This window comes from Protomyctophum bolini (genome assembly GCF_963924005.1).
Source record: "Protomyctophum bolini genome assembly, chromosome: 4".
Taxonomy (NCBI): Eukaryota; Metazoa; Chordata; class Actinopteri; order Myctophiformes; family Myctophidae; genus Protomyctophum; species Protomyctophum bolini.
In genome coordinates this window covers 39,460,258-39,572,385 of record NC_137865.1, presented here as the reverse complement: position 1 = coordinate 39,572,385, position 112,128 = coordinate 39,460,258, and the positions used below count along the sequence as shown (strand labels likewise).

The following is a 112,128-nucleotide window of genomic DNA, read 5'->3' as shown; positions in this document are numbered from 1 at the left end:
TCTCGCATAACTACCTTTTACAAACTTCAGTTTCTCTGCTGCCACCATGTTAAATTCTGTACCTTTCCTTTCCTAATAAATATACATATTCAGCCCAAGCCCAAAGGGGCAATAGTTTATTAAATGAGTTTGTGCCATGTGCTGTAGCTCAAATCAGTGTAGAGAAGTGCAACCACAACAGCTAGGTCACACAAGGTTCCTACAGTACATAATGCAAAAATAGGACACCCAGGGCCATTACTAAGAAGTAAAAACAAAAACCTTTTTCAACATATTTTAAAGTTACACTTGGCCAAATGTGCTGACGGCTATAGCCCAAGGACTGTTTGTGCAAAACTAATGCTTGAAATGGGTTCAGAATAGCCATAGCCACTTGCCCAAATGTGCTGAACTCATCACATGACGGCTTGGGCTGTTTTTAGCACAAGGAGTGTTTGTGCAAAACTAATGCTTGGAATGGATTCAGAATCATGAAAAGTTTGACATGTCACATGCTTACAGCATAATGAAATTTAGAAAGTTTTGCCTTAAAATAGAAACCAATGTGGGATATGTTAGTACACACCCTTTACAAACACATTCTTGGTAAGAAATGTATTTCCAGATTTTATTAATATCCTCTGACTATACCAGGTTGAGTCAGTAGAGCAGGTTGGAGGAAACAAATACAGACTGATGCAGGCGAACGGTCTGGTTTATTGGCATACAAAATCACAGGGCAATGTGCAGATAGTGGCCCATACAGGTATTAAACAGCTCTATTCAACAGGCTGGGGGGGAAAAAAGAAAAAGAGGCTGTAGAGATCTGAAGGAGTGGATGTAGAGAGCAACTTAAACAATTTCCTAATTTCACTTTGGTCAAGTGAAGCTACTTTGCAGTGTGTCCCTACAAAGGCTTTCAGTGTATTTCAAGGGGTCTACCATCACAGAAAAACATTGTTCCAACCCAACTCCCTTGGGAAACTTTGTGACAGCTAGGCAAATAATTCCATTATACTTTAAGTAGCATGTGACATGTCAAACTAGGGGGTTTTCATGATGCTGAATCCATTCCAAGCATGAGTTTTGCACGAAAATACTCCTTGGGCTAAATTCGGCCATAGCCACTTGCCCAAATGTGTTGACCTCATCACATTTGTGATGACGGCTATGGGCCTTTTTTAGGCAAAACTAATGATTGCAATGTCACATGCTACTTAAAGTATAATGAAATTTGGATTTATTTGGTTGATAATGGTACCCCAACTTTCAGCAGCTGTTTCCCATCTGTGAAGAAAGCTAGTCGTAAGCTTTTTTTTTTGCAGATTTGCCACAACTTTACCCAATTAAACTGATGGATCCATCATTAAAGTCATACAACCCAAGTTGATCTACTCTTTTTAGAGTTTACAGACTGCCCTTTACAGCTTAAATGCAGAACACTGTGTGTGTGTGTGTGTGTGTGTGTGTGTGTGTGTGTGTGTGTGTGTGTGGGGGGGGGGGGGGGGGGGGGGTAGAGAAATAGCAGTGAGTCTTTTAAATTTGACAGCTTGGATCTGAGATAAAGAAACCAATTAGAAGAAAGAAAACATACTGAAGTCCTTTTCAATGGAGACGGATTATTGGATTTATCACAGTAGGAAGGAATGAGTTTTTAATGTTCTACCGAGTGAACACATTTATCACCCAAAAGGCTTCTCTCCAGTGTGCTTTCTCTTGTGACTCTTGAGGGCAGACTTGTGGCTGAACCTTTTACTTATTGATCAAGGTCAAGGTTCAAGGTTCAAGGTTTCTTTATTTTGTCTCCCGAGGGAGAAATTTGTCTTGGACCCCAAGGACCCGCCCTGCAGCAAAGAGAATAGATACAGATACAATACAATAGAGTGTTGTAAAGGCTCATACATAGTCTGGATTTACGGTGGTGGGGTGACCACCGAACTACAAAATGACGTCACGAGCCTCAGTGAAGAGCAAACCACCGCCACCGCTCCAGCCCTTCTCTCTGTTTTTACTCACCACCGCTCAACGTTATTTCAGCTCCGGTGGTCAGCTCACAACCGGAGCGGTGGTCACCTCACCACCGAAAATCCAGACTATGAATAGGCCTTAAGGCCTCTCTCCAGTGTGCTTTCTCGTGTGTCTTCAGGCCAAATGTGTGGCTGAACTTTTTTACCACATTGATCACAGCTGTAAGGCCTCTCTCCAGTGTGAATTATTTGGTGGATTTTGAGATTGTTAACTGAAGTGAAGCCTCTTCCACATTGGTCACAGCAGCAACGTCTTGGTTTAGGTAGGTCCTAAACCAAGGTGTGGACAGGTATCTGAGGAAGAAAACATAGATCTGATAAGAGCTCCGGCTTCGTGCATCAATCTACCTTCAAGTTCAGACCCAACTTGATACACTTCACAGTTCTGCTGTTCTGGATATATTTAGTTGACCACGGTACCCCAGTAGTCCATACTTGGTTCGCTCCCTTCATGGTCCTATTCATTCATTCTCTCTGACAAAAATAGCCGATCTACAAGCTCAAATCGTGTGAGCATTGTGAGCTTGTAGATCTCACTAAGTTAGTCAAATGTTCACCTCAGAATAATCTACGAGCTCAGCTCACAGGATGTCACTTTGTGCTGCCCTGAGAGCTTGTACAGCAATTTCTTTTACATTTTTGGAAAAATATCAAAAACATGCATTTTTAATTATCTTAACAAATCTTCTCTCCTGGGGGTCCCTGGCTGGTACGAGACTTTTTCAGGTGGGGGTCGGCAGGCAAATAGCCTACACATCATTTTGGTGGTCCTTGACATGAAAAAGGTCTAAACAACATTGGCAAACTCACACATCCAGAAATTTCTCTATCTTCTCATTAGTGGCTCTCAACCTTTTCAACACCAATTGAAGCAATCAATATGTATTACTATTCTAAAATATGTGATAAATGGTCGGGATAGAGTACAGACATACTACAGATACTATGTATCTATGTAGTAAGATTACTTACTGTAAACATTTAACTTTGTTTTTAGACTAAATGTTTATAGTAAAACAGGTCATACCCATTCTGTGTAACTTGTTCACTGGCAACATGGCAGCCTGCATCACTGCTGATCTTCTCTTGAGATGTGAACCATCCAGACCTCTCAGGTAATCTGCTTCCTGTCCCTGGATTCTGGAATTAAAACTAAATGTGTTTTAGTTATTCTGCACTGTAATTTCACGCTTGTTTTCTGTTTTATTTCTTACTTGTTTGTATCCTTTTAGAATGTTCTTTTTCTTAAAAGATAAGAGTAAGAAATACCCTTTTCATTATTTATTCTGCATTTGAGCCACAGACCTGAGGATCTGAAGAGATTTGGCCTGGCAGACACCAAACTAAAGAATATGTACGTATTTCCATGCTGTATTGATGTTACCATAGGAGAGATAACAGGCAAAAGATGATCAAAATAACATTTATTCTACATTCTAATTGTGTAGACTTCTTGGAAAATACTTGTAATGCAGATGTTTAATACTAATTTCACTCTTGAGTGTCAAATAAAACCAAATGGACCAAAGGGTCCCTTTTGGTTTAATTTTACCTTCTCAACTTCTCAAGGGTCCATTTGGTTACCAACTCTCCATCATTTAGCTGGGGACCACTTGGAACATCTACACCTCTACATCTATTCTAATTAAGATTAACCAGTGTGAACTGGTTAAACTTGTGCTTATTGAGTTTCGGGGTCTGACTCTGCTTTCTATCAAAGTGGAATCGAAATTGAAAAGTTTTGAGAATTTCCTAAAGATCCAATAAACAGAATAATATTTGCTAAAGTAAATTGTCTCACAACAAAAACAACAAGCAAATCGACGGCATTAGTTATAGAGCTATGGAGTTAGAGAGCTAGAGAGTACCCATTTGTCAACTTTCTATTTTATAGTGCTCGGTGCTCACTGCTCACACTAAACACACACATACACACACACAGAGCCCATTTTACTGACAAAACTACAGCGTTTTCATTTTCAAAAGAGCATCATTCATCTTCAAAGTCTTACCTTGTTGTCTGTGCATGGTTAAAACAAGCTAAAACAGCAGGCTACTTATTCACTCGGTTTAACAAAGGACACTGCTTGTGACTGCTATGATGGCGACGATGACGTCACTCATCGGTTCCCAGGTGGGGACCTGGAGTCTGAAATCTTTTACAGACTTACAGCGCCACCAACAGGTGGATTTTTGAAAATGACTCAAATCATGGAGACATGCAGTGTGCAATTTACGTGGAATCTTTCACAGACTTTCATACTAGGCTGAGGAATATATCCCACCCTTTTCACATTGGCCAGTTACAGCGCCACCAACAGGTGGATCTGTTGTTGTTCTTCTTCTTGTTGTAGTAACGACCCAGCACACTTAAACAAAAGAGGCTGATGACCCCCCTTGGGCCCCCTCAACTCTCACTATAACTATTAACTAGACACTTACTCACCAGCTGGTGAGGAGAGGTTACCCAAAATGTATATAGGGCTGAAGTGGTACCCTGTGTTTTGTAATAATAATCCACATTTACAAAGTAACTAGTATTATTTGTAAAATAAATAAAAAATAAAAATAAAAAAATAAAAAGTCTGCACATATTTGTGTAGGCTTATAGTGCACATCCCCGAAATAGTTGGATAACAGCTACCGTTTATAGGCACAAAGATAAAACATATTTTTGTTAAAACAGCTTTTTAGGATGCAATTTGTCTCCATCTGGAGGTGTAACAGAATCAATGGTCAAGGCTGCAGCTTTAGCTAATAATATGCAGGACCTGGGTGGTTGTATGCAGACTAATCATTTCATTTTCTATGAGGCCTCATCAGTGATCTGTCTGTAATCATGTGATACAATCCCTCACGGCCATCAAATATTACAAAAAATGGAGAAAAAAAACACTACCATAAGCCCACTTATTTCCATCTCAACTTTAATGAAAATACACTTTTGTACAATAATGTACAAAACAAATAAATAAAGCCATATTATGTAGCCCACAGCACTCGGATGAGACTTCCGGTCAAGCAGAGCATCACACTGACATCAGTTGGAATGTGCAGCAAGCACATGATGTGGGCGTATTATGTATCATTTGGATCCCATAACTGGGACTTTTCTGAGCAGAGGAAAGGAGTGAAATGAGAAGTGAACAGCGCTGATGGACATGGACTGATTCAGCCTCTGGACACCATTTGGTTTCACATGTATTGTTGTACTGCCATGTAGAGGCCACATCTCCTAATTAGCCTACCAGTTATTCAGAAAGATTACCTATTTGGACTCACATCTCCGTCAGCTTATGCAAGTTCTCTGGAAGTCCATGCATAAACCGGGGTTGAGCATTGTTGTACACAAATCATAAAAGGCCGGGTTAATCAAAAGTAGAATGGAAGATCTCTTTTCATTATTAATGCAGGTTAGTGTACTTGATAAACCAAGAACGTAATGATTTACTGGTCAACATGAACAAATTAGGCTATTTCACATGTTCTTTGGCTGATGTACAGTAGCATGCAAATTTACTTTAGTAATTTAGTAAAAGGTATTCTATCATCTAACTCCAGAAAGTAAGTGCTGGTCTGGGAATTATTGACTTGAAGACACAGAGATGGTGTGTTTTGAGTCTTTTGTAAGGACAGAAATCCATTTTGCTAATTTAAAAAGCTTTCAGTCAGAACTAGTTGCATTACTGACATCACTCACAGTCCCAATAGTTTTGGCCAATCTCTGTCACAAATTACTGAATAATTTAGCATTAGCACCTATGACATCATGGGCCCTATTTTGCGTAGCTTAAGTACCAGGTCTTATGATTTAACTTAAGACCTAATCTGTCATTAATGAGACAATATGCAAAGTGTAGTGCTAGTTAATGCTTTGCTTGTGGAATGATTTATTGAACCAAATGTGACAGAGAATCAATTCCTGGGATTTTGGGAAACATCTGCCTCACAACTACAACGCTTTGCAATCCAACTGAGCTTTGTGGAAATCCCTTCCGATAACCAGATTTAGACAGGAAAGAGAGAGACAGCTTATATGGTTACATAATTATAATATATAAACAAGTTGACGTAAGTGCAATTAAATATAGACACACAAGAGAGAATGAGTTTAACACATTAGCGTTTCCTCTACAGGAGTAGTATCCACTGTCAAAAGAACATATTTCTTTATCATCCTTCTTTGTGGAGAAAATAGCATTATTTGCCAAATATATGTATATTATTATGTAAGCATCCAGACAACAGCCCCACAATCCAGAACTTCATGGCAAGTACTGTATGATTTGGAACTACTGTAAACTGCCTTAAAAAAATTTCAACACATCACTTCACTTGAATATGTTACAGTAAAAGCGAAATACCAGTAAAAGTGAGAAAGGTACGGAACAGAGGTCGCATTTCCCCCAAGGGAAATGGAAACATCCCCTCTGCACATATTGGGAATGTAGGCCTACAGTGCACATCTCCCGTTCGCCATTTTTTATTTTTCTCAACCCCCCCCCCCCCCCCCCCCCCCCCCCCCCCCCCACCCCCCCCCCCCCCCCCCCCCCCCCCCCCCCCCCCCCCCCCCCCCCCCCCCCCCCCCCCCACCACACACACACACACACACACACACACGCACACACACACACACACACCACACACACACACACACACACCACACACACACACAGACACCCGGCTCTGGCCCACAGCCCGAAACCAGGCACTTCTCGGCCTGTTTTATTTTCTTCCCTTTTAGTGGTTTCTCACTTTTACTAGTGTAACAAAATACTACAGTTGTAGAGACACTAGCAGTGGCAAAGTAGTTTCAGTGTGTGAATTGTTGTACCTCTGCATTTGTGCATGTCTCTGTGCGTGTACACTGTGTACTGTATGTGATGCTCCTAAATCAAAAAATCATTTAGTGGCGCATGTAGATGGAATACAAATATATTTTTCAAATCGGGGTAAAATATCTGCAATATTTTCCAAAATAATCAAATTAGTCATTTACATATTAACACCATATACAGGGCTTCAGTATATGCTCTATGAGCTTCAAACTTTTCAGTTTTTAAGATTTGTGCCACATTTTCACGATTTTTCAAAAATAGCAGACCTACTTGTAGATCTGCTATTTTTCAATAGCTAAAGTATAACGTAATGCTTAAAACACCAAAAGGGGTTCCCGCCCAAAATGGGTTAAAGATTATATGGGGAGGACTTAATCTGGAAAGACAAACCTCACCCATGACTTCAATTCACTTCCATCATTCAACACACTAGGATCTTTATATCCCCGTTTCAGTTAAATGAAAGGTGATCAGACCAACAAAAAATTGTGACCAAAAATTTAAAAACTTTTGTACATTCAAAGTCAAAGTCAAAGTCATACGATTTGTCACACACATTACCGCAGTGAAATTTGTTCTCCGCATTTGACCCATCTCTTGGAGCGGTGAGCCGCAGCCAAGGAGCGGTGAGCTGCAGCCGTGCCGCACTCGGGAATCATTTGATTAGTAGATTTGACCCCCCCAATCCAACCCTTTGATGCTGAGTGCCAAGCAGGGGGGCATTGGGTCCCATTTTACAGTCTTTGGTATGACCTGGCCGGGGATCGAACCCCCGGCCTCCCAGTTTCAGGGCGGACACTCTAACCACAAGGCCACTGTCTGGTCTTTCTGGTCATTCCTTCCATTCATTTTTCTGACTGGCCAAAGACCCAAACTAAGTGAATTTTACAACTACTGGGGCACCAGGTGCTCTCTGGAGTGTTGCGCTCTTGGAGCTGTCACACAATTCAGGTTGTCCAGAGCGTCTGAATATTGGAAGAGAAGTCAATGCAAAATGCGATGGTTGCAGCTTTTTGGTACTCTATATAGACCACGTACACTCATACATATAGGATTTATGTATGTAACTAGTGAAGTAAAATAAATATGGCCCCTAGTAGAGTACTAGTACTATGAGCATGTGTTACATATTCATGTGTCGTATCTGCTGTTGTATAAAGTGTACATTGTTGCACACATGGGTATCAATTAATGAGTGATGACTCCAATTTTCCTGTTGAAAACACATTGCTCATGGGCGGTACATGGATAAATATACATGTTCACATGTGTGTGTCAGAGGTGGAAAGTAATATTATTGCTTTAGTCACTGTATTACAGTACAAGTACAATAATAGCATATATCTTATATGACACATTAAATATGGTCATACAGGACTTTACAGTACTTGCCATAACTGATAGAAATATTAAATTGCTCACCAGCACAATGCCACAAGAGGTAACCGATGAATTATTTGTGCAGGCAAAACCTGCACAAATAATTCCACCTGAACGTGCCACTGCCAGTATACTTATTTAGGCAATAGGGTATTTTTTAAGTAATACGTATCTTTCCACCTCTGGTTGGGAACAGAGGAATATATATGAGGATTGTTAGTCCAGACTCCAGTGGGAGGTGTCCTCTGTCTTCTGTTGGACGCAAAGTGTTCCTGAAACACACACACAATCAGGGTTTTAGCCATGGGTACAGGGTATGCACACACATAACCTGTCCTTAACTGTCATGCAAAACATTTATATTTGAATTATCTCCATCAGGTCATGGTCAAACGCCTTTAATAAAAAGCCTGGAAAAGTGTTTAAAAGGCCACATGTAATTAACTCTCTACTCTACTTTTCACTTAAACTCAATTGTACTCCATCTCATCTCTGTTACATCTCTGAAAAAAAATGATTTACAAGCTAAGAACGCACAGCAAATCAGCAAGTGAAGTGACACCACCACAGTTCCAGAATAAACCTGAATAAAACACCCCCCCCCCCCCCCCCCCCCCCCCCCCACACACACACACACACACACACACACACACACACACACACAATTGTCCCACTACCTTATTGTATCATTCCTGCTTCTTTATTCTCTCCTCTGTGATATCCCTTCTTCCATCCGCTCATCCTCTCCCAGTTCCTCTTCCATCTCCTCCTCTCTTCTTCCTCCTCCTTCCCTGGTCGCCGTCACGTAGCTCTGTCTGTCCCGCTGCCTCTGGGTGCGTCTCAGTTTTCGGTACTGGCCTCTCCTCTTCTGACCTTGGCCGGGCGTCTGTGCTGAAGCCGGGGGTGACGCCGGATGAGGGGAGAGTGCCGAGGGGGTGGGAGGGCTTTGACACGGGGATAACGAGGCGAGTGTAGGATCTTGAGGGCTAGCAGCTGGGTTGGTTAGCGGAAAAGTGAAAGGGGAGGAGGCGGTGGCCTGATTTAGGGCCAGGTTTGACACTTGGATTTGGATTGCTGTGTGGTCATCGGATGTAGTGGATGCAGGAGGGGCCGTGCCCGAGGCTGTGATTTGACACGAGTGTGCTGACGGCGTCTGGGATGAGTCATTCCTTGTGACCGCAACGTGCCCTAGGTCTGCATGTGATGTCACAGCAGAGGAGACTCCGCGTGGAGTGAGACGCAGGGAAGGGGCTGTAGGGGATGTGCGTACTGTGGCTGTAGAGCAGCCTGCGGCTTCACTGTCAACTGGTGCTCCGACAGGGGAGTCTGGAAAACACACACATGCAATGCCACAGTGTTCAGACCCATTCTGACCTGAGATCAGACTCTAAAAATGTCTTCTAAATCCTGACAGTTTTCTGAAAAAGCTATGTTTCTATGTCAGTCGTTCTTCGATTTTTCAAAAATAGCAGACCTACAAGCTCGTAGCTCTGAGCTTGTAGATCTCCTATTTTTCAATAGCTAAAGCATAACATAATGCTAACACATAAAGGGGTTCCCGCCCAAAATGGGTTAAGAGGCTGCATCATGGTTACTTCACTTGTACAAAGACGTCCATCAAAACATGTGAAGGCAGATTTGACATATTCTAAATCGTCAAAAATTATAATCGAAAACAAAATCAGTCGGATGCGGTGCTTTCTACAAGTGCTAAACACTGTAGTACATTTTAAACTGAATCTAAAGCCTTATAAAACCTATACTTAGCTGTGTGCCGGCACACAGGAAATAGCACAGATGGTAGGATCTGCTGTTTTCGGTGAGCCACAAATAAATCAGGCCATATAAAAACTGTTCTCACCAGAACCACTATCGGTCTGGGAGTCGTCAGTCATGGGTGGCTCCGCCTCCTCTTGAATAGTTGGTACCGAAGCAAGGAGACCTGACACACACACACACACACACGCACATGCATGCACGCACGCACACACACACACACACACACACACACACACACACACACACACACACACACACACACACACACACACACAACACAATGCAATCAATGTGTTTGTTTTAATTTAGGACACATATGGTTTATAATGAAATGATAGGGTTAGGGAATATAGGCAGGGCTTAAAGCCAAAAACATGCCAAAATGTTTTTTTGCAAATCTGCACTGATCTCATTACATGACCCCTATGAGATCCTCAGGACTGAAATCAGTCCCCAGGACTGAGAACTTTAAGCCCTGAATATAGTTGTTTGTTCCATTATGACAGTTGTTTACTTACTTAGTCCTCTGTAGTGTGACAGCTGCTGGTAGACCTGTTTCATCCTCTCTATATTCAACCTGCTGGCCTCGGCATGGTTTATCATGGGTTTGGGGTAGTCCACTCCCACCACACAGTTGGCGGCCTTCTGGACTGATTGGGGGGCGTTCCAGGGCTCGTATATGTACCGGTTTGGGTAGTCCTTTAAAATGGGGATGTAACGCCTGGGGAAAAAAACAAGAACAGCTTAGCGGGTATTGTCATTGTCAGAATGCACAGTAAAAGTGTGAGCCCAAATCAGAATGACCTTTCTCAACTATATAAAGTCAGAGTTACAAAGAAAGCCCAGTCTATTCTTGTCGCCTACTGTTAGCTCAGGTTACTTCCATTGGGTCACAGATACCATGAGCCAAGATGGAGGAAGAAGATATATAATAATAATAATGATAATAATAATAATAATAATGAGTTGTCCGTGTCAGCTCTTTAACATATATCATTATGACCTCCTCGACTATTGTCATGTTTGCTGACAGATGTTTGAGTCTGAACTGCCCTCTAGTGGATGTATACCGCAAAGGACAGGTAGGAAGTACAGTATTTGAACAGTGACGGTAACATTGCTTGACATATTTCCGCACGTAAACTAAACAGAGTATGCTATAAAGGGATCATGCTTAAGTCATGCTGGAAAAAGCAATTCAATTCACAGCAACAAACATCCCTCCACGTTGTAATAGCCTCTGTGCCGTGCATTATTCCTCAAAAACGGCACCACTTGTCATCGATTATGCCTTACATAAACACAGCAAATAAATCTGATCACGTGAAGATATACAAAATGGTTGACTGCACTGCAGCGATAACTTGGCGTATCAGGGTATATCCATAATGCAGTATACAGTAGATCGCTACCTGATGAAGTCTCCCGAGGGGTCTGTGCGCCTCCCAAAGCCAACGGGACAGTAGCAGTGGAAGAACTGTTGGAAGAAGGCACTGCAAGACAGCCACATCCAACTCCCAGCGTTCACACTCCAATCCGCATCCAACAGCAGCTCCTCAAACACCTGCATTAAACGCACACAAGAGTCAGATGATAATGGAAGAACCTCAGGACAGTCACACAGGATGGTCAGGATGGTCAGCGCATTCAAGGATTAGCAAAAAAACAAAAAACATCCACTATAGCCTTCATGGTTTTCCTCCATTCCATCCTCTGTCCATCTCTAGGGCTGTCATAATTACACATTTAAGATTAATTGTCACAGAAATAATTGCGATTAACAACATATTAATTTAATTGCTTTTGGCATTGGAAATTGGAACATTATGAATAGAAACGTTTTAGGCTTCTTAATAAAGAAAAGTACACAGGGCAGATACTGTATGACAAATAACTGAAATAAACCAAGAAATTACTGCCATTTTTATCCATTTTATACTTTAAAAAATGTAATAATAGCTGATCTACAAGCTTGTAGCAAGTAGATCTGCTATTTCTGCTTTTTTATGTTATGAACATTTTGCAACATGGACACCATTATGACGATTATGACAAATTATTTGCGATTATCTCAAATAATTGCGATTAGACGATTATGTAATAGTGACAACCCGTCCTCTCTCTCCCACCTTCATGCCGCTCTCCCAGCTGATCCAGAGGTCTCCCCGGGTGAGGAAGCATGCCACGGCGTGTCGTGCCAGGTGGTGGATCCAGCCCTCCTGTCTCAGTTGTGTCATGATGGCGTCTATCCAGGGGAACCCGGTTCGGCCCTCTGCCCATTTAGCCAACGCCTCAGGGTTCTGGTCCCACGGAATCTGGAGAGATTCATTATTATAACTTCAACTGAATTCTAACTCACAACAACAATATGGTTTTTTACTGTACAGATTTATAGCTTTGCTAATTGATAGCATACGTGCTTCCTAAACCCCCAGGACGGGTGAACAACTATCACACAGGTTCAACGTGTTTACTCAAATCTCCAGTCTTTAGCCATCTATGCTTTGAGACCTTTGCGTCTAGCTCTATTTTGTAGATTTAACACAAGGCCTATTTACCATCTACGCTACTTAAAGAGCTAAGCTCATGTGTTAAATGTATGTGTATGAAATCATAATAAAACTATAAAGACACAGAGTTATGTTATTTTAGAATTCGTATCATGTCAGTACTAATAGTGGTTATAGCATCAACAAGAGCGATCATGGGCATTAGGCAAGTGCTTTACTACAGTATGTCAGAGCCGTGATGTCACACACCTGGACACAGATGGGGTTTCCCTCCATGCGATCAAAGTTTGGGTTGTTGGTGGCAGCTGTGTAGAAGAACTCCCTCCATAGTAACTGACCGAATAAGGACAGTGGTGGACTGCAGCGCTTACGGAGCTAGTGGCGAGGGAGAAGACGGACAGAAAGAGAAAGTACAGAATGAAAATTATATATTAGAGAGAAAACTATGCTACGTAGCACATTAACAAACGCAAACCTCTACTAAAGCGTTGATCTACAAATGGAAGAAGCCTTCTTTTTTAATCACCATCAGTCCAAAATGGGTTAACACTGGTGGGTTTATATAGGGCAGAGAAGGTGCGTGTGTGTGTGTGTGTGTGTGTGTTACCTTCATATACAGCTCTCTGAGGTTATAGTAGAACACCCTGCAGGACAGACATCCAAAGCGAAGGTAGGGGCTGAGGCCTGTGGGACTGGCAAACAGGGAACACGAATTGACCCGTGGGTGCTCAAAGTTAGCCACCCACACCTACACCCAAAGACAGGATACAAAGCAGATATCAGTGAGCAACTCTGTATGGCATTAACCTCCATGTAAAACACCAACTATTTTATACTGGCCAAATGTCCCAGATTATAGCTTTAACAGTAGTAGCATGTTAATATTGTGTGCTACTTCCGATACGTGGAGGTTGAGGTTTAAGTAGTTTCTTTACCTTTCTGTCCAGGTGTTTGTTTAGTCTGTCCAGGGCTTCAGACTCACCTCCTCTCCACACAGCAGGAGGTAAACCCTCCATCTTGAACCCTAGTAAGAAAGATTGATTATTTACAGCCTGAAAGTAGAAGGGAATCCTATTTCTGCCATACATTCTTTATTCTGATTGACTCTCACAGTCTAGCTGATGCCTAATTTATACACCGCTGCACGACAGTGTCACTTGCAAACAAGAACTTATATTGAAGCCAACGTGTCAGAGTCATAGTCTGTATTGTCATTTGCCAATTCAAAGACCATGAGAACAGATTAGTGCAAGGTCTGGCCATCTAAAAGGAGTTTGAGGAGTTCTTACAAATGGCACTAAGTCTCATATGGGAGGACCACATCTCAGAAACGTGGGGACCTACTATTGGTCACAGACAAGAGAGAAAAGGATGAGGCTGGCTGGACACCGTGTTAGGCACCCGGAATCTGGTGGCAAGCAAACGGACACTGTGGGAGCCAACCCAGGGCAAAGCCAGGAAACTAAAAGGGGTTCCCGCCCAAAATGGGTTAAAAGATTGACTGATTTCAGTTCTATCAGAGCCCCCTGACTTCCAATATTATAAAATGAAAGTTACATTTCAGTACAAAGTACAAAACATGTGGAAATAGAGGAAGTACTGTGGTACATTATCGACACATTCATCATCAGGTTTCCGCTGATCGGTCCAGAAGTTGGCGAAATTTGCTCCAGGCACACGCACGCACGCATGCACACGCACAAATATGGCCTGCCTCTTTCACTCTCTCACCTAGTTCTTCCAGGGACGGCACACTGTAGTGATGGTCATGGTTTTCAGCTATGTGAGTTCTACATGTGTCCATCTGCTGCTGGCTGATGGTAGGCATAGGTCTCCTGGGAAGCTCCAGTCTGTTCACAATGGCCTGGAAACGCTTGAATGTTAACGGAGGACTGTTGTTGTTTATCTCTATGATCCTGTGAAGGAGAACAGAAATGGATTGGTACAGTACAGTGATATGTGAGCACATAGTATATCGTGGAGCTGTCCCACAAGAGCTTTCATATGGTGGGAGATCTTGTGGGACAGCTCCAGTCTGAAGATGAATGGAAGTGATTCAACATCAGTGGCGTTTTCGTTTTTCCTATAGAAATTAACTGCAAAATATACAGTATATTAGGGGTCTGCTTGCCAAATGCAGGATGTTGTGGCATATACTGGTGGTTAATATAGTTTTCCCTTTGGGAATTAATAAAGCTATGTTTTCATTATCATTTAATTTATTTTACTGTGTATCGGTTTGTATTCTGTGCATTTTTATTTAAATATATATTTTTCCCTATTGCACTACTGATAGGTCGGTTTTATCTACTTGTACTTTCTGTACAATTCTGCATAAGCCCAAATCCTGTATGTTTTTTGTACCGTTTAACTCATCCTAGTGTCAGCTCTCGCCCCTTTCCTCTAGAAGTCAGGGTTTGTGTTTTACTGAAGGAGCACATACTGTAATGTCCTCATGCCTACAAGGTCATTGATAAGAGGAGCCCAACAATAACTCAAACTTGGCCCCACTATAACACAGACTTGACGACTGCCGGTCAAGAGATAATATGCCTATTCATCAGGCACATCATCCTGTCTCATCCGATAAACTGGCACCATCATGTCATCTTTTCTTCTCTGCATCTGTCATAAAGAGCCTATCATTATTCACTGTTTGTTAGAGAAACCTTTGTACCATCCAGGAGAAATTGTACTGTGTACAGTGAGGACCTCATTGTTTTGTATTGTCTTGGTGATATGTTTTTCTGTGCAATGTGCAACACGTTTTCACTTCGGCAAAATCTGCAATTAAATGACAGGAATGCAGTGTTTTGAGCACTGCTTATGCATATGGGAATGAAGATGAAATATGTTTTTTTTTGGGAGTGAAGTCAAAAAGATAAAATCTGAATACAGTTTACATCAAAAACTTTAAGTATTCTGAGTGAGATAGGTGAACCTGTTTGAAAATGTAATAATAAAATAATAAAAAATAAATACAATTGCAGTTATGAGATGTTATGGATAATATTATTTGGGGCAATATATCAGCTGACAGTGTCTGTCAGTTTCTCTATCTTATACAACACATTTCTATACGTAAGTCGTTTCAGAATCCCTATTGGTTCATTGCAGGAGCGGTTAGGTTTCTATTGGTCACTTTATCGCAGGTGAAGTTCAGCCAGCCAGTGTACTCACAGAGCACGTATGTACAGCCTCACATGTCAATCCCCACACAGCCCTCCCTCAAAACACAAACACAAACACCTAACAGATGAGGCCTCATCTCTCCTCTTTCCCCTCTCTGACTCTCTCACACACACATAACACAACTAAGCTCCCACACACACACACACACACACACACACACACACACACACACACACACACACACACACACACACACACACACACACACACACACACACACACACAGCACATGTCTGGGAGTGTGATCTGTAGTAGCGAGGGGTGACCACTTGATGTCACTGTTTGATGTGCTGCAGAAACTCTTGCTTTCATTTCAACATGTTTATTTCATTTCTCCAAGAGAAGTCACTTGAGTACACAAAGCAGGAATGGTTTCATAATCTGCCATGAACTGTCAGCAAATGTCTAAAATGTACAACAAAAATAACTTCTGCTGGTGGCATTAATTAACGTGTGAACCACAATGTCCCAGCTTGATCCCAGCTTGGGTGCCTGAATGTGTTGCTTGTGTGCTGTGCACCAAAATAGCAGCATGTCTCTCCTGATCAGAGAATGGAATGGAATGGAATGGATGCATATTTTAGTATGATTTGCTCAATGCCGGTGCACTGGTAACAATCAAACACTTCACCCAATCAGTGACATGCACTAGTACCCACTGATACACACAGCAACAAATTGAGTCTGCATTGCAACCACTCTCAGCGCAGGCACACCTTAGCGCACAGCCGCGGACTGTGCGCTAAGGTGTGCCCCCGGCCAATCAAAACCTTATCCAGAATTATGCTTAATTTAGACTCCTGCAATCAATGTGTGGTGAACTTGGTAGTAGATTAAGATTTTCAGATGATTTTCAAGGAAGCCTTGGCTAGTAGATTAATGTCTTATTAGTATGGCTTTCAAATGGGGTCGTGGTCCAGTAGTTTAAAACTTTCCATGTCTGATTTCCATTGATTGTTATACATTTATGTCTGGGTGTTACTCATTCTCACTCAGTGACAAAACCAACCACAAATCTAGTCATTTGATACATCGCAGGTGACTACTGATTGAGACTCTGATACACAGGCTGAGAGAACACGAGAATCATGCCAGGTATTGTTCCCCACCTCCAGGCTGTGTTTTCACTTTGGCCTTGATATCAGGTGCATTGTTAATCTGGTTAGACTAAAACTGCTGCGACTGCCAACACTTTGGAGGCACACGTCCTCATTTTGTCCTGCATACTGTAAGAACAGGGGTGTCTGGTGTCACGTACTTCAAATGTCTATACACTTCCGGTAAGTAAAACTAGCGTTGACTAATGATGGTTCTTATTTTGAAGAGGAAGATATTTAGTTGAAGGTAATTTTAGGTTGAACGAAATGACATTTATTTTTGAAATACGCTTTGAGAAAATGATATGATCTCATTGATTTGGTTGAATATACTGTTCTGAGAGGTAGGCAAGAGGCCGCTGCAAATGTGACAAAAAAAATCAACCAGGGCCAGGCTACAAATGTTTTTTTTTTTTTTTTTTTTTTTTTACAAACATTACCAGGCATTTTAACATAAGGTAAGGCTCAAAACTGATCCCAATCTTATTTATTAAAATCTTTGGGATATATATATATATATATATATATATATATATATATACTTTTTTTTTTTTTTTTGATTTTCCAGCATAGTTTTGATTTGTTGATCCGAACATCAAAGTGATCCCAATTCAGTTTTTGGTTTGGTTTTCAACAATCCTAATTGTTTTGTGTGTAAATTGTGTAATGTGTGTGCATCGGAAATATATCAAACCTGTCCAGGTTGTAGAGAGTGTGACAGTTTCTGACCATGGTCTCCACACCAAACTCATTGGCCATCTTAATAATGGCCCCATCCCTTTCCTTCCCATAAGGCTCTGGGTCATACTCAAACGTTAGCCTGGTCACCTTCCACTCCTGAACAGAAGCCAAGACAGAGGAGACAACAGTAAAAACAAGAGAAAAAGAGAGGGGAAATTTATTAGAGAGGACTGGTACAGTTACAGTAGTAAGACACCTGCATCAGAAGACAACATATTTCATGAGTCTGCAAGCAACCAAACCACAGCTAAATTCCAAAACAGATTAGTGGGTGGGGGAAAAACTTACTTTTTTTTGGCCATTTTCTGAAAAGCTGTTTGTATGTACACAATGAGAAAAACCTTTTCTAAAATCATATTAAGTTGCCATGTAGAACAAAGTCACTATTCCATACAGTTCGATTACAATTTGTAGAAAACAACTTACTGGCTATTCTGGCTAGCAATTAAATTAATCCAAATCAGAAATAATCATATTTGGCCCCCCAAACTCAACCCACTCATTTCATTCTGCACCCTATCCGCAAACATCACACACTCAGCCCGCAACCTAGGTGTTTTCTTCGATCCGGATATTTCTTTCAACACCCAAATCACCAAAGTAGTCCAGTCATGTTACCATCAAATCAGGAATATCGCTAAAATTAAACCTTTTTTGTCATATGCAGACCTGGAAACCGTCATACATGCGTTCATATCTTCACGACTGGATTACTGTAATTCAATATACTCTGGTAACATATCTCTCCTCCAGATGGTGCAGAACTCTGCGGCTCGCCTTCTCACCAACACGAGAAAGCGTGAACATATCACACCTATTTTAGCTAGTCTTCACTGGCTCCCTGTGAGCTACAGAATTGATTTTAAGGTTTTATTGATTACTTTTAAAGCTCATGGTCTAGCTCCCATTTATATAAGAGATTTGCTGCAACCCCATAACCCTGTGCGCTCCCTTAGGTCATCGGATAGGGCCATCCTAGTTAATCCTGCAACGCGTCTGGTCACTCGGGGTGACCGGGCCTTTGCGGCTCGGGCACCTTTGCTCTGGAACTCCCTGCCTTTTGGCTCTTAGATTAGCAGAATCAGTGCCTTCTTTTAAAACGCTTTTAAAAACACATCTGTATGCCAAGTGTTTTTCCTAATATTGTTTTTAATTGTTTTATTGACCTGTTCTTTTCTTCATGTTTTATTGTCTCTGATGTTTTGATGCCTTGTTGTTTTGACGTTTTTATGATTACTGTTTTATAACCTGTCTGTAAAGCACTTTGTAACTATATGTTTGGAAAGGTGCTATACAAATAAAATTCATTCATTCATTCATAGTGCACACACACAAGTATTTTACAATATATTGAGGGCATTGAGGGCCTGGGGAGGCCCTTACTGTGTTCTCTGTATCCATTGCTGAGACAATACAAGGGTGTCACTGACACTCACTGTCAAGTAGAATATAAAAGAATATCGGTGTCAATCCTGTCACATGCACAGATTCTTTCCTAAAGCTACAGTATGTGCAATCCACATAGCCAGCCCAGCACACAAGAGACTTTTTTTTAAACGGAAATAGCAAAATCTTTGTTTGCAGATGATCAGGAAATCTAATCTGTGTGACCTCAAAATATAACTGCCATTATTTGTGCGAATGCAAACAATTCTCTGGTGAGTTTAAAACGGGAGGGACATTGCGTGAACAACAGCGAGAGCTCCCCTTGCTCCGCATTGTCTGCAATCTGCAAAAATATCCGTGCCTTCAATGCCCAAGGTGTGAGCTGACAGTACTGTAGGTGCTCTGGTGATGATAGCGTGGAGATAAAGTAGTTTGATCATTGGCATGACATTGGCATCTGCTAAATGCCTAAATTGTAAATTGATGACAGAGTGGACACATTGTTGAGCTCTGGATTTTCCAGTTGAGAAATGAAATGACTCGATTGCATGTATGGGCACCGCCGCACCGGTGTGTGCTTATGCATGCGTGTGTGCAACGTGCATGCCTGTGTGTGTGCAACACCCGGGATTGGAAAGCCAACATCTTAACATCTTAAGATAAAGGGAATTCCCTGTAGCTCGGGGGGAGATATTAGACTTTTAGGCTGAGGTTGTAAGCTAGACCTGCAGGCTTTGTGTTGATTGAGTATTGATTTGAAGATTTAGATTATGGCTACAACCACTTATCAGAACTCTCAAATGACCAAAATCTAAATAAGCTCTCAAGCTTTTATTGTGTTTTATCCTTTTGACACACATTGACAGATGTGTACAAATATGGTCAGGTACTGTACATTATGTTTTTATATATGATTTATTGAGTATGATCAAAGATTGTATCCACAAACCAAATATTATCCATTATTTTAGGCAGGAGAAAACAATTGGAACATCGTTCAGGTCAACTATTTTCAAATATTTTGTCCACAGAGAGGGCTTGAGGTTGTTCTAGTCGCTTTGTGACAATTTCAGGGACAATACAAAGAAGAATGTCAAGGAGAATATACTGTAAAAAGCTATCAAGTGTCAACACTGACACCTGCACAGCTTCTATCCTAAAGCCATCGCCATCCACACCATGAATGTGGTGTACCAGCAATATATTGCTGACAATATTCAAGTTTGACTCAAGAAAACTACAAATGTAGCACTCTCGGGAAAAGAAAAATCATCCACTTCTTTACACCTGTAAACCTGTGACACGATAATAAAAGCAAATTCTCATTCTGATAATGACAGCTACTGTAGATCTAACCGGCAAGTAAATACTATGTCCTCTGTCCTCTTTTTAATCACCGTCAACTGTACACAGACTGATAAAGAACGACGAGAAATAATTCCATAAAAGTGAGTATTCTTGTGCTGGTTAAATACTATGTCCTCCGTCCTCTTTTTAATCACCATCAACTGTACACAGACTAGGGATGCCACCGATTAATCGATTTTCCGATTAATCGTCGGAGGCTCCGAAAAGTTTTTTTATAGCCAAAATATAGGCTAATAAGTAAGGCTGCATGGTATATCGAACATGTACCTTCATCAGAGTGGAAAATATAAGTATAAATCAAGTTGAACAAAGCCACTCTTCTCTGCCCCTCTCTCTCTAACAGACACAGTTAACGGTCGCTTGTTAAGTGCCTGCCAGACAGCCAATCAGATGAAATGAAGGCAGTTGTAGAGTAGAGTGTAGACTAGTGAACTGAACGTTTTCTGTTTATATCAAGTACTTCATAGTTCATACCAGCCCCTTATGAAACTATTTCTCCCCAAATCCAAATGGATTTAATTTTCCATTCCTGAATGGCAGTAAGTAACTAGCATACAATGAGAACTGAGAAGGTCTCCACTCTCCACAAAGATTTACTCATCAAAACTGATTATAAAACTGTAACCATCAAAGCATGCACTCAACATATAATGGTTATGTCACCATGGCATGTGCATCATATAAAATCTTAAAAGTTTTATCTGATATTGATTTAAAATCAATAAGCTGTCGATTATTCGATTTGGCTGATGGTCACTTTCTGGCATCCCTAACACAGACACAGAGAATGATGAGAAAGAATTCCATAAAAGCGAGTATTCTTCTTTTTATTATATATATATATTTTTTATCCCACGATTTTGTAACCCATTTTTCACCCCTGTGCCAATCATCTACTGTGATCCTGGGCTCTACACACCCTCCGCCAACCTGGGGAGAGCAACGGACTTAACTCATGCTCCCTTCATGCCCGAGTGTCCAAGTTGCTCCTTTACACCTGACAGGGGGGAGTTTCCCTGGTTGGACGTAGCACGTGGAAGGAACACGTTATTCCAACCAGTTCCTTTCCCCTCCATCAGGCGCCCTGGCTGGCCAGGGGGAGGCAGTTTAGAGACCAGGATTACTGCATGTTTTTGTGAGGGTTTCTACCCTAAAAGCGAGTATTCTTGTGCTGGGTTAGCCCGTTTAATTCGGACCACCGTTTATTATTTGTTGGCATCAACAGTACTGACTCCACCACCATGCATTGTGTAAAACCCAACAATTGTGCCGCCGATAAACATCAGCCTCAAACAAGAGGCCATAGAGTTCAAGATCATATATAACGTCAGAGAGAGAGAGAGAGAGAGCGCTGTGTGACGTTACCAGCTCAGCTACTGTATGTGAAACAAATAAATACAGTCAGTGTCTATTATTATCATGGTGTGAAAGAGGTCGGCAGTAGTACAGCACTGTTTTGCTTAATAAAGTGGAGGATGTTCAGCCTTGTGATTCTGGAAGGTCAGGTACAACAGCAGCACAGCTTGCACGTGACACACCCACTGTCATGAATGACCTCACAAAGTGAGGCTGTGCCAATTCCCACAAACCATTAGTAACATAGTAGGAACTATAGGCACTATGCAGGCTCAAACAACTCACATGTACAGTATGGAGCCATTTGTCTGAGTCCATAAGAGAGCTCGAGCTGAGACACAGGTTTCAGACTGACAGCAGACCAGTACAGACTAGAGGTACAGGCTTTAGTTTGCCTGTGTGTGCATCCCCACTCCCCGGTTCTCCATACATTTGGTTTGTTGGTGCTTTGAGCTCCTACGTCTTTCTTGAGCACATCCACATACGTTAATGTTTGAGTACATCCACAAACTCCACATATGTTAATGTGGGATGTCCTCGTGCCCGTGTGTTGGTTCCCACAGCCCTAGTTTGCTGGCTGGCAGCTGTTGGCGTCTTTGGCATTGTCCTGCTAGTCTCATTCATGTACACATAGCACTCTATTGTATACGCATAAATGGTAAATGGTAAATGGTGCATTTATATAGCGCCTTTATCCAAGGCGCTTTACATAGATTGTGCATTACATTCACCCATTCACACACACATTCATACACCGATGGCGGCGGAAACCATGCAAGGCACCAACCAGCACATCTGGAGCAATTAGGGGTTCAGTTTCTTGCTCGAGGACACTTCGACACTAACTCTGGGGGAGCCTGGGTTCGAACTGGCAACCTTGCGGTTGCCATCCAGCCACTGAGCCACAATATAATATTCATATTCATTCATACGAGACCAATGCTGACCATATATCATCTGCAATTGGGACTGGCCCCGAACGTCTAAAGCTTCAAAGGTTTGTAACGTTATACTGACATACGGATCTCAATTAACACGATGGACGCCAAAACTCCTCGCAACCCGTCAGATGACGGGTTAAGGCTCACAGCGCATATGCGCTGTGAGCCAACGTGAGCCACGATGTCATAAGTTTTGCAGATTCACCATTTTGCCTGTTTACACAGAGAAGGGATAAAACGGTGTTCAAATATTTCCACTCTGGGAGGTGGTTTCACTTTGTTGCGTTTTCACCTCCTGAAAACACCATTCTCGTCTAAAGGGACCACAGCAAACGATACTTTATTTTGCCGTTTTCTATGAACACCATTCTCGTGTAAAGACCACCTAAATCTCTCTCTCTCTCTCTCTCTCTCTCTCTCTCTCTCTCTCTCTCTCTTCCTCAGACGAGCCCTCCATCGTCGCTTCCAGGGGTACAGGCTTTAGTTTGCGCATCCCCACTTCCAGTCATCCCGGTTCTCCATACATTTGGTTCGTTGGTGCTTTGAGCTCCTACGTCTTTCTTGAGCACATCCACATACGTTAATGTTTGAGTACATCCACATATGTTAATGTAGGATGTCCTCACGCCCGTGTGTTGGTTCCCACAGCACTAGGTTGCTGGCTGGCAGCTCTTGGCGTCTTTGGCATTGTCCTGCTAGTCTCATTCATGTAGACATAGCACTCTATTGTATACGCATAATAATAATAATAATAAAACTTTATTTGTATAGCACCTTTCATGACATGAAATGCAGCTCAAAGTGCTTTACAGAGCAACGTGTATGCTCATTTATCCAGGGTGTTACTCTGGTGTTCTGTTTCTTTTTTGTTTTCAAAGGAGCCACTATGTCAAGAGTTTATGTCTAGTTTAAGATTAAAATTTTGAACGATATCATTCGCTGGGGGAGTATCGGACAGGGGGGGCCCCAGATGACGAGGGAACTTGTTGGCTGCAGATGAGCTAAAAAAAACGCTTTTTTATAGTATATTCAGTGATGTTTTTCTCTAGATCAGAGACAGTCATATTAAAACACAGTAAATAGTGGTCTGATAGCTCAGGCCTTTCAATAGTCCTTTCCACAGTGATGGTTGTTCAGAGTGTCCAGAGTGTGCCCATGTTTATGTGTGGTAGGGGGCATCCCCGGTGCTGGCTATTTGCCACGTACCCAGTCACTGGAGGTTAAAAAAAAGAGTATTTTGAAGTATGGCAAAAGCTTCTATCTAAAGAACAAATACAGTCCCATCGGTTACATAGTCATTCATTATATAGATATTCCACTGTTAGGTTCGTATGATTCTTGATGACTATTTTTTATGTATTTGATGTATTACCATGTTTTGTTATTTCTTAATTGAAATGGCTCTGGATTAAGAGCGTCTGCTAAATGCCTAAATTGTAAATTGTATTCTCCTGACTAGATCTAGATCCTGACAATATAATATTCATATTCATTCATACAAGACCAATGCTGACCATATATCATCTGAAATTGGGACTGGCCCGAACATCTAAAGCTTCAAAGGTTTGTTCGTTATACTGACATACGGATCTCAATTAAACGCTCAGAACAGATTTTTGGTTATGTATTTATTCTGGCTTGCTAGCTAGGCTACTCTCTCTGCATTTTGCTAGCCACTTGGTTTAGAGAATACAGAAACCGTATGTGTGTTTGTGCATGTACAGTATGTGTTCTTGCAAATTACCGTACATTACAGTAGGTATAGACCGGATATGAGCACAGAGCAGTAAATATAAGTTTAATGTTCAGGGCCCTACTTCACACAGTACCAGCAATGTCCATGAATCCCAGTAATAATGTAGCATGACGTATGCGGAATTGCCTTTTAGCTCATGTTGTTTGTAGGTCTATCTGTGGTGGTGATCATGATGCATCACATACTTGGTCCTATCATATGATCTATGAAACGTGCTACAGAGTTTAAATGAGATGCGTCTCTCCACCTGCTCAAATTATATTCGAAACTTGTTACATGGATGCGCTCCTATGAATACACGTGTAGCCTAATGTTTCCCCCTCTATCTATATAACAATGACAACATAACATAACTCTAATGTCGTATTTCGTCTGACTCTGAGCAACGCCTGGCTGCTACAAATAACACAGCCTGCATGCGTCGCTCAAAACGAACTCGGACACTATAGTTTATTAAACTAGGCTGCTCCAACCCAGACCTACACTGTCATTCAATGTGTAATTTATTGTTGAGCTCCCAGTAGATCATTTTTAGGCTATCCATTTTTCACTCAAGATGTAACCTATAAGCATTTCCTCGCCTTTTAAACTCACCGCACGTACCGCATTGTGCTGTTTTTGTCAAAAAGATATGGCTTTGGATCTTATTTCGTTACCATTCACAAGTTGTATATTATTTTTCTGACTGCAGCTTAACAAATGAAGACTGGCCGACATGTACTGTAGGTTGGAATGTGAATCAGTTTAAAACACAATAGAACCCCCTGCCGCAGGTGGAAGAAGGTGTCGGGGCGCTTAACCCATTTTGGGCGGGAACACCATTGTGTTTTAAGCATTATGTTATGCTTTAGCAGATCTACAAGCGGCACCGCTATGAACTTGTAGGTCTGCTATTTTTGAAAAATCGTGAAAATGTGCCTGAAATGTTTGAATATATATTGTTACAGAGCGAGTTTTTAACTCAAATCTTTGCTACTGGGAGGGTCCCTGGAACAACATATTTTCAGATGGGTCGGTGGCCAATGTCATACATATTTGGGGACCTTGACATGAATAGGTTTGAGAACCACTGACATACTGTAGATACATGGGTTTTTCAGCAAACTGTCAGGATTTAGAAGGCATTTTGACATTTTTTACGTCAGGCCTAAATGGGTTAAACTCGTGTAGTACAGTAGGTGGGTTTCTAGCCGTCATGCAAGTGTTAATGAACACTAAAGACATCAGGATTTGGTTAAACCTGGCCGTTAGCCTGGTCCAGAGCAGGCTATGTCCACAGCATTAGTTTCCATGGCAACTAATGTGGCATTGCTTTCATAAAACCAAATCAATCCTCAACATATCCAGGTTAACTGGCTAAATTAAACTGGCAAGATGAATCAGCTTTCATGAAACCGGTTAATCACTGATCCAGGATATATTAAACCAGGATATCTGTTAAATCCTGGCATAATCCCTAATCCAAGTTTCGTGAAATATGCCCCTGCTCTCTCGTTGGGAGCACAGTTGTCAAATAAATTGCGCCGTCATCCATATTTATTCCCCGATTCCTTAAAATACGGCCACGGACAAATATGGCCACGACAAGTGACACGTCGACCTGCAAAATACTGAGTTGTTCACATCCCTATAAGATATACAACTTTCGGAACGTATTTGATTTGTTTTAGCCTTTGTGATTTATAGCTGACCATATCTGTGCCTGTGACAGGGCTCCCTTGTAAAAGAGATGTTTAAAGGTTAATTTTCTTAATTGCTTTAAACTGTGGCAACAAATGTCAGGTTAGCAGCCCCCGGTCTGGTAACAAATCAATTATTAACACTGACCTTAAAGAGCCCAGGGAAGACATCGGTAGGTTGCCCTCTGACTACAAACAGTCTGGAGTTTAGTTTCTTCAGACTGTTATCCAGGTCCTCAAGAGACTCCAAAAGAAATCTGACGAGAGACACGTGACATGGGGGAAATCAAATCAAATCAATTTAAATTGATCAATCAAACTGCATGAAGACAGATCACTGAAAAATATAATAAATAATCAACCAATACCAATATGTACACTACAGTATGTTCAACCTTCTTCTTGCAAAAACTAACATTGATATATATATATATATATATATATATAAAATAAAAAAATTGCACCTCTGAAAAATAGAATATGTATTCACTGAACAGTTTGGCACCTCAGTATCTCTCTGAATTAATAAGGTTTTATTATACTCCCTCAAGGTCAATGTGGTCTTCAGGCCAGTTGAATCTTGAGGCCCCCGCACCCCACCATCGAAACTTTTAAATCTCGCCTTAAGAGTAAGACCCACCTTTATACCTTGGCTTTTTATTCTGTTTGAGAGTTCTGTGGTCTATGTCATGTCTTTGTTTGGCTTTAATTCCATCTGAGAGTTTCTATGTTCTACGTTTTGTTTCACTGTATGTGTCTGCTGACACTGCTGCATTTTGTATTCTTCAGTGATGTGTCTCTCTTGTTGTTTTGGTTTTTAACTGTGCATGTGATCTTGCTGTTGTTTTCTGTGTTTTAGCTTATAGAGTGTATTTAGCTTTTAATTTTCTGTACAGCACTTTTTAAACATCTAGTTGTGAAATGTGCTATAATTGCTATATAAATAAAGTGGATTGTATTAGTACATTACCACCTAAAGAAGGTTACGATTCGAACAAAGACCTATAGATGCTCAATCACCTTTATTAGCATGATTCGGTGTGTAGACTCCGTTTTTCTGTATGTTTTCATGTGTTCTTCTGTATAGCACTAACACCTGTTGTTAGATCATTGTGTATGCAAATTATACCTACAACATTGAGTTTCAATCTGTACTAGCAATTCAATTAATTCCAATGACTAACCAACACAGTATTTTAGTCTGCATCATATCAGTGTTTCCGTACAATTGTATTTGTAAAAGTAGTTGTTTAGGTGTAGAGTCGTCGACATTGTAAAATGTGTGTCAAAATGGATGCCTTCTCTGCAGCAAATCAAATTTACTCATGGGTACAAATAAAGTAACCTGAGCTTAACCCAAGCCTGAGGCTACTGAAGCCCCATTTAAAATGGTTTTGTGCCTTAGAAGACTTTAATAGAAGACTTTAATAGAAGACTTTAGTAGTAGACTACCGAATTGTCTGAATTGTCTGTCTGGAGAGAGTTTTTTTGATTGATTGAAATATTTATTAACAGTTTGCAGAATTACAGTACATTTCAAGCACAAACTCAATACAAAGACTGTTAACTGTGAGTGGACGACCCAATTAAGCATTACACTTGTTTACAACAGGGTCCACATTGTTCAATTCATCAAAACATAGAGACATACATACAAATAGACACTTCTATATAGTTAAAGAACAGAACAGGAATTCATCATATAGGAACCCTCTGGTCTGAATACTTAGACATTCTTCTTATACATTTCTCAATGGGCTGACTTCTATCTAGCCAGTGAAATAATGATGAAATTAAACTGTTGTTCATTTTGCTGGGGACCCCCTGAACCCCTCATGGACACCTGGGTGTCCCCCCCAGATGATCCTAGTTTGAGAACCCCTGGAACAGAATACAGATCATACAGTATAGGCCATAGAGGAAAGGCACTCATCTCCTACTGTAAGTAAAATGATACGCTGTGATTTGGCAACGCAAATTGTCTAATTATCAGCTAAATTCTGTAGCCTAATCATATGGCTAAATTAGCAGGTCAAGATAAAAAATGAAACTGGCTGCGTCACAAATGACTGCTAATAATGATCATTGAGTTTAATTTATAAACTGGCATTACTGTAGCTGACTGCATTATTACTGCATTATTTGCAGTAATATTCTATAGCCGTCTAAGTGTAATCATCACCGATAACCAAAATAACTGTACTTTTAAACCAAGCCGTATTTCATGCGTGCGCTTTTGCATGAGGACAGAACACTTGCTTCAAAGGTAATTTCATTTTCAACAGCAACTAATAAAGTCAAAATAGGCTCATGTCTGTCACAACATAGCTATTAGCTTAATGCATAGACTGGGGACTGGGTGAGGCCCAAGCCTGACTGAATTCCAAGCGTTGCACTGCACATAATGTTTATGGTTTGCACATACATAACCCTGCAGTTAACCAGCTAGAAAAACCCAACAGGCAAAAATAAACAAAAACAAATCACAAATTACATATTAAGGGAAATGTTTACTTGACGAAACGTATGATCTTCAACTTATGACTGATATGTCTTCAACACTCATTAAATCACTTTGTTTTTATTTATTTATGCATTAATTGTATAATAAATATTCCCAGACCTCCATCGGTTCACTCCCACGTTGGCGGAGCCAGCGAACCACGGGTCCAGGATATAAACACAGCGCACGGTGTCAGCTCCGTTCAGCGCCTCTTGCAGAGCAGGATTATCGTGCAGCCGGAGTCCTTTACGAAACCAATGCACCGAATTCACCACCATGATTACTTCTTCAAGCCCATCGTTGGAGCGACGATTAGGAAAAGCGAGTCGGAAAATCGAAATTCAGACTAAAAATGCAGTATAATGAAGCACTCAGCCAGCCTCTTCAACAAACTTCACCGTTCCACTCAATCCACTGTTGTCAACAACCCAAACAGTAGTGGGCGTGGTCGGTGTATGCTCCAATGTCACATAACAGGCGTCTTCCGATTGGCTGGGAGGGCGAAACGTGTACCACGTGTGGCGGGAATTACAATGACAGTGGCCGCCAATTGGTCGAACGGCACATGTCGGCAAGAGGGAATCACACGTTTCATGGGGGCAACATTCTCCCTACCTAGCCCCAATACGTCCCCTCAGTCCCTACGCTCATTATGTAGCTCATCTCGGAGCTACAGAATGAGCGTAGGGACTGAGGGAACGTATTGGGGCTACATTGATTGATTGATAGAAATATTTATTAACAGTTTGCAGAATTACAGTAGCCTACATTTCAAGCACAAACTCAATACAAAGACTGTTAACTGTGAGTGGACGACCCAATTAAGCATTACACTTGTTTACAACAGGGTCCACCATGTTCAATTCATCAAAACATTTAGAGATGTACAAATAGACACTTCTATATAGTTAAAGAACAGAACAGGAATTCATCATAAAGGAAGCAAAAAGGGAAAAGAAATCATGTAGTCATGATGGATTTTGCAGCTTGCTGACCTGTTCTGACATTCCATATGTTGATCTGACGGTTCTGACCTCATGAAACCCTGTACAGTAGGTAGGCCTACACTCAAGACACGCTCCATCGAACAAAGCCAACTTGGATCGTGACAAATCATTATCATGACATCCATCCATCCATCTTCAACCGCTTATCCGTATAGGGTCGCGGGGGCAAAGAACAGCTCCACCAGAGTGTTCCAGACTTCCCTCTCCAGAGCAACATTAGTGACTTCCTCCTGGGGAGATCTCTGAGACCTGGCACAGCACCCACAGCACTGCCATCAAGTCAATAAGTATAGGTATAGATTTCCTTTTAGTCCTTTAAAATATTTTGGGGTGAGTTTATTGATTGGGGTTGGGACTTGGGGAAGAAAACACCGGATTAAAATGGAATATGATGAATGGATTTAGAAATCTATTCAGATCTATTCAGACAACAGGCATTCTGATTGGCCAGTATGAGATGATGTATGATGATGTACGAGCGTGAGCGCCCCTCACTTCACACTGATTTTTCAATATGGAAACGATTGACGATTATGCAAAAATAATTGCGATTAGATTAGGCGATTATGTAATCATTGTGACAGGCCTCGTGGTCGTGCATGCATGTGCATGCAGTAATATATGCCCTCTCTCTGGAGATCAGGCTCAGGAATTACAGTACAACTCAATACAACAACTGTTAACTGTGAGTTAACTGAGAGTTTTCATGTCAAGGTTACAACAGTGATCCACATCCAATAGACCCCACACACACACACACACACACACACACACACACACACACACACACACACACACACACACACACACACACACACACACACACACACACACAGGGAGAGCTAGTGTTATTGACAACAACTGGTGTACTACCTATTGTGTCTATTGCTTCCCATGTCATGTGTGGCCTGACATAAGAACTGAAATTCAGCTTCACTTTTTGTCTTTGTACTTTTTTTTAGGAAGCACAAATCTCATCTGTTTTCTTATTTAGATGCACATATTGAACCAGTCACTTAGGAATCTGTAATCTTTGTTTCGGATGCTGGTAGATTATGATTTTCTGAGTATTGTGCTCCGCCCAGAGTGAACCATACAGTATAACCAGCAGGCTGTGCTATTCTCTTATTTAAGACCATAATTCTTTCTGGGTAGGCTATATGATAACATGCAATGGCGTTTAAGACAGGTGTAATCAAAGGAGTACCATCAGAAATCTATAGATCCATAGATAAAATATGAGAAAATAAAAATAAATAGAAGGGGAAAAAACATTCTAAAGACCAGTTCACTATACATACCAACATTGGGCAAGGTTGTGGAGCTATACAAATAACAAAAAGCTAAACTGTTCTAATCAGTGGCTCTGGCAAAACTAAGCCTCCCCTGATGGTATGGAAGATCACAGTTAGTGTGCTGGTGGCTGAGATGAGAGTACTGTACCTGGCGCAGCACCCACAGCACTGCCATCAAGTCAATAAGTATAGGGCTATGGTATAGGGTAGATTTCCTTTTAGTCCTTTAAAATATTTTGGGGTGAGTTTATTCATCTAGTTGGGGAAGAAAACATCATATTTAAAACAAAATATATTGAACCAGAACATCTTAGCTCAGTGCTGTGGGACAAAGGAATATTGTCCCACTCTATTCCACTCTATTCAGATTCCCTGCTTCGAGCTGGCAGGTCGAGCTATCCGCCAAGGTTCGGCCCAAGACCAGCCTTTTCCCAAAAGGCTTGTGGCTTATGGCAATCCTGATTCATGCCGACTATGCAACCAAGGCTAATGGAGAAGGTTCTGTATCTGTCCCTCGATCAGTATCACTGTGTGGTCTACCTCAATGACTTCCTAGTTCACACAGCAGATTTTGAGAGGGCCTTGACACAGAATTGAACCCTGGACTCCCATGTGGGAAACCAAACATCTATCACCCAAGGGGATTCCCCTTGACCAGGGGAGATATTAGTCTTATGAGCTGCTAGGGCTACTCCATTACATCCACCCCCCCCCCCCTTTTTATCCCTCAGGCAGGGCTACTCTTGTCCTCCCTCCACCGGGAAACACGATCTGGCTTAAACCGGCTGACACATAAGGGACTTTTATTTGGAACGAGGCGTGCCACACCATGCACCTTTCCTGGCATTAACCAAACCTGAATACACTGACGCCATGCAGTGACAAGGGCCTGGGTGCAGTGCTGTCTCAGGAGGGGGAGAGCGTGGAAAGAGTGGTTAATGGTTGCATATTGTTGCTGCCTGAACCGTGCTGAGACGAACACTACAGCGTGACCCGGCAAGAGCCGTTGCTGGTGTGGACACAAAAGTTCCTGCTCGGGAGCGACCACGCATCACTGACCTGGCTCCTGAATATGAAAGAGCCAGAAGGACAGCTGGCCCGGTGGCCCGAAACACCGTAGAGTTATGATCTCAAACATCCCATTGAGCAGGCCGTCTCCATGGCAACACCCAGGGGCTGTCCATGTACGGCCAAGCTGTCAGACGCGGTCCACAGAGTGCAGCTGGGTGCAGGGCAATAAGGTGGTCATACATCGGGACCGGCTGTCACCTTCTCAGCCCCTCTGCCAGCATAGGGGAGGACCAGGTGGAGGTAGAGAGAGCCCCTCTGCTCCAGATGACCCTCCCCTGGGGACCTGGGAAACGCAGCGTGTCCATGGCCTTGGCCTCTCTGGGGATGTGCCGTTCTGAGAGGCTTCCAAGCATGCCTCGAGAGGCGCTTATATATATTCATTGATATATCTCAACCAGGCGCAGAGGTTATGTTTTCACCCCTGTCTGTGTGTCTGTCTCTCTCTATATCTGTCTTTTGGTCTCCGTCTGTCTGTATATATCCAATAATCTCGCAAACTTACTTACATACTTGTTGTGTTGTTGTGTTATTGTGTTCCCTTGGGGGAAAACAATAAGAGATAGGGGTAGCTGTGTGATTCAACCCCTCCACTTTTGTTGTTATGAGTGAGGTTGGTTTGGTGTTTGTGTGCTTGTTGACACAATTATGAAGAGTAGGCTATTCCTATAGAGAGAGTTTGCCAGTGTGCATCGATCATTACAATACTGTGTTCACAGGACCAGAGCAGTTTAAGTCCATATATCTCAATATTCATCCTCTCTCTCTCTCTCTCTCTCTCTCTCTCTCTTTAACAGATTGCTGTTACACAGCAATCTGTTAAAGAGCTTTCACACTCCAAATCCAATTAACCTGGGTATGGAGTATACTATAGGCTACTATAGATTAAACTGTATTCGCTAATTACCCAGGAAAGTGTGTGTGTGTGTGTGTGTGTGTGTGTGTGTGTGTGTGTGTGTGTGTGTGTGTGTGTGTGTGTGTGTGTGTGTGTGTGTGTGTGTGTGCGTGAGTGAGTGTGTGCGAGTGAGCGTGCATGCGCATGCGAGTGTGTGTGCATAGGGACATAAACATTGACGCTTTTTTATTTTAGAAGTGCGGGTACACTTCCTAATTATGGAGTGTGGGTTGCAGCGATGCAAGCTCAGGTACATTTGATGGTTATATTATAGTAATGACAAACCAAGCCAAAGTTATGTGTTGTGCTTGAAAGGAAGTACTGTATTAGAGCAGGCTTTGTCTCCATTCCGGGTAAATTGCACCATTTATCCAATATGCATATGAAGTATAGTACTGTACATATAGTTGTACATCTATACATACATCAATATCTGACCATATATCTTAACAAAGGATGTGAGGACCACGAGGGGTCCAAATGGACCCTTGTGGGTTGGTGGCGCATCGTCGAGATGCCCTGTTTGGACGAAGTTTCGACTCAATCCAACCTCCTATGACTTCAGGGTTCAAGGTTCAAGGAGTTTCTTTTGTGGCTTTCGCATTTTTTTTATAGAGGGACAGACAGTAGGCTGACAGGAAACGTGGAGAGAGATGGGGGGTGACACGCAGTAAAGGCCGTCGGGATCGGGAGTCGAACCCGCGGCACACTGCAAACTGGATTATCAATCAAGGTGCCTGGACCGCTGAGCCACGGCCCAGGCTGGTTCAAGGAGTTTTATTGTCATTCCATGCACGTTCTGTCCAAGTACAGAACGAAATTTAGCACAACGGTGTCATTCTCTGGGGATAACAGATATAACTTTTTATTCTATATTTTGTTATTGCAGAGCACATACAGTGAATGTTTCAGATATTGAGTTATCCATAATCAATATCTGAACCTCATCTGAACCACAGATACTGTAATATAAAGTTGCCTTCCTCACAGTTACTTTACTTGGCTGAGACATCATTCAGGGTTTCTTGGTGCACCTACATTTAATTTGCAATGGATTGAATTTAAACTGCAAGGATATTGCAATAAACCTTAAACCAGGAATTCAATAATATCAGTCGAAAGAGTGATATTTATAGTGAAATCCTCTGAAGAGGGTGAAAGATGAGGGGTAAGTAAAAGTGTATTTTTGAATGTAAAAATCCCAGAGACGGCCATTTGTATCTAGTCTACCCTTACTTGTGAAATTACATTTGTACACTCTCAAGGTTCAACACTGAGGATTTTACAGTGTACTTAAACCTGATTCCGCTTTTCAGATATTTTCCTATCTGTGCAGTTACACTTAAACAGCTCACCATCTATTTGTGCTAAAGTGAGGTTGGCTGGAATGTGAGGCACAGGCTACTTACTGTATATGGTTTATATGGCCCGGTTTCCCATGGTGTAAGAGGTATGGTGTTACACATGCTCAGATGCCCTCTAGGCCGCACACAGAAGCCTGTGAACATAGACATTTATTATATTTATGTATATATTTCAGTATACAGATACACGCTGGTTACTGCATATGTTATATATCTCTCTAATCTAGACCTACTGGTTGAGAACCATCACAGTTATCAAGCTTTCCTCTGGTTCTTCACCGCATCCATCTCTGTAGCCAGATATTGGTTCCATAGCACTCTAAAATGCAATCAGCATCTGACCCCAGGACTCTGAGTCCCCTCATCATCTTCTCCTCTCATTCTGCCCAATATTTGGTCTCATTCTTTAATACCGACTGCTGCCTACTGTCATCCGAAGATGAGATGAGAAGAGAAAAAACATCCCTGGCAAGCAATCTTTCTATAATTTTTATCCCACGATTTTGTAACCCATTTTTCACCCCTGTGTCAATTATCTAATGTGATCCTGGGCTCTACAAACCCTCCGCCAACCTATAGTCCCCATATATGGGGGACATGAGTTGAGCAATCTGTATTCCATGAAAAGCCGTAGTCAAAGAAATCCTTTTCCTACTCCCACTTTTTCCCCTCGCTCAGCTCTCCTAAGGTGCCTTCCTTTCTTTTTTCCATTTTTACCTACATCTCTTGTGATTTCTCATCCTCTCTGGACGAAAGTGGTTACACATTGTTATTGTTGTTATTAATATACCGGTAATTAATATTAGATATTTAAGTTTCTCTGTCTATGTCTCCAAAGTACGGTAACTGACACTGACCTATGTATGGGATTATTATATGTAAAGTATTTGCCCTCAATAGTAGAGGGCAAAGTCAAGTTTGTCCTTGTGATGGAACAGCAAGCAGCTTGGATGAAAACGGACACAGCCAGGCAATGGTGCATGAACTCCTCCAGAAGAACCCATAAGGATGAAGGTCTGGGGAGTATATTAACCAACCAGCATTGTGACCTACAAACAATGGGTGAAAGGCGTAGTCTGCATGCCTCCACTGGCAACAGCTGTGGCCGGAGGCATTATGTTTTCAGGTTGTCCGACGTCCGTGGCACTGTCCATCAGTCATGCATGGGTGCAGCTGCCAAAAAGCTCTTTCTGTCTCGGTCCAAGAGCTTAATGATTGATGAATCGAACACCCACCGACCGCCATGTGTGCCAGGTTGTGGCTAGGAGGAGCTCCCAGACTTCACAGTCCTGACCCCATCACCGCTTCCTCATTGCCACAGGACTTTGATCCAAAATATAGAACGGACTGAGGATGCCTGTGTGTGACAACATTTAATGTGTGGAGGCCGATGTGCCTGCAGCCACCCACCACACGATCCATGGCAGAGAGATGGGGGCCACGATCCAATGCCATGTGTCCGGGGGGCATATGTTGGTCCGAAGTAGGCCTACACATGTGGCCGGTATAAGGGCATGCCAGCATTTCGACATACCCCATCACCCGCGTGGCTCTGACATGTGTGGCCGGTTAAGACTCACCCGTGGCTTCTGCGTGTGGTTAGGGTTAGGTTTCAGGCCCCGGATTGGACAGTTTGGCAATTCTGGCATATACCAGAAGGGCTGGCCAGTCATAAAAAAAAGTAATATAAAAATACATAGTAGTTCTCTTTGGGCCGTCTTTGGGTCGGTGAAGACCACAAATGCCAGGGCCAATTTCCTGTGCCAGTCCGGGCCTGGTTAGGGTTTGGGATAGCTAGGGTGTCGGACTGTTAGTACGTCAGACAGGGAACCACCCTTTGTTACAGCCTTCACGCACCTCCACTGCTATTGTGACTCGCTGTCATCCTCTTGGTTGGATCGCACTTTGTGTGGAACATCCCCCTTGACCTTATGGATGACACTACATGGTGCAAAGGTCCAGACGGCAACATGAATACCAGACATGGAGGAGGCTGACAGACAGCCCAACACACACCAGCTCAGATGTAATGGACTGGCCATGTGGAACACACCAGTTTCTCCACCATGGAAAACTGTCAACCCAAGAAGAAGACATTGACAGCAGCAACACGATCTGTTCAGTTTCAATGGAAATAATTTGGATTTTAAGTTTACAGGTACATGTAATGTATAGCACAAGGTGCTATACATTTGGTGACATTGTTGTAGCATTGTTGACTGACTTATAGGCCTAGTGTACTGTATTTGATTTGATTTTTGTGTCTACGGTATTTGTCTTTGTCTTTATGAAAGTCTTGCTTATTGTTGTTGTCATAATTGTCTTGATCACTTTCACTTTTTCACGTCCTTTTTGTAAACAAAAAAATGTTCAATAAACAGATTGTGGAAAAAAATAAGAAAAGGAGAAAAACAGCATTTAAAAGTCAAAACTGCATGCTGTCATAGCTCACTGAGGGATATGTTATATACAGAAGCACGAGTTCAGAGCATGACTTTCCTTGTATGACAGGCCTGTGGCTGTATGACTGTCTGCTGTCATGTACTGTACACCAAGTCCCAGAACAGTGAGCCACTGTAAGCAGTCATTAATTTATAGCGCTAGTGTGAATTATATAATTTATATTCATTGACCTTGCAAAGCACCAACATGTTCACAAATAGCAGACCTACAAGGGAAGTTACTTAACCAACCGATCATGCTGACCTTATGTTTTGTATAAACATAATGCTGATTATACATAGAATTTCAATTTACTATTGAGCATGCAATGAATCAGAATCAGGTATGTTGTCACACCACAGGTTTATAAGGTTAAAAGGTGGTGAAATTTGGTTTTGCGCATATAGTTCCCATCGTCTCATTATTTCCATAGAAAAAAAGAAAGGGAATAAGAAGAAGAAGGGGGGCAAGTGGGAAAGGAGATCAAACAAGAAAAAAACCAAAACTGATCTGCATATTAATTTACACATATAGTAGCCTACCTGAGATAATATATATTTAACCCATTTTGACCTGAGATCAGATTCTAAAAATATCTTATACATCCTGACAGTTTTCTGAAAAAGCTATGTTTCTATGTCAGTGGTTCTTCGATTTTTCAAAAATAGCAGACCTACAAGCGCTTAGCACGCCACTCGGTGGCGCGCTAAGAGCTTGTAGATCTGCTATTTTTCAATAGCTAAAGCATAACATAATGCTAACACCAAAAGGGGCTCCCGCCAAAATGAGTTAATTTACACATAGTAGCCTACTTGAGATAAGATCAATTCAGTTGAATTAGCCAATGAACAACTGTGTCAATGTGAATGGGAAATGCACAAAGCCATTTGAGGGAGAAAATGAAATGTTTAGGCTGGAATGTCGACTTGGAATGAGAATTTCATCTATTTTACAACATGGCATCAGCGTTTAGTGTTTTGCATTCTGTGTGACCGCAATGAAAACTGAAGTAGTGTTGGTTTTGAGGTTACAATTTCAAGACATGCATCAAAATGATTGAGGAGAAACTGGAAGTATAGGCCTATAAATTTAAGATTGTTTGCAAGTTTGGGGATTTCTGTAGGTCATCTTGATTCTTAATTAAGAACTTAAGACCTAAACATAAAGAATATTGATTAGTTAAAATACATATACTGATACAGTGTTATCTAGGTCTGTAATAATAATTAATTCACAGCTACCTGGCTATTTAGGTCTGTATTTTGTCCATATGGGAGCAGCCTGTCACAGATAACGAATTATCAAGTCTTCTGTTAATTACAGAGCAACTTGTTGAGGGTATATACTGGAGGTGTGCAGGGAGATTGGGTTGTGTGTGTGTGTGTGTGTGTGTGTGTGTGTGTGTGTGTGTGTGTGTGTGTGTGTGTGTGTGTGTGTGTGTGTGTGTGTGTGTGTGTGTGAGGGGGGTACTAGGGGAAAAGATGGCATACATTTCAAATAAAGAGTAATGGGCTCCTACTTACTTTAATTTAATGCACACCCTTACTTGTGGCCTATTAGATTTCTTTAATGTTATAATTTCAATTTATTTTAATGAATGCACCTCCCCAATGTTAATGAAGACTAGTTATAACCAAACATATAATCTTGCTTTTTAATTAGATATTACATTAGGTCTGATCCTGAGTGGAGTGGAGTGGACCGCAGGTTTTGTCTACAAACATGAATTAAAAGTGATTCCTTTGAGTAATTTGGCATAAAATAGCAGATCTACAAGCTCACAACGTGTCCGAAGAGATTTGGTGAATTGGTGTAGACAGAAAGAAGCAGTCCAAGTAGAGTCAAGTCAAGTCAAGTCGGTTTCACTAAGCGTATAGAGGATTTAAGGGAATCCAGTCACACAAACTATATGGCTGCAGGCTGATAAACGCAGGTTGTGTGCAGGATCGAGCCTTCTGTCCGGTCCATCTTTGACTCATTCGATTGGACAGAGGGGGAAATGCAGTGTCTAGTGTCTTGGTCATTTATCTGCTTCAAATAGACTTTTCCTCTATTCGAGGCGCCCTAGACACAAGGTGTTTGCAACAAACAGAAACAGGGCGACAAACCACTCCACTTCCAATTGCAAAGCAATAGACGGCCGGGCCCCATAGGCAGACTCAAGTCTTTTGTGTCCATATCCTAAAGTGGTTAACAGGCCATATGACGTTCTGTGACTTCTGTGTCCGTGTTCTGTATCCCCATTATATTTTTCCTGTGTTCCTTTGTTTTTAGTAGTTGGTGTTTTCCAGTGATTTTGAAGTGTTGTATTTTCCATGTTTCTTAGTTGCAGTTAAGAGTTTCACCTTTAACTTGTGTACAGTACCTTTTATTTTGTAGTATTGTTTTGTGCAATCCTGTCAGCCCCTGTAGTTCTCTACCTGCCTTGTCTAACCGTTAGTTGTTGTTTTCCACCTGTGTCCTCCAACCAATCACTGTATTGATTTGTCAGTTGTTCACCTAGCTGTGCCTAGTTAGTCTGTGTCTATTTATACTCCCCTGTTTGTTCAGTTCCCATGCTAGTTTGTCACTTTATGTCAAGACTGTTCTGTTCCTTGTGTATGTATGATTATCTCCTAGTCGTATTCCTGGTATTTGAAGTTCCTTGTATTGATCGTGTTGGTTTTTTGGAATACAAACCCTTTGATTGAAGTCTTGCCTGCACCTACAGTATCTGGCTGCATTCTTTGCCTGCCTGCCTTTGCACTTGACATGATCGTTGAATTACAGTATCTGTCCAGAGAACTGACAGCGATTGAAATTGGTATGCTACATACATACAACAACACTACAGTCACTCACAACTTGGAGTCACATGAATTCATGGAGTGGTAATGATGTTGCTTGTTCGTCCTCCGCAGCCTTTATGCAAATGAGACTACAGAGCTGCAGCAGCAGATCCACCATAGCAGATTTAAGTGGCAACTGTAGTGTTTCGTTCTGCAAAACATATTTTGCTCAGACAGCTTTTTCTGTGAAAGGAGAAGTCCTTATACTTGCTACCTGATCACTTGAAATGTGTTGCAGACTTCACCACTTTCAAGAGACCTACTGAATACTCGTTAACGTAGCAACAAAGCTGTTCTCATGTCTACAGTAGTACTATTCTGTAGCTATATGTTTTATTGTACCTTGCTGTATTTAGTATACTTTCCTTTTTACCTCACTACTTTCTCTTATTTTCAAACGCCCTACAGATAGGTGTTATATACACTATATGTATCTTTCCTATACATCTACAACAAATTTGAACCCAGGTCACATACCGTATGCAAGTGCAGCTTGCCATTTCTCATCGCTGTGTTTCAGTCCCCTGTCTGTGTGAGTGACTGTGACTTGTCTCACTAGTGTGTGTGTGTGTGAGTGATCTTTTTAAGTTTTAATATAGAATCTAGGCCAGAAGCGCTTGGGTGGCCCAGTGGTAAAGTGCCTGTGCGCACGACCGCAGAGGCTGGGAGTTCGAATCCACCGCAGTGCATCCGGCTTTGTCGATTCCTCTGTACAATACAAACGCAATTGGCCTGCGTTCAGGAGAGGGAAGCGACGGGCGGGGAGACAACAGCAGTTACAAAAATGCATGCAGGGACGAATTAATTGGCATAATGACTAAATTGGGGTAGAAAAAGGCGTAAAAAGCAACAACAAGAGAATCTAGGCCATGTCGACCCAACCTAACGTCCCAGGCTGCTGCTCATCCCACTGATGGTCCTGCTATTCTCTGGCATGGCTGCACGTCATCAACTGATCTCTCGATCTAGCAGCATCATCTACCTCCATCAGACAGTCCACCACAGCCCTGCTCCACCCTGTCCCATTTATTTTACAATAATAATGGCTTACAGTACATCAGGGGGCGTCATTTGAGGTCTCAGGGGATGGTTGCCCACCCGCATTGTCGCATTGTTGCATTGCGACACGTGTGAGCTTGTAGATTAACTTTCATTTTTTTCAATATCTTTTGTAAAATGACGCCTCTGCAGTAGCCTACATTATCTCTTACATAAAGTCTTACCAAAAACAAAAGGTATATATTTTTTTTTTGAGGGGCGCTATATATCAAATATACGGTATACATAAACATGAATATAGGATATATCATAAATAGAATACATACCGGTATATAATATATAAACATTTCTAGGTCTAACCATTTCACAGGGCATTCTCAAACCAAAGGAAATAACTGAAAGCTGAACTGCTGGTCATCCCATAGTACACAAATAAACTGGAACAAACATTTGACACAAAGCACATGGGCAGTGCAGTGAGTCCATGATGAGGTGACGAACAAACAGTTGATGTTCCATAGCGTTTCTGACTCACGTTTGCTCGCCTCTTGGACGCACACAGTTCCGAGGGTGGAGAGAGATGGTATTCTGGAGGGTGGTGGACAAGAAGCTGGTGTGGTGATCTAGCATGCATGAATGAATGAGTGCAGCTAATCCTACTTGTAGCCTCCCACACCTGTGTGCAGTGAGCAAGCTGCCAGCCACTCAGCTTTGATTGCTTGATTGAATTGATTGGCAGTGAGTCTCCATGGGCCTTTTGACAAACAGCCAATAATACATCCATGACATAGAGTGCACAGAGCAAATACACAATGTACAGTACATTATAAACAGTACAGGCCCAAAATATATGGGCCTGTACAAAGGCTAGTACACATCTGAACATGTGCAGGTGTTGGACTGTACATTTAAGATGATCCTTTTTTAAACTTCTCAAAGGAACTTTCAAGGCCTTTTTTAGTCTGGATTGCAGGTCATTCCACGACTATAAACAGTAATAGTGTAGATTCTGAATGAACATTAAATGCCATTGACAATGAATGGAGAATTTACGTCTTTGACTGTTTCTGAGCATATCGGCTGGGTATGTCGGTGGCCAGCCTTGGTCTGCCCAGCTTCAGCACAGTCGCCTCGGAAAACAAGGAAGTGAGTATTAATCAAATAGAATACATTTTCGGTTACTGCATCGTCTATTTATTTATCTCTTCAAATGTTTTCTATAACATCCTTGAGAGCCATGTTTAGCTGTAAATGACACTGTGTGTGTTTGACTAGACAGCGGTCTGTTATAGAGCGGAGCAGCCACCCAGTCATTATCAAGAAATAACACATCACTGCTGAATTCAGTGTTTGACCAATCAAAGTCAAGCATTCAACCAAGCCACGCAATATAAGGTTTCTCAAATCTAGCAACATACAGGCCTGCACATCTCTCTCTCTCCCTCTATCCTCTCCCTCTTCTCTCTCTCTCTCTCTACCTCTTTCTCGTACTCTCCTTTGCTCCCCTCCCTTCACCAATTACTGATTACCAATGACACTGTAGCCAATCACCACTGATTTTAAAGAAAAATTACCACTCATTTTAAAGACAAAGGATTGGCCAACGACAAACCCTCCAGCCAATCATGGCACAGCATGACAACCTTTACAACCAATCACAGCGCAGAAATTACACTTTCCAGCCAATCACAGTGCAAAATGACACATCCTCTCAATTGTATATAGATAGAGGTTCGGGCGATATGCGGCCCCTTTCTTCCCCCCCAAATTATGTACAGTGTGAGTAATGCGATTTAATAGATCATTATGTATGTATTTTGAGGTGTAACCAGTCTGGTCTCAGAGGCACTTGCCCGTCCGGCAAGTAGTACAAGAAAGGTGGTGTGGTTGCCTCGATCGCACAGATGCCTTTGGAAATATAGGCCCCTCCGACCGATCTTGCTAGAAAATGTCAAGTCACCCCTGTGATCATGTGTAAGTTGTGTGAGTTATCCCCCCAAAATCATGTTTTTTGCTTGCTTGGAAATCACTTTTGCTTTTGGCTGTCTGTTGATTAAACCACCCTCGACATGTAATTAAAAATTCGGGTGGATTGGATGGACATGCCATTCGTGATTTGTGGCATTTTTTGTAAAATAGGCCCCTCCCAAACTTTGGAAGACGATTACGGCCGATCGATATGGCCTATCAAAATATGTGGATAGGTCCAGAGATCATGTGTACCGATTTTTGTAAGATCTGGGCAAAATCTGTAGGTGGAAGACCAAAAAGTGTGTTTTGAAGAAAATTCTAAATGGTGGAAAATCTTTCTAGACGTATGGGCATGACCTATATGGGGAGATGTGTCATATGGGAGAAAGCAGGGGGCCTAGAACATATTACACACGCACGCACGCACGCACGCACGCACGCACGCACGCACGCACGCACGCACACACACACACACACACACACACACACACACACACACACACACACACACACACACACACACACACACACACACACACACACACGCACACGCACACACACACACACACACGCACACACACACACACACACACACACACACACACACACACACACACACACACACACACAGAGAGATAGATGTAAAGAATATTTGAATAAGGATGGAGGAGATGATAGAAAGAGTAAAATGAAAAGAGTAAGGACAGGAGAAGGGATCTGAAGAGCGGACAGGAGGAGAAGCAATTGTGTCTCTTTGTGTTAGAGGATTGATAACTAAGAACAAACACATCCAAGGTTTTGTTCCTTTGAGACACTTAATTAAATGCCTCGCTTAAAATGGAGGAATGAAAAGAGGCTCCTCAAAACTGATAACTTTGCCTGTTCTCCCCTCTGTCCTTTAACTCTGTTCTCTGTGTGAATCATTGTCAGCAGGCCAAAACATCCACTTCAGGTAGTAAAGCCATCTCCTATCCTCTTTTCTCATTCCCCTTTCTTTCTATTATCCTCATCCACTGGTCTTTTGTCTGTTTCCTTGTCCCCTCTCTTCTCTAATCTCCTCCCATTCTGTTATTGTCCTCAGACAAAGAAGCAGCCTAGGCTACTGTCGTTTTTATCCACATAGAACTTTCTTGTACTCTTCTCAAACAAAACCCCCGGAAATTATTGAAAGATTACTCGAAGATGGGAGCGCTTCTGAAATATTTTTTCGCTTCTGAAAACCAATTACCGCCTGTGTCCTGTGTGCCATTGGCATGGAGCATGGCTGTAATCAGCAGCAATTAAACTGCTGTTTAGTATTCTGCTCCTCTCATCCTCTCCTTATGAACACAGGAACACAGAGGAGTATAGCTAGGACACAATGCTCACAACAGCACCAATCCACCTGCTGCCCCCCCTCTACCTATTCAAACAAACATAATTGCCCATGCATGGAGGCCTACTTCAGTGCAGTGTGAAACAAACCGATCACTGAGAGTCAGTGGTGTACATCTGTAGTGGCTCAGAGGGCATGACCGCCATCAAACACACTGATTGGAGTCCATCCAGTTGGGCCCACCTTCACCAGGCTTTGCCACTCTCATGCAAATTGATAGCATGTTCCTACTGTGTGAAAATAGGCCCTACCTTGATCCTTGCAACATACAATATATGGTGTCCAATCATGAAAAATACAACCCTTCACTTTTGTCGCTGTACAAGCTGAAAGGTCAAAATGTAATCTACATAAATCAATTGAGGAAATTGGAGTATGATGAGAAATTAATGCAGAATGTGCGTGGGGGATACAGGAGTTGTAACCCTCCCCCATAATTAAAACTAGGCCATATAACACCCCCCCCTTCCCAATAAATTATTATGAGCAGAGGAGCCCATGTGGACAGTACTGTGCCCTGGCCCCTCGTGACAGACTTACGTCCCCGCTGTGAGTGATATTGCAGGCCCTGAGGAAATGTACCAGTCAAGGGCTGTTTTGCAGTTAATTTGCATTTGGCGGGTACTTCCTGCATGTTCCAAGCCTCCTCCTTGTCTCTACTTCATCTTCTGTGACCTGGAAAATGATGCCTGCTGTCCCAGTGGTAGAGGAGATAATGGTAGGTGTCTGAAACACCTCCTGGAGTCTCCTTCCAAGGGGATTCACAGTGACGGGTGCAGCAAGCAATTTCAATGGTCATGAAGTGTGGGTCATGACTCATGACCGAAATAATAAGATGGACGGGTGGCTGGCATCTCCTTTAGAGATAGGGTGAGAACAAAGTACAGTCATCCATGAGAGACTCACGGTACGTTTTAACAGCGGGCGAGCATCGGCCGACACATCGGCCAGTATCGCCCAGTATCGCCCGAAAAGATTAATTATTTCGGGCGACGTTACTCCGCCCACTTTTCGACCATCGCCTGTTCGCTTGCTATCGCCGGTATAGTGGCCGCGTCCCATAGACAAATAATGCACTTCCGAGAAAATTCGTCTGGCTGTCGCCTGCTGTTAAATTGTACTGTCTGAGTATATACTGCTTCTCCTGGACTGGGAAAGGAGCCAGTTTATAGGTGGTTTAATTGGTCATCTAGTAATATAATGATGCCTCCCGAGCATCTCCCTAAGGAGGTCCTCCATGAACATCCCACTGGGAAGAGACTATACAGTATACCAGATGGGTAGATTATATCTCCACACTGGCTTGGGAACGCCTTGGGATCCACCAGGAGGAAGTTGTTAATGTTGCTCGGGAAAGGGAAGTCTTGAAAGATTCTGGATAAGCGGTTGAAAATAGATGGATGTTTGTGGCTCTATAACAGCCACCGGGCATTTTTTTAAGCATAGAGCCTCAAACTTTGAGACACCTCAAGCTTGCGAGACATATATAGCCAATATATTGTGGGGGTCCCCAGCCCAAAATGAACCCCTGCAATATAGCACCATTTGTTTTAGAGTGCACTGTTCTTGCTGCTCTATCAATCATGCACAATTTGTGATGTACCTGTTCCTGTTAAAAGTGCTTCAGAGCAGGACACTGTGCACATGGGGCCACATTAACCCTGATTATACATATAATTCTGTTCAGTATTGCGGATTATAGAGAAAAGGTTTTCCTCACTCAACCTGAAATGGCATCCTCCCCTCTCACAGTCACAATGTCCTCACCTCAATTAAGAGGACAGACCATGTGAGGACACTTTGAGGTTAAACAAGCACTCACGAGCAAGCGTACACACGCACGCACGGGCGCGCGCGCGCGCGCGCACACACACACACACACACACACACACACACACACACACACACACACACACACACACACACACACACACACACACACACGCCTCCCCTGAGTTATTTCCATGATGGAGGACTGAAAAAGCAAGGCACACATTTGGAGATTAAATGATTTAGCTATACTGTATTCGCCTATAATTTTCCCCAGGGAGGTTGGCATACCTGGGGAAATTGAGGTTGGGAGCAGGGTGAAATTGGGGTGGTGGGGACTGGGGGGAGAGAGAGAGGGGTGGGGGGGGGGGTGAGAGAGAGAGTAGGAGGAGGAGGAGGAGGAGGAGAGAGAGAGAGAGAGAGAGAGAGAGAGAGAGAGAGAGAGAGAGAGAGCTTTTCCCTCACAGGATCGTATTAGCCCAACACTATAGGCTTCCAGCTGCGCTGGGTCTGTTGTTTGTTGCATATTATACACTCCGATCTCAGACTGACGAGTCAACGTTTGCGATCTGGATGTTCAAATTCAAAATGATTTCCCTGGTCCTTTTGGAGGCAAAACCTAACCTTTTAATGTTCTGATTTCTACCGCGCCGACTGGCTTTCACACATACCGGTGTTACGCGTGGTTGTCGCTCGGCCGACAGACAGCTCACAGCAGCATCCTATTGCGCCTCCAATAATGTTGTCTAGACTGCAAACAGATGAGTCCTGCGGTGACAATAATATCAAGGATTTCTGGAGAAAAAATCATTCATCTCTCGGTCTGTGAGGCAAGCATTATCAGCGCACCTGACCAAGTCGGCATAACATTGTGAGGTAGGTATAGGCCTGCTATTGCCGTGTGTTATTGTTTTTAATTGTGGCGCTTATCGGTAGGTAGGTGAAATCAAGTTCACACCCTTTAAATGCATTAGATGAAAACAATAAAAACCAAAATAATATAGCTCTTTATCTTTATATTGGCCACGCATTTAAGTCGACGTTAAGCATGCATGCAAAATAATTTGTTCCAATGAGATTTTCGGATTGGATTTGTTAAAGAAAGAAATAGCTGGAGATATGTACTGTAGCGGTGTAGCCTATATAACATTTTTATTGCGTATAGGCTAGAGGTTTTTTTTTTACGTGGGGAAGTTAAATGCTTCTACAGGCAACATGGGCAATATTGTTGTGTAAATATTGTAGCTACCGCGGATTTTCTAATTCAAGTGCGGTTCCCTGCATTAATTCGCTGCAAACAGGACCGTTGTTTTTGTTGCACTGCGGAACGACACCACACTCGACTGAGGGAGCTCGATATATATCGCCTCCTGCATCCTCCCATGATCCCGTGCACATATGCGGCTCCATCCCCCATACTGTAGGCTGCATAGGCTACACGCGTCTCTCTGGCGTTATCACCAATGGATGTATCTTCAAGCCTACAGGTGCTGCCGTCAGGCTGTGGTGACTTATGATAATATTATGTCACCTAATGAATGCAGGGATGCCACTGACAGGGATACAATAGTGGGTCATGACTGTGTATACTACAGGCTATATGCTGTCATGAATTGTGGATGGCTGGATGCCCATAAAGTTTACATTAGCCCTATAACATTTTATATTGGGCAATTGTTCTGTCTGTTAGTGTTTAATTAATGTGTGCCAATGTTGAATTCTTGAGATAATATTTTCTATCGGCATAACCTCTCTTTTTATGTTAACAGCCTATTATTTTAATGAAGCAGGAGGTGCAAAAAAACGTTATCCATTTACTGATTCACTTTCATCTGCATATAAGTATAGATCTGGCAGTGATTTGAACCGATCTTCATTTCAAGGACCCCCAGGTTTGACCTGAATTAGGCTACGGAGTACGGACCCCCATTTAATGGCATTTCTATCTCTGGGACCCCAATGTATATTGTAAAATCAACTGAGTGTACAAATGGACCCTAACGCCTAACAGGTCCATTTGTTTCCATTCTCATTTAAAACTAATCATTTGACTATGCATGGCTACTTTATGTGCCACTGATGGTGGACTGGCCTGCAGCACACTGACTCCCAATTCAGACTAAAAGTTTGTCCTTGTAATTGGCCTTGAACATAATTCTAATCTAGGCAAATACAGCATACATGCAGCCAATATGAACTCCCGTCTCCCGCAGTTTTAACATCACATGCTGGTTAGCAAATAAACAAACAAACAAACCAACAAATAAATAAATACCATGCATGTCATATTTGGGCATCTGTATAGGTGCACATTTTCTTTCTAAATACAATAAACACAAAATGATTGTATATATGATCCTGCGGTTAGATTCTTCTTTATCAGTATAAGAACCTGTATGAAGTCATGAATAGTGCAGAAATCACATTTGATCTCTCTCTGCCAGTTATTGCCCTGAAATAATTGTGACACTTACCCCCCCCCCTTTCTTCTTCTTTTTTTTTTGTTGCAGTGAGGTGTTTTTCTCTGTTAGCCCTTATGTACAATTGCCATTTATTTGGCCTGTATAGATGGGCAACATTCCCAGCTCAAGAGAATGAGATCCATGATCAAATATATAATTAAATCCTTCTGGCAATAACACACGTAAGCTACTTCTGTAGGCTAATCAATACGACATTGAGGAGAAACCTCCCTGGTGACATTGTCCATCACATTGCATGTTATCAAATATCAATATTCACGTTTCTTATCAGGAATATGTTTTATCATTTATCAAGGCTCAGTTAATCACACAAAAGTATTAATTAAAAAAAATCCAATCTCCAAGCTTCAACACGTCATAACAATCAGAACCATAAACTTGTATGTCTGAGTTATATTAAAGAACTAAAAAAAATAAAGATCCTATACCCGCGTAGATCTGTTATTTTTATTTAATGCTTAAAACACCAAAAGGGTTCCCGTCCTAAATAGGTTAAATCAAAGCAGCTAACAATATGTTGCATCGCGACACATTGTGAGTTTTTAGATCGGCTATTTTTGAGTGGTGCAACTACTCCTATAGACAACTATGTGTGTCCCTGGGTCCCTGGCTGGGTCCAAGCGTCACTGTTGTGCAACCTAACACACACACACACACACACACACACACACACACACACACACACACACACACACACACACACACACACACACACACACACACACACACACACACACACACACACACACACACACACACACACACACACACACACACACAGGTGTGACCATACAGTACAGTGGCAGTACAGTAGGCTACAGTAGCAAACAGTAACTGTCATTTCTCTGTATGGTCTGGATGTTCCAGGGACCCCCGGGGACCCCCACAAGGTAACTAACGCGTTCCTGTGGGTCTGGAACTTCCGGGGAACCCCTGCGGACATCCACACAGAGTTGCACCACTCACTTCACACGGGTGTGATTTTTGCAGCATGTTTAACAACATTTGTACAGAATTTCAAAGATATGATATGAGTCAATCTCACATGTTAACATCAAGTCCCCATGTATCTCTCCGTCTCTCCAGACCTCCATATTTGCCCTCTTCCTCTTTACAGACAGTCCCGTGGCGTCTAGATGAGGCTGTCCGCTCACCATGCAATGTTCCTGGAAGTCCATGGTGCTGTTAGCGTTGGCCTCAATAGCCATCCAGTACACAGCCATTCGTACCTTCTCTGCCAAGCCCTTCAGCTCACTGTGCTTCCGGGGGGGCCCAGGGCGGGATTTGGCCCCTAATGGCCCCGCCGTCAACTGTGGGGTCGGGGCCCTGGGAGGGCCAGGACAAGAGATGCTGGAGGGTTTAGATCAGGGCTGCGAGGAGCCCGTCACATCCTCCTCCTCGTTCTCCACGCCGCCCTACAATGCAAGCAGAAGGGTGCACGTTCTGATTCTGGCCACGACCAGGAGCGGGTCCTCTTTTGTGGGGCAGCTCTTCAACCAGCACCCTGAGGTTTGATTATTTATTGGTGGTAACACACATGCTGTACAGCATTTTGTTCACTTTTCGATATTGCCAAGCACTTAGTCAGTATAGGCTGTTTTTAAAAGTGCTCCATGAATCAACTCGACTTGATTTGCTCCCTCCCTCTGCTTCAGGTCTTCTACCTGTTTGAGCCTCTGTACCATGTCCAGTCAGCCCTGCTCCCACGCCTGGCCCACAGTCGGAACCCCGCAGAAAGGAGGGTGATGCTGGGAGCGGCCAGGGACTTACTGAGATCGCTCTACCACTGTCACCTCAACAGCCTGGAGAGTTACATCCGACCGCACCCTGCCAACCACTCCACTGACAAGCTGTTTAGAAGAGGAGCCAGTAAGGAAGATATTTCAGTAGCTTCGCTCTGCTCTCCTCCACCACCCCTCAAATAATGTTTACATTGAGTTTTGGGGTCTGACTCTGCTTTCTATCAAAAGTGGAATCGAATTTCCTAAAGATCCAATAACAGAATAACATTTGCAAACGTAAATAATTGTCTCACAACAAAAATAACAAACAAATCGACCTGTACGTCCATTTGCTTTGTATTCATAATAACCCTTCCATCCGCAGGCAAGGCTTTGTGCTCCCCGCCGGTATGTGAAGCCCCCCTGGGTTCCCTGGAGCAGGCCCTTGTGCTGGGGGACGAAGGGGAGTGTGTGAAGCGCTGCGGGCCACTGAACGTGTCGCTGGCCGCCGAGGCGTGCAGAGAGAGACGTCACTTAGCCATCAAGACGGTCCGGATTCCTCACGTCAGCGACCTGAGAGCCCTCGTGGAGGATCCCCGACTCAACCTGAAGGTAGACAACCAACCGGTTCCTTTTTCCGTCCAATAGAAATAGAAAAAGACCCCCTTGAGCCTCGGCACAGGTCTCCACCAGGACAATAGCGTTTGTGATGTTTTGAGTAATATATATTATTATTTAAAAAAACACGTAACAGTGTATTTATAATGTTTAGTAGTGTGCATACATAGTTGTACACAGATGGGTGTAGATATAGATGAAAACATGAACTGGCCTGTTATAGCGCTATCATGAGGCTAATATATGAATGTTTTTAAATTACTCAGCCTAGTGGGAATTCTTCAAGATTTGAGGAATTTTCAAAATGGACCAATCCTGCAAACTTTGGCAGGCAATCTTAGCCAATCGGGATGGAATATGGGAAAGCGGACAGATCTGTGTTGATCACATGACTATGGAGATAGTGTATAACGTATGGATAAAATGTATGGATGTATGGATAAAATGTGTACGAGTAATGTACAGAAATGTGTTTAATCGGCCTCATAACCAGCAGATGTTAAAAATACAGGGCAAAAGTATTTCCCTGGCCTCTAGGCTGGTGGAGACAAAAAAAATACAGACTTTGATGGTTAGAACAGCTTACTTATACAGAAGATGGACCGATCAGGTGATATTTCTATCCGTCAAGCTGTTGTATTGACTGGTTTCCATTTGGCTGTTTGACTGATCTGTGAGTCATTCTTTCATCCATCCATTTTACATCTGCTCAATGAGTGAGAGACTGGCTCACTTGTTGACGGATGGCTCAATGGGCTCGATGCACTTGATATCGATTGAACACCAACCACTACACCTCAGACGCAGGTTAGCACACAAACGATACGCTTCCCCACACACGCACACAGACTAGAATAGAAGACTCTCTTTAGTCTGTGAAGTTCTAAATTGATACTATATATTATGTACAGAGGGTCACGGTTATATATTGTAGCACTATAGACCAGGCTTAAAATGTTTGTGTGAATTTTACTCTGGCGGTTGTACGTAGACCTTGAATTGACTTTATTCTTGGGAATTGGACCTTTGGGGATTTCAATCAATGCATCAAGAGAAGAGACAAGGCAATTGGTGTGGGTGTTGCCTTCTACTTGTAGTGAAATTGAAGGGGGAAATGTATTCAAGCAGCCTACAATTTAGCATCAACTGCCACCTTTGTGGAAAACCTGATAGTCAAGTGGTTAGGGCATGTACCACAGAGGCTCTGATGCCTCGGTTTCACACATTACTGACTTTAGTCTTCCTGTGACACAAAATGCAGATTGCTTCACTGTTGCACTCGACCAGTGCTACGTAGCCAAATGTGCCAGGGACCCCAAAGACAAAGACACAGAGAATCGGAGTCAGGCAAAAAGGAAATGTATTCACTCAACGTTAAAGGACAACTTTAGTTTTTTTTCAACCAGTGCCCTTTTTGTGTTTTAAGCATTATGTAGCTGTTGAAAAATAGCAGATCTACAAGCTCATAGCTCGGCACCGAGTGCCGCACTATGAACTTGTAGGTCTGCTATTTTAGAAAAATCGTGAAAATGTGCCGCAAACCTTTTAATATATATTCTTTCAGAGCGAACAACATATTTTGAGATGGGGTCGGCAGCCAATTACATATAATTCTAGGGGTCCTTGACTTGAAATAGTTTGACAACCACTGACATAGAAACATTGTTTTTCAGAAAACTGTCAGGATTTAGAAGACATTTGTAGAATCGTACTCACCCATCTCACCGGTTCTCAGCAGTTTATATTGGCAGCTTCTATTGACCGTGATTGTGGAGCAGCTGGGCTGATTGAGATCAGCCACACCTGAGCTGGCTGCTGGCTGAGGGAGATGCCCCTACATGATGTCGTGCAAGGGAGGGACTAGAAACCAGAGGAACGTGTGCCACAACAATCACATCACTAATATTTGATCACATTGAGGCTGGTGTCCCTATTTTGGGCAAAAGATTGTCCAAATGTCTCCATACTTGGACAAATAGATGCCTTCAATTTATAGTTGTTTTACGTCGTGCGTTTTAGTCGATGTTTTGCATTGACGAAATTGAGAGCATGTAGATCTTTTCGCAGCATCATATGACGACGGAAAAATCAGGCTTGTGTGGTTTTTAGAAAGGCAAACTGCACATTCACATTTTTCCAATTTGTCATAATAGGTTCTTGATGATTATGGGGATTCAAGGGTACAGGATTAAACTGAATTTTGGAGGATGAAGTTCAATGAGTTCAAAGTAATTTAATCTACCCGATGACCTGCATCACCCCTTCATATAATTGGTCCTCACTAATGTTCGTGATAAAATACCACAATTTTCTTCTACTCTGTCTGTGTCTCATGGGAGGGTGGGCAGTTCAGAAACCCATCCACCAGTGACATCATCAAAAATGTGCTATTTTATCATGATCATTAGTGAGGACCAATTTTATGAAGATAGGTTGAAACTGTAACAACAAAATACAAACATTTCCAAATTACTGTAACAACAAAATACAAACATTTCCAAATTACTGTTACAATACAGAAAGCATGTGACTAACAGAGCAAAGCTAGACGCACAAATCACTGTATAGCTGCTTGTAAAACATAATTGTACATGCAAACAACGTGAAACAAAATAATCTGCCATAAAATCTGATTACTAGAGGGGACAAACAGCAGTACACTGGAGCTGAAGACATTTGACTGACTGCAGGCAGCACAGCTGAAATATATATTGTACCGAATTGTAAGCACAAGGCAATCATGAAAACAAGAAACACTGGGGTAGGTGCTGTTTCACAGAATAATTAAACATGACCACTACACTGTGGGGGCAAAACAATGCTAATAAAAACACCAAAAGGAGTTCCCATCCTGAATGTGTTAAAAGGGAACATTCCCTGCGTTGACGATGACACGACGCTGACGGACGCCCGATGGCTAGCAGTGGAGCTTTGGCGTAATTGGGGGTGGGGTGCTCCAATGGTTATGATGACCATGATGATGGTGGCGGTTGTCATTCACAGGTGATCCAGCTAGTCCGGGACCCGCGGGGCATATTGGCATCTCGCATAGAGACATTCAGGGACACCTACAGGCTGTGGCGTCTGTGGAGAGCTACAGGGCGCAGACCCTACAACCTGGACCTGGGCCAGATCAACATGGTCTGTGAGGACTTCCTCAGCTCCGTGTCCGCTGGCCTGGCCAGACCCGAGTGGCTGAGGGGGAGGTACCTGCTGCTCAGGTGAGAAGGGGGCGTCACAGGGGGCGGGCGGTATGTTAACAACATCCAGATGGGATGGCCCAAATAATGAAATATCGGGCCTCTGGTCATCCTAAAAAATCAGACCCATCTGAACTGAGTGGTGCTGTACTTGTACTTGTACTTGTCCGTGCTCGGACAGTTTATACGTCGTCCATCCTGTACGTGACATTTTTATTTCCAGAGAATATACCCCCCCTACCCCCGACACTGGTGACAGTGGAGGAGGGATAGAGGGGTGAAGCAGCATTGACTGAAAGGACAGCAAGGGGCGTGTCGACAGCATGTGTGACTTAAATACCCTCCAGCCTGTGTGAACATTAGCTGACAGGAGAATTAATTTAATTCATTGGATAATAAATAAGAAGTGGCGGCCGAGTAAAGGACGTCTGTCCCTCCCTTTCCTGGCCACTGCTCCAATCGTCCTCCTTCTCCCTTCTGGCTCCCCGAGCGGTGTAGAAGGACACCCTCCTCCCCCTCAGTCACGACTGCAGACTCACTCCCCATTTTCCGCCGCAGTCTGAAATCTCACCTCTTCAGACTCTACCACATGCACCACCAACACTCCTCATTCCTTGTATTGCCTTCTGGTTGCCTATTTTTGGATAGATGCTATATGCTATGCAGCTATACATGTTCACATACGTACATACATTGTTTGGTTGACTACAAATGTTATTTATTGTTGGGCTGTATGTAGTCAGATGCTATTATTATTATATATGTTTTTCAAATTCCTTCATTATGACAGTTGAGAGGGACATGAATGACATTTTGTGCATATTGTGTCCTAACCGAATCAGAATCAGAAGCCTTTATTGCCATGACATGTAAACAATAAACATGTTAGGTTTGGTGGACAGCTACAGAGTGTAGTTACAACATTAGGACAAGTGCAAAGCAGGACAAGACATTGCAAAAACAACATGCAATGTTGCATCATGCAGTGCAATGAATAATGAATAAATATAAAGTGCAGACAGTTCAAGTGTTCAGGTCAGTTCAGAGCACAAGTCACGTCCATCTTACTCTGAGTGGGGATGGAGGGAGGATGCATTGAGGACTGGGAGCCTGATAGCCGTGGGGAAAAAGCTGTTGGCTCTTCACAGTCTTTAGGGAATGCAACTTCCTGCCTAAGGGAAGCAGGGCAAAAAGACTGTAACCACTTGGCTATCGGGACGCTCCAAACAGAAATATATATAAAGGTGTCACAATATAATGGCCCACGATCTATTGCAATATGAAAACATGATGATATGTATCATTGTGACGTTGTATATGTGAGCTCGAAATGTGAGCTTAGCTTGTTTCTCCTCTCGTCCTGTCTTCACTCCTCAGATATGAGGACTTGGCCAAGTCTCCTCTCCAGAGGACCAGGGAGTTGTTTGACTTCTTAGGTCTTTCCGTTGAACATGGCGTGGTGGAGTGGATCCTGAACAACACCCGGGGCAGCAGTGACCTGTCGGCCCGGCAGAAGTATGGCACGGTTCGGGATTCAGCGGCCAACGCAGAGAGCTGGAGGCAGAAGCTATCCTTTGACATTGTGGTCTACACACAAACAGTTTGCCAGCCCCTTCTGGACCTACTGGGTTACAAGACCATCTCTCATCCTGGGGAACTGAGGAACCTGTCATACTCCCTGGTTGAAGACAGGACGTTTGAGCCATTTTTGTAGCCGTTGAGGACAATTTTGTTTTTGGGAAACCAGCAGCCAGCCACTCTTCTATCGATCTATTTATAAATGATTTGACTGACTAATTAATCAGCCTGTTTGAAACGTCCCCAGCTCTATGGAGAACTGGATGTTTCTGTTGTTTTTTAGACTGACTGACTGACTCAGTGGTTCCCAAACGTTTTAGCTCAAGACCCAAAAAGGAAATTTGGGCCAGGACCCAAACTAGTGAAAATAGAAGATTTACAAGCTCACAGCGCGTCGTTTCGCACCACGATGTGAGCTTGTAGATCGGATATTTTCACTACTTCTTAAACATTTGTTTTCTAATTTATGGAATTTCTTGATTTCTCCATGAAATTACTCAAAGAAATCATTGCATTTTGGTTTTAAGTCATGAACATTATTTTCTTTTTTGGAAATGTTTTTCTTTTTCAATAATAATTAAAAACTAAAGGGACCCATAAAAAATTGTGTTTAGGAACCAGGGGACTAACCAGAGGTTCCCAACCACTGGTACTTGAAAAAAAAGGAGAAAAAAGACAAAAGTGGAATGAAATATTTATATTACTATACAGGTAGTTATTCTGACCAAACAATTGGTTGAAATAGACTATCCAGCCGTGCTGAAATGAGCATGACATGACATGAATTGATTAATCACATTAGAAATATCATCAGTTGTGCTGATTAGTGATTAGACAGAGTTTTGTCAGAGCAGCAGCATTATTGGCTTAGGAATGGAACAAAAAGGGCAGGTATACGCTCCTGTATTTTAACATCCGTTATCATGGTGGTACTTGCAGAGCCAAATAGTTTCTGAGGTGGTACTTCAGTCTAAAAAGGTTGGGAACCAGTGGACTAACTTATCCATTGATTGCGCCAGGAAACCACTCCAGGTCTGTTGGAAGAGCTGCAGAGGAGCAGCTGTGTCCATCCGTCTTCAAGTTGATCAGAACCAGGCAGTCCAGAATGTGTTAGTATTACCAGGGGAACCACTCCAGGTCTGTTGGAAGAGCTGCAGAGGAGCAGCTGTGTCCATCCGTCTTCAAGTTGATCAGAACCAGGCAGTCCAGAATGTGTTAGTATTACCAGGGGAACCACTCCAGGTCTGTTGGAAGAGCTGCAGAGGAGCAGCTGTGTCCATCCGTCTTCAAGTTGATCAGAACCAGGCAGTCCAGAATGTGTTAGTATTACCAGGGGAACCACTCCAGGTCTGTTGGAAGAGCTGCAGAGGAGCAGCTGTGTCCATCCATCTTCAAGTTGATCAGAACCAGGCAGTCCAGTCCATGTGTAAGTATTACCAGGGGAAGGTCTGATTATTGTCACGTTTTCCCAAGCACTTTACCATTACATTCTACCTTGAATGCCAGTGACATTAGGTTGATTATAAGTACAGTTTAGTATTTAATTTTTTTGCTATTGTTGATTCTTTTACTGATTATTTTGCAGGCATTCAATATAAGGTAGTGAAATGTAATTCCAATTTTAAGCTATCACAATTACCGTGGTTTCATTGCAAACCGACCACTAGGGGGCGAGCCAAATTAGTTTGCGAGGGTTTTTGAAAACCTTATGCCCATACCTAACACCATGACAAAATTCAAAAATTAGTTACCAAGTGCATAATTGTTATGATTTTTTACATATTAAATCCCAGTTTATAGGCATTTTAGCTAATTTTAGCCACCGTGGACGCCATCTTGAAAACGATGCCTTTCTGGTTGTTCGTTTTTCCTAAAGTTTTAGTATGTCATTTAGCACACCCAATAGTAACAGAATCCATTCTTTTATCAATCTCTTTTATCAATTAATTTGGTTTTCAACCATACCTATAAGTGTCTAATATTTGAGTCTGTGTAAACAGACCACTAGGGGGCGCTCCCAATACGTTTGCACAGCTTTTAAAAAAATCATTATACCCATACCTAACACCACGCCAAATTTCAAAAACTAGTCACCAAAAGCCGAAACTTTCCAAGTGCGCCCCCTATAGCAGAAGCAGTATTGTTTAATTGCTAACAACGCATACATTGTACTATGGAGTATAAATCCAGCATTAGTTGTCAAGTCACTATTTACAGCTGCTGACAGCCATATTTGAATCTCTTGGCCCCTCTGGTAATATTACACTTTGGATCAATCACTACCATACTATTTCCACCTTCATGAGGCAATTATCATTTCTTATGCATGAGGCAACAAATTACATTTACCCGGAAGACACCTAGGTGAAACTTATGTATCTTGAGAATGCTGCACTATTGACTGGACTAAACATCTTAATTTCATGTCTGTGGAACAAGAAGGCTGACCTTTTCATGACCACTAATAGAGAGAAACTTCCTTGAATGTCCATATCATAGTGCCGGCACTATAAAAATGTTGATTTTCTGGACAGCTGCTAAAAGTCAAATCAAGAACATAGTAAAAAGGATCCTATGTCATGGGATTGATTGACTGATTTGCTTATTGACAATGTTACAGAAAATACATACATTTATACGCCATTAAGGATAAAATGCAATAAAGATGTTGACAAGTTGTCACTTGTCAGGGAAGTATTCTGCGGAGTGTCTCTTATCCCATGACATGGGATCCCGTTTTCTGACAAAACGTGTGGTTTGACTCCGCTCCGTAATGAAGCTACAAAAACTTAACCCTAAGCTGGCTCTGGTCCATAGAGCCTTCATTAGAGCTATGGAACTGTTCTCTTCCTACGCTTGCATAAATGCAGACCAGCCCCTCGTCTGTAGCGTAAATATAAAAAACGTTTTTGTTTTACCTACTCACCAATACAAAGACGGTTTGTAATTAGAAAGCCTACATTCCTTAGTGGACACACTCTGAGACCCCCACCACATATATAAAATGCACCTTTTGGCCAGAAAGGGATTTATTTCTCCGGAAGGAAATTCTTGTCTATGAGATTTTTCTCTTGGCTATATCGGTAGAGGGCGCAGTGGAGTAACAAAAGGTTGTTTTTTTTTGGGTGGAAAAACAATCCCTTTCTGGCCAAAAAGTGCTTTTTATACATGTGGTAGGGGGCTCATAAGGGTAATAATAATAATAATCTTTATTGTCCCGAAGGATATTCGTCTGCACAGTCTGTTCAAACACCCACATCAAAAACAACACAGAGCACGGAAGCTCTTTCCATGAGCAAGTGATAAAGTAAAAGTGAAGACTCCTCCCCACTTCCATTTAGTCTTTACAGTCGCGTAAATATATCCTGATATAAATCAAAATAATCTAAGCATACAGTATATAGCTTGCTTATTAGCATAAATGGAAATGAAAAAATAAGACCTAAAGATGTCCTAAAATATATTTCCGTGAACGGAAATGACAAACAGATTTCTCTGACATCGGGAGGTGTAGTTCCAGACTACAGTATATAGCATTTGAGATTGTGGAATAGTGTCTGGCTACACGAGACTACAAAACATGATGTATACTTTTACACAACTCTGACAAGACTACAATAAAACTAGCTTAGGTTTTTTTTTATGCAACAATTTGGCAATTCAGTAGTGATTCATTAATATATAAAGTGAAGTATAGTCTAGAATGGATGGATGGATGTTTGAATGATTGGATGATTGAATGAAAGGATGGATGATTTACTGTAATTAGCAAATTCCTTGTGTAATTAATTGTTAATTGTTAATTAATTGGTTTTACTTTATTTTTATGATGGTACAGTAGACTAACCAGCAGATCATGTGCATCAATATGGAATTGGAGGTTTCCCAAAATGTGACTTAGCTTGAAGGATGGTGATACAAGCTCTACTTAAATGATTAATATGACCTAAGACTGGTACAAATCTACGTGAATAACATAGTGAACTCCTTGGATATGGTATATGTATAGTGAAAATAAGGACTGTTAATCTCTCTTGCTCGCAGAACTTTGTCTCAAAATGTGTATATTTCACCGCCTTATGATCACGCCTGTCTATTTTCCACCAGTGGAACAAACATGGTCTTACTACTTTGGAATGCAGGTCTATTTATTGAGTAGTTTATTTATTGATGGATGGATGGATCGATCTACTGACTGACTGACTGATTGATTGACTGCCCGATCGGTCGGTCAGTCTTTCAGTGCACAACTATTTTTGATATATTTGTACAGCTGCCTTAATGATTTGTGTGAGGAGAGATTTTGCACTACACCAGGCCTCGTTGCCTGAAGAGCCAGGGTCACCGTGACCAGAATACAGCACAAGGAGACACATTCTGAAGACCAGTAAAGTCTCATTTTCACTCAGTTGTCACACTCTGTTGTGCGATGGAATTGTGTAAGGCTTAACTGTCCGCAAGTATCAAGACACTGTATGAACATTCTCGGATTTCTCTTATAGGGACAGTCCAGAGTCACTCAGTTATGAAAATGTCCTAGATAGGTCTGTACCTACAATACTGTCTTTTCTGTGTTGTTTCAGGGGACTGTATAGGTATAGATTCTGTAAGTAAAACTTAGTTTGTGATGTGAACAGAGGTGAATGGCCAATTTCTCTTCCTCTGAATGGCCATTATATACAGAACAGCAGCAACACTGAGGCAATGGAAATGGTGCATCTTGTCAGATATCAATACCAATTTAATAGCAGCAACAACATATAACAGCTATATTTGATTTGCAAGTTAAAGTGCCCATTTCCAATTTCCATTGCCTTGAAATGTACCCACATTTTAAACAGCATGAAGCCCATTGTACTACATTTATATGGGCAATAGGAGTTTAGTATTGAGCAGTGATGGGTAATGGGCAATGATGACCAAAATCAAATCCACGAGGATAACGCAATAGGCTGACAAACACAATTGATCATAAATGTTTAGATGTGACATTTTATCAGGCTTTTTCCATGTAGTTAACGGTCTACTTATTTGCTGCATCGTAAATTCTGATAAAATGTAATGTTTACTGTACATCTGCTTGATTGATCTTTGTCTATTAACATAACAATATCATTGATAGATTGTTGTCTGTGTATCTTGGCCATACCTCAGTCCTGAATGACGTCTGTTGATTTGAATAAAGCAAAAGTTAATCTGTTTGTACCAAATTATTTGACATATTAAGGTTCTGTATGATCTGACATGTACGATAAAAACAACAATGTGCAATAAAACAGTGAATGTCGCCGTTTGCCCTGCATTATTCCAGCATAAGTATGTAATTTTAACACTGACTCAATTCAATAAATTGATTATTATAGTAAAACCTACAAATGGTTTACTGGGCTTGTGGATATACCATGCTAGTACATTAATTAGTAATTGATAACTATTCCCTTTACATTCCAAACACGTTTTTGTCCAGAGTAATATGAGTGCAACAGAGGTGCAAAGGTTCAAGTTCTGCTAACAGAATTAAACAAAATGATGGAAATGATTATGTTGAGCACATAAAGTAGTAGACAAATGAAAAAACAGGCCTACTGTATGTGCAGTAAATATGAAAAAAACAAAAACATACAATAATGATCAACCTAGTTTCCTCTAGCTTTGGTCCATAGCTCCAACGCCTTCATTAGAGCTATGTTACTCTTCTCTTCCTGAAATGTAGACCAGCCTCTCTTCTGTTGCGATAATATAAAGAACGTTTTACATACTCACCAATACAAAGGCGGCTTGTGTTATTAGAAAGCCATACTTTCCTTAGTTCTCTCTGTGGTGCTTTCACGTCCACAAGTCCATAATGCCGACACCTCTTATCTTTTTCGTCCCCATCTCAAAAAGAAAAACAAACAAAACACGAGATCTACAAATTAGCACAGTAATATGTGGTTAGAAACCACAAACTGACATTTGCAAGATTAGCTCCGGATAATCGCGCACACACAGACCAATTAACCAACCCTCTTATAAGACGGCTATCTTCCTACAGAGCCATTTCACAAAATAAGACAGGCTGGAAAATACAGTCGTTTTTATTTATTTTTTTATAGAATACAGCATAATCCGCATTTGCAAAAATAGTTCTATAATAGACAAAATCTAATTGGTTTGAAAAGTCCAGTTTCATTGTAACAGAGTCTCCAAGCACGGGCATAAAACTAGCAGAAGAAAACTGGAAGAGAGGCAGAAGAAAACTGGGAGAGAGAGAGAGACACACACACACACACACACACGTAGGCTTCGTACACACATAAAGAACAACTGTGCTGTGCTCTGCCTGTGTTTCATGGCCGCCCCAATGCTTTTCCAATGGAAGTCACGTGGTTTGACCAACACATTTGATTGCCCCCCATCACACACAACTGTTAAGCATTGAGGCGGCCATGAAACACGGACAGCACAGAGCATGTTCGTCTGATATGTGTGTACGAAGCCACACACACACACACACACACACACACACACACACACACAGTGACGGATCAAGCCCTCCTAGGACCGTGGGCCGTGGCACTACACCAGATCAAAGGCCCCATTCACGCATCGCGCCAAGAACGACACTTGAGTGCGTTCGCTCGCCCAGTGAATGAACGTGCGTACCGCAGCATACCGCCGCGACAATCGCCGCTGCTCCCCGACTGGATCAGCTATTTTCGAGTCTCCTCCCACTAGCCGGGGTTCCTGTGTTCCGCTAGATTGAGATCGGTGACGCGACATACCAAAGCCTACACGGGTTGTGCAGTCGACGTGCGGTGATTGGCCAGTCGCTGTGATTGACAGCTTAAACTCAACTTGCCCGGGGGCGTGGTTATAAGCACTACCCGTGTAGAAATGAGTATGTAGCATCGGTAGGGATGGAGCTCGTTAATTTTTTATTGATAACGATCACCTTATCGATCAGGCTTATCGAGCGGGTTCTTATCGAGCCCACTATCGAGCATTTTCTATTATTTTGTGGAAAGACGGGAGACAATAAATTCTGAACAGAACCAGTATATTTTACTGGGGCCTTCAAAATCAGTACTTTTCTAACAGACAGAAGGCCGCTATGCTCAATAACAAGCTTGATAAGCCCAAAGCTTATTGATAACGGGTACTCAAAATTCTTATCAGATTTTTTCGGGTATCGAGCTCCATCCCTAAGCATCGGTGACCTATGAATACGGTTTAGACAGAAACATCAGCTGTACCCATTTGAAATAGTCTCGCACAGGGCCCTGCAAGCTGCGGGCTGTGGGGCCACACAGCCACACACACACACACACACACACACACACACACACACACACACACACACACAGAGACAGAGAGAAGGGAAGTAGTTAAAGTAAAAGGCGTAAAAATCAAGCCGAGGTGGGACTTTGTAAAAAAGATCACAGTTCAACAGAGAATAGCTTGTGTTTGGAAAACAAAAACTTCTGAGGCATGCAGCAACGTGTATACTAGTATACAGTAAAATCCTCACCGTCGTCATTTACCTCCGAGAGTGTAAACATGGCCCCAAACGGAGCCTTCAGGGTCCATTTGCCTCCATCATGTTAACACTCTGAGGTAAATTCAGAATTCCGGGTAAATCTTTTACACTCAAGACTTAAACAGTGAGGAATTGTACCGTGTATGAACAAAAGGATGATAAACCTGGAGATTCACAGCAACAGTTGACACGGAAAAACAAAACCCCCAAAAATGCAACAACCTTCAAACCAAAGCCGGCACACAAAACCAGCACACAAGTCGACAAACTAAAGAGTTTGGTCTTCATATAAAGCACCACTACAAGCAACAGGTTTGTGAACTACATATGCTGATGATGTAAACAACACCGGGGTAGGAATCTCTATTGAGATCCATTTAAAAAGGAAATCTGGTAGTTATTTAACAAGGAGCCGTAGTGTGTTGAAGTCGGCTTGGCAAACCCAGCGTTCCACATTGAATAGCTCCATTTATACATTGTATTTTAGCCATTTCTCTTTGGCAGTCACTTAACACGCCATGGTGGAAACATAAATTAGGATTTGACTGTTGCCGGCTACCTCATAAATTGACTGTTATGTATCTCTGCATCAGTCACTAGTCAGTCAGTTTACTTTGTTCTGTATGAAGTATTACTCTGGCTTAATACAAATTAAAAAAAATCTAAAAGGGGCCATCTGTCAGTTAACCTACATAATTTACAAACTTCTACTCCCCACACCTCCGATATTGAAACAAATAACGTTTGACGTGAAGTAAAATGAGACTCAATTTATTGTCAGTGTTTCTCTTTAGGAGTGTGTTCCATGGATTAAAAAAACAGCAATTGTGTTTTTTGATTGATAAAGTCAGTGTTAATTAAGATATCTAAGGACTGTATCTATGTAGGCACATAATGTACATTACTGGAGTATATCATGGACATAATCCACACAAAACGAACATTAAACGTGATCGACTGAAAGATTTGTGGACATTTGATTTGACTGTAGCTTCAGGACTGTGCATCGGCCAGGGTTACCAGACAAGGGTCCTAGAACACATTGACTATAGCGGATGTCGTCAGGACAAACCCTTTTATATCACAAGCCCAATATACTGTATCCCCAAATCTATCCTACACACACACACACACACACACACACACACACACACACACAGAGTACACCTGGGCCCATAAAGGGAATAACGTATGCATTGACCCGAAATTACAGATCATTTTCCCAAATAAAAGCATTTCAACCGCCCCTAAATTATTTGTTCCCGAGTTGCTGGGTCCCAAAGGTTTAGGACAGAAGAATGTACACACTTATGACGCAAATGATAATGTTTCTGTCTTTGTACACTTGCCATCGTCAATTAGAAATCACTTGTGATATTTTGTTCGTAGTTCCAACTTTCCTCAAACAGACAGCATGGAAACAATTCAAGTCTGTGCCATGAACGGACCAGCACTCAAACCAGTATGCTTATATGCTGCTGATGTACAGCGGTTTGTTCCCAAAGGTTTCCATGCCAGGGACCCCCAAATAACCATAGCGATCAGCTACTGGGGGACCCAGTAGCCAGGGACCCCCAAATAACCATAGCTATCAGCTACTGGCTGCGGCATCCATATGGCAAAAATAAAACAAATCTACAAGCTCACACAAAACTTCTGTTTTTCTTCTTTTTTTTTTTTTTTTTTGCAAATGTTTGACATTTAGTTTTTAAGATCTTTGACAATAACCCAAAACAGGGATGCCAGCAATCGTATGAATGCCCTTTTCCCCTTTCTTTCTTCTTTTTTCATTTACATTTTCCTCTCCTTTCCAATTGGCCCCTGCTGCCCTGGTACCCTTTGGTGGCTCCCCGGGCCACTCTCTGAAAAGCACAGATCCCTCTAGCACAGACTAACTTTAACATTTCAGGAAATCTAATCAGCCTAGAAACATGGGCTCTCATCGGGAGAAAACCTTCCCTAATTAGATGGACCCAAATGACCTCCCTTGTGATGAACACACTCATACGCACACCGAGCCATGCATTCAAAAGATGGATAAGCACCCCCGCACATACGCACACATACATACACACACACACACACACACACACACACACAGTTTCTCTCACACGCATGCACACATACACACACACCCATCCATTAGTCAGTCCGTCCGTCGAGCGATCAGTCAGCCTTGTCCTTCTTCCTGGGTGTGACTTTACTGGCCACGGCCGAGCCCACCGCCCCGACCCCTCCCGTTACCATGGAGACGCTGCCTTTGACCAATCCCACGCCGGCAGAGGGCACCGCCGTCACCGCCGTCTTGGTCAGCTCGAAGCTCTTGCATCCGACCCAGGCCACGCCCCCCAGGGTGGCGCCCACCACACCCCGCGTCATGCTGAACAGGCCACTGCCCGCCCGCCACATGACTCCGCCCTCTGACTTGGGGTGACCCTTATCCAGGTCTAAGAGAGAAAGAGAGAGTGAGAGTGAGAATTACATGTTTTCAAATACATATTAATAATTCTTCTGGGCAGTGGTATGGTCTATCGTTATACACCTAGTATGCTGTTCCGAAGTTTAAAAAAAGCGTATGTATAAGTGTATAATTTTAATCCATTGACCACGCATGAGCATATAGACTATAGCCTATATGTGTGCATGTCGCGCAGGGACTAATTATGTTTTACAGTCTGAAAAAAACCTAGGTTACAGCCCTAATTTTGGGGGTCCTTGTCTGGCTTCAAAAGGTTCGAGCACCACTGACTGATACAGCAACATATGTTTTTCAGTAAACCGTTAGGATTTAGAAGATGTTTGTAGATTCGGTCTCAGGTCTTAATGGGTGAAATGATTTGACGCTAGAGAGACGAGTATGAGAGAGCATAGAGAAATGCAAGACAATGTGTCTTGAGCTGGATTCTATAGTTGGCATAGCAACTGCTGAGTCACCACATATTGGGCAAATAGAACAGTGATTGCAGCTTGTATATATTATATATAGCTGCTGCCATAATGACTCCAGATTCAGGACACCTTCACAACAGGACTTTGCAGCCATTGGATAAAGATGAAGCATTAGAAAACCCACATGACAAATAAAGTCAGAGAGAGAGGGAGAAATAGAAACCAATAAATAGAGAGATGGGAGGAAAGAGTAACAAGGAAACGGTAAGGAAGGAAGACAGTGCCCTAATAATACAGTATAGGCCTATACTGTAGCCATTAAAATACTACAGTGATAGTGGTGTGTGAGAGAGAAAGTGTCATTAAGTCTGTATCGTGGGTGTTTGGGCTGCTCTCTAGTTTGAGAGACAATAGTGTGTGTGTGTGTGTGTGTGTGTGTGTGTGTGTGTGTGTGTGTGTGTGTGTGTGTGTGTATGTATGTGTGTGTGTGTGTGTGTGTGTGTGTGTAAGCTCCTACTGTACATGACCGAGGCCTAGCATGCTAGCCATACAGAGGCAGCTCATTATCCAGCCACAACACAGAACCCATCCTGCTGGATCAGCTTGTTAAAAACTTCCACAACGATGTCCCAGTTAAGCTCCACCTGGAGCCGAGTCACACAACAGAGAACAGACACTACACAGCCGTTCTCGCAGCATTTAAGGAGTTATTAGAGAAGTTAACTCAATGGTAGTGGTGCTGGTGGTGCATCACTGTTGTTCAGTGTTCACTCATTTGTAGAATGCTTCGGTTGTAGAATGCTTTTACTTAACAAGGAAAACAATTGCAGGGCAGTGGTTCCAAAACATTTTAATGAATTCCTTCTTCTTTATACTAGTTTGGGTCTAGCACACATGAATTCCGATTGGGTTTTCAGGGTCAGTGGTGTATATTTGGTACACAAGAAGACACCACCTTCCCTGTAAAATAAAAGTTTTGCTGGGCATTAGGACGTCCCAGATTCCAGACAGAAGGACAGACAGAGTGCAAATCTAATAGTCAACTATAATTCATTAATTGGATAGTAAAATAAAAGGCAAACCATGTGAAGCGGACAAAAGTAGAGAACCTTGGCCTGGGGCAGGATCATGAGAAGGACACAGACTTCTGTAACCATGCTACTCAGTGGGGTCCATTACTTTATTCGGGTCGGTTTACTATATAGTCCATCAGGTGGGAAGGTGTGGGGGGGGATTCAGCAGACTGATGGAGGTACAGTAGGCATGAAGCTAGCTGAGCCCCTTTTGTTGATTGTTTGTCAACACACCCCTCGTTAGCAAAGTAATGAAATTGCAGGCTTTCCTGCCTTGCAGTCATTTGTTAACATCCACCCCCCTCTCTCTGTGAATCAATGCCTCAAAAGGATTTTAGACAGAGCTACAGTAGTACCGCTCTCTCCCCCCCCCCCCCCCCTCTCTCTCTCTGACACTCACTCCCTCTCCTCATTCAATAATTTGGGGTATTTTGGGTAATTGCAGACAGACAAAAACTAGGACAATATGTTCTGGTCGATGATAGCTAGCTCTTCTCTCGCTCGGCTGTCCTTCAGTCCACTTGTTATTCTCATGCTCAATTTTCATGGAGAGGAGGTTGGCCACCAGAAAAAGTGTCTCCGGCTTGGCTAGGCGTCCATACTCATACAAACTGTGTTACCGGGAGAGAAAGAAAACGTGGCTCCGGCTTGGCTGGGCGTCCATACAAACTGTGTTACCGGGAGAGAAAGAAAACGTGGCTACGGCTTGGCTGGGCGTCCATACAAACTGTGTTACCGGGAGAGAAAGAGGGTGATCTCTGACCCGTCTGTCCAGCTTCAAATGCTGGATGGAGTGAGAACTTTCTCAAGCTAAATGAGGATAAGATGGAAGTTCTCATAATTGGTTCTAGTGAGCAGAAAGATCAATAATAAGTAGACTTGCAACCTGACTGTAGAAAGTAACAGTACAGTAAAGAACTTGGGGGTCATTATTGATTCTGAATTGAATTTTAATATACACATTAATCATGTTATCAAGATTGCCTTTTTTCATCGTAGAAATTAGAGCCCGTCTGTCGTTGGACAATGCAAAAACACTGATCCACGCCTTTGTTTTTCCTCGGCTTGATTACGGCAATGCACTTTTTTCCTGCCTGCCAAAGAAAACAACTGACAGATTACAACTTGTCCAAAATGCGGCGGCCAGGGTTTTGACTAAAACTAAGATGAGAGAACACATTACTCCAGTTTTAGCTTCACTACATTGGCTCCCGGTTGTTTTTAAAATAATTTTACTGGTTTATAAAACTCTCAATGGTCTTGCACCTTCCTAGTTCTTACATACATGACTGCCTGCCTAGATAGGCCTATGTCCCAATTTAACCGCCCCCTCAGGTCCTCCACTGCTGGCCTGCTCGATGTGCCTAAAAAATGGCAACTAAAAAAAAGATGGTGAAGCAGCTTTCTGCTTCTATGGGCTCCATTTTCAGCAGGTGCGTTGGCAACAAACTCCTACACGTCTACGGATCTATTGCTCTGTAAAGCACTTTGAGCTGCATTTCATGTCATGAAAGGTGCTATACAAATAAAGTTGTATTATTGTATTTATGTATTATTACAGAAATTCCTACCTGGTCAGAGGGGGGTGGTGTACCAGAGGGACCAACTGTAAGAGTAGCAGTCAGTCAGAAGGGACTAGAGAGAATAGAATACACTGGGATTTCTAATTTGGTCAATAAAAGCAACTAGACTTCACTCAATGCGTTTCACTGCCTTGTCTTAAGTCACTGTCGGATTTCATTGCGGGAGGGAAGACATGCGAAGCGGCGCGTGACAACTGCAAGGTAGCTCTCCTTGATTCAGTGTCAACACTGATAACCGCAGAGGCACTTTGTGTACTTTGTGTTGTGGTACAGAAATGTAGAAGAAAAACGTCCTTATGCACACCTACAGAAATGCGAGATCCCGCCTTCGCACGTGTCGGTGTTAACCCTTGAACTACCGTTGATGGATTTGACGTAGTGAATTAATTAATCCAAACGTACCGTTGACGGCATTGACGTAATTGTTTTATTCCCTATAATCGGGGGCTTAATGTAGCATAATGTAGCAACTTTTGGCACCTGCTGCTTGATTGAGATCTGATTAAATACCCTTCCAACCTTCACATTGACCACACCCCTCAGTGGACGTCATTGGCCACAATTAGGAGACTCAAATGGCGCTTACAGAGCTGGCAGAAGGCACTGAAAAGCTGCTATTGGGGTGGCAGTCCTTAATGAGATGGTTCTCACTCAGTGCTTCCACGCGGTTGGTCAGCGATGGATGTCAGCTCACACATGCCCTTCAATCTCTGCGTCTTTGCCTATTCTCTGCGGGTGCTTCCTGTCACATCAGTTGAAAGTGGTTGGCACTTCTGTCTCCCGTCTTATCCCCCAGCCCGCAATCCCCCCCTCTTGTCTGTCCTGCACAGGAGAATTGAACCGAGGAGACAAAATAACCGTTCCAACCTAGCTCTCCCTCTCATCCCAGAAGTCGACCAATTACACACCGTGTGAGTCTCTAGACGAGCTACTCCATCTCTCAATTAGAACCGGTCTCTCTCTCTCAGTCCCAAGTAAAAGTATCAATACTGCAATGTAATAGTAATCTGTTACAAGTCTGGAATTCAACATTTACTTGAATAGAAGTACAAAAGGATAGGTCTTAAAATGTACTTAAAGTACCAAAAGTAGAAAGTACCGGTACTCATTATGCAGAATGTCCCATTTTAAGTTTTAAAATGTGTCTAAAGATCTTTTGAAAAGAGCAGATATACTTGTAGTGCCGAAATGTATATAGGGCTGAAGTGGTGTACAATGTGTTTTTTGTAAAAAAAAAAATCAAGATCTACAAACAACTAGTATCTAACTATCTAAAGTTTTCAAATAATTGTAGTGTAGTAAAACTACAATATGTGCTCTGAGATATAGTGGAGTAGTAGACTAGAAGTAATAGTAGTAGACTGCAAATTGAAAGTAGTAAAAATTAGGCATGTCTTCCGATCCCGATACCTACATTTCTGTGTTAACCAATACCGATACCGACACCAGTGTCGTGATCTCATGTTGTGTTTATAGCTACAGTATCTATCTATATCTTGTGTTGTGTTTATAGCAGACTCCTCACTCAAATATGCACTTGCCGTTTGGGCAACTCCAAAGCAAACTCCACATGTCCCAACATTTTATTTACCTGCCATAGTGTCAACGCCTTACCCCTGTGTCGGATCTGTGGTACCGATATGACCCGATATGACAAATAAGGGCCGATCCGATACTATTCCCTGTACCGATACAGTATCGGGACTCTCTCTAGTAAAAATCCCTCCAAATTGTACTTAAGTACGGTACTTGAGTAAAGGTACTAGTTACTTTAAACCCGTGCCCTCTCACTGCGGCTCTCAAATTAATCCTGCACTCACTATCCTTCTCATTACGTTCACTTTGACCCTTTCCCACCTCCGCCGGTTCTGACTGGCTTCACTGCTCCGTCCCCCGTTCATTCTGCTACAGATGGCGAGCTGGCCTCCCACTGCATCTTGCTTGAGTGAGAGTGCGAACGTGCACACACACACACACACACACACACACCATGCGTGCGAGAGAGAGAGAGAGAGAGAGAGAGAGAGAGAGAGAGAGAGAGAGAAAGAGGCTGCAAGGAAGCTGAACAGAAAAAGCAGGTAGCAAGGAAGGGGGAGGGGGAGATGGAAAAATAGATGTTCCTGTCAACAACCTGAAAGCTCCTATGGTGAAACCTGACATCCTGCTCTTCTTTATCCCTCGAACACACCATTCTCTGTCTCAGTCTCCCTCTCTCCTCTCTCTCTCCCGCTCTCTCTCATTTGTGCCTCCACATCTATCTCTCTCTCTCTCTCTCGCTCTCTCTAGCACTTTCTCTGTTGTGTGTACGCAATGCCAACCAAGCACACTGTACTGTATGTTCATTAGTCTGCACAGCCACCGGGATGGCAGTTTAATGTATACTATGTCGTACACTTGAGTCACTTGCTGAATACAACCTATATTGCAGTAGAAAGAAAACGTATATAAGTTGGGCTTTTTAACGTTCATTAACCACTTTAAGCGTCCACCATTTGGGGCATGTCAATGATTTGGTTTTCTTTGGTTAAACATTTTGCACATTTACAAGCTCTCTCTCTCTCTCTATACCCCTAATTTCAACAGAAAAAGAGAGACAGATACTGTACTAAACACACAGAGGACAGAGGGGTACAGAGATGACAGACACTACTATAGGTCAGAGAAACGGACATGACCACCCACACAGAGTATACTATCCACCAAAGCCGGGAGAAGGAGGTTTTAACTGGAGTGGAATGACTCAGTGCAGGGATTTATGAGCCTCTCTCTCTCTCGTGTGTTGTTGCTTTCAGTATATTGTCTGTCTCTTCTCCCTGTCCTCCTTAGTCTCTCATGACACTCGAGCCTGATTTATCCTGGGATGCGCGTCGTGCGTTGTTGCACAATCAAGTACTGTAGGAATCAGGCTTAATCCATTGAGACCCGAGACCAGATTCTACAAATGCCTTCTTAAATCATGACAGTTTTTTGAAAGACTGCGGCCCAATGAGCCCATGTTAGCCGTTATCTATATTATTTACAGTCTCCCGTTCGACCGCGAGTCATTCCATGTTTGCATGAGAGGGCAGTCCGAACGAACGTGCCTTTAACTGCAATGTACTGAAACATTGGGGGACTTCAACACAAAAGCCAACAAACTAAACTAGAAATTTTGAAATGATGGGAAATTGGAAGTGTGGTTGCAATTCCCCCTGAGCAGTATAATATGATGATGATCCATGATGATGATGATGATGATGTATTGACCCACATGACGTCACAGGTAACCAGATAAAGGTTTATATGGAATAAATAGTCTGGCAATAACTATAGTCTGGTTGCCTACTGCTTACTGTACATGGGCAACTGGCCTCCCTCACCACCACCCTCACTTAATGCGGCCTGCAGGTTAATATCAGAATATTGATATCAATATTGATATAATTTATTTCGGCTGTTACAATTCCAAACATGCTTTAATGACTTCAGTCTAAATTAGTAGCATAACGACTAGTATTATAATTTTTTATGTCCAATGTATTTGTATTTACCGGTAGTTAAAAAAGTTAACTACAAGGCATTTGAAAGGCATTTGTTAAATAAAAATGTAAATTTTCAGGATTCCAAATTCAAAAATAGCAAAAGATAATTCAGGATTTCAATTCGAATATAGCAAAAAAATAGCAGATCTACAAGCTCAAAACGCGTCACAGTGCAACGCGTTTTGAGCTTGTAGATCGGCAATCCTTTGCTACGACAGTAATATCCAAAGTGGCCCTCTCGTCTGGAGTGAGTGTGGAAATAATAGTTGCCCTCTCCATCGTCAAAGTTGCCCATTCCTGGCCTACTGCAACCACATGATGAACAAGCTGGTGAGGAGGTCTAGCTCAGTAGTTGCAGTTAAACTGGACGGATGAGGAGAACCCCTCCCATGGCCTCTGTGATGAGCACCTTCATCCACACAGACTACTCTTCCCTTCTTGGCACACTACAAAGTCAACTGGCCAGTTCTTTTTGTACCAGTATCCACCAGGCTACTGGTTTGACCGCCAAGTGAGAACTTTAGGAGCCGCTCTGTAGTCTATACTGTAGCTCAGGGGGCGCGCAACGTTTTTAACTGGGGACCCCCGGAAATGCTTTGGACATGTCTCGCTTTACTAATGGCTAGGAACATGCACACTCTTGAGAGATGCATGTAAATACGCGCGCACACACACACACACACACACACACACACACGACAGCCCATCCATCAGGATTTTCCAGAACATCAGCCTGCTGCTCTGACTGCTCTATTTCTGTCAGCGTAATGGAGAGAGTAGCAGCCACGCACAGTCACACACGCACACACACCCCTTCTCTGCCCTATATAAATCCACCAGTGTTAATTCAACTCATAAGCGTTTACATAATGCGAGTGCACAAGAGTGTAGAAATTAACCCAGAAAAATTTACCCTTACGGCTCCATTTGGTTCCATTAGTAGATCGACACTTTAGTAGAGGTTCGTGTTTGTTAATGTGCTAAAAAGAGTGACTTTGAGAGTGGTTTCATCGTACAATGGAAGTCAATGAGGAGCTATTTTGGGGTTGTTAATCAACTGCACAACGGAGCGATACATCTCACCACCTGAGAAACGGGTGGCAGCCGGAATGTAGACGGCACCTGGGAGCAGTATGGGTTGGCACCCCAGCCTGCGTCTTCCGTGAGGAAGAAGCCCAACAAACCCACGGTGAGGCCTTTAGGAGGGCCATTCAAGCCACAAGCGGAGCCTGCGGCACCACCATGGGCTAGGTGGAGCCTACGGAACCACTGTGGCTCGAGAGTCCACCATTCCTGAATGAAGTGCCTGGTGCTGGGAGTCTGGTGAGAGCAGGAGTGGACCTGGTGAGACGTAGGAGGTCAACCCACAGAGCCTAGTCCTTCCACATGGCAGAATAGTGCCTCCCAGTCCCGGCAGAGTAGTTCAGGAGGAACGGATTGTGTGGCCCTGGTTTTTCCCTAATGGGACTGATCAAGGGTAGCTACTGGGACTATTTACAGGACTATTTAAGTTATTCGTCATATCTGCCCTGTGCAATTTGTGATTATGAAGCCTAAAAAGCAAACAGAAATACAAATTGTAACGTTCCATTGTTCATTGCAATAAACACACTTAAATCGTTAATCGCAATTATGTGTGTGACAATTAATAATCAGCTTACATTTGCAAATCGTGACAGACCTTACTACAGTAGCTATATCGTGACAAGGCAACTACACAACCCAACACTCCAACAACCAAAGTGCCCTATTTCTGGGATTTTGCTGTGTAACTTTAGTCCAAATGGAATTGGCAAAGGGACAGAAAACAGAAAAGGTCAGCCATGTGACAACACACTAGATCCATTTACCTTCCCTCAAGGCGTGAGAGTCGGACAGGAAATCTACTGGCTGAAATGGCAATATAATGGTTTGAATCCTACGCTAGGAAGCAATCCCTCAATCTCTACGGTTGTTGAGCAGCATCTCGTAAACGTGTTGGTACTTGGCTGGCTATCGGAGGGAGAAGGTATGGCCAAAAAGGTTATCTCTAAGGTCAACCAGAGAGTCACATTCCTTGGGATAATGCCCTTGTTTCTGAACAGAAATGTGTTGGAGACTTTGCCAGGGGCTCTAGTTCAATGCCATTTTTCATTGTCCAGATGTTCTACTGTTCTTAGCTTGCTTATGATTGATCCTTGATGGCAATTTTTAGGTATTAGATGTATTACCATGCGTTGTTCTTGCTTACTGTACTGTAAATGCTAAATGCCTAAATTGCAAATTGTACATTTTGACTACTCATGTTCCAAAATTACTACTAGGCTCCAGAATATCCAGAACAAATAAGTTGATCAATAAAACTCAACTGTTGTCCAGGCCCATACCATATGTAAATATCCCACTATCAGCCCTGTGACTAATTTCCATGGTAGATACCAAACCGGACCACCTCACCACTGAGGAGGTGAAGTCTGTCTGCCTGCTGCCTGCTGTCTGTGTGTGCGATAATTTAAGTACAGTATTTGTACTTGACTGTCCACCACTGCCAAGTTTGAAATGTTTGACCAGGCTGATAATTCTCACCACTGTCATTTCATTGAGGACGGTACAACATAGGATCACACTTTTTGATTGCCTGCGAGTTTGGCCTTTGTTCCTGCTCCTGCAGAAACCATAGAAGAGCTCCTCATATGAAACACAGCTTTCTCAACATCATCACAGAGTGCAATGTCCAATTTACTTCCTTATGAGTCGTCTCCTCGGTTGCCTCTGTCTAGTGCCAGGAAGGTGGAAGGGCAGTCTCTTGAATTTTTCACATTTTAGTCACCTGGAATGTTTTTTTGTTAGTTTAGTTTTAGTCGACCAAATATCATAAGATTTTAGTTGACTAAATCTACAGTTAATTAATTTAGTTGACTAAAATGCATTTTGGCTAGCATTTATTTGTTGACGAAATTGTGAAAATTGTTATCATAGCTTATGGTATGCCAGTGACCAGTCACAAGATTTTGATCCCACAAATTCTTTCACCCAGTGCCTAAACTGTAATCCTGGGCGTTACTCTCCCTCTGCCAACCTGGGTAGAGCCCCGGACTGAGCTCATGCTTCCTTCAATGCATGAGGAGTGAGCAGGCCGCTCCTTATCACCTGACAGGGGGGAATTTTCCTGGTAGGATGTAGCGCATGGAAGCAACACACGTTATTCCAACTCTATCAGGCGCCTCAGCTGACCAGGGGCAGGAAGCAGTATAGAGACCAGGACTACTGCATGGTCTTAGTGAGGGTTCATACCCTAGGCAACACTGGAAGAACATGCAAACTCCACACAGAAAGGCCCTTTCACCAACCCCACCTAGGGTATGGCTATGGGCGCTGATGACGCGGAGGAGAGAACACACTCCCAGCGTCCCCGGCGGTAATTGAACCCAGGAGGACCTTCTAGCTGTGAGGCGATAGCCCTACCGACTGTGCCACCGTGCCCCTCATGCCAAATTTGATGATTGTAAGGTAAGTGTAATGCTTTATGGTGTCGTCCACTCATAGTTAACAGTTTTTGTATTGAGTTGTGCTTGAAATGTACTGTAATTCTGCTTAACTGTTAATAAATACTTCAATCAAACTTGTGTCACCAATCTGCACTAATCCCATCGGCAAAGCACCGTGAAGTGGAGTTCAAGTTGAGCCCAGCTCCCCTCTCAACTGAACGTATCTTTAGCACCTCGTGAAACTACTTCTCACCAAATCCAAAAAGACCTTTTTATTTTCCATTTTGAATGGCAGCGAGCCGAATACTATTATTGCTATGTGTAGACCCCATAACTGAAAGTCAAAGTTCAGATGCATTATATTGCCTTTTGTTAGGCTAGATATTTGTTTTATATATTTAATTAATGTCTTTAGTTTGCTAACCTTAACCTGAAGCAAAAAGACATTCAAACTGTATATATAGCAAATTTGTTCACACTTATCATGAGTCATGATTATCGAGCTATTCAAAATGATCAAATATCACATGCCTTCCTAATATCGTGAAGTAGTCCTTTAACCCATTTTGGGGGCGGGAACCCCTTTTGATGTTTTAAACATTATGTTATAATTTAGCTATTGAAAAATAGCAGTTATAATTTAGCTATTGAAAAATAGCAGATCTACAAGCTCATAGCGCGCCACCGAGTGGTACGAGCTTGTAGGTCTGCTATTTTTGAAAGATTGTGAAAATGTGGCACAAATCTTTGAATATATATTCTTTCACAGCGAACGTTTTAACTGAAATCTTTGCTTCTGCTGGTCCCTGGAACAACATATTGACCCAGATGGGGGTCGGCGGCCAATTACATATCAAGTCCTCGACATGAAATATTGAGCACCACTGATACAGAAACATAGGTAGGATTTAGAAGTCTTTTTTTCTTTTTATTTCTCGACGTAAGGCCTGAATGGGTTAAGAGGAGATATAAAAAGAAAAGAAAACAAAAGGTGTGAGAACCAAGAGAGGAGAGAAAGCAATGTGGATGAAAAGCAGTGAAAAGACAGAAAACGAGTGATGAACGAGGAAGAACACTCACAACGTGTTCTTCCTCGTTGGGTTCATTTGAACTTGTTGATCGCCACTTTGTATTGGATTTTTGAAAAAGGTTAGACTGCCTATAGTGACCTGCAAATAATAATAACTTCATAATTGATTAATAATCATTGTATTAACTTAACATTTTGACGAGTGATGGCCTGCAAGGGAATGGCTTTTTTATGAAAAATAAGGTTTCATCATGCTTTCTTTACATTGCAAGCTGAGTCCTGCATGTAAGTGGAAAATTCAAACGCAGCAGCACTAATACTCAGTTAAAACAATGTGCAATTGTGCATGTTTCAGGAAGTAATTGTGCATGTTTCAGGAAGTAATTGTGCATGTTTCATGTTTCAGGAAATTACTTCCAAGGTTTAAAAAGCAGGTGCTCAATGCTTCATTTATACTCAGGGAGTCAAATTACTTTATATCTTATGTAAGATAAGAAGGAAAGGGTTTGTGTAGAGTAGACTTTACTAGACTAGAGTCAGACAGAGAGAAAGCTGTCTAATGAGTAATCTATCCAATATCTCCCTCTGGTGGACACTGAGCTCCACTGCATGATGTTCCACAACTAAAAGTGAATAGCTGTTGGGGCAGAAACCAAAGCTAAACCGGTCCTTCCTCCTATATCCAGCTTTGAGGGTTGTAGGGCACACACACACACACACACACACACACACACACACACACACACACACGCACACACACACACACACACACACACACACACACACACACACACACACACACAAGCTAATGGGGATCCTAATAAAACTCTAAACTCTTGTGTAAACAAACATTGAAGACAAAAGTATGTAAACACAAACACTGAAGACAAAAAGTGGGGACGCAAATTGTGATTGGCCAGAATGAGATGATGTATGATGACATATGATGATAAGTCAAGTCAAGTCACATTTATTTATAGCACATTTGATTTAAAAACAGAAGTTGACCAAAGGTGCTTTGCTTTCCATATAAAAGTTACATAAGGACCCTCATGAAATACAAAATAATAACATTAACGTAAAAGCAATACTACATACAAGAACACTACAATATAACAACATCACGAGGAACAGGAGAGCATGTAATACTACGTTTTTAACCTCTGTGATACTATTTACAGGTTAAAAACATTCACTGACTAAAAGCTGAAGGCAATGGAGAAAAGGTGAGGATTTGAAGTTTCTGATGGTGCTTCCGATGGTGATAAGAGCACCCCTCACTTCACACGGGTGTGATTTTTATTATTGCTCTGAAACCTTTTTTTAAATAGTGAAAATAGCCGATCTACAAGCTCACACGCCTCTCGATGAGCTTACTTTTGTGCGACACTGATGATAAAGTAGGGCACCGATTTACAAAGAAAATACATTGAGATACAAGGACAACATAATGACCTTTGAGAGCTAAGCCTAATTCATACATTGGCACTATAGGCCTACAAATAAGGCTTTCCAAGGAGAAACGTGAATTGTTTTGGAAATAAATCATTTTCGGTGAGTGACACCATCTTGTATCCAAGGATAAATTAGGCACAAGCTTGAAGAGAGAGACCTTGTGGGGAAAATGGTGCGCGCTATTGTTAGATTATTACATAAATGCGCAATTATTTTAAATAATCAATCGCAATTATTTTGTCATAATCGTCATAATCGTTTCCATGTTGAACATTTGTCATACAAAGCTGAAAATAGATCTACAAGCTTAAAACGCCTTTTTTATTAAAATAATTAATGTTTTTAATTTCTTTGTATATTTCAGTTATTTGTCAGATCTGCCCTGTGCACTTTTTGATAACCAGACAAATGTATAGTATTCTTTATTCATATGTTCCAATGCCACGAACACAATTAAATCGATAATCGCAATCATTTGCGTGACAGTTAATCGTCAACTTGTAATGGTGACAGGCCTACGTGTCATTGTCAGTGATGAGTCTGGCCATCCTAAGGAAGCGTTACCACTATGTGAGTCATCGTCTGTGATGGCCTTGTCTGAACTGAACCACACAGAGCTGGGAGTAACTGCTAGTGAAGATTAGCTGGCGTGGAGGGAGGGGGGTTGGTTAGATGTCCTAGGACCTAGGGGACACGATTTGTCGTTGTTGTTGGGCAGAGCTGAGCATCACGCAAAAGCAGCGAAAATAGCTTGCATCGCGGTGTGAGCTTGTTGTAGATATGCTGTTTTTGCTATTTTTGAAACATTTCTAAGTTCATAGGTTGGTTAGACATAACAGTCCGACAGGCATTAGTCCGACAACACCATCACTCCCGACATGCGTGGCAGGTTAGAACTAACCTCCTGTGATGTTAGGTTTAGGGTTGGGTTTTGGGTGCGTATATCTTTTCTACGTCCGAGCATAGACATGGTAACGCCCCGCCTGCCTCTGATTGGCCTACCGACACTGCCGGCCTTACCAGAGTTTCCTCCGAGGTGGAAGATACATGCTGGATAGTCTGCCATGAGGTTACTCCATAGTGGGAAATAAATAAATAATACAACTACGATACAATACAAGATAATGACAGCTTGGCACGCGCAGCAGTAACTTGTATTTTTGTAGAAGAGGCAAACTAATATTGTTTATGCCGTTGGCATAACATTATTTTACTGTAAAAAGGTCTCTTTTCCCTTGATCTTTATCTTTTTTAGTATAATGGTATTAGTTTACTATAATTAGATTAATACACGATAATCAACAACACTAACAAATAAATGATTCAATCAAAGCAAACAATATTAGTTTGCCTCTTCTACAAAAATTTAAGTTACAAGTTACTGTCGCGCGTGATAGCTGCCATTCTCTTGTACTTATTTCCCTGTTTTTGCTATTTTTGAAACATTTCTAACATTTTAAGTTGACATGGTTCATTCCCTCTGTAGGTAAAAGGTCGGTTGTAAATATTGAACCAATGAAAACGTATTAAGAGCTTGTGTAAGTTGTGACTAACTACTAATTATAACAATGGATCCATTTGTCCAACACATATCATTTCCTGTAAAGCAACGTTTTTTTTGGACATACAATACAAGGTTTCCATAGGACGGTGATGACATTTCTAGCCACAGATAATGGCTAGAAAATAAGGAGGAGCACAAATAATGATGCTGTGCATATAAAACACATGATTCTTCGAATCATCCACTGTTGTTCCTGTTGTTCCCAAGAGGGATATAGGGTTGCTCGCCACAATGATTTCAGACGAATGGCCCTGACCTCAGCGTGGAGAAAGAGGACCTGGTATTATCTTACCTCAAAAACATTACACAACTAGAAAGCTTTTGCTCAGCAGAGCCATGGGTGCAGTACCATTTCTACCAACAGCCATGAAAGCATGGCAAGAGACAAAATTGTGCAAAATTGGCTAATAATTGACTTATTAATAATAACATATCTCAGATCAAACAGACGCCAGAGTCCTGTCTATAGGTATAGCACCCCCATATCTCGCAAGTCTTACCGGACCCTATACAAACCGTCCCGCACGCTCAGATCAGCCAACGCATGGAAGCTGGAAGTATAATTCACTAAAAACGCTGGGACAGTGCTCCACACATCCCATACAGAGTATGGAATGCACTTCCCATTGCAATCAGAACTGCAGAGTGCAGACTCACTCCCAATCTTCCGCTGTAGTCTGAAAACCCACCTCTTCAGACTCCATTTTAGCCCGTATCACTTGCCATAGCACTTGCCCTAGCCTCGACGACCTTACAGGCGTATGCAAACTAATTTAGATGTAGACATAGCACTCTATACAGTGTATATGTATTCATTCGTTTCATTATATAGATATTCCACTGTCAGGTTCTTAGCTTATGTATGATTCTTTTTGGACTATTACTATTGCCATGTTTTGTTCTTGCTTACTGTAAATCGCTCTAGATTAAGAGAGTGTTAAATGCCTAAATGCCTGTCACAGTCACATCCTGACTGCTAATAGTATAGAACCATGGGGGACCTGGGATCTGTGAGTCCTTGTCCCTTTTATGCCTATGGAGATCTTTATCTGATATGATATAGTACTTTATTGTCAGTTCAGTTGGCACTGAAATTTCTCTTGCGACCCAGCGGCCACACAACACATACACAGTACACAGTACATTTGACATAACACAGAACAGAAAACAAAATTACATACATGAAGGCAAGAGCAATGTCCACAGCTCAGTCTAGTCGGACATTGGTCCTGCCTTTATGTATGTATTTTTCTTTTCTTTTCTGTGTTATGTCAAATGTGTGTTAGTCCTTGTCCGTTATATGACCATATAATGGAGTTGACTGATTTGTTTGTGCCTGGCATGACGACACCTTGAGGTTAAACAGCACACTCCATATTTGGGCGTATTTGGTTATGGTTATGGCTGAGTCATGGTGACATCCACTAACCGGGACGGTCTGCTCGCCGGCCATTCGGGCGGTCCTCCCTTAAGCCAATTTTAATATATAGGATAAATAAATAAAAACAACAACACAGTTGTCCAATATATGAGAATGTAGGAATTGCTCCAGCGTGCAGAATAAATGCTGATCGCCCTAGTAGTGCCATGCGTGAGATTAGTTAGTAGACAGACACACACTCACAGTGCACAGACACACTAACACAGGGCCGAACGCATGATCTCCCGGTGGATATTAACACTGAACTCTGCAGGAGAGACTGATGCATCAATCAATCATCATCACCAGTTCACCACCATCATCGAGCCCTGACAGGAGATGTGCGAGGAGCAGCTGTGTCAGTGTACCCTACCTTCTGGGGGCTCCTCTCGGAGGTATGGGGGGATCTCTCCTTCCTGCCCCTCCTCGTCTGGACCGTTGTCATGGTTATTGCAGTCGACGGTAGATGATCCTCCCTCCTCTCCCAGCTCCTGCTCTGACTGAGGCACCTAGAAAAGAACGAACTCCTAATTACGTCCGTGTAGGTGCTCTAGCTATACAATCATTAGTATAATTACATAAATTAACTCTACACACATCTTCACTCATCAAATTCCCTCTATCCTGTCTCTTTGCACTTTACCTCCATACCTTAAAATAGGCTTCTAGTAACCTTAGCAGCAGCAGCTGCGGACCTGCGGTAGTGGTAGTTGTACTATATTTAGGAGTAACATTAAATGGTAAAGGGTATGCATTTATATAGCACCTCCACGGATACGGTACGATGTGTGCTGCGTTAAACGTTCACGCCTTCAGACATGTACATGGAGACACAGCGGTGGCTGAGACAGCCGTCCCAAGACAGGCACCAACCTGCCTATCTGGAGCCGCTGGGGATTCAGTGTCTTGATCGATGACACTTCCATGTGCCGTCAGGAACAGCCAAAGGATCGAACCGAGAACCTTCCGATTCCTAGACAACCGCTCTACGACCCTCTTGATCAAATATTCTTTGATCCGTTGCTGCCCGAGTAAAGGCCAATTCATACTCCAGTTTTGGTGAAGAGTTGACTACTGAAAACTACAAAATGACGTCACGCTGCGGTGGTCACCGCTCACACAAACACATCTCTGTTTTTACTAACCACCATTTGGGTAGTCACCTTATCACCTAAAACTGGAGTATGAATAGGCCTTAACTCACAAATCACTCATCTTAAAGGTCAGACTCCCATGCTAACTGGTTTCATTAAAAGTAAATACGGTAGGTCAATACAAAATAAAATACCCGTTTGTTGAAGGACCCCGATAGAAACAAGACAATAGGCTTTCTTGGACTCATCCTATTAGTAGACCTTGTATTCTAACTGTACTTCCCTGTGCTTGTCCATGCAAACATAATGCAATAATGCGATAATAAAGTATTCATTTGATCAATCAAAGCCCTGGTCAATCAAAGCCCTGACTGGACCTATTTATTTTACATTTACCTTATCATTCCACATTTGAGCCTAAATCTTGTCCTTTGTACGAGTCGTACTTACTATATTATAATCTTTAGAATTAATTTATGTTAGGCTTATTCTATATAGAGGCACATTTCACCAACACATATTGACTATAATTATGTCACAATGTAAAACAACTATAGTATAAAGTAGCCTGGTTGTTTTGCCATTGTGGTAGCATTGTTTTGGAATGTAACATTTATTTAGTATATAGCAAAAAGAAAAGGATCAACACCTACATATATAACACTTGGAGGAGCTATAGACATAGATATTATGCAAACTGTCTGTTCCTATTAATAACACATGTACTGAATGTTCAGGTTCCCATGCTATACTTTTACAGACATCACCACCTGAGAAGATGGGGGGCAGACAAGTGGGGAACAGTATGTGCGTTTTTAGTTGAGATGATGGCAACAGCCTTCAGGATTTCCGTTTAAAATACTTGAAATGCACCAACATTTCCTTTACATTGCTATACAACCTATGAGAATTGAGTTGTTGCTAATGATATATCCTTATCATCACCGACAACAACAACAATAAAGGCCAATGGCTTTATGTCTCTCTACAGCTATCGCTGCTATATGACAGTGACAAAAACAAAAATCCAGCCCCCAACCCCCCTATACTCACCTTCATTGTTTTTGCCTTTTTAAAAAAACAAGGTGATTCTTCGCTCCCAACGCCCTGGAACGACTCGGCTCCGCTTGTCCACGATCTAAAAAAAAAACACGTAGATTTGAACATCAACAGCTGGATACTGTGGAGGGGGAAAGCAGTTGTTTGTTTAGTATCGCAGCTCTCTCTCAATGTTGCTGTCAAAATATAAACGGAAGTGACGACAGGGATATTTATTTGCTATCAGTTGTAATGTCCTTTTTCAGCCACACGGCGGCAGCAGAGCGTCGCAGTGGGTTCTCTATGCAAACCTGGCTGGATCCAATTTTATAACTGTATATAGATTATGGAATGGATTATGGACGCAATCTAGAATGCAACCCATGGTGCCGCAACCAGTCTGGGGAAAGTATAGCTCTGGTGTCTGGTCCATAGCTCTAATGCCGTCTCGGCAGCAAGAGCAGAGCAGTAAGGCTATGGACCAGAGCTAGTATAACGCTCAATTGTCCTGGCCTCAGTACATCATGGTGGTGAACAGAAAACATCACCCTACTTAACAAAGGCAATAAAAGACTGTACGATTGAATTCAACAGTATGATCTATAAGAAGGAGACCTGCATAGCATCTCCTCCCTCATTTACACCTTTCTTGATCTTGGTGTGTATATAGCACCTAAAAGATGTTGATGTATTTATTTATTTAAAACTTTTATTTTATTGTATTATTTAAGGCCTTGATTCAATATTCAAAATATGAGGTCAAGTTTGTGTGGACATTATATTCAGTCTGCAAAGGTTTACCTGGGGGGTTGTAACCTGTAACCCAGGTTTGAGGTTAACTCTCAGGGTTAATTGTTGTTGTGGCGTCACAGGGTGTCAGGGACGGGTTAAGGAGGTCTTAAAATGGCTCTCTCTTTTTCCTGGTAATTCAGTCCCAGTTTTACATCACACAGATTAGAGCTGACAGCCTAGGGCTGCCCAGAGATAGTTACAGAGAAGGCTGCAGGGAGACACTTGATCGATACACTTGCAAACTCGCTAAGCTTTTCATTCATTTAAAAGGCTATTTATTAACTTTCAGATCAGACTCATGCAATTATTGGATTTATAACAAGCCCAAACTGGACCAGAATTTAACGAAGATGGCATGAAGTACCATGATGGACTTGGGAGGAAACATACGAATACCAAATGTGGATAGAGTCCAGTCTTACAACTACTGAAGCTGTTTTATGGAAAAGGTATGAAAATGTCGCTTAACAACTTTCAACCCAGCATCCCTTGTGGATATGTCACTATATAGGCCATAATGTTCAACATATTAAAAAAAATATATATATAATTGCTAAATTGTCTAAATTGTTCCCCAAATTCTTAAAAAAAAAAAAAGTGAAAATAGCTGATGCTCAAAACACGTTGTGATCTTTTGTTCTATTATTGTTTTGCTCTGATAGATTGATATACGTCAGTATGGCCAATGACCTTGAAGCTGTGATAGATTGATATACGTCAGTATGGCCGATGACCTTGAAGCTGTGATATATTGATATACGTCAGTAAGGCCGATGAACTTGAAGCTTTGTGCCGCAGGCTGTATTAAAGGACCGATTTAGTTTTGTTCTTGTTTTTAACCACTTAAAAACCCTCTATTTTTACTATTGTAGCAAAACATCAGACTTGAGTTACAACTGTCTGTAGTTGGACTTCTTTTTCCTCTCTACTGATTGGATAAAACTGGTATCCTGAGCTTGAAATGTAGCCTACCGGTATTTACTGTTTACAGAACAAAACAGCAAAACAAAACCAATATCACTACTACCCTGATGATCAGACTGAAGCGAGAAGCAGTGCATTTAGAGTGGGTGGGGTCTATGTATGGTTCTGTAGCATGCAGGCTAATCACTGTCTTATCCTGGGTTAGGAACACTACAGCAGTGGATTTGTGATGGAGTGGATCTAGGCTGCGTCTTGTGCTAGCATCATGGGCCAGAACCACGGTGGAGAAGAAGAGGAGGATGATGAGGCTGAGGCAGTGGAGTTGAGGCAGATCCAGACACTGTACTCAGTGTTCATCAAGAAGTGTCCCAGTGGAAATCTGCACCTCCACGAGTTCAGGAACATGTTTGGAATTCACCAATCTTCTGAAGAGGAGAGCTTATACATGGAGACTCTCTTCAAATCTTTTGATACTAATAGGGTACGAATACTTTTACTACTACTATTGCTACTACTACTATTACTACTGCTACTTAAGAGAGAATACCAACATACAAATAATTGTATAACATATCCCTCACACCTAACACCAACATAATAAACTTTACAACATACCTACTGTAAGACACGTACATGTACAAAACATACACAGAGACAGAGACATACAGTTTGAAAACCTGCATTTCATGAAAACCTGAATTTCATGTCAGTCACACTTCAGATATGCAGATTTAGCGAGCCAGGATCATAAAGCCTGGCTGAATAGACAGCCTGGCTTTTTGTCTCTAGACCCATTCGTTGGAACACAAATTTACTGATCCTTCTTCTTCATGGGGTATTATGGCAGTTTGCATCCTTAATAGTTGCATTACTGCCCCCTTCTGTATATCTCAGTATCTTTACTAATCTATTCAAGACTTAGACTGATTAAGCTTCTAAAATAAATACTGCTGCTGTAATTAAAGAGAGAACATACTCTCAATAGTGGATAGACTGAATGATTAACTACCCCAAAAATATAGTTTACATTTTACCACTACTATTAACTTAAAACAGAATTCTTAATATTGTAAGCATAACGATATTGTCACATTGTGATATTTGGCCATACTGTAACTCCCTCCTCTGAGGGAGCTATACCTTTGGGGAAGGGGGTTGTTGTCCAGACAGGGGCCAGACTGGTGAACTGTGGGTCATGGGTTCAATAGTGGGTGAAACGGATATATTAAGCCAGGATATATTAAACCAGGATAGTCAGCATATCTGTTAAATCCCGGCTTAATCTCTAATCCAAGTTTTGTGGAACGGGCCCCTGTTGTTTTAGCTCGACCTCACCCTCATGGCGTCTTACTGGTTATTATTGGGGCACGTCTCCTGGCTGTACATATATACATTTTCATGTAACAAAATGTGACTACAGCTCCCCTCTGTGGTGTGAACATAACACTGGATTTGATCATATCTCTTTTACTACACTTTCAGTTCTCTTCCCTCCTATAACATGAAAACAACAACAACCTCATGGCACCTTATGTCCCCTCTGAACACACTAGCATAAGACGGTACATTACAATAGTCTCCTCCCCTCCAGTACATGGAACTATACTGCATCATCATGGCTTCCTAGAGTCCCTCTGAGCATATCCCTCTATTAGTATAAGACTCAGTAGGCTATATCATAATAATCTTCCCCCCTCCAACACATGGAAATACAACTGCATCATGGCATCCTGGAGTCCCTCTGAGCATATTAGTATAAGACTCAACATATTATAATAGTTTTCTCCCCTCCAATACATATAGGACTAGCAATACTGTTGACAACAGGACACACTCACACTCTCTCTCTCTCTCTCTGCCTTACGTTTTGATACCATTAAATCCTGGGTACTGAAGCTAATCTTGCAAATCGTTAGATATGGTAACCTCTGTGTAGTGCATATCTTTTTGTCTAACTATATATTTGTTGTAGTAAAAATACTGTACTGAGCAACAGTGCTGTGCTAATATGATGATAATATTCCTACAGGACAATGTGATAGACTTCATGGAATTTGTTGCTGCAGTCCACCTGGTTCTAAGGGGAACGGTTGAGGAAAGGTTGAAGTGGACCTTTAAAATTTACGACCGAGATGGGAACGGAAAACTGGACAGAAACGAAGTCAAACGCATCATCAGGGTGAGACTGAAAACTGCCAGTAGAAGACAACATGCACACCTCCTGCACACACTTCTATAGTAATATATATACCGGTAGTAAGACAATCATACAGTGAAATATGTGCTTAAAATAAATACAACTGAGCCCGTAATTACATGATAGTAAGTCCACAGCTGTTTTGGAGGTTTAGGTATATCCAGGAAAACACACGCACGCACGCACAATCACACGTGCACACACACACGCACACACACACACACACACACACACACACACACACACACACACACACACACACACACACACACACACACACGTGCACACGTGTGTGTGTGTGTGTGTGTGTGTGTGTGTGTGTGTGTGTGTGTGTGTGTGTGTGTCAATGTTAACTCCATAGACACAAAGTACAAAAATCACTGCTGTAATTGAAAGGCAGCTGTGGATACATAATTAGTGCTGAATAAGTGCTGAATGTCACTTGATTTTCTTATGTTTCAGATACTCTGCAAGATTAAAAAGATCGACCGTAATTTAGAAGGAATGTCACCAAATGACATCTGTGACAGAATATTTGAGCTGGTAGATCGAAACAAAGATGGTGAGTCTATTTTCCTTCCACTGTCAGGGGCTGTCATAGCTAAATGGGTAGAGCCCATGCACCTGGGAAGCTAAAGGTCCCAGGTTCGATTTCCAGCACTGGGGTTTGTGTCAAGGTGTCCCGACTCCCCGTGCAAGACAGTTAAACCATAACTGGAAACTAAAATCACGTATACCACCTGGTTTATTGCACTGCATTAAAGAACTGCAGTCATACTCCTGTATTGAGACTAATACATGGTCTTTTGTTTGTTAGTAGTTTGTTTGTTTTACTAGACCACCTTTTGATATTGATGGGATTGCATTGATGGAACCAATTCATGTAAAAAAATATATTAATATTTATCATTCCCATTTTAGGTCAGATTACACTTGAAGAGTTTACGGAGGCAGCCGAGAAGGATAGCTGGATCTTGGACTTTATGAAGCTAGATGTCAACGCCAGTAGGTGGTTCAAACGGCACTTCAAAGAGTCGTGAAACAGAGAGTTCATCAGTGGCATTGTGGTTAAAGACTATTGCCTGAAAAACTACTACACATTTGCCTTTCATTACTAACCCTGTCCCAAATCCTATTGATTGATTGAAACGAAAGCACAACCCAATACAAAAACTGTTACTGTGGACGACACCACGATGAAGCATTACACTTGTTTACAACAGGGTCCACCATTTTCAATTCACACTGAAGTCATGTATAGTCGGAATGGCTGGTGCGTCTGAATGCCACTCTGTCCCCGGATTACACAGGGCTGGTTATAGTTAGAAGAAAGTGGATTAGGACTAGGAGTGAGGACCCCTTGCTATTGGACATAAGGTCGAGGCTGACATGGTCCTGTGGTATTGGACAGAAGAGGGGACAGGATACTCGGCTCTTGGACAGAAGATGGGGACAGGATACTCTGCTGTTGGACAGGAGAGTGGACAGGTGCGGACAGACTGCAGCTCCACAGTCTGAAACTGCTTCCTCACATCTGGAAGCGATGGTCGCGTTCCATTGACAGGCCTTCTTTATTGAAAACAGTCCAGTTGCAGTCCAAGTGGAAAGTCTGATTGAACTCTTGACTGAAGACGGATGCTATTGATCCCTGAACTGATCTTCAGTCTCATACATTCTACTTATTTGCCTTGTCGTTTGATGTCAGAGAGGTTATCCTCTCCTCTGACCTATAGGAGCATCTTGCATGCTCAGTATATCCTAATGGGTCAAATCAAAACAGCTACAGTACACGGGAGGCTGGATTTATTACAGGGTAAAGAGGGTGAGTTTGATTTAGTCTACAACAGGAGGAGGCGAAGGGAAGACATTTCAGTTGCCCTCAAGTCTCAAGTCACAATTCACTACTGGGGTACAGCCTTAGAGATGAGCCAGGTTATAGAGTCACGGCAGATTAATGATGGCAGATACGTTATTTTATACAGACTTGTAAGAAGAGGCCAAAGAACAGTGTGTGGCAAAGCAACAAGCAAAGTGAGTTGTTTAATGCAATCAGATATGACTTTTCTGTGTGGATCTATGGGCTGTCAAGGCCAGAAAGTAGTTTTTAGCCACTCAGTAGGAGTTCCTGCATAACTTCCTGGTTTGATGATGTCACACGCATACCCTCTATAGACCAAGGACTGTATATACAGTCCTTGCTATAGACCAAATAGCCAAACACGGCTACTATGTTGCATTTACAGTGTGTGTGTGTGTGTGTGTGTGTGTGTGTGTGTGTGTGTGTGTGTGTGTGTCAGAACATGGTACTAGTACTACAGTACAGAATACTGTAGATCACATGCTGACTTGCTTCCAAGCATGTGATCTACAGTATTCTTAACGCCTGTCATGTTACACAGACGTGACAAACCACACCCACCCAAACCCCCCCCCCCCCAAGCTTATAGCAGCTATAAGTAAAGTGCAAGTCGCCCCGAGGGTTAAGCTGTAATATACTTTATCCCTCTGGGCGACGTAATCTTTGGGTCTCTCCAACTGTGCTCACTTACCAGTGTGTGTACAATGTAGGACAATAGGCATATTGCTGTATATGATTCATTCATTTCTGTCCCAAGTATTTGTTGTCTCAAAAACAGCTACTGTGGATGCCCTGAAACATTGACAATGACATCACATTTTTCCTTGAGCAAGGCACCTGCTATCCAGCAGAGAGCAGCAAAGTAAACGGTTTAACAACGTGTGCTGCAGTATTCTTGATCTATTCAGAGTCAGGACCCACATGGTGGGCTGTGAGGGTATTGGAAGTGGGCCCCCAAATAATATAAACATTACAAAAATAAAACAAATCATAGCATTCTTGATTTAAAAATAATAATACTATGATTTCTTTACATTCCGATAAATAAATTAATTTGAATACTATGTTAGCGCCATGGATCCAAGCCGGAACACTATCGATGGAGTGATCAACGTGCTCTGAGAATGTACACCAAGTGGGCCCTGATTCAGATAAGGTTGGTAAACACCAGTGATGGAAAGTAATTAGTACATTTACTCAAGTACTGTAGTACTTGACTAAATGTACAAAAGTACAATTTGAGGTATTTCTTTACTTTACTGGAGTATTACAGTTTTCAGTACGTTTACTTCTACTCCATTACATCTCAGAGGAAAATATTATACTTTTACTCTACAATTATTTGAAAACTGTTGTGGAATGTGTGTGCCGAATTTGAAGTCAGTGGGGCAAACGGTTCTGGAGTTATTGGCCTACGTGAATTACAGACGTACACATGTAAGTACGTACATACATACACACGTACATACTGTACAGACGGTTATACTTACTTTCCACCACTGGTAGGATAATGATCTTATTGGATTACAGGTTCAACATACTGTAGTAATGATTGCACTTCCATTATTGACATTGGTCATCCTCTCTCTAAGACAACAAAAATGTGTATAGTTCCACAATCTTTGAATGTTTTGCTTTTAATTAAAAAAAATGGTTTTATCTTTTCTACTTTTCTTCTGAATTACATACTTTCAATACTTCATTCAACACTTAAGGATCTATTTTGATGCTTTTCCAAGCATATTGGTAAATAATAAAGCATTTGTCACTTGCTTTAATTTTTAACCGTTTGTTCCAACAAGAGACTGGACTTTTTATGAAACCCAGAAGACATTCATTACAACAAGACAATGACGCATGGTAAAGCTATATTTATTCTACCTACTGTATATAAATCAAAATTACACAGGTAAATATAAAAGACATGATTTCAGATTCATCACATGCTTCATTGTGGGATCTTTAAAATTCTATTTACACAAGATGCTGTAAAACACGGCTAGTGCGATCATTGGGGGAAAACGATTAATACTTCTGTATATTTGTGAACATCTGGGTAAAAAAAAAAGAACAGATATAAAGTGCAACAAATTCTGTCTTTTGTCACTACAGTGTGAAACTACATCAATTTGTTCAGGTATTCTGTTTCAAGAAAGCCTTAAATATCTCTCTCACAATGAGGATTAGTCTCTTCTATTGCATGTGTTCCACAACTAACACTAAAGGTTATACAGCCTCTACTAAAATGATTGTAATAAAGTTATTTTTACAATTAAAACATATCTAAATGGTCTATACCGCCTTCTAGAAATGTTGGTAAATATACAAGTAAATCAACAACATAGTAATGTATAATAATAATGTTGTAAAGACAGTCATTATTGTGTCACATAATCAGGACCCAACTCTCTAAAACAGAGCTGAACATGGTCCGGTTGTATCAAAACTGTACATAAATGAACTGAAAGCTTCAATGGCCAGAATATGACCCTGCAACTGAGCCTTCACATATACAAAAAGGTAGCTACAGTAAATGTGCTTAAATATATATTGCACTCCAATATTTTTCATTTGGTGTCTCCCATTGTTTTGCTGGTTTACGAGAGGATTGAGGTAAATGGTTTATATTGCTGTTACTCTAAACATAACATATTCACATTTAAAGCAATGGTAAAACACCCTGCTGAACTGCAGTATCCATTTCACACTTTGTCTGCAGACAGTCAAATCCTCAGTTAATGTAACTCAGAGAGAGGGTACACATGGAATCAAATGGACCCATATAATATTAGACAATATTAAAGAACCGTAGCTTCTTTGAACGAATCAATCCATCTGAAAAAGAAATGGAAACATTATGCTTAGGACAAATTAAGCATTAGTCAACAAGGATGAATTGCGGTGTAGACATACACATTATTATAATTACTATGTACCGGTAGTCTACTTGTATGAATTGTTTTAACTATGTACCTCTGGGCTGTTTGGATGTCATCAGCTTTAAAAATGTAGTAGAGCGTGTTTTTGTGGTAAAGCTTGAACTGTAACTTCTCAGAGGAATCTTCCTTTAACATGAATCCCAACAGGGGTTGACTCTCCAAGGCTGCCACATCCTACACGGATAGAAAACAACAACATCATGGCCATTAGATCTTCATTACATATGTTTGGGTTTTAAAACGAATCACTACTTGATGTGGGGTTTCATGATGGTAAACCCCCATGTAATAAAAAATAATACAGTGAAGCAAGGAGTACTCACCTCACTGGCGGCATACGTATAAAGGACCTTGTCCTTGATGACAAACCACAGCCTCTTATGTCTCTTATTGCCTTTTGATCTCTGCAGGTAACCACTCATCGAAGAGTTGTCTGTGTTTGCCGTAACCTAAGGCAAATTAAAATAAATTAGATGAGAGTTCTACTCTACTGAAACTTAGTTTATGCTGGCTATTTTCAGTGCATGACACTGTTTTACGACAGTGGCATATATATATATCAGGCTTCAGTTACCTCTTTGAGGGCGGCGGGTATCTTCTTAGGTAGCTTCCTCGTGAATTGAAAGGCAGACTTGCTACCAGGGGACAGAGCCATGGCCTGTGCTTGTTCACCTTGTAAAATGATTTGTGAAATACCGTTATTTTTTATTTTATACATTGTCATACGATTGCCACACAAAAGGTTTGGGTAAGATAATGGCTTCCACCCGACAGTCTGTTGGATAAATATACTGTATCCACTATCCACTGATGTGCCTCTTTGAGTCTGACAACATCAGAGAATACAAACCTGTTACAGATTGTTGGGTTCTGTGATGTACTCGACATGCTTATGGCTCTTTTCCACTACAAGAACTACAGTAAGTAAACTGTGCCGTGCAGTGAAATGTATTTCACAGGCTCTGCATTCGTTTCCATATGCTATTACAGCTAATCAGCTATGTTTCAGGTGATGTTCTCAGAACCTAATTTGGGTCCTGCTTTTTTTTTTTTAAAACAACTTCAGGGGTGGCTCTAGATACCATGGAAACGTAGCTTAAATAAAATAAGAAAAGCGTTAGAGAACGCACAAGGAAACCCTTCAGTAACATACTTCTCTTCTGCTGGAGGACGGTGAAGCACTGAGAACACACACGTGCCAGCTGGTTCTTTAGATACTCCAGGCTGTACTTGTAGGAGGAGCACGCCTGGCACACCACCTAATGAGTCATTTACACAAAATGAATTAGGACAATTGATGTAGGTACTTGCAGTTGCAATGGATGTTAATGTGCTGCATTCTCCTTTCATTCTTCAGTCTTCTATCCAATTGCCCATTTATCACCTGTTCGTGTGAATCGTGAATCTACAAATTCCTAACTAGAAAGACTGCAATCACATCGGAGTGTCCTACAGTACAGTAACACCTTAGCAATAACCTAGCAACCACCTAGACACATTAATTCAAATAATTGCCATTTAATCATTTAATAATATATATTTTTAATAAAAAATACATTTCCGTTTGGCTTTTATGCTTCGTAAGCAAAGATTCCACGGGAAAGATATGACAAATCACTTAAAATATACAAAGAAATGACAAAATGTTAAAAGAAAATGACTAAATGTAAAAAAAAAAGTTGAAAAGTGTAAATAGCCCATCTACAAACTTAGTACTTGTTTCAAAATGTAAAAAAAAAAACAACAACAAAACAGTGGAGTGGAAAAAGCCGATCTACAAGCTCACAAACGGTGCTTTGTGGGGAAAACTAAAAAAGGATTATGCCATCATTGTGACCCGATGGAAGCCTCACCTTTCCACAGGCTCTGCAGTGGTGCCGCCTCCACGTGAGCGTGAAGTCACAGGTGCAGATCATACACATGGTGGCTCGCAGGTCCGGGATCCAGATGGGCGCTTTGGAGCCCAAACTGGCACAGTCGCTCGGCTCTATCTGAATATGAAGCAACAATTTATTTTTTTATGTATTCTTTCATTTTTACAGAGAGTTGGACGAATTGTCTGTTGATAAGAACCGTAACTGTTCTTCTATACATGTTCATTTATAATACATAATTAACTATTAATGATTTAATTGGTTTGGGCTTGAGTCAACAAAATGAACACTGGTTAACGTGGTTAAAAACATCTAAACATGGACTTCACTTAAATCATTGTGTGTCAATCAACACTGTACAGTACCTCCTCTGGAGCTTTGCCAGATATGAACGTTATCTTCTTCCTGGTGTAGTCGTTGATGGCCATGGAGATGGCCTCCAGCCACTCGTCTCTCTCTGTGGCAGAGCTACAGCAATAGGACAACGTGTGATCACTGTTACACCACATAGTATAACTACAGATCGTTATGGGTGGAAAGCTTATATGTTCAACACCGTTACTTTTCAGGATTCAAATTAAAAAAATAGCTAAAATACATTCAATCTATGATCTACACAAGCTACATTGCAGATCAGCTATTTATTTTGCTAGTTTTGTGTAACATCATAGAATGATGAAGTAGGGCATTAAGTTATGAAAAAAACATAAAAAGTTAAAAATATGGCGATGGTTTCTGCCCAACAGCGATGATATGGTGTGATTATTGGCCCGTGTACTGCAGGGGGAAATATTTTCCCGTAATACCACAGATTATTTATCATAAGGATGGTGTTTTTGTCTCTTCCTCTTACTGTACCTTGCAGAGAGAATAAACGAACGCTCGACACTCTCAATGTTCAGCTCATTCTTCAGGTCTTGGTTCGGCTTGCTGACCTGAAATTATTTCCCATCGTGAACAGATAATCGATTAAATACACAGTCAAATCCAACGTGTTAATGACGTTTATACAGTGTGCCCAGTGTTCTCACGGCAGTCGTGAAATGGTCTGAGAAGTATTCACCTTCATCCCAGCCAAGGACAGCATGTTGTTGAGCTTATACTGGCCCGACTGGACAGGAGTGGTGTACAGTAACGTGTCGTTGAACTACAGGAGAAATGGTAGACGTCAGTCGCTTTTATGCTGTAAAATCCTGAGTTGAACTTTTACATACAGTAGGGAGTGTAGAAATGCCCATACAGGACATCTTTACAGTGTATAAAGGATTAATAATACAGTAGAGAATCAGAGGAGTGAATCGCTCCTGAAGGGTTAAGAAGAACTGTACCAGGAAGAACCTTCTGGGTTGCATGACCTTCCTGGACAGCTTCATCAAGACGCCCTCTTTCAGAAACACCTGGAAAACAAACACATGAACGCTGTCATAAGACTGCAGGGGATGGACAGTAGTATACAGTAAAAATCAATAGCCAAGTTAAAGCTACAATCCAGGATTTATTTCATTTAATTACATAAAATACTTTAACAAATCATTATGGTAGACTGCACATCTGCAGTGAATGGAGATGGTCTCCCTACTCTTTCACCGAGATATTTTGGCCCTGGCAAATAGAATTTAAACAAAGTCATTTGAAGCAGATGACTATTACAGTATGTGCCGCCACCTTTATTGTAGTTCGAACATTGAACCTCACACTATACAATTAAAGTTAGACTTGGCTTGACAATAATCTGCAGCAAAATCTCTTGGGTGGGGGGGGGGGAAAGACGGTTTTGTGCGGTACCCACCCTCCCAGGTAAGACAATCTCATGGTGGCCATTCAGACGACACTGGACCTGGATCAGCTTCTGAAAATTATCCTGAGAGATAGTTAAGATGTTAGGATGGTCCATCTGCATTCACATTCATTTATTCAATTGAGTGGATATATTTTAGTCGGGCCCTCACCCCTTGTTTCATAATATCATTGGCATGATTAGCCACTTCTTTGACAATGCCAAGGGCAGCTGTATGAATGAAAATGTAAAAAGAATTGGTACATAGGATGAGTAGGTACTGTAACACCACTGACACGGTCAGAATAGTTCAGATTAGCAGGTTCATTGCTGACCATCACATTTTACCTTGTGTGTCTTTGTAATCCACCGATTCCGGGGTCAGGTTCTTCAGATAGTCTGAAATTACAAACCATTTGAGAAGCAATGAAAAGAAGAAGCTATAGAAGGAAATGAGAAACCCACAGTACAATGGGTTTTAAAGTACTGGATTGTGTGGTACATTCTTCTACTACAATTAAATGGGGAAACCCTGGACACAGAATATGCAGGTTCTTAGTTCTTAATATGCAAGAAACATTCTTCACATTGTGGCATTGAACCTCACCGCACCGCTTAACTCGCATAGTGTATGTTAAAGCTTGTTATGTCACCAAATCTGATTTGGTCTGCCTTTAAATCTTAGTACATTGAAGGTAAAGGAGACAAAAGCCACACTGATCTCATTCTTACCACTAGATGGTAGTGTAACACTTGTGTTAAGATACCACAAGGTTTGTAAGTAGGAGGGAAAATGCATGAAGAAAATAGAATGAATATAATATAATGAGAAAGTAATTGTTAAAATGAAGTGAATATTAAGTGTTACCTGTAAGCAGCATCTGATACTGTGGGATTCTTTGAATAGGCTTCAGCAAGTAATGTCTCAGCGCCAGGTTGGCACAGCGTGGACTAGCCTGGCACACAATACATATACAGTATTATAATGGACATCATGTGTGCAACATTCAGTCAATTGTATTTAAAGAATTGACTTTTTTAAATACAGAAAATAGCAGATCTACAAGCTCGCAAGACTAACAAAATCCACTTGTTGCGTATTCGATAAATCAAAAAAGAATTGATAGAATAATTCCTACTGGAAATCGACATAGTGCTAGGGATGAAGACTTTTTGTAGGCCAACATTAATTAAGGTTTCCTTCCCCTTGAATTCCTACCACAACCACAGCTTTCCAATACACTATTTGCATTAGATTTGGAGTAAATTTAGAAAGTAACCTCTATATAGCAAACAAAGGCTTATGATATTCAGGTTTTGTTCAACAAGATAATCACATTCAAAGAAATCGAAATACCCAAAGACACTCCTCGTAAACACAATAACGGGTTGATAAAAACAGGTCTGTCGAGCTTCGTTACCTCAAACTCCCGCAGCACTGCAGCAAACACAGAGTTCCTCTTTGTCTGCTCTTCCAGCTGGGTGACATTCTTGTCGAACTCACGGATGTACGTGGAGTACATCTTTAGGTAGGGCCCTTTCTTCACAAAGATGTCTGCTAGCCGGGCACTCTCATCCCTATCAGTAAAACAGCATCCAGACATTATGCATCATAGAAACATTACCTGGCTGGAAATAGACTTGAAAAGCATACAGAGACTCTAACTATATTTATTCTTATTTTATCTTAATTTGCTTCCACCTCTTCCTTGAACGTCTCCTATGTTTCACACGTACTGCTATTGCTGCTATGATACTCTCTCTGGCCAGACTACTCTTCCTCAATCTTTAACTATCTTTAGCAATAGTTACGACAATTAATTTCCGTTAACTAAAACAAAAATATATTTCTAAGCTCAGGTGGCACAGTGATAAAGTAGCTAGTGCCCACCACTGCAGAGTCTGGGGGTTTGAATCCATCACAGTAAATCTGGCTTTGTCTAGCATCTATTGGAACATAATTGGACTGTGTTCAGGTGGGGGCTCCTTACTGGCAGGTGAGCAATCCAATCCACTTTATTTATATAGCACATTTCACAACGCAAGGTTTACAAAGTGCTGTACAGAAAGTTAAAAGCTAAATACACTATAAAGCTAAAACAAAAGACACCAACAAACCACACAGTAGAACATTACAACAAGCCACAGAAATTTTTAAATTAAAAGCCAAGGTGTACAGGTGGGTCTTAAGGCGAGATTTAAAAGTCTCGATGGTGGGGGCCAGTTTCACATGGGAAGGAGGGAGCTCATTCCACAGTTTGGGGGCTATGACAGAAAAGGCTCGGTCACCTCTAGTCTTTAAACTTGCCTTTTTTGTGACCTGGAGATTCAACTGGCCAGCAGAACGCAATGACCTTGAGGGAGTGTAAACCTCTATAAGGTCACAAAGATACTGTGGCGCAAGACCGTTCAGTGATTTAAAGACAAACAATAAAAATCTTGAAATCAACTCTAAAACGGACGGGGAGCCAGTGAAGGGAGGCCAAAACAGGTGTAATATGGTCACGCCTACGGGTTCTAGTTGGGAGACGCGCAGCAGACCTTTGGACCAGTTGTAGACGTGCCGTGGAAGACCGGTTTAAACCAACATACAGTGCATTGCAGTAGTCTAAACGCGTGGAGATAAAAGCGTGAATGACACGTTCAAAATCGTTGAAAGACAGTCGTTGACAGACAGTCGTTGACAGACTTGTTTTTGGCAAGCAGCCTCAGGTAAACGCTGTGGTTAGTTCCAGCTTTTATCACCAGTTTGTCCAGTTTGAGTGCATTATCCAATTTGACCCCAAGGTTAGAGACAACGGGTTTGGCATAAGGCTGCAGGGGACCGGTGGGTCGGTGGGTACAACACCAGGGCCACTCGGCCCAAAACACTATGACTTCCATTTTTCTTTCATTTACACTGAGGAAGTTGAGAGCCATCCAGGCCTTAATGTCATTGAGATTCCCTTTTTTTAGAGGCATATAGATTTGGGAATAATCTGCGTAGAAGTGATAGGCAATGCCATGTTTCTTGAAAATTAGTCCCAGGGGGAGAAGATAAAGGGAGAACAGTATTGTCCCCAGGATCGAGCCCTGGGGGACTCCGGAAGACAGGGGGGAGGAGAAGGAGGGTTCAAAATCTCAGTATACTGTAGATACAACAGTAGTGACAACAGAAAATGACTAAATTAGGGAGAAAATGTTGTCAAAAATATATGTACTGTATATATTTGTAATATATATTTTCGCTAAGAAGCAAGCTAGATAGGCTTTCACTAATTTACAATATCAGTTATTGACAGTATTGCTGCTAGGACACTTGGATTTCCCTGTGGGGAAACCTTGATCTTATCTAATCATCAGCTATGCCTATTATGACACACACGTTGAATGTTGTGAATGCGATTGACGTGTGTAATTGTGCCACACATTTCCTGACATCTGACATTATTCGACTTTTTTGTTGACGTTGGTATCAGCGGTTATGCAGCTGATGTGTCCCGAATCCCGTTTAGGGACAAAATATAATTAAGGCCCCAATTAAATCCATCATGATGCGTTCTGAGCTTATAGATTGGATAGCCTATTCTTTTTGAAGGTTTTTGTAAAAATGTGGAAACTTTTTGAAAATCTTTGCCAATAATGACAAAATATGGATGCCAGGTTGAAACTAAGTACACGTTTCTCAAATTGATCAGAAACGATTTAGCTTTTGGACAAAATACAACGTGCACTCTCCAAAATCAGGATCACATCGGACCAAAGAATGTGCCATCCTTCGGGCTCTAATAGTTTTCCATTAAGATCACGTTGTGTGAATGTGGTACCATTTGGCGACTCTTTGCTCCAGCTCTCTGAGAAGGTCCTGGTTGAGCTCGTACAGCTGGGGAAGGTTGTAAAGGATCTGGTTGAGGACACGCTCTTCTATGACGGGCTTCCCGCTCTGACTAGACGCCTTGGCCACGGCCTCACGGAAATCCTGCAAAGACACAGACACAGTGCTTAGAATAGACTGTATACTATATTTTAATATGTAAAATAATAATAATAATAATAATAATAATAATAATATGGTGTGACATTTTATTATTAACCCATTTTGACCTGAGATCAGATTCTAAAAATGTCTGTTTGAAAATGACAGTTTTCTGAAAAAGCTATATTTCTATGTCAGTCGTTCTTCGATTTTTCAAAAATCGGCCCATTGGGGCTAACAGATATCACCTTGGCTTCTCAGTCCTTCTAGGACGACGACGACGACAAATAAAAGGTTGGGTATCTATGTGATAAATTAATTATTAGCAATCAATCGGTCTAAACTCCACAGCAAAATGCTGATAGCTTAAGAGTGTTATAAACACCAAAACCGTCAGAACAGTAAATGGGTGCAAAAAGTTGCACAGGCCTCAAACATCTTCTACAGAAAGCTGTTAACCCTGGGCCCTGACCCTTACACAAAAGCTGTCTTACATTATGAGTCCTTACACTTCCAGGATCCCACAAATCCCTGTGCGAAAAAGTGGAACAGCAGAGCCTCGGGGTGCCTGAGAAAGCACATTCTGTCTCCCTTTCTGATGACACCAGAGTAACTTTGCGGTTTATGGGACACAGCAGGGCTCAGAAAGTGCTTACAGTCAGAGAAGGGAGCCAGGAGACAGCTCCAGTGGTTTACACACGAGGAGTCGAGGACCATGGATGATGTTGGAAAAACTTGGTTGGTCTTCAAAATAACAGCGTACCATTTTAACTGATGGAAACAACTCTCACAAGATGACGTGACGTTGCAGGTCAAACCAAAGCAGATAATGGAGTCCTTTACACCGTAACCAAATGAACCCTAGAGTCCATTCTCTGGTCATGACATAATAGGCGAACATTCAGCAAAAATAACAGATCTACAAGCTCACAACGCTTCATGTTGCAATGCGTTGTGACATAGTAAATCGACTATTTTAGGCGAGATTTGATGTCGAGGGGAAAAAGGAGGGGTCCAAGTACAGGGCCCTTGGAGGTCAAAATATTTGACATTCTTTCCTCAGTTTATGTAAGGAATACTCTAGGGGTGCATATAAAATCAACCACTCTATTTTGTTATAACTAAACAAAAATAAACCCTATACTTAGTTGACCATATTCCCAAGGGCTCTAGGCCCCTCGGCTGACACCAAAATATATCAGACGACAATAGCTGTATATAAGACGCTAGTTTTCAAAGAACTGGGCCATGTGGCATGTAGGCCTATTATTAATACGATTGTATTGATCATATTTTTCATTGTGACACAAATAAAGTGGTTAAAAAATATGCTCTCCATTGAGCCAAGCTGGAACACAATTCATTGACTCATCATTAAAACAATCCTTCTCTGAAAATGCCTGCAGCCCACCCACCCATCTGACCACTTGTTGGCCATGTTGGTGGGTACGCGAACGCTTTCGAGACTTTTCAAGTAGGCCCTGAACCAAAAAGGGTTGTGAAACACTGGGGTAGAGTATATGTCTGTGTTCATTAAACTGTTTACCTCCTCCCCCATCATCCTGTGAAAAGCTGGATGAGTGGAGAGCCCGATGACACCACCATTCCTTTAAACTGACTCCTTACTGGATATCGGACTAGACTCCCGCATGGCCAAAACAGCCAGTGGTGGAAAAAGTACTCAATTTCTTTGACTTAATACTGCAATATAGAAATACTAAATAAAAGTTACAGGAATTCCAAATGTATGAATTGAGTAAAAGTACAAAAGTGTTGGCATCAAAATGTACTTAAAGTACCAAAAGTACTAGTACTCATTATGCAGAAGGTCCCATTTCGAGTTTTCAAATGTATACAAATCTTTTGAAAATAGCCGATCTACAAGCACACAATGCGTCACAGCGCATCTTTGTTTTGTGCCAAAACAACAACTGTCTAAAATCTTACAACTTTTCTTCTCGTCCACCTACAGTATGACACAATATATATCTGATAATATTCTGAAGTTTACTTAGTTTAATTTTGAGTCCCAACAACAGGAAGAAACTAAAGTGATTCACTGTCTAAGTTCAGACAAACGTGATGTGTGTTATCGTCAGTTCCCAAAACCGCTGAAGTCTGGGTGAAAAGACAGTGAGGAATGTGAGCGAATGTGGGCGAGACGGAGGAGCTAGGGTCCATGCTGTCTATCCCACACGGGGTGTGTCTCAGTGGCTAACATAATCAAAGACATATGGGCAAGCTTGGCTCATGAGCTGAAGCTTGCAGCAGATAACACACACGCGCGCGCGCACACACACACACACACACACGCACACACACACACTTTTTGAGGTACTTTTACTTTACTGGAGTATTTCCAATTTTCTGTACTTTTACTGCTACATCTCATCTCTGGCACATATTGTACTTTTACTCCACTACAATTATTTGAAAACTTTAGTTACTAGTGACTTTGTATATTTCTATTCTTCTTAGAAAACATACATTAACCTCATCAGCCCTATCCAATTCTCGGCCATTTGAAAATAGCAGATCTACAAGTTCACAATGCGTTGTGATGAGTCACATTGTGAGCTTGTAGATCTGTTACTTTCAAAATACTTTTTACACAATTTGAACTGGTGGATTGCATTCTGCAATACGAGTACTTTTTAGTACTTACAGTATATTTTGATGCCGATACTTTTGTACATTTTGAATACAGGACTTTTACTTGTAACAGAGTAGGCTACAGTAAATCATACTCAATACTTTTCCACCACTGCTGATGGTCCATCACATTTCACACAGCATATTATACTTGTTTTTGTGCCGAGAACCAAAACACCCCAAAAAGGAGATACTTACGATATGCAGCAGCTTCAAGACATCTACGAACCTAAACAGACACAGGAAGTGGGGAGAGTTAAAAAATAAAATGAAAAGGCTTGTTGTTGATATGGTTGATGTTGTAAACAGTAACTCGTGGATATGGTTGATGTTGTAAACAGTAACTCGAACTTGAACGCTCAGTTGAATGCTCAGGACTGTTAGTAGAGCAGTGGTTCCCAAACCTTTTAGCTCGAGAGCCAAAAGAGAAATGTGTTGTCTCCTGCGATGCGCTGTGAGCTTGTAGATCTGGTAGTTTCACTACTTCTTAAAAAGGTAGTGTTTGGGGTTAGGGGTCCTTGAGGGGTTACCAGGGGTCCCCAGCTAAATGACTGATAGTTAATTACCAATAGTTAAGTAACCTTTTCATATCTGTAACTTGTATATATTAACCAAATGGACTTTGCAGTATTGATTGGGTTCCCAGATCAAAGAAAAATGATATCAAAAGGGGCTCCTTGGCCTTATGCATATCAAACCGGGGTTCCTTGACATTAAAACATTAGAGAATCGTTGATGTAGACTAAAGCACTGTTTCCCAAAAAGTGGGTCAGGAGTCGACCCGAGTTTGGGTCGCGTACCTATTTTTATGGGTCTCAAGTAAATAGATCAGCTATTTTCACATTTGGGTCCCGGGAAACATAAAATTTCTCTTTTGGGTTCCGAGCTCAAAAGTTTGGGAACCACTGATGTAGAGTGAAAAAAGAAAAAAAAGGACTGTGCTCTTACACTTTTTCAGAGCTCATGATCTCAGTGGCGATGTGGTGGATCTTGCTCTTTTTCGGTCCGCTCTCATTCTAACACAAAGACAGAGGTCCATCACAAAGTATAGATGTATTAATCTCCAGGAGGACTCATTGTGCAATGACAAGGGTCCATTGTGACCGAGTTCACTTGAATACACACAGACACTTCTCAAGACAAATGCCTTTTTTCCCCAGTGCATAGAACCGGCTCAACTCGACTAGCTTCGTTTTCCACTGCAGATAGGACCCCTCAAACAGAGTGCATGGTGTAAGAGGTATGGTGTAGATTCTGTAGAACATGCTCAGATGCCCTCTAGGCCGCACACAGAAGCCTGAGGCTGTGATCATAGACATTCCGTGCATAGATGCATGGAATGTCTACCAGATGACTACCATACCAGGCCTGAGGCCTGGTATGGTAGGCCTCAGGTGTACCATTCTGAAATGTATTCTGTATTCTCAAGCTTCCATGAATGAAGTATTTCCATGAATGTGTGTTTGTCTAACCCCCTCCCCGTTACGTTGAGCATGTTGATCATGTCTTTTTTTTTTTTAAGTTTGTTTATTGGCCTTTATTGATACAAGTGAAGATTCACAGGAAAGAGGGAGAGGGAGAGAGAGACAGGGGGATCGACATGCAGCAAAGGTCGTCATGAACGGGACTGGAACACACGACACGCTGTGAGGCCAGAGCCTACGTATATGTGGCATGCACCAGCGGGCGCCCCGTGGAGCATGTCTATCCCCTGTGACTTCATGTTGTTGACGTCATCATGATAAAAAGGCGCCACTCACTTCACACGAGTGTGATTTCTCTTAAGAAGAGGATGGAAAACAGAAAAAGTGCCCCTCGGGGCACAGGTCTCCACCAGGCCAGGTCAGGTTGTGGCCTCCTGGTGGCGCTGTAATAGGCCAATGTGAAAAGGGTGCCATTTGTTCTTACACCATTGATGGCAATTGGATGATTTGAGGCAAAAAGGTTTTTTGCAAAAATCCACTTTTGGGGCCACTTTTGGGGCAAATTTGGGGGAGAGGTTCATCATTGGCATCCAGGGAGTGTGTGCGCAAAATGTGGCATTGACTGGGTTAACGGTGCCGGAGATTAGCTGTTCACAGACTGACAGACACACGGACGGACGGACGGACGGACGGACGGACGGACGGACGGACGGACGGATGGACGGACGGACGGACGGACGGATGGACGGACGGACGGACGGACGGAGACAATCAACAGACACTACAGCCGTATAGTGTATGGAAACGATTCCAGAGCCTGTGAAATACGGCCCGGTTCACTTGGTTCTTGACTTGTAGTCGAATAACAGAGCCACAATGGAGCCTCTGGACCGATGCTCACCTCCCTCTGCTCCTCCTCTTGGTGTGCAGAATCTCCTTTACTGGAGGTGGAGCTCCCATCGTCCTCCTCGTCGGAGCTGTGGGCCATGATGATGTCATCATCATCACCCCAGGAACCATCGTGCAACTGGTCCACCGACACCTCCTCTTCATCCACAGAGCCTCTGAAAAGGGGACGACAGGATGTTATTTTAACACGGGTCAAAACAGTCCAAATAAATTAAGTGAGTCCTTATATACTGTACATGTGCAAACACTTTAAACCACTGGTTCGCAAACAGTCGGTCGGGAGGGACCCACATGTGTGTCACGGGCACATTTGTATGGGTCCCTTTATTATTATTATTATTATTTCAAAACATTCCCAAAAAAGGAAACATTTTTTTCTTCTCTTTTTCACTAATTTCATGAAGAAATAGCCGACCTACAATCTCACAGCGCAGCGCGAAGCGACGCCTTGTGAGCTTGTATTTCTGCTATTTCCACTAGTTTGGGTCCCGGGCAAACATCCTTCCTAATCTCTCTTTTGGGTCTTGAGCTAAAAAGGTTGGGATCCACTGCTAATATACACATGTATACAGTTTACATACAGTTCCACACTAAAGAACATAACTGCAGCGTACATAAAATACACCCACACATACTGTACTGTAAATGCACTCGCACTTTGGGAGACAAGTAGAGTTTGATCACGAGGGAACGATAGCCCGTGAGTTCTGTATAAGTGGGTGTAAAATAGGACTTGGAATAAGAATAGCTGCATCAGCATAGTATAATTTGAGGGAGGATGTCTTCTCTAATAAAAACAGAACATGTATTCTAACATTTCCTGCTCAGAGAGAGAGCCCCCCCAAAAAAGAGGGGAGAAAAATCAGTATGCATGCATTGCATACAGGAAATGGAGCGTTTAACAGAGCAGGAAAAGCCATTTCATGATAACCATCAACACATCACACAGCCCTCAAGCCCTGGACCAGATGCTTCGGTCAGTAGAGTGGGTCTGGCTGTGTGCCAGGCTTGCCGGCCACCTCCAACCAAAACAGTAAAATGGCTCAATTCCAAACGGGTCACTCCCCACTAAATGTATTACGAGCCTTTGATTTGATTTGACCTTGTAGATCTGAAATGATTAGATATTAATAATCTAGGTTTCAAATTCAATTAGTGAGGCATTAGTGCCTATTTGGTATGCGTCTGGACCGCTAGGCGAGCGGGCACCCGCAATTATTACTTTTTGTTAAGAACTCTCAATCAAGTACTAACGACTGAGACAGTATATCGTGGATAGAAGTCTAATGGTAGCCTACTCTTCCATTGATCTTCTACTTTTTGTTTTGTTGCCTGGTATGGCTCAGTCACAGTCAGTATCATTGGTTAATAAGAACAAACTCCATAAAATCATCAATGTATCCAGCAAGATAGCTGGGGTACGACTTGAGAGTATGACATCAATGTATGAGACCCGAGTACTTAGGAAGGGGAAAGACATTTAGGGATAGAACACACCCGCTATACACTCGGAGATAATTTTATCCCCACAAGACTTCTGAACAAACAGGCCCTATCTCTCATGTGAGTGATATGTGATGCCACTCAAACTATGACTGGTAGCCTCTTCTATTTTTCTCTCTGTAAGAGGAGTCATGTAGTGATGTCAATGTATTGAGTGATCCGTCTATGTATTGCGTATGTATGTGTTATGTGATTTTTGTGTTCCAATGGCTGCTCGGTGCCAAATACATTTCCGGCCAAAGAAAGGTCAAAGGAATAAAGCATCTACTGTACCTATCTAACTCAGTAGGCAAATGTTTCTTTCTTTGTGATCTTAAATTGCTTCGTTACATGGCTCTGGTATACAAGAGCGAATGCTTTGCACCACTGTGCTTGGAAGTAGCTCAACGTGTTTTCAACATGTGATTGTTGTTGCACAGTTCAGAGCAAAAAGGGCTGACATACTATAAGCTGCTCGGAGGCACACGGTACTGTACAACGTGTAATCCTCAGACTGCATTTTTTTAAAGGTATTTTTTTGTGGCTTTCGCCTTTATTTTATATTTTTTATGGAGGGACAGACAGTAGGCTGACAGGAAATGGGGAGAGAGATGGGGGGTGACATGCAGTAAAGTCCATCGGGAGTCGAACACTCGGCACACTGCCAGACTGGATTACCAGCCAAGGTGCCTGGACCGCTGAGCCATGGCCCAGGTCAGACTGCATTTTTTTAGGCACAGACCAAAGTACTACTGGAGTGGAGGGGGTAGACATTCAAGAACAAAACTGTATGCATCTTATTGTTATTGCTCTGAATTGACCTACTGAACACTAGTACGGACATAAACTCATTAAGCACATGAAGCCTAGCATCCCTGTTCTGAAAGAGCCGATCTACAAGCTTATAACCCCTTGAAACATGACACATTGTGAGCTTGTAGCTCGGTTACTTTTGCTATTGACGTACAAAAGCACGAAAATGATTGTCCCATACACATTTCACAAATACAAATTTCAAGTCTTACAGTCTTCCGTGAGCTGGAAAAACTGGTCAAAATTTGAGTCTAAACTTCAAATCTCTGATCTCTGAGCCTGTGCAGCTGTGTAGGTTGTTGTTAACTCCCTGACTGTTGCCAGGACCAAGCATTGTTTGCATAAACATTCTTTCCCAACCAAATGTCCCATATCAATGTGGTCTCTCCGACAAAGAAAAATTGCTACGGTAAGAATGTTTATTTATGAAGTGTGCCATCCTGCCGCTCGTCTGTGTGCTGGTCTGACAGAAATGTCAACACAAATGTACCTGGGATGACGTTTCCTTTTCAGTTTTTCTTTTTTTTTACTCCCTTTAGACTAGAGTATTGTTGACAGAGAGTGACTCACCTCTGCACATAAACAGCTCTACACAGTCTGTATGACCAATCATTTCTGATTCTCCCATGACGTCAAAGTTGAATGCTATAGAGTCTTTGTCCTTTTTTGGCTTTTTCAATTTGTATTTTGTAAGTCTTCCTGCTTTATTTAGTTCTCCATTCACAATCTGTTTTGTCTAGTAGTCTAGTTTGACTGCAGTTGGTCTCATATAATCCTTGGTGTTGTCATAAAATAAATAATACGGTTGAAAAAATACAAAGAGAGAGAGAGAAGGAGAGAGAGAGTGGCAGAGAGAAAGTGAAAAACACATACGAGGTGAGGACAAATAAGACAGAGGGTAAGATTTAAAGCCAACATGCTTTACCTGTGCTTCTGTTGGTGTTCAGTGTGTTTCTGCGGGGGGAGCATGTAAGGTTCCTGCTCCTCATAAATGTTCTCATCATCATACGTCTGCAGGGCCTGGCGGGATGTCGCTGCTCTCCCCTCAGGAGGCAGGTTCATGTAGTCTGTTATCTCCTCATAGAGAGGACTGTTCTCATAGTCTACGCACTGCTCCACACCGTAAGATAACTCGTCTCCATCCACGTTCTGCTCAAAGCCAATCTGCGGGCAGGAGAATTTCCTGACGGCCCACGGTCTAGCGTCCACGTGCTCTTGGGAGCCCCGGAGTCCATCCCGGTCCCCGTCAACACATTGCTCCGTTTCGGCCACGGTGCATTCCGGTGTCTGGCCACCTTTGGCTTTCAGTTTGGGCAGCATCATCACGGAGAGCTTCAAGTCGAGGAGCTTGCGCAAAGAGCTCTTTTTCTGTCCCTCGGCGTGGATGAGGTCGGCGGAGCTGAAAGACTTGGATCTCTGCTTGCACAGGACCGGGCGAGGAGCTTTACAGTGTCCAGGAGACACCAGAGTGGGAAAGAGACTTCTCTTGGTCGTCTTCTCTGGAAGCAGAGGCAGCTCTCTTATTCTCGTGTCCCTCGGGGCTCCATCTTGGACCCGGGGGACATATCCCCAGACATTTTCAATGACTGGGGATATGTCCCCCGATGGGTCTTTTTCCAGCATCCACGCCATGTGGGCGCTGTGTCTCTGGGGCTTCTTGGGTGCCATCTTCACAGCCCCGTTTCCCTCCGACGACCCGTCACCGATTCCCAGGGCAGTAGCCGGGTGTCGACTGAGCTCCGGAGGGTTTTGTGGACCGCTGGATGGAGGGAAGTGCGCAACGTCGCCATAAAATGCCTGCCGGTCATCCGTTCTTCCCTCCACTCGTGCGGCATCCCAAATGTCCTCACCGTCCACCAAACATTCCATCTCGTAGACACCGTCGTTCCAGCCAAGATTATCCTCCTCTGCATCCCGTGAGGGTGAGCAAGGGGCGGAGGAGGGCGTCCTCTCAGGTGTGGACAGGAAGGGCTTTTTCCTGGGCGGAGGTGCCGGTGGAGGGCAGGCTTTCCTCGATGACAGCGAGGGGGTCTGCTCGTTCTTACAGACGGCGGTGCTCTGGGCTGGGAAGCACACGTTGTCATACAGAGATGACAGGCTGCTCTTCCTCTCCAATGACACCTTCACCTCTCTGGCGCTCATTTCCCCTCCTCCTCGCTCGTCCTCCGCCTTTTCCTGGCTAGCCAGGGCAGCTTTCCTGTGCTTCCGCGGACTAGGGACAGGAAGGGTCTTCTTGGGGCCCGTTGGGAATGAGGTGGGGCTGGCATGGGACGAGGCCGACGCATGACTGGAGCCAATCAACCCTTCTTCTGGTCCTGGTCCGACAGAGCTTGATGGAAGGATGTTACCATTAGCCTCGTCGCTCCATGATCTGAGATGTAGAGAGGGACTCACGGTCGCCACTGGGCTAGCAGCATCTGTGTGTGATTTATGGTTTTTATCTATCCGTTTATTTTGAACAGGTGTGTCTGGTACAGAATTATTGTTACGACAGTAGGTATGGATGGTTGACTGTAGAACAATGTCTGTGAGAAGGTTCACATTGGTTACTTCCACTCGAACCTGAGATCTAGAGAATGATTTTCCGCATTCCTCCGTTTTACTTTTGTGCCATTTTTTCTCACTTTTACCTGAAATGTTGTCTGTAGCATTGCCCATGCACTGACAGTTTTCATGGGTACACAGGCAGATGGGGATGATGTAATCCCAATCTGGTTTCTTGTTCTCTTGCTGTATTCCATTTCTTGAGTTATGGAGACCAATGTTCTTTGGGATGTCTGATTTCTCCACTACAGATGTAAACTGGTGAAGGCTCTTTGGAGAGAGTGAGTTGGATTCCGGTGCCGCTGCAGCACTGACTTTGGACAGGCAGGGTTTGGGTGCTAATGTCGGTTTGACCCGATGTGGCATGCCAGGCGAGGCGTGTGGGAGGCCATCTCGTCTGGGGGTCAAGGGAGATAACTCTGACCTCTGAGGTTCGTTGAGCTTTGGTTTAGGCGCCAACGGTGGCTTTTGCATGCCTGGAGAGAGATGACGAAAAGACATGCTTAAAATAACTGTACCTGTTGGTACAGTATACAACCTGCATTAGCATCTATTGTAATGTGAAGCAGCAGGACCATGGATCCACCAGCACATGGTTAAAGCTTTAAACTGAAACTGTAATTTGATACGACATGAAAATAAGAGCCGGTTTGAATGGCCAAACGGCATCCTTCAGATACTTTAACCCATTTAGGCTAGACGTCGAAATAAAAAAAAAATCTTCAAAATCCTGACAGTTTTCTGAAATACCTCATGTTTCTGTATCAGTGGTTTGAGGCACATTTTCACGATTTTTCTAAAATAGCAGACCTACAAGCTTGTATCTGCTATTTTTCAATAGCTAAATTATAACGTATAATGTTTAAAACACCAAAAGGGGAAGGGGTTCCCGCCCAGAATGGGTTAATTAGTCTGTCAGATGTTAGATAAGATAAACTTGTATTGATCCCTGTGGAGAAATCCAGGTGCTGCAGGAGAAGTAAGCGTGAAACACAGGATAGGTAGCGGGTTGAGAGGAAGGAATAAGATAAAATAAATAGACTGTACTTGGTCTGACTGAGTTAACATGTATTCTATCACTAAATTTAAGCATCTTTGTACAGTACACAATCCACCATCAGTGAATATTTGCATGAATACATCTAAGAATATATGAATATTATGGATACCAACGGTGAATATGAGACAATATAGGCTAGGATAAGGATAGAGTCTGTAGGTATCTGGATGAGTATATGTATTGTACAATGTACATACTATCCAGATATCGACTGTTTAATCTATCAATAGAGATTATGAGTATGTATATCAACAATGAGTGTATGAGTGAATATACAGTTTGTGAGTCTCGCAAGTTGTCGCAACAGTTATCCTTAACAGTAATGGTTACAGTGTACATTCCAGCAGCCCATGTACGGTAGGAGTGTACCAGAGTCAAGCCGGAATCAGTAATCCCAAAGAACAGAACAGAATGTGGGGGTCAGGGATCTCAGGATTGGATGGGGAGCCTGGTGGCTACTGGTACAAATAAAGGACTGTTGACTGATGATAGGTATATATTATTATTATCTCCTAAATTGCTCTGTAGTAGCGGACCTGTCCTTAAACCCCTCCAGTAAGCTATTGTTTGTATTGTCTGCACTGTGCAGCTTGTCCTGCAGTGTGATAAGCCAAGCAAGATAACAATTAGGGAGTGAAGTGAATTGGCCGAGCTATAGAGCCTCCTGGACTGGAGAATAATACCAGATACGACCAAGTACTACTACTATACTACTACTACAACAGGACCCAGGGCCAGGGGGCTTACATATCACATCACATGCAGTTTGCCACACTTCTCAACAATGCCAGTAATCCTGTTGATAAACCAGTCAACAGGCTGGAGGAGAAGGAGGAGGAGGAGGAGGAGGAGAGGGGGCAGGTGGGGTGATGGGGTAAGGTGTTGTTGGTACACTTGTTGAAAAGTCAAGATACTAACTTTAACTTAACAACTAAGCGTCTGTGGTGGAGAAAAGTGCAACATGCTGACTCTACTATCAGTACGTGGGAGAGAGGTTTGTTGGTCTTGAGTTTTTTCCCCTCCCCAAATCAGTGTTACTGTTAATTTCTCCACTCGGCAACCCTGATCAGCAAAACAAAATAGAACCTAACGTCTGTTAAAGTGTTGACTAAGGTAAACTTTAATAGTGGTTTGGGAAAAGAGCCACAGGAATTTGACATAAGAGGAACATTAGGATATAAGAGATTCCGATGTATGTACCACCAAATTGTAGCATAGTAGCTTACTCAAAATACAGAATATTAAGACACGCAAATACACTATATGTGGACTTTTGCAATGCAATAGGCATGTTCAAATCTATAGCTCCGTTTACTTTGGAACCTCAATATTCAAAGCGTAGACTTAGATATTGAGGTTCCAAACTGAGCTAAACAGTGAGATAACTGTCTGATGAGTTGATCGGAATGATCGCTTACCTGACTTCATGTTTTTAGGTAATCCACGTCTTCTGTTTGCTAAATGGAGTAAATGCAAATGGTAAACATCAATTTATAATGGAAATCAACCGCTCTGTTCTTCTAGACACATTGTAAGCAATGTGGAGCACTAGCACAATATCTTTGGAGTTTGTCAGCGCTCCAGCCCACATTGTGAATTTGTGACTGATCTCCTTAGTTGCGCTGTGTGTGTGTGTGTGTGTGTGTGTGTGTGGGGGGCATGTGTGCTGCTCCACAGCTGTTGTCAATGTGTTCCACACGCCACTAGAGGTCACCCGGAACCCAACTATTCAACCTAATTTATGAGTAATGTAGCTCTGATTCCATAGCTCTAATATCTTTGCATTAGAGCTATGGACCTAGAGTTATGGATCAGAGCTACAAGTAATTAGTCGAATTTATTTGGGGCTCCTTGAAAATAAATGTAAGATACCCATATATTTTAATAATAATTAGCCTATTGTACAATATGATGCACATCTTATTAAATATGATTGTACAAATCTCTCATAAAACATTTGAACAATCTCAGAGTTAAGCAGTATTAACAGTAAGGGTCCATTCATTTGGAAAGCTAAGGGTCCAGGAAGTGTAGAACCAGAACCGCACTGATTTGTACAATTAAGCTTGTCAAATTGGCTCCTTTACAATGCAAAAATATTTCATTCATTTCAACAGTTTACCACAAAA

The 112,128-nt window shown here is 42.1% G+C and overlaps 5 protein-coding genes and 1 long non-coding RNA gene across 6 annotated transcripts; 2 read left to right on the top strand and 4 right to left on the bottom strand.

The window, feature by feature from the left end:
- Positions 1–2,179: 2,179 nt before the first annotated feature.
- Positions 2,180–4,103, bottom strand: LOC308314162. Its single transcript, XR_013963940.1, has 3 exons — positions 4,019–4,103; positions 3,034–3,146; positions 2,180–2,300 (listed from the first exon to the last, which is right to left on the bottom strand). It is a non-coding gene; the product is annotated as an uncharacterized lncRNA (long non-coding RNA).
- A 2,580-nt stretch (positions 4,104–6,683) lies between these two features.
- cry2 (cryptochrome circadian regulator 2) lies at positions 6,684–28,941 on the bottom strand. The gene is made up of 13 exons (XM_080760729.1): positions 28,653–28,941; positions 26,178–26,286; positions 17,497–17,639; positions 14,245–14,429; positions 13,449–13,537; positions 13,121–13,261; positions 12,763–12,888; positions 12,133–12,318; positions 11,416–11,567; positions 10,522–10,724; positions 10,086–10,166; positions 8,902–9,550; positions 6,684–8,496 (listed from the first exon to the last, which is right to left on the bottom strand). Exons 1-12 carry the CDS (start codon positions 28,808–28,810, stop codon positions 8,925–8,927), a joined length of 2,199 nt encoding a protein of 732 aa, XP_080616855.1. The 5' UTR covers positions 28,811–28,941; the 3' UTR covers positions 6,684–8,496; positions 8,902–8,924.
- Positions 28,942–46,290: 17,349 nt separating this feature from the next.
- LOC308314043 (carbohydrate sulfotransferase 1-like) lies at positions 46,291–55,282 on the top strand (the record flags this gene model as incomplete). Its single annotated transcript, XM_080761426.1, has 6 exons — positions 46,291–46,422; positions 49,116–49,538; positions 49,685–49,898; positions 50,136–50,362; positions 53,372–53,589; positions 54,946–55,282. Exons 2-6 carry the CDS (start codon positions 49,185–49,187, stop codon positions 55,280–55,282), a joined length of 1,350 nt encoding a protein of 449 aa, XP_080617552.1. The 5' UTR covers positions 46,291–46,422; positions 49,116–49,184.
- A 5,923-nt stretch (positions 55,283–61,205) lies between these two features.
- LOC308314164 (transmembrane protein 263-A) lies at positions 61,206–82,991 on the bottom strand. Its single transcript, XM_080761617.1, has 3 exons — positions 82,815–82,991; positions 81,041–81,176; positions 61,206–65,112 (listed from the first exon to the last, which is right to left on the bottom strand). Exons 1-3 carry the CDS (start codon positions 82,926–82,928, stop codon positions 64,832–64,834), a joined length of 531 nt encoding a protein of 176 aa, XP_080617743.1. The 5' UTR covers positions 82,929–82,991; the 3' UTR covers positions 61,206–64,831.
- A 1,789-nt stretch (positions 82,992–84,780) lies between these two features.
- Positions 84,781–88,230, top strand: LOC308314576 (guanylyl cyclase-activating protein 2-like; the record flags this gene model as incomplete). Its single annotated transcript, XM_080762206.1, has 5 exons — positions 84,781–84,996; positions 86,545–86,694; positions 87,175–87,274; positions 87,634–87,717; positions 88,124–88,230. 5 exons carry the CDS (start codon positions 84,781–84,783, stop codon positions 88,228–88,230), a joined length of 657 nt encoding a protein of 218 aa, XP_080618332.1.
- Positions 88,231–90,426: 2,196 nt separating this feature from the next.
- On the bottom strand, positions 90,427–111,589 carry LOC308314857 (FYVE, RhoGEF and PH domain-containing protein 6-like). The gene is made up of 21 exons (XM_080762615.1): positions 111,418–111,589; positions 107,321–109,415; positions 104,093–104,255; positions 102,716–102,783; positions 101,966–101,996; positions 98,967–99,118; positions 96,582–96,738; positions 96,029–96,116; positions 95,509–95,559; positions 95,333–95,391; positions 95,173–95,244; positions 94,712–94,780; positions 94,447–94,530; positions 94,242–94,318; positions 93,749–93,851; positions 93,363–93,500; positions 92,663–92,768; positions 92,084–92,181; positions 91,833–91,958; positions 91,544–91,683; positions 90,427–91,405 (listed from the first exon to the last, which is right to left on the bottom strand). Exons 1-21 carry the CDS (start codon positions 111,425–111,427, stop codon positions 91,369–91,371), a joined length of 3,924 nt encoding a protein of 1,307 aa, XP_080618741.1. The 5' UTR covers positions 111,428–111,589; the 3' UTR covers positions 90,427–91,368.
- Positions 111,590–112,128: the final 539 nt, after the last annotated feature.

Bases quoted from the DNA above. Each gene is read 5' to 3' on its own strand.
- cry2 (XM_080760729.1), bottom strand. From the start codon at position 28,810: ATGGTGGTGAATTCGGTGCATTGGTTTCGTAAAGGACTCCGGCTGCAC. The intron at 13,538-14,244 runs GTGAGAGAGTGA...CTTTCTTACTAG, and splicing joins GCCGTCCCTGGAAGAACTAG to GGTTCAAGATGGAGGGTTTA. The intron at 11,568-12,132 runs GTGGGAGAGAGA...CGTTTAATGCAG, and splicing joins GCTGGGAGAGCGGCATGAAG to GTGTTTGAGGAGCTGCTGTT.
- LOC308314164 (XM_080761617.1), bottom strand. From the start codon at position 82,928: ATGTTCAAATCTACGTGTTTTTTTTTTAGATCGTGGACAAGCGGAGCC. The intron at 81,177-82,814 runs GTGAGTATAGGG...GTTCTTTTCTAG, and splicing joins AAAAGGCAAAAACAATGAAG to GTGCCTCAGTCAGAGCAGGA. The intron at 65,113-81,040 runs GTAGGGTACACT...TTTCTCTCTTAG, and splicing joins CCGAGAGGAGCCCCCAGAAG to ACCTGGATAAGGGTCACCCC.
- LOC308314857 (XM_080762615.1), bottom strand. The intron at 101,997-102,715 runs GTAAGAGCACAG...GTGTCTGTTTAG, and splicing joins ATCATGAGCTCTGAAAAAGT to GTTCGTAGATGTCTTGAAGC. The intron at 94,781-95,172 runs GTGGGTACCGCA...TTTGTTTTCCAG, and splicing joins AGATTGTCTTACCTGGGAGG to GTGTTTCTGAAAGAGGGCGT.